This window comes from Protopterus annectens, chromosome 3.part0 (genome assembly GCF_019279795.1).
Source record: "Protopterus annectens isolate FY-2018-M chromosome 3.part0, PAN1.0, whole genome shotgun sequence".
Classification (NCBI taxonomy): domain Eukaryota; kingdom Metazoa; phylum Chordata; order Ceratodontiformes; family Protopteridae; genus Protopterus; species Protopterus annectens.
The window spans coordinates 279,481,491-279,625,669 of record NC_056731.1 but is presented as its reverse complement, the minus strand read 5'-3'; positions in this window follow the sequence as shown (position 1 = coordinate 279,625,669).

The window sequence follows — 144,179 nt, the reverse complement described above, 5'->3', positions numbered from 1 at the left end:
CATTAGAAAAAGCAGCTTTCTAGATGCAGCTTGCTTTGTTAGGCAAAGACACGGTACTCTGCTCAAGCTTCTAGTGTAAAAGACCATGCAGCACCCTGTGGCTTTATGCTCACCATCTTCTACCTGGATGCAGATTACATTAAATAAGGTTGGGGAAAAAAGAAAACAGCTAACATACAGACAATAGATTCTTCTTCTGACTGCTTCTCTCCATGGCTGATGTGTAAAACGGGATAGAGTGTCCTTTCCCAAAGCACAGCACTGCAGTTTGTCTTCAAAAGAAGCTAACAACACAGCATGCACGGTGTTGCTGAATAACAAAAACACTATTTTCATCAGATGTACTCCAGTAACCTGCTCTCAACCCAGCAGCCAATCACAATTCAGGATGAATATTTAATCTTCCAACCCAGTAACTGTCATATACAGGATCAACAGAAGAAGGGATTTCAGGACCAAATGCATGTTTTCAATTCCAACAGACAGTACTAACAAAAAAGGAACTAAAGTATGTCCATTTTAGACAGGAGCTTTGAATTTTAGTATAAATTAATAAAAGCAAATCTGTGCTGCCTAAATGGATATATTTTACTGTATGTACAGCTGATGAAGTGAATATGCTGCTTCAGAAAATCCCCAAATCATCATTTAACACTACGGAAAATAATGGCAAGCAGCCCAGTCCTCCCTTATGCTAATCTACTCACCCTATATGCATTCTTGGGTAACAAGAGTCTTAATTCCCAGCGATGTACATCTGAACAGCAGCCTGCTAAAAAGCAGATTTTACAAGATCAGCCACATACACACTCATTGCCATTTACTTGCTGTGCAACTCCAAAAGGACAAAAAGTGTATTATTTAAAATGAAATATTTAAAATAATAATTTACTCTTACTCTGCTTTTGGTGAAACATGCTTTACCACTTGTTAGCAGATATGAGTTGTGGAATAGGGCATTGACAGCCGAGAAGCATAGCATTATTCTGTTACTGCAAAGATTTCAATAATCAAACTTTGATGAGTCAACACTAGCTATGTAAAGCACAAGTTAATGCTTTTCTACATTAGACTGCACCCACTCTCTCCCTCCCCCTAAACAATGTCCTCCACTGTAATCTCATGACATCAGAAACCCTCCCTCCCTTTCCTCTAGGCAGCATGTCTTCTAGCTTAACCACTACATAAACATACCTTTCCTGAAGGCTCACAGCAAAGAACAAGTGATGATCAGAAATACTAGTTCAGCATTCCCTAGGGGAATTTATAGTCAAAAACCAGCAGTTCATGGCGGAGACCAGGGATGGTTGTCAAGAAACAAGTGTATATGTAATGCACACTGATAACTGTGTAGGACAATGGGGTAGTGTATACCAAAAAAAGCTATCTACAGCTATCAAGATGGTGCTGTACTGGGGTGTCCTTCTCTCTCTGTACACTTCCTGGGTTGCACACATAGATTAAGGTTTTCCTGCTTGTAGGACCCAGGTCCAAGGTGGCAAGTGAAACAGATGCTGGGGAAGGGTTACAGTAAAAGATCAAGGAGGAGTTCGGGGACATGGCTGACGTCAGAAAATTGTGCTAGGAACTAAATAAATAAATAAATAATTCAGTAAGTGAACCAGAACTTGTTCTGTAGCTGAAACACTATGTATGTGTTTATGAGCTTCCATGTGCAACTACCTTTCACCCAGGATGCCAAGCTAACAGACATTGTAGGTGAAACACCATGCTTTGGCTACAAAAATAAGAAAAAATTTAAAGAGGTTACTTTGCACAAAGGATGGGTTCATTAAACATAAAATCGTTCGACATAAAGGCACGTTCAAGTGTGGCCACTGCACAGCATGCCCACTGATTGACTGCAATAACGAATTTGAACATCCAAGAACAAAGAAGAAATACACCTTTAATGTTAAAGCCACTTGTATAACCCCTGTGGTGTACATGGCTACCGGTACATTATGCCCTGCATTCTATGTAGGAAAAACTAATCACATGTTTAAAAATCGCATTTTGAGACATCAAAGAGACATTACCAATAAAGATGGTACAGTTTTGTACCTACCATAAATGTAGATGTTCGAGTGCTCATACAGCTGCAGTCATTACAGATGGGTTATCCTGCCGTCAGGCGGGTCCTCGGTCGGCTGAATTCCAAAGTCTAGGTCCGGCGTCGGTTGTCGTCACTTCTTCCCTGACGTCAGTGCGGAAGGGGTATAAAAGAGGCAGCAGACGCCATTTTCTTCAGTTTTTCTTGCCCCAGATGTCAGGTGCCCCCAGAAGGAAGGCAAAACATAATGTTATGCAAATATGCAATATAGATAAATCAAAAAACAGTAGTTGCAAGCAAATACACCATAAAAGAATACCCCAAATAGGTTGTATGATAAAGGTGTTTGTCATAAGGCCTGTCCTAAGAGGGGACGGAGGGGGGGGGTAACCTGAACTGCAGCTGTATGAGCACTTGAACATCTACATTTATGGTAGGTACAAAACTGTACTATGTTCATCGTGCATACAGCTGCAGTCATAACAGATGGGTAGAATCCCAAAGCTAAGTAAGGGTGGTAGGCACTAAGTGGAACTAGGAGGAGCGAGGATGCCCTGCAGGACTGCTGTGGCAAAGCCCGCTCTAGATTTTGAGTATAGTGGAAGGTGGTAGTGCTTGGAGAAAGTGTGCACTGAACTCCAAGTATCTGCTTCCAAAATGTCCTTGTTAGGGACCCCCCTGAGGAAAGCTGCAGAGGTAGCCGTGGCCCTGGTGGAGTGGGATCTGATGTATGCAGGCACAGATTTTCCATGAAATGAATAACAAAAGCGTATGCAGTGGGCTATCCATTTTGAAATTTGTTTGGAAATGGCCTTTCCTTGAGCACCTGTAGCATAGGATACAAAGAGTTGCTCAGATTTCTTGAATGGCTTTGTTCTGTCCAAGTAATAACGAAGTTGTCTGTGAATGTCCAAGAAGTGTAGTAGTCTCTCCCCTTTGTTCTGTGGATTTGGATAAAAGGTAGGTAAGTGGATAGTCTGATTCAAAGCTACACTGGATACTACCTTTGGCATGAAGGTAGGGTTGGTTCGTAAGGAAACTCTGTCCTGATGGAAAATGATGAATGGTTGCACAGCCATGAGGGCCTGCAGTTCCAAAACCTTGCATGCTGAGGTGATAGCCAGAAGGAAGGCTGTTTTCCATGACAAGTATTGTAGCTCTGCTGAAGAAGCCGGCTCAAAGGGAGGCAGGGTCAGCTTTTCCAATACAAAGTTGAGGTCCCAAGCTGGAACTGGTGGTTTCCTTGGGGGTTTTATATTTTTTGCCCCTCTGAGGAACTGCCTTAATAGATGATGTGAGAATAGAGGAGGGTCTGTGTTGTATTGTGCAGAAATGGCTGAAGCGTGGATCTTGATGGAGGAGAAGGAAAGGCCACTGTTTAACATCTCAGCTAGGTACTGTAAAATCTGAGGCATATTACCCAAGGATTCTGGCCCTTTTCTTGATTCCAGGAACAAAATCGTTTCCATTTGGCGGAGTAGGCTTTTCTAGTAGAAGGTCTTCTGGCCTCCAAGATGACATCCTGCACCTCCTTGGAGAGGAGAGTCTGTTGGGAAATTAAGGTATTCTCCATGCAGCTAGATTTAGGGTTTTGAGCTGGCTGTGAAGGGTTTTGTAGTTGTGCTGGGACAACAGAAGAGGGACTAGAGGTAGGATCCATGGTGGGGAGTGTGTCAGGCTCTTTAGGAGCGGATACCAGTGTTGTCGTGGCCAGTCTGGAGCAATGAGAATCATTTGTGGCCTCTCTGCTCTGGCTTTTAATAGAACTTTGGTCAGTAGAGGAAGAGGCGGGAAGGCATAGACTGTCAATGTTGTCCAATTGAAAGAGAGTGCAGGCCTGTGGATGATAGGTCCTTGAACAAATTTTTTTCAACTGGTAATTTCTGTGGGTAGCAAATAGATCTAGGGCTGGCTGTCCCCATGCCTGAGTTATCTTTGAGAAAACTTGAGGATGCAACTTCCATTCGTGTGGATCTGTCATATTTCTGCTTAGGTCGTCTGCCAGTGTGTTTTCCTTCCCTGGCAGGAATTGTGCCTGTAGTTGAATTTGCAATTCCAGTGCTGTGTTCCATAGGGTCATGGCTTGCCTGCACAGGGGGTATGAATGAGTTCCCCCTTGTTTGTTTATGTACCACATGACTGTGGTGTTGTCTGTCCTTATCAATAGCTGGCCTGGATGCAGTAGGTCTTTGAAGGTCATAAGAGCATTTTGCACGGCTAACATCTCCTTTTGGTTAATGTGTAGGTGCTTCTCTTTTTGGGACCATTTTCCTTGAATGCACTGATCTGCCATGTGTGCTCTCCAGGCGTAGTCTGTGGTGTCCGTTGTGATGATTTGAGTTGCTTGAGGTACACAGAAAGGGAGACCTGTGTTTCTTTGGCATGCATGGAATGAGTGGTATAATTGTTTCCAAGCTGTGGCTGTGTTGAGACCATAAGTTCTTTTTAAGTACCATTGTAGTTTCCTCATATGCAGCTTTGCAGATGGGATTAGTAGGATGCAAGATGCCATGAATCCCAGAGCCTGCAGGACTTTTCTTGCAGTTAGTCTGGTGAAAGTTGCCATTTCGCTGAAGTATTGAGACAGTTGCCCTTGTTTGTCTGGCGTGAGGTAGGCCATCTGGGTGGTTGTATTTAAGCTGGCACCCAGGGAAATTATCTGTTGAGATGGTATTAGTTTTGATTTCTTTTTGTTCACTGTGTATCCCAGGAAGTTTAACAGTTTTATTACAAACGCCAGATGCTGCAATAGAATGTCCTTGCTGTCCGCTTGGATCAGGCAGTCGTCCAGATATGTGTAGATTTGTATTCCTTGTAGTCTGCAGAAGGCAATTACTGATGCCAGGCATTTCGTAAACACTCTGGGCGCAGTAGATAAGCCAAAGGGCAATGCAGAGAATTGGTAATGGGTTGAACCTGCAAGAAATCTGAGGTATCTTCTGCATCTTGTCTGATAGGGACATGCAGGTAATGCCTCCTTGAGGTCCAATGTTACCAGCCAAGACTCCTTGCCCAGCATGGGAAGAAGCTGCTGTAATGTGAGCATCTTGAATTTTGGCACCTGTAGATATGTGCTTAGGATGGATAGGTCTAAGATAGGTCTCCAATCTTTGTCTTTCCTTGGTACCAGGAATAGTCTGGAATAAAAACCTTGACCTTGTTCTTTTGCAGGTACCTCTTGAATCGCTTTCATATCCATGAGAGCGGAAATTTGTCTTTGTGCCTCTGCCCTTTGATTTTGTGGCAGGTTTGGCATGCCTCTCATTTTTGTAAGGGTGTGAAAGTGGAACCTGTAGCCTCTGTCTATAATGTCCAGAATCCATTTGTCTTTTGTAACAGTATGCCAGTTTTTTGAAAATAATGCCAGTTTTCCACCCAAAGGTGCTGCCATTAGAGCTTTGCTTGGCAGGCATAGGGAGAAGTCATTGTGTCTGTTTTCTAAATGACTGTGATCCATCTTCTCCACCTCTTAGGGTTGGTGCTTGCCACTGTCTTGCTCTGTAAGATCCTTGAGGTTGTCCTCTACCCCTTGGGCATCTGTATCTGCCCCTTTGAGGTCTGTCCGTGGCTGGAAAGGACCAGTTTTTTGAAGGCCAGTTTCTGCTGAAGGGTGGAGGTTGTACATGCAGGAAATCTTTCACTGTTTGCATAGATTTCGCTTTTTCCTCCATTTTCTTTAGTACCTCCTCAGCTTTAACACCAAACAATACATCTTTTTGAAGTGGTGCATCTAATTTTACTTTGACATGATCTGATAAGGTTTGCTCTTTAAGCCAAGCATGTCTACGTATAACAGACCCCGTGACAGCAGCTCTACATGAGGCCTCTAAAGCATCAAAACCACACTGCAAGGTATGTTTACCCACTTGCTCTGCACCATGCAACAAATCCTGCAACTCTTTCAAATCTGGTTGTTCTGTTTGTGTCATTTTGCTTTTTAACTGGGATAACAAAAACTGTTGGTACTTTAACATATGGCATTGACAGTTTAATGCCCTCATGGTTAAAGTGGCAGATGTATACACCTTTTTCCCCCACCTTTCTAATGCTCTGGAATCTCTCTCTGAAGGTAAAGGGTTTTTAGCAGTAGAGGCCTTTATTCCCTTGGGACCATGTGAAATAGTTTCTGGGTCAGCATCAGGGACCCGGTAATACCTGTCTGGTTTAACAGGGGCTGGAGGTAAAGAATCTGGATTAAGGCTGGCTTCTGCGTACACATCCTCCAAAATATCTAAAACAGGAGGGATAGCCAGGGGCCTATGCTGGGGGAGCAGTAGAAATTCCCTGAGCCTTTTTCTTGGAATCTGAGTAATCTTGGCCTTCCCAGTGAAAGTGTTCCCTCAAAGTATGCAGGGTTTCCCCAAAAGAGTAGTCCTCAGGGGGGGGAGACTGAGAGAATAGACTCCTCAGCATCAGAGTCTTCGAAAGGGGAATAGGCATAATCCTGGTCCTCAGAAAGTTCTGAGGTAATAGAAGCCTGGTCTGAGGAAGGGGAGTGTTCCTCCAATCTGGGTCTTTTGTCAGAGGGGGGTTGGGAACCCCTGATGAGAGTTATCAAATCCTCAGCCATTTTAAGCATCTGCTTTTTAGGCATGGGGCCTTGAGAGGAGGTCTGAGGACCCTGTTTTTTAGTTTTCATGGCTGCTTTAGATTTAGTGAAGGATTTAATAGAGAAGGTGGAAGGCCTGAAGACGCCTTCAGAAATGGCAGGCCTGACTAAATTTTGAGTTTCCCTGCCAAGAGTGGCATCGGTATCTGCAGTAGGAATGGAGACAGAGGAGCCTGCGACCTCGGGTACTGAAGTCACCGGTAAAATAGTTTCATCGGTATTCAGGGGCTGCGTAGGCACCTCGCTGAGAACCGGAGAACCGGTAGTCGGCCTAAGCGTGGTCTCAGTACTCTGTGCGGACCTCGTATGTCGGTCCTTATCTTTGTGTCTTTTGCTTAAAACTGGTGTCGGTGTATCCGACGACATGATATAATTAAATTTTTTGCCAAAATAATGAAGGGTGAACTCCGCCCAGCACTTAATAGTGCGCTTGTTGAACCTAGCACAAAAACGGCAGGCCAAGACGTCATGGTCTGGGCCTAAGCAAGGTATACAGAAAGAGTGGAAATCCTTATGTGGTATTTGCTTCCCACAAGAAATGCAATTATTAACTTTGTCTGACATCGGTCTGAGGCAAGAAAAGTTTCCCCAACGGGGTACTTAGCTTTAAAGAAGACTTCGGCTGAAATACTTTCATAAATCTCAGGAGCTGGCCGACCGGCACTTGCGAACTGCTTCTGCTTCGGGCACCGCGCAGCAAGAAAGACTGAAGAAAATGGCGTCAGCTACCTCTTTTATACACCTGCCACACTGACGTCAGGGAAGAAGTGACGACAACCGACGCCGGACCTACACTTTGGAATTCGGCCGACCAAGGACCCGCATGACGGCAGGATAACCCATCTGTAATGACTGCAGCTGTATGCACGATGAACATCCACATAATGCTTTAGCAATGCATGCTGAAAAGAATGGCAGTCATTCTTTCACTTATAAGGTGATAGAGAATGTATATAGTGGAATAAGGAAAGGCGACATTGAAAATATTACTGAATGCAGGGAGAGTAAGTGGATTGTGAACCTCCGTGCTGATATTGAGTCAGGCTTGAATAACATCATTCCACTGAAACCTATACTAAAAGCTAGAAGACCAACTATCAGCTAACATGGAGGTGTGTCTGGCTTAATAATTCATGACTGGTCACACCCCTCAAAAGCAAAAGGTATAGGAAATGAAACACCCCCAGCTGAGAGGAAAGAGGATTGGTGCATTTAAAACAGCTGATTGACAGTGTGATGATTGAATGATTAATGCATTACAGGAAGCAAGCACTATAAAAAGGAACTTCCAGTCCCATTCACTACGATCTGAAGAAGATACTGAAAGCGCTTATCGTTTGTAATACAGAGGGACTGTTTTATTCTATATCAAGATTTTAACTTGACATGAAGATTTTAACTTTTTCTACAATAAAAGGATTTTAACTGCCATTAAAGCTATAAGCTTTTATTTGATCTGTTAGATTGGTTAAGCTGTTATCACAGTTCATCACAGTCACATAGCAGCTACTACATCTTCAGTGTAGATATTTTGTATATTAGACCAAAAAGATTGGATACTTTGAAGCCATCATAAGACTGGATACTTTGGAGCCATCATTTCGCTTTGGTATAACTGCATTCACAGCGTGAATATCTTGTAAGTGCATTTAATTTAAGTACTGGAAATGTATGCAAGTTTTTTTTGCTATATATACTGCACTTTTAAAGTTTTATATATCACTTAACCACACTACCTATTCTCCAAGAGAAGTTTACTTCATTGGCCATTGTTGTACAGCGTTTCATTTTGAATACTGTTTTTACTTGTTACTGATAGCTGTACTTTAGCATTAGGAGGTACGCTTTCTTTATTGTACCTTTCAGACTGCAGTGACACTTTGTAAACTACATCACTGGCTTTGACCTCCTCAACACTGACAATTACAAAATTACACAGAAAGAAAGACCTACTTAACAAAATCCAAGTCTATCATCTTCCAAGTTACTTTGGTTTGTATGTCTGGGAAAATATTATGCATGCTGGTTGGCATCGTGCCACTTCATGGCTTCAGCATACATTCAGAAGAGGAAAAAAGTAAACACTTCTTATATTAAAAGACTCACTTCTTAAAATACAGAGCATGTTCCTGTGTTGCATTTTGGTTCCAGTACCTGGGCAATGGACACATCTATTCAGACGCAGAAATGGTTTAAGTACAAACTCTTGCAGACAGGTTACGCAGGGCATGTAAACTTTATAAGCAATACATGACATTCATAAAATATACTTCATTCCACTCCATTGGCATGAAATAAAGTTGAGTTTCTTCCATCACTGTGTGTGGCATTAAAATACATTTCATACACAAACTGAACAGCCTCAGAATTAAATCACTGTAGAGGAGTGCGGTGATAAAGACAGAGGGTGGTGGAAGCTGTACTCCTGCAAAAGTCCTTGTGGTGTGTGTATGCATGCACTTGTGTTTTCAATGAGCACAAGTTCCATGTGCTGAGACTGTAAAACACCTTTAACAAAGCAGTCTAGGATAAGCCAAAATATAATGTAAAATTTTGTTAAAACGGACCAAGAAATCTGTGATACTAACAGCTAGTTGAAGATCTAGCTTTATGGTGAGTAGCCACATAATTGCTTCACCTTACTTTGATGGCACCTGTAAATGAACAGTATATAAAAGAGAAAACATGCAGACAGCAAGTAATCCTAGTCAGTGTTGATCTAGCAGAGGAGACTCTAAATGTAATCACCTGGGGAAAGTACTTAAATGATAGCTCTGAAGTACCACCTTTTAGAAATAAACTCTATAAACCACACCTAGTTTATGGTACCTGACAAAAAGTACAGTTTTGTACCTACCATAAATGTAGATGTCCGAACTGGATAGCATCTGCAGTCATAACAAGTGGGTTGTCCTGTCGTCAGGCAGCCCTGCAGTCGGCCGGATTCCAAAGTCCGGGTCCTGATGTCGCACTCCACCCGACCTCATCTCTGTTGGTCTTCGGGTATAAAAGCATCAGCCGACGCCATTTTCCTCAGTGTTTCTTGCCCCAGATGCCAGTAGCCCTCTTGCAGGCTAAAATTTGGATAGATGCCAATGTTTCCAAATAGATAGAGGTAAACACAACAATAAGCATATATGTACATATATACAAACAAATACACCATAAAGACTCCCCAACAGCTAGCTATTAGGAGGGTAAACACCCTAGGAGTACCACAGAGGGAAGGAGGGTGACTGCAGATGCTATCCAGTTCGGACATCTACATTTATGGTAGGTACAAAACTGTACTATGTCCTTCATGGATGCATCTGCAGTCATATAGAATACCATAGCCAACTAGGGAGGAGGATAAAAGTAGATTATGGTGTGTTTAGGATCCCTTGCAGTACAGCAGTGGCAAACCCTGCTCGGGATCTGGAATATAGAGGCAAATTATAATGCTTGGCAAATGTATGCACGGAGGTCCAAGTAGCCGCCTCAATAATGTCTTTGGTTGCCACTCCTCGTAAGAAGGCTGTGGTAGTGGCTGTTGCTCTTGTAGAATGAGGTCTTATGTTCTGTGGAATTGGTTTTCCATGGAAGGAGTAACAGTATCGTATGCAATTCCCTATCCATTTGGAGATTGTCTGTTTGGAAATAGCTTTTCCTTCCCTTCCTGTTGCATAGGCTACAAAAAGTTGGTCAGTCTTTCTGCTATTTTTGTTCTGTCCAAGTAGTAGCGTAGCTGTCTATGTACATCCAAGGTATGCAGTATTCTTTCCCTCTATTTTGTGGGTTGGGAAAGAAGGTAGGTAGGTGGATTGCCTGGTTCAAAGATACTCTGGATACCACCTTGGGCATAAATGTAGGATTAGTCCTCATGGACACTCTATCTTGGTGGAAGATTAGGAAGGGTTGCACTGCCATTAAGGCCTGTAGTTCTGAAACCCTCCTTGCTGAAGTAATTGCCAGTAGGAAAGCAGTTTTCCATGACAGGTGTTGTAGGTCTGCTGTTGCTGCTGGTTCAAAGGGTGATAGTGTCAACTTTTCTAGCACAAAGTTTAAATCCCAAGCTGGTAATGGTGGTTTCCTTGGAGGTTTTACATTCTTGATTCCTCTGAGGAACTGCCTGAGCAAAGAAAACAGGTGGATCAAAGCTGTATTCTGCTGAAATAGCTGATGCATGTATCTTGATGGAGGAGTAGGACAGGCCTGAATGAAGAAGTTCGCCAGATACTCCAGAATGTTAGGCATATCTATGTTTGACACATCTTTTCCTCTTCGGTACTCCAAATGACAAACCTCTACCATGTTCCAGCATAGTTGCTTCGTGTTGAAGGTCTGCGTGCTTCAAGAATAATGTCTTTAACTCTTTGAGAAAGTTCTGGATTAGCTGCTGCTATGAGATGTTCCATGCAGTCAGTTGTAGCATTTTAGGTTTGGATGTATGATGCTGTAGTTGTTCTGAGTTAACATCAAAGGCATCAGGGTATTGGCCACATATTGTTCGAGACATGCTCTTCAGTAGTGGGTACCAGTGTTGTCTTGGCCAGTTTGGGGCTATCAGGATTATCCTTGGGCGTTCTTCCTTGATTTTTAGTAGTACCTTGTGTATCAAAGGAAGAGGTGGGAATGCATATGCTGTTAGGCCTTTCCAGTTGAAGGAGAGTGAGTCCACTTTCCATGCTAGTGGATGGAATGTCCTTGTGCAGAATTTTTGAGCTGGTGATTGAGAGGTGATGCGAATAGGTCTATCTGTGGCATTCCCCATTTCTTTGAGATGGTCTTGAAGATGTCCGGTGCAGCTTCCATTCGTGGGCATCGAAGTGGTTCTGCTTAATATGTCTGCTAGAGTATTGTCTTTCCCGGTACAAATATTGCCTGTAACTGAATGTTGTAGCTGAGTGCCAGGGTCCACAGTTCCAAGGTCATTCTGCATAGGGGTATGAATGAGTGCCTCCCTGTTTGTTGATGTACCACATGACTGTGGTGTTGTCTGTCCTTATCATCAACTGGCCCTCTTTGAGGAATGGTTTGAACTTTTGGATTGCCAGTTTTACTGCCAGCATTTCTTTTAGATTGATGTGCAGGTGAAGTTGATCCTGTGTCCACAATCCTTGCACGCATTTGTCCAGCATGTGGGCCCCATCCTAGGTCTGAAGCGTCTGTTGTGATGGTCTGGCTTGGTTGACATCTGCGAAAGGGTAGGCCTGGGTTTGACTGGCATGCCTGAGCCCACCATAGGAACTCCTGTTTTAAGCATGGAATTAGTGGGATTTCTGTTTCTAGACTGTGTCTGTGTTGGGACCATAAATTCTTTAGGTACCACTGTAGTTTTCTCATATGTAGTCTGGCAAATGGGACCAAGATTATGCATGATGCCATGAAGCCCAAGGCCTGCAGAAATTTTCTTGCTGTTAACTTGTTCAGTTTTGTTAGTGCCAAGAAGTAAAGAGGAAGTTCTTTTTGTTTTCTGTAGTCAGGAATGCCATTTGTTGTACCGTGTCCAATTCAAGAATGTCCTTGTCTGGGATGGTATCAGCCTTGACTTTTGTAAATTGACTGTGTATCCCAGTCCTTGTAGCAAGTAAATGACCCTTTGTAAATCTGTTGTCAGCTTGCTTTTGTTGTCCCCTTGTAGCAGGCAGTCGTCCAGGTATGGGTAAATTTGAATTCCCTGCAGTCTGCAATTACTGATGCCAGGCATTTTGTGAATACTCTGGGCGCAGTAGATAAGCCAAAGGGCAATGCTGAGAATTGATAGTGCTCTGATCCTACAAGAAATCTGAGGTATCTTCTGCAGATTGGTCGAATGGGGACGTGCAGGTATGCCTCCTTGAGATCTAGAGTTACCAGCCAAGACTCCTTGCCCAGCATGGGAAGAAGTTGCTGTAGGGTCAGCATTTTGAATTTTGGGACAATGATGTATGTATTTAAGGTGGACAATTGGTCTCCAACTTTTTCCTTTCTTGGAACTAGGAATAGTCTGGAATAGAATCCCTTTCCTTGTTCTGCTGTTGGCACTCTTTCCACAGCTCTCATGTTTGCTAACTCCATTATCTGGTAGAGCCTCTGTTTTTGATTTGGAGGTAGATTTGGCATTCCTCTTTTGACTGGTAAAGTGTGGAAGTGAAACCGGTAACCTTGATCTATGGTTTGTAAAATCCACTTGTCTTTTGTTATGTAGTGCCAGTTCTTTGAAAATAAGGTTAACTTTCCGCCTAGAGGAGCTGCTATTTGTTCCCTGGTAGGCGGAGTTAGGATTAAGTCACTGTGGTTGTGCTGATGTAGTGGCAGTGGCTGTGTCTGTGCCTCTGTTGTTACCTTGCCACTGTCGTCCTCTGTAGGCACCTCCTCTGGGTTGGTTTCTGCCTCTGGAACGTCTATTACTGCCCCTTTGAAATTTTGTGGAGTCAGGAAAGGACCAATTTTTGGCAGGCCAGTTCCTGCTAAACCTTGGGTTTGAACCTGCAAGAAATCTTTAACAGTTTGAACAGATTTTGCCTTTTCTTCCATTTTCTTCATAACCTGCTGGGCAGGTGTACCAAACAAACTTGTCTTGTCCATAGGAGCATCTAGCAACTTGGCTTTAACATGATCCGGTAAAGCTTGTTCCTTTAGCCATGCATGCCTTCTTATCACTGTGCCTGTCATGGCTGATCTAAATGAAGCCTCCAGTGCATCATAGCCACATTTTAAGGAATGGTTGCTAACCTGTTGTATGTTATTTACCATCTCTAATACATATTTCTTATCAAGAGATTCATCAGTGGTTAGTTTTTAGTTAACTGATCAAGCATAAACTCTTGGTATTGTATCATGTGAAACTGACAGTTTAAAGCTCTAGCTGAGAGAGTAGCTGAAGTGTAGACCTTTTACCCCATCTGTCCAATGACCTTGCTTCCCTTTCAGAAGGAATAGGGTTTTAGCTGTGGTCGCTACTGCCTTGGGACCCTGGGATATAGTTTCTGGGTCTGCAAGTGGGGCCTTGTAAAGGTGGTGATGAGTATCTGGCACCCTGTAAAATCTGTCTGGTTTGGCAGGGGCTGGGGGTAAAGAATCTGGAGCGGAGCAAACATCATTAAAAGCATCATCCACCACAGATAGAACAGGAGGTATAGCTAAGGGCCTGTGCTGTGGGAGGTGCAGAAAGGTTCTAAGTCTTTTTCTGGAGTCTGAAAAATCCTGTTGCTGCCATTGGAACTGTTCTGCATGGCATGCAAGGTTTCCCAAAGGAGAATTCTTCTGGTGGGGAAGCAGCAGGAATGGATTCTTCAGCATCAGAATCTTCAAAATTGGAGAAGGGAGCCTCTGGCTGGTCAGTTATGTCTGATTCATCAGCAGAATCATCAGAAGACACTGGCTCAGGGGGCTCTGCCCTAGGTCTCTTCTCTGGGGCTGAGAGGCCCTGTCTGGGTGAGATTGAGATCCTCTAATTAAAGAAATTAAATCTTCTGCCAAAGAAAGCATTTGAGAACTAGAAGAGGGCCTGGATGTGGGGGGTTTAACAGGCACTGATTTAGTAGTCTTGGCTGCTTTAGCCCTGGCGAAGGCCTTAATGGACATGGCTGCTGGAGGCCTAGCAGCACCACGTGCTGGGGTAGAGACATCCAAGGGATGGTGTCTGATAAGTCAACCACCGTAGTGGGTAAAATTTCTGAGGTCGATTCAAGAGTTGTAGCAGGGCCTCAGTAGTAAGAATAGGTCCAGCTGTGCTTTGATCAGTTTTCGGTTTCAGCGAAACCGAGACACTCCATGTTTGCTTTACCGTGGTTTCGGCGAAACCGCGGACCGCCAATGTCGGTCTTTATCTTTCTTTTTGGAAGATTGGGTAGTCGGAGGATCCGGCGGCATAATGTACGCAAAATCAGTACCGAAAAACTGTTCTGCAAACTCCGACCGGCCCTAGCGTTTGGTCCGGTTGAAAGAGGCACAGGCCGAACAGGCTGCGGCTGGGCCTAAACAAGGCAGACAGTAAGAGTGGAAATCTTTATGAGGTATTTGTTTCCCACAGGTTAAACAATTGTTAACTTTTTCTCACATCGGCTGAGGCAAGAAAGAGAAGTCTTCAAGTAGTATTCGGTAGAAGTAATCTCTGGATCCGACCGACCGGCACTTGCGAACAGCTTCTGCACCACGCTGCAAGAAAGACTGGGGAAAATGGCGCCGGCTGATGCTTTTATACCGAAGACCAACAGAGATGACGTCGGGTGGAGTGCGACATCAGCGAGCGGACCCGGACTTTGGAATCCGGCCGACTGCAGGGCTGCCTGACGACAGGACAACCCACTTGTTATGACTGCAGATGCATCCATGAAGGACATCTAACAACCCTGTTGCAACTGCACAAATGCAGAATGGGGATAAAAACTGCAGATGTATTACTGCCTTACTGACTATGGCTTTCCATGTGTCCTGCAAGACTTTATGGAACTTTGCATAATGGAAAGTAATAAAAGTTTGCAAAAAATTTCAAAATAAAAATGAGAAATACAATCCTGGTATACTGACAGAAAACACGAACATAAAGGCAATGTGATACCTTTTTAAGGGCACAACATAAGTTTTATAAGGGTGCCAGGCTTAAACATGACACATTACTGATCAACAGCCTAATATGTGATCTCTGATGCAAAAGTTCACTCTTATGTTTTCAAAGATGAGGACAGCAGTAATTTGGAGATTTCTCCTTTTCCCAAGATATGGCAATACTGGAGTTAAACTAAGCAGAAAGGGTGATGGGGTAATTTTTCTTGTGGTTATTGCACTTTTGGACTGGAAATGTCACTTAAGATGGTACGTTAACATGTATCAATCATAGCACTGCTGCATTTCTGTCATGAAGCTATAAAACAGCCTACTCAAGCTTTCAATTAAGCCTTTGGTAAGGAGTGAAAACACTTCTTATGCACAAGTATTAAAGTAACTTGTACACATTAGCAACTTAACGGCACTTTAACTTCATTAAAAGCTCAAGCAGTCCAAATTCCGGAGTAGGTAAACTGTAAAATTTATGTCAGATCAATAAAAGGTTCATAAGCACAGGTTCAATTTCTAAACTTACAACCTAGTGGCCTTCAAAAAGCTTGATTGGTGAAGCCCATGCTGATATTTTCTACGTGTGTGTGATACTTGTTTTGTAGGAAGTTAAGGCCAACTACTTCTAATTGTAACTGTATGCTTATTCCATGAGCTTGGATGGCACTGTGCAATGTAACTGCATATTTTTTTTTCTACGACCGATACTTATTTCAATATTAGGTTTCCTGATCTGGTGTTGACTTCCCATGTGGTGTATTATAGGCACAAAAATTTAAACAAAACCAGAGCAATCAATGCCTTACAGACCAGGCAGTGTTATGACTGTCAATCACATACCTCCAGAAATAGCGGCAAACTCGAAAATAACCAGGGGCAAACATTCCAGTTCAGAGACACTAATGACTTAAAAATTCTCAATACACCAGTTGTCACCCCTCATTCCAGAAAAATATCTGTTATGAAGGGCCAACTGGTTAGAGCTGCTAGGATGGTATCCAGGGATGTAGATTTTGAGGAAGAATGTAGGTTACTACATACTTTCTTCGTCCAAAGAGGGTACCCTAGTTCACTCGTTCAGGAAACTATTAGAGAGGTCCAGTATAAAAGGACTACAGGTGTATACATGCCAATATTGTATAATAATCACGTTGAAAGATCAATGGAGAGGACAACAAAACAATTGTTTAGTCCTTACAGTTTCATCTGTACATTCTCGCTGGATTCCAGAGAAGTAGTGGCCATTATTACTAAGAATTGGGAAATCTTAATGAGAGATGGGCATTTTAGATCCATCTTTCCAGTTTTTCCTAAGGTAGTCTTCAGACGAGGTAACAACCTGAAGTAGATCTTAGAGGCTAAGAACATGACACCAAGCAGTAGAGACAGCATGCATAAATGTAATACATGCCGTTTTTGCAAGTATATAGATTTGGGCCTCAGTTTTGAAATTATAAATAGAAAATTTAAAACAAAAGGCAAATTTAACTGCCAAAGTAAGCAAGTTATTTATTTAGCTAAGTGCGTATTATGCCATGCTTTTTATATCGGCAAGACCGATAGAAAGGTATGTGATAGAATTTACGAACATATGTATTGTATTAATAAGAACAAACTTGAAAACGCATTACATATTAGCGAGCATCCAGGGCACCTCTTCAACTTTAGGGTCATCCAACAACTAAATAATGATGGGAGAAGAAGACCCGAGTCACTTAAGACTAGAAATATGTGAACTTATTTGGCAATTGAGACTTAATGTCCGTCAATATCCAGGCATAAACGAACTGAGCTCAATAATGTGTATACTATGCTTAAAGAATTTGATGAGATAATAACAAACATGTTTCCTGCTTGTACAGAAGAGCCGTGTACATTTATTACTAGCACTTATAACAGTTTCAGTAATTAAGAGATATAAGTATCACTTATTTTCACTTATTTTCATTATTCATTCATTTTTATTCATTCACCTGCGGTGGTGGTGCTGCGGTAGCATTGTCGCCTCACAGTTAGATGTTGCCCATTCGATTCTCAGTTTAGAGCGTCTTCTGTGTGGCGACATGCGTGAATGGGTGTTCCTTCGTTGAAGGTTGTGCATTAGGCCCGGCAAGCCAGCACGTAAAAATCTACTGCCAATCATTAGCGGACCGGAGTTCCGCTGTGGCGACCCCTAACCAGGAAAAGCCGAAAGACACAAACAAATTCATTTTTATTCATTCACTTAATACATTTTTTTGATTGGATTAATTTTGGTAAGCGACCAGTGGCATGGATTCTGGTCCAATAATTGGTACGTGTTAAACATAGGGAAGTTTTTGATACTTGGTAGCACGGTTAAGTTTCTTTTACAGATTATATACATACAGTGAAACGCATGTAGTTTTCGTTATTCATTAAAATTACAACTCGTTAAAAATAACTAAGGCATTGAAAACAAGTAGTTAAGCATAACATATTGCTTTTTAGAATTTAAGGGTGATCGAAATATGTTAACGAAATAGTACAAATAATGACATATAAAATTAAATTAAATTAATAGAGTGGTAGGCATGGCAACCTACTTCCGTATGACTTACATTACGTAAGTTTGTATAAGTTTGCACACTACTTTGTTTTTAAATTTATGTAAAATAAAACAAAACAAAATAAGATAAGTTGTAATATAATAGTGTGAACACTTTAACGTGGTGACGGTAGGGTTGAGCATGTTCAGTGACAGCCAAAGAGGTTTTGGATACAACAAAGTTTAATAATTGATGCATGTCTCTTATGTTGGAAAAAGGTTTAATATATTGTAGCGTATAGAAGGAGGTCACTTGTTAATAGACTTTTGGATACACTTTTTAACTTACATCTTAGTAAACATTTACATTATCAGTCAGTGCGCTTCCACACTGTGGTAGGAATCTGAATGTGAAAGATAACATTGTGGATATAAATACATAAACTACAATGTATCTTTAAACAACGAAGTAGTTGTACAAATATTTAACCAACAACAGGGTTGAAAGCGTTAGCACGTGACTTTGTAAGGAGTTCAAATTGAGTGCCTAGATGTAATCATGTGTATTTTGATTTTACACTTGTATCTGACGAAGTTGAGTAAGGTGTACTCAACGAAAAGTGGATTTTGAATAGAACGCTTAATAAACCAACAATTTTATATTTTTATATAGTCATTCATTGTGACTGGGAGATCGGGAGTGAGCGACTCGGCGTTCAAGTGGTTTTTTGAGCCAGTGACTTAAAAAGTTGACAGAACGGGAAAATCTGAATTAGTGTGGATTTTATGAAGTAAAAGAAGTCTGAAACTGTAGTTTATTTATTTTATTTATTTAGATTACGTTGACAGAGAAAGTCCCAATATGCTAAAGGACTCTTTCAGGGGTGACATGAAGTGGCATTCAAACTGACTTGGGGAAATACCGCCAGTGCACCAGGGTCTTCCCGTGTTTTTTTTTTGTTTTTTTTTTGGTATGAGCCATTAAGTGGCAGCAAAGGGCTGGTACTGGGCACATACTTAAAATGGGGGAGGATAGTAATCACACAGCTGAGAATGCTGCAGGGCCCCTGGAACCTGATACAGAGATAGCAGAGGCAATTGTGACAGATTTTAATGGTGAAGGGCTTAAAACATAAATTTTAATGGACTTAATCCAGGAGGAAGAGCTGAAGAATGGAGCCAAGACTGATGGGAATACAGTGCTAGAATGAATGCTACAGGAAACTTTTAAAAATGCTTATAGAAAAACAAAAGTTTTGATTGATGGTATAAATATGGGTGCATGTTTTAAAGACATACACCTGAAACAAGGTGAAGTGATCAGAACTGAAACAAAACACTGAGAGGAGAAATACAAGGACATGAGCCGAAATTGTGAGTCAGTCAGGCAGGCAGAAGCATGCAGGATGAGGGAAGCACAGGTCTGCATAAGGAACACTGAAGGACTGAATGAGCAGAGAAAACGACCAGTGGTTAAAAAAAAAAAAAAAAAAAAAAAATCAGTACAAAAACAATGAAGCCATTAACTGGATTGACATTATGGATAATATTATTCTGTCACTGGATTTAGAACTAAATTTATTTTATTTATTTACGGACATTTGACTATCAGGAAAGTCCAACTAGGTAGGAGCCCATTTGCAATGGACGCCAAAGGAGAAAAGCTCCAAAGTATAAAAAAAAAAAATTAAGAACAGTAACTTTATAGTCTATAAAATAATGCAAAAAAACAACTTCCTTTAAAATCATACCAAATTAGACACAATACAAAAACATTGGTTAAGAATATAAGAATAGATGCAAGTGATACAACAATGATTTAACAGTTAGAAATAATTTAGCCAGTTTAGAGAGAAAATAAGGGTTACATTAGTATAATACAAACAAGAACTGCAATTTAAAGTGAGAGAAAAGCAGGTTTATAGTATATTTAGAGAGACCAGGGGAAGGAAACTGATAGAAGTGAGTGAGTGAGTGAGTGAGTGAAGAATGGGGAATAAAGAAATGTTAAGGTATGAATAGGTATTTGTTCACATTTAGGGATAGAGTCTATCCTAGTGTTTAAGCAAGAACAGACCCAGCTTTTGGCTAGGAAGTCCTTCAGAATTGTTTTGAATGATGAGAAGGAGGGAATTGACCTGACAGATACAGATAAGGAGTTCCAAGCCTTAGCAACATGGTAGGAGTGCACACAATGCCCAGCATTTTTGATAGGTTTGTATACAGACAAGAGTTTTTGGTCACTGGATCATAATGACTGACTGAGAACATAGTTGTGTAGAATTTTATTTACTGCTGGACAAGCAGATGGATTCTGGATAATTTTATAAGTGGTAAGAAGCTGTGTATATGTTAGTTGATGGGGTAGTTCTAACCAATGTAGCATTTTCAGTGCTATACAGTGGTGGATTCTGAAATGGGTATATGTTCCAAATTTAGAAACTTTGCTATAGCATTGTTCAAGTTTTGATTTTTGTGATGCCTGAAGGTTAGGAAGGATGGGAGCACCATAAAGAAGAGCGGGAAGGAGATGCGCAGTGGCAAGGGTAACTTCAGTTGCATCAGTGAGAAAGTTGTTGGCTCTGTAAAGCATCCCTAGTTTTTGAGGAGTCTTTCTTATGCAACTTTGTATATGCAAGTTGAGTTTAAGATTATCAACATTAAAAAACACAACATTTATTCACTTTGGTAGTAGAACACTTGTGAAGTGACATTTGAAACTTATTTCTTGGCAGAATGTTTTATGAATAAAGCAGAGAAAAAAAAGCATGCTGTCACCAAGGAAAGACTGCAGCAGAATTTAAGCATACAAGAAAAAATAAAATTAAATGTACAGTTCAAAACATCAGCTGCAAAATAATATGAGTCATGAACTTCTTCTTTCTATCTCTTTCCAGTAAAGTACATAATGTTAAAGTGTATTTCGATGTCCCCACTCTGGGTCAATAATCAAGGTGCCTGAATCCTCACTACTGTCACTGGAGAGGGACATTCACTTGTTACAAAAATGGATACACCTACTATTTCCAGATGGAGCTCTCAGCATCAAGCACAATTTCCCTTAAAGGACAACCGTGCCCTCAGACTCAAAAAACATATTAATTTCATCATGGTTTGATGTTTCCTACATTTTAATAGCACTCAGACTATTTTGAGCTTTTTAGATATTTTTAGATGCAATTTCTGACTCTGACCACATGGGGTCTGGCATATTGAAAAAAATCAGACTGTTTACTCTGCCTCTAAGTATCCCAGAATGCATTATTTGTCTCCAAAAAATTGCATCAGATCTGCCACGTTTTGCCTTAAGCTGCTGTCACTTCATTGACTTAACAGGCATTCACTGCAGTCTTAAAATCCCCTACTTTTGGTTAAAATGTTATCCTTTTTCAATGACCACTTAAAACACAAGCAGTGCAAATGCTACAGAACAGAACTGAAAGGTGCATTTTCTAGGTCTTTCATCTTAGAAATGCTAAATTGCTTTCTTTTGTGAAGGCTGAAATCTAGCTCTTCAAGGAATCTCCCCTCCCACTTCACACCTACCTTCCCTAGCTGTCAAAGACCCAAGGGTAATTTGACCCATTATCTGCATGTGATTGACAGCTCGTCACAGCAGGTGACCAGAGTAATGCACTGTTTGCTTGTCAGCCTTTTCCTCCTTACAGTGGGAGACTTTTTTTGTTGCACTACTCCTGTCAAATTTAAAACTAAGCTACATAGCACTGGCAATAATCCCTGCTTTGCAAAGCAATCTGCCACTTATTTTCCCTTCCTGTTTAAATAGCTAACAAATGATGCACTATAAACTTGAAATATTTTAGACTTGCATGACAGCACCCACATGCTTTTTTGAGTGAATATTTTAAAAATATTATGGTAGTGCATACACACACGTAGACACACACACTGCTTTACTTCTACAATGATTTAGATTTTATATTTACATTTTATAGCAGTGTACTAACCAAGCAGAGAAATCTGGTTCAAAAGCAAGGATAAATTGATCATGAAATACCTATGAACCTCAGCGCAAGAAATTAGGACAAAGCCATACATAGAAGTGGGACAAAGGCACAAACAGAAAAGCGCAGTCCGGGTCTGAACTGTCTGCAAACAGCTACAGTTAACTTTGAGTATGTGTCTACCTGTTTGAGCCAGTATTAATTTTCCCCTGGAGAGCACTGTGCTTTGGCTTGTAAGCAGCCCCCCCCCACCACACACACACACACACACACACACACACATTCCACTTTCTCTTATTCCCTTCTGTTAGCAAATAGTATCCGCCATAACTCATCAATACTGTGTGTTTGTAAATTTAAACTATGACCACAGTAGCCTACTGATACAAGGTTATCTTGTTTTTCCACCTGAGAAATTAAGAAATGACTTAGTTTCAGAGCAGTCCTTGGTCAATTGTGATTGTTTCCAGCCCCCTCATACGAGCAACTAACAGGGTCTCTACCCGCTTTGCTCCCCACCCTATCCCCCTATTCCCTCCCACCCCAGGTGGTCCCACCTTTATTGGACTCAAAACCCCTCCCATCTTTCCAATAGTCAACCACAGCGCTAACCCAACACTACCTCCTCCATCTTCCCACTACTATCACACCTCCTCAACTAACATGTACCAGCATACCTTACCTATGCTCACTGCATGCACTCTCCTTGCATATCTTACATCCTACTAAAGCTCCATCATTCCCCCACTCAACCACTACCACTGTACTACTACTCACACCACCACTCATGTCTCACCCACACACAACTCCCCTCCCACCAGCTCAAGAACCATCCCTATGCACCCCCCCACATATTATACCAACTATAAGCACCCCCCCACATATTATACCAACTATATTACTCACACATAAAGCAGCCCTACAACTTAACATAGTAACCCTCCCACCATACCTAGTACCCACAGAGCACAATCATAAAGTTTCCCTTATAAACAAACACATTCAAAACTGAGAAAACTAATAATCTCATGCATATCAAAACTAGCCCTAAGTGGAGACATCCACCCCAACCAATTACTGCCCCGTAGCTATTCTCTCTCCACTCTCCAAAGTACTAGAGAGACGCATACACTCTCCGGTCTCAGACTACCTCCTTACTAACAACCTCCTTTCCAGTACTCGGCATGGTTTCTGACCAAACCATAGCACCACCACTGCCTTACTCTCCTTTACTAATACTATCCTTCAGCATAAAAACAATGGCTCTCTCTCCTCTGCTACTTTCCTAGACCTATCTAAAGCAATTGACATGGTCCCACACAAACAACTTATCTCTGTCCTCAATAACCTATCCTTCTCACAATCAGTCACCAACTGGTTTCAGATTTACCTGTCTGACCGCCAACAATCCGTTGTATGGCAGAATGACATCTCCCCAACTACCTGTCTCCATAGGGGTTCCCCAAGGATCTATCCTTGGACCCCTACTCTTCTCTGTTTACACCAATAATCTAGCCTCTGCCACCAAACATATCACACTCATACAATATGCAGATGACTCAACCATCATCTGCTTAGCCCAGTCCCTACCGAAACTGCAAAAAGTCACACAGGAAGCCTTTTCCTCTGTTGAAACATGGTTATCCGATGCCTAATTAATACTCAACCCAAACAAAACTCAACTACTCATCTTCCAACCCACCAAACATACTCAAAACAACTCTCACTTTTAACATCACAGCAAAAGACAACACCACTATATACCCAACTGAACACACCAAATTGCTAGGAGTGGAAACAGAAAATAAACTAATATTTGACATTCACATATCCATGACCATAAAAAAAGTCCACAAAAAACTAGGAGCATTATACAGAAAAGAGCAATTTCTCACCAAAGCAGCAAAGATTTCAATAGCAAATTCCCACCTTATCTCCACCCTACTTTATGCCTCTGCAATATATACCAACCTAAGGCAATGTGGTCTAAACAAGCTAGAGACCTGCTACAACAAAAATCGCCAAATTCGCCACAGGGGCATCCTACCGTAGTTACCACTGTCTCTCACTTGCTGAACTGGGCTGGCTTGAACTCCCTCACCTGCTTCAGTGGTATCAACTCTCACTCGCCCACAAACTAGTAAACCATCCACTAAATGTCCCATCCCTCCAGAATCTACTCCAACCCTAATCGCACCACCAGACCACTAAGATCCAGCAACAAAAATCACTTGCAGATCACTAAAGCCAATAACTCTGCTGGTGAAGCACTACTCTCTTGCGCCATAGCCAAATTATGGAACTAACTCCCACCCACAATTACCTCCGTACCATCATGCACCCACTTCAAAACTATTAAAAGTGCAACTAAAAACATGCTGGCTATGCCCTTGCAACTCCCAGTCTAATATCATTCACCCCATCCAACCACTACCTTTCTTTCCACTCCACTAACTACCTTGATTATAGCAAGCTCAGATGCTCATAAGCCTAGTACTTATTATACAGCAGGAACTTCTCATTGTAACATTTGTTAATGTCTGTTATGTACTTCACAGATAAAGATTCTATTTGTCTATTGATGTACTATGTTCTTCATCTGTAAATATGTTGTAAGTAAGTGCTATGTTAAATTGTTAATCATTATAATCCAATGTAACTACTGTCTATTTTACTGTGGAGCTTTTCTCCCCGTGCCTACGCTGAAAATAGACCTACATCCAGTCTGACACTCCCGGTCAACAAATATAAATAAATAAATAAATAAATAAAAATAAATAAATAGAAGTAGGATTATTGCTCCTATCAAATTAGGAAAGATTATGAAATAGTAGGTCTTGCATTAGTATGAATTTTCAAAAGGGTATGAAATCTGAAACTTAAATGTCTGTCATTGATTTCATTCTTCAGTCTCTAATGATTTGGCAGCAATTGTCCCAAAAAAAAAAAAAAAAAAAAAAAATTTGATTCAAAAAGATAATAGCCACACAATACAGCTGGTAACCTGTCAAAGAAGGGGCTCCTTTTAATATTAGTACTACTAACTTGAGCATCTGACAAAATAAAAAAAAATGCATTTATGAAATGAAAGTTATCCCTAACTGGATTATTACAGTTAATGGTAAACCCTCCATGTTTTCTTCCAAAATAGCAATTTCTGGGGAGGGATTATTAGGGGAAGAGCAACATTTTGAGCCAAGTTCAGGGACAGTTGAGAGGTTGGGATATGCCTAATTCTAAAAAAGCAATTTATTTGCATGTACCTAGCAACCCGTTAATGCAGGAAATCTGGACAAGGCAAAATATATGTGGGGGGACATCAAAACAGTACAAAAAATTGATCTTGTATAAACTGAGAGAGCTGATCGAATAACCGGTCTTGCTTTAGCATGCATTTTTCTGAAGGTTATGAAGGCTGAAACTCATGTGTCTCATTTAGTGACTTTATTCCGAAAGAGTTTGACTGAAAACCACAAAAATTGAGACTAACAATCCAAAAATAAGAAGCCTTGCTTGCTGTCACACACACTCTTGCCCCCTTGCTTGCATTCACACACACACACACTCTTGCCCCCTTGCTTGCAGTCACATACACGCACTCTTGCCCCCTTGCTTGTAGTCAGACACGCACTCTTGCCCCCTTGCTTGCAGTCCCCCACACACACTCTTGCCCCCTTGCTTGCAGTCCCCCACACACACTCTTGCCCCCTTGCTTGCAGTCCCCAACATACACACTTGCCCCCTTGCTTGCAGTCACACACACACACACACACACACACACACACTGTTGCCCCCTTGCTTGCAGTCACACACACATGCACACTATTGCCCCTTGCGGACACACACACACACACACACACACACACACACACCTAACTGCTAGTAGTACACTTGCGGACACACACACACACACACACACACACACACACACACACACTTCGACCTTGCTTGCAGTCAGAATCTGGACATTGCAACAGCACTGAAACAGACATTCAAAGATAACACATGTAGCCAGTGGCAGTCTAAGTTTCACTTTCAGTTACTGATATTTTAGAATTCTCAGACCCTTTGCACACGAGAAATGCACATGTTGTTGAATACACACCTTCCTGATTGTATATAATTATATTCCTTGTACAATGCAGTCCAGTTTTAGTGGGTGTTTTATATTTACTGTTTCAAACATTTTTCCTGAAAACAGTGCAACAAAATGCATGCACCAATAATGACAATACTGCCCAATTCTGAATATTTCCATCACAAGTGTAGTCAGACTTCTACAGTCCACCAGTATCAGTACATACGCACAATTTCTGAAGCAGTAAACGTCCTGTAAATAATTCCACATTAAAGCGATCTGTAACTAATGAAGCGGTTGCTGCTAGCCAAAAATTAGATGTCATGTCATCAACAAATAATGTCATAGTTGCCCTTTTTGAATAATTTACTTATCTTACACAAGAACAATAAGCTGGTAATACTGCAGTAGGGAATGGATGACAATCTTCTTCACCAGCAAGGAGTGCATCATCCACCCCATTTGCAATGCAGTACAGTTTCACATGCGTCTATGTGAGTAGAAACCACAGCCTTCTGCATCAAAAGCAAACAACCTGTTTTGATATTAGCAAAGCAAGCAGACATAAGCAGCACTAATAATTGTTGCAGCCCTGCATCTCTCAGCTCCCTGTAAAATCTACTCAATCAGTTGTATCTATGAACTTCACAGCACAAGAAATGTTGAAAGAGGCAAAATTTCCCCCTTGCTTGCAGTCTCACACACACACACACACACACACACACACACACACACACACACACACACACACACACACACACTTGGCCCTTGCTTGCAGTCCAACACACATTTGCCCCCTTGTTTGCAGTCTCACACACTTGCCCCCTTGCTTGCAGTCTCACACACACACTTGCCCCCTTGCTTGTAATCTCACACACACACTTGCCCCCTTGCTTGCAGTCTCGCACACTCACTTGCCCCCTTGCTTGCAGTCTCACACACACACAATTGCCCCCTTGCTTGCAGTCTCACACACACACAATTGCCCCCTTGCTTGCAGTCTCACACACATCCAATTGCCCCCTTGCTTGCAGTCTCACACACACACAATTGCCCCCTTGCTTGCAGTCTCACACGCACACAATTGCCCCCTTGCTTGCAGTCTCACACGCACACAATTGCCCCCTTGCTTGCAGTCTCACACACACACAATTGCCCCCTTGCTTGCAGTCTCACACACACACACAATTGCCCCCTTGCTTTCAGTCTCACACACACACACACAATTGCCCCCTTGCTTGCGGTCAAACACACACACACACACAATTGCCCCCTTGCTTGCGGTGTCACACACACACTTGCCCCCTTGCTTTTATGTCACATACACACACACACACACACACACACACACACTTGCCCCTTGCTGTATCCTATGGACATTAGAAGGCCTCTAGCTGAAGGCACTACATATGTTACCTGTATTTATTAGCAAGTTCCTCCTCCTATTTTATTTCTTCTCACTCAGAGCCCCTACCATGATAGTGCTATCCCTGGCCACAAAAAAAATGGTTGCAAGGCATGTACTTCCCTACCAGAAAACTGAGATCAGAAAAGCTTACCAGCCTTAGAGATTTTATCAGACTTTGCTTCTCAGTGGCTTGTGTGCTATACTCACTCACAAAATGTTATATTAACAGGCAGAATATCACTTTGCAGACTAAAGAAATAGTATTTTGTCTACCAAACTTTATAACAAAGTCAAAAAAATATATGCCATGCTGATTCAATTATTTCAATAGGAAATGGCAGCAACTCTCACTCAAGGCATGCTGCTTAGCAGCTTTACAATGACTAAGCTGCTGTGCTTGTACAAGCAGCAAAATTCCTCATTTCCTTTCCCATCTATCTTCTATTTCTCTCTTATTTCCCTTACATTTTTCATTAATTTAAAAACAAAACAACACGCAGGCTCAAAGAATATGATAGCAACCGTGACATTAATCTTACAAGAACCTGCGCTCTAGGTGTAACTGAGCATTGTGAAGTGTCTGAGGCTACTTCTAAACTATGGACACATACTGATGGACAAAATGTTGAACCTCTATATTGCCTACATCATTGTATATTTACCTGCTATAATAATCTTACATGGGAACCCAGAAATGCACTTAGCTTAGTTGCATGAAACAAGTATAGCTGCAGAAACCACCCCTGGACTACTACCACTCTCTTGCTGACTATTCATAAGTATGTTTACAGGCTGCAGAATTACTCAATAAATAAGTTTTATGCCTAATGGCTCCAGTGTCCACATTAAAATAATTTCATTACCCAGCTAACGGGAAAAAAAAAGGTATTATTCAGCTGTGGCAAAGTTTCAAGCAGGTAGCAGGTTTGATGGCACACACACTAAAACGGAGCAAGCACAGTAGCATAACAAATAAAACGGAGCAAGCTCAGCAGCATAACCAATAAAACGGATTACTAATATTAAAAAAAAAATAAAAAACATAACAAGACCGAAACACGAAGCTCAACAACAGAAACAAACAGCTGAAAACATTACAAAACATCTGCAGCATGCAATCACGAAGCACGAGGCATCAACAAACTAAAGAAAACCAAATACAGCTACAAATACAGCAAGGTTTTTAAAAAAAACACACCAGCAACCACAATCGTGAAGCACAAGGCATCAACTAAAGAAAACCAAATATAGCTGCAAATACAGCATAGTTTTTAAAAAACACCAGCAAGCAACTAAAAACACTAGACAGTAATACAATTACTACAAGCAGCAATACACTTACTTCAGAAGGAAACCCAAAGGCAGCAAGCACAGAAACACAGGACGACTCAAGAATACAAAAGACGCCAGCATTAAACATAACCAGGGAAATATAAACCCTGGATCAAAATGAAAATAAGTAGGCTAAGCTAAAAATGCAGCTGCGAAAGGGAAGCATGTGGCACCCTTACAAACAGAAAAAGATTAACTCCACTAATGTGCAATTAAAAACTTGGGAGGACACAATATAAAGGCTAGGGAGGCATAGAAACAGGGACAGATTACATTTAGGATACACTATTAAGAAGTAATAAGTAATAAGACTTACCTTACTTATGAAGTAGCAAAACACTGGTGAAGAAGAAGTGCTTCACATGAATAGAATCGACCAGATTTGCTAACACAGAAAAGGAGTTCCATACAGCACCTAGTCCATTTATTAGGTTAACAGTGGGCTGGGAAAGGCAGTGTTGACATCACAATGTGGGAGGATCACAGGGATTCTGTACAGCATGCAAATAAGGCAGTGTTTACATCACTTTGGGGGAGGAAACCTCCCAGGATCTTCAGCAAGAGCTATGGCAGATGTGACATCATTATTTAAGAGACGACTAGACAGTTTTCATCTTGGTTTTAAAACTGAAAGTCAAACAGTACGGAAAAGTATGAAGCCTAAGCAGTAAAAGAGAATAGTGGATTTTTTTTTAAAGCTGTGGTTATGTTTTTTTGAGGCTGTATCACATAACAGGATTTTAGAGAGACATCAGGTAGAGATATTTGATTTGATATCCCGTTGTTTTCCTTTAAGAGCACACAGGGAACACACGCAGAAGAGTCGCCAGCCCAGTGTCCAGGCCAAGTCTTCCACTACTCTTTCTGTGAAATCTGTGCTTTGTGTCCCTGCTCCAAGCAGCTGACACACACACATTCTGAACTTTGATTTTCACACACACACACACACACACACACACACACACACACACACACACACACACACACACACACACACACACACACACACCTGGGAAAGGCTGGCACATATTTACTACCTATGCCCTCTTCTGCCCAGATTATAAGGTAGTTACACTACCACCAGACACTCCAAAGGCAGTTATTCTAAGGCTCTTACAAAGGTACCCAATTATACTGAGTGAAATTAATATTAATACAAATTATAGTCTTTGGCCAATGCAGTAAGGCTTTCAGGAGGGGCCACAGTGTCACCAAATAGATGCAAGTCCGCTCAAAGTTTAAAATATTCTCTAAAGGACCAGTTACAATGAAAGGTTTTATTATTTATTATTAAATATATTTAAAGAACATGAAAATGCTAAATATCTATTTACAATAAACACCACAGTTTCAATTACAGGCAATACTAAAATAAAACAGATGAATAAATTCACACAGATACAGAAAAGCAGTACTTAACTAATCTCACTATATTTTCCTGACTGATCTAAAGAATTACTATTCCCTGGTTCACTTACTAGAGCAAGGCGAGATGAAGTAGGTGAGGGATCCTTCCTTGTCAGGTTCCAAACACAGAGTGCTCTTGGACTTCAGTCTTGACTAGTATTAAAACATCATTTTAGTGATGGATTACAAAATGACATCACATGCATCTGCTCATCTGACTTCTATGCTACCCCCTTGGCTAGATGCTGCCAGGATTTAGCACATATGTCAAGAATACACACAGAGCTTGCTAAGATCTATTGAACCTAAGTGTAATGAATGTAATGGGGGAAAAATATTTCCCCACATTGTAAAACCAATTACAATAAAAGTAGAGAAGATGAAGAGGTGTTAGCTGAAATAAAAATAAAATCATGGAAGAAATGATGGGGAGATATACAGAAAGGGTAAAAAGATAAAATAAATAGCAGAGGGATATTATTAACAAGATGACAATGTGATTATGTCAATATGAAAACTTTAATTACCATTAATGTGAAACCGAAATTGTAAATATTGTAAATATGAAAGTATAAACAATGTAAAAATGTATATAGAATTAAAATGTATAAATGAAAGCAACTCCTACTCTCTCTTCAATAAGTGCTGTGGGATCTTTAACATCCATGTTAGCTACCACCAGCTTAGGCAAATGGGACCTTGATCTAAGGTCTCACCTGAAGGATGGCACATTAAAGAGCACAGTAAACCCCTTATGCTGCACTGCAGTGTCAGTACTGCAAAACTAAATCATTCGCCTCTTCTGTGACAATCACAGAATTTAAGAGAGACAGATCAAAATTCTGAAGCAAAATCAGAAACACCCGAGATATGGACAGAGTTCACATCTAAATAACTCAAAAGAAACAAAATTATTCCTGAAGCCTCTCTGAATAGTTTTTTTCTAACAGTACAATTTTCAGTACTTGCATAATATCGCAACCACTTTTCATGGTAATACGATTTGCTTCCCGATATCTAAATGGTACCTATAATGCAGTCAAAATCACACAGACAATGTTTTCTTTTACACTGAAGTTTGTTTAGGCAGGGTTATAACTTAAAATTTTGAAACATTTATGTTTTAGTTAAGATTTGCCCGATAATTACGTATTCTCGCAAGCAGATTTTACACCGGGTCATGTTTGCAGCTTCTTGGTTGTGCACTTCACAGTAGCTGCAAAAATATATGAAGAACAGAGAACGGGGGCTACTGACAGACAGACAGACAGACATACACAAGAGAGACAAAAATAAAAGGTCGTGACACGGTGAAGGAGTTACTTTTTCCAGAGCCGGGACAGCCAGTTGGTGTCATTTGCCATTACTTCCTGAGAGCCGTTACAGACCCAGAAGGGAAACTCACACCAAGGAGAGCATTTTCAAAGGGGGATGTCATCTTTGAGGATGTAAAGCATGACATGGGGTTGAGGACAGTATTCGCCTCCCAGTCAGAATGGTCTACACTTTTCAGGACTGCTGTGCACAGTTCCAAAAAGTAAGCAGCAATCTCAACAACGGCGACTGAGCTCAGCGGGAGAATGTGGAGTATATGATGAAGCTGTACCATTGGCATTTACACAGGAAGCTTCTTCCCTCACTGTTTGAAAAGAAGACCAAACGTTATACTGAAGTCGTAACAAAATAAATTAATAAAATTACAACAGGAAATGCCCATTAATGTCAAACACCTTCCAACTTCATGCCAACTGACACAAAGGAAGCATATATAACCATGCTGCCATATACTTTCCACATTCCTGCTGTGGTCCAAAAACTCAATTGTTTCACTTTATTCACAATCATGAAACAATGACAGCCCAATGCCAGAGAGAGTTAATTCTTTAACCTTCCAAGACAGGCACAAATAGAATGAGTCCTTTCTGCATAAATGAAGAATGCTTATAGGTCTGAAATCCGGTTGCGATAATACAGAACTACCCAATTTTCTAGTAAAGAATTGTACCTTTTCAAGTAGTTTCAGGTAATATGCTACCAAAAAGTACAGTTTTGTACCTACCATAAATGTAGATGTTCGAGTGTTCACACTGCTGAAGTCATCACACTTGGGTTATCCTGCCATCAGGCGGTCCCGCAGTCGGCCTGAGTTCCAAAGTCTTGGTCCGGCGTCGGTTGCTGTCGCTTCTTCCCGGACATCAGTGCGCCAGAGGTATACAAGATGCATCCAACGCCATTTTCTTCAGTTTTTCTTGCCCCAGATGTCAGGTGCCTCTAATAGGTAGGCAATACATATCACTATATAAAAATATACATTTAAAAATAAAACAATACCTTCAGTCACAAGCAAATACACCACAGAGGTTGTATAGGACAGAAAGGTATAGATAAGTCCAGCTAGTTCAGAGGGGATGGCGGGAGGGTAACCTGGACTGCAGCAGTGTGAACACTCGAACATCTACATTTATGGCTGGAGGAGTAAGGAATCCCTGGCCAAGATCAAGGATGTCTTTATGGGGGCAGTAAGGAGCTTATCATCCAGGTATGGGAAGACCTAAAATCCCTGCAGCCAAAGTCAGGCTGCAACCACTGCCGTGCACTTGGTGAACACCAGGTGGGCTGTGGTGGGACCAAACGGTAGGGCCCTGAACTGACAGTGATTGACTTCCAGCTGGAAGTGAAGAAAACTCTGAGAATGCAGTTCTATCCTGATGTGATAGTTAGCATCCTTGAAGTCTACTGGGCACATTCAAATCAGTCTTTTGCAGAAGAGGTAATATGGGCTGCACAATGACCATCTGGAACTTGGTCTTTTTGACAAACTGGTTTAGTTTGCTAAGATCCAAAATTGGTCGGAGGTCCTTTGTTTTCTTTGGTACTAAACAGAATGTGAAATAGACCCCGGATCCTATCTGGTCTGGTGGGACCTACTGAATCACTATTTGTGAGCAGCTTTTGGATCTCTGCCATTGTGTAAAGTCTCTAATGGGGTGGACCTGAGAGACATTTTGGAACTTCTGTAAAAGAAATGACAACCTCTGGCTATGACTCTCAGCAGGTCTACTTACGAATGTTCCCCTACCCAACTTTCATACTGCCGAGATGAAAAGACAGACAACCCCATAATACAGACATCCTGGAACACTGACTTTCCATCTAGGTAAGTAACTGCCTGGCCAGCATGTTGAACTTTGCCCCCCTAGCCCTACAGTAGTGCGATCTCAGAGTTTGCATATTTAGTTAGGGGTTTGTGGGTGGTGAAGCCCCCAAATGGGTGGGTTTAGTTTGCTTTGGCTTTACTGTTTTTATCTGGTTGGCCAAGTGGTTACTTACCTGGAGTGGAAAGTCGGTGTTCCGAAATGTCAGTGTTATGGGGTTGTTGGCCTTTTCATCTCAGCAATATGAAAGTCGGGTAAGTAAATGTTCAGTCTATTGAAGTAGACCCCTCTCAGTACCGAGGCATCAGAGGTGATGGCAAACTTTGGGGTGGAGAGCCAGATGACCCCCAACTGCCTCCAGAGAGAGTAGTAGCCCCCATGCTAGTGAACCAGCTCCAACAAATCACCAAAAGAAGCATCATCATGCAGGGACTTTTGGGAACCCTCTCCTTCCTTAAGGTCAGTATCCTCAGTAAAGGACTCTATTTCTTTGAGGTCAGTATCCTCAGTAAGGGATTCCTCTGGGGAATCCAAGTGCTTCCTCTTGTACATTATCTTCCCAGAAAATCTCCCACTCTGATGAAGCTGAGAGAAGAGGGGAAGTGTCAGTTAGCCCAGCCAAGGGGGGGGGGGCCTGAAGGCTGGTTGATGCAGGCTGTCCCACAGCAAACTGAAGACTGGCATGAGGAAGAGATTAAAACTGGGAGGGGGGTGCTAGTTGGAGACATCTAACCCTTCTCTACAGAAGAAAACATACTTTCAACATCAAAGGCCAAAGCAGAGGCAGGCTCCTTGGGTCCGACTATCCCAGAACCTGAAGCTACCAAAGACAACCCCAAACCAGAGAAAGCAGAACCTAGGCCCGACACTGAGACTGGAGCCAAGCTGTCTAAAACTAAAGCTTTAAGAGGGAGTGACAATCCCCAAGCAAGAACTGTCTAACCAAACCCAAACACTCCACCTTTGATGCCACTGCTCCGAGGTGCAAATGCCCTGAACAAGCCAGAGTTGAGGCTACCAAGGAACAGAATGAAGCTGAAGGCTTCTGATCCAGATGGTGGAAACTCAGATGACCCCAAAGACTTTGGATCCGAAGTGGCCAAGGGAGGAGGAAATCTGAAGAATGAAGCAGAGGATCATGGTGTCTGAACAAGATCAGTGGGATAAGCTCTAACTGCATTTGTACCTTCAAAAACAGACCTCATCAGCTGCTGCAGATCAGAATGCTTAATGCTGCTCGATGACCAGACATAGGAGGCCACCAAGAATGGTTTTGAGAGTCTATGGGAAGATGACACCGCATGTTGGATCTGACCCGGTGAGGCTCTGAACTGGGTTGGGGACTGAGAAAACTCCATCGACTAAAGGGGAGGATTACAAGGGAAAATGGGATGCTACCCTACACAAAGGTGCCCCTTTTACCAGGAAGGGGCTCAGAAGGCTCAGTGCCACAGAAGTAATTTTTGTAGTTTTCTGCTCCAAAGGTGATCTGCTCTGAGATCTGTGATCTGCGTCGATGCCATCGAGGGAGCAGAGAGTCAAGGGACCTTTAGATCCGGAGAACCTAAGGGAGCAGTCCCATAGGTGGAAGCCAAGATAGACTTCTTGCTCTCCCTCACAGAATGTCTAGAGTCCCACAAATGAGGCTTCTTGGACCTAGTCTTGAGATCAGGGACAGAAGCCCTTAAAGCAGAAACAGAGGTGGAAGAACTAGAGGGCAAAAGCCCCTTTAACAAGAGCTTGGCCTTGCACTCCTTGATGGCATGAGAGCCAAAGATCTCACAGATGGAATAACCGAAGTCTAAGCACTCCAGACTCAGGCAGTAAAAGTGTGCATACCAGAAGGGCAATTTGTGCCTTCAGGAGATGCACTTTTTAAAACCCTTATCCACTCTATCTCACACACATGAAAGACAACAGGGAAAAGGAGTGAGAAGGGTAAAGGGACAGAAAAATTGGAAGATAACTACGCAAACTACTACAAAGCTACTTACAACTAACAGAAAAAGTTGAAACACTAATCTAAGGGGTAAGGAATAGGAAAAATCTCACCAATCTTCAATAAATTGGAATAGCAAAGTGGAACCAAAGGACTGAGCTGCAAACCAAATGGCAGCAAACTAGATCTAGGGAGTTGCTGGAGGAGTGTGAGTTGTGTGTAAAGAAGGTGAAGCCAAGATGTGCTAAAGACTTTTGAAAATTGGTCTGTGTAGGATCTGAAGTCCCACAGGGTGAATCCATAAGAAGACAACATCGGATCAAACCATACTGACACATTTTCAGTTGAAAACATTATACCACATAAAATCTATACAATCATTGTCAACTGAACATTACATAGCTCATTAAATTCCTACCTTCACTTAAATCCCATTCCTCCTCAAAAACATTATTTTGCAAGTATTGTTCCCACAGTTCACATTTTTTCTATGTAATTTGCTCTTAATCTTTTCCAAAGACACCACAGAGGCACAGCAAAATAATGGGTATAGTTCATATACTAAAAGGCGCCCCCATACTAAACAGATAGCCTAGTATGAACCTATGAACCTATGAACTTCCAGTTCTTTCATCTCTGTCACTATATTCACTACTTCTAATACTGTTGGTTTAGACTTCGATTTCCATGCTTTTTTGGCAGCCACCAGAATTAAACTCAGCAAGGCCTTACTATGTCTAGGCAATTCAGATCCTGTATCACAGCTCAAAAAAGTTGTTTTTCAGTTGCACCAAATTTACTTACCCAGTATTTCTGAAAAAGAGTAGTCTGCAGGGAATTTTTTAAAGTTTGCCAACTCCTTACACTCCAAAATATGTTCCCAATTTCCTCTTTCTTCCCCATCACATCTCCAACATTTGCAATCTACCACAGGATAAATTCTTTCGAGTCTGCCTGGGGTATAAAATTAGAAGTTATGTACCTACCATAACGTTCCATGTTAGTTGTCTTCTCTCGCCTTCTTTCTTGCTGGATGGGTTCGGAGCCGATCCTTGGCTCCGACTCGGCACTTGCTTTAGCTAGAGAACTCCTTTTACCAGCTCGAGGCAACCCTATATCCCATGATGCAAGGCGGAACTACCTCAGATCTCGTTTGGTAGCTAACCTACCCTGCTAAGGACTAACCTAACATAATTAGGAAAACAAGTTCATAAAAAGAGTCCTCATATGAAGGCTCAGGAGGAAAACAACCTGATAGGAACTCTTCAAGATCTGTCCAGGCCAGGGGGAAGGAGGGAGGCCTTAAGAAAGAAGCAGAGAAGACAACTAACATGGAACGTTATGGTAGGTACATAACTTCTAAATGTTAAGTTGTCAATCTCGCCTTCATTCTTGCTGGATGGGACCGCATCCCTAGCACCTGTATCCCGGGTGGCTCAATGGAACAGACTCTTGAGAACTGTGGAACCAAAACTGGCCCTATCTCTGGAGGCCAAGTCCAACTTGTAATGAGAGACAAAGGTATGAGGCGTGGCCCAAGTAGCTGCTGCACAAATGGTATCAATGGGTAGTCTATCCTGAAAGGCTGCAGAAGTGGATATACTCCTGGTTGAGTGTGCTTTTGGTTTAGAAGATAGCTGCTTGCCTCTGAGAGAGTACACATAGGAAATGGTGGAAGTCAACCATCTGGATAAGGTCACTTTAGAAACTGGAAGACCTATCCTGTTTTCTGCATAGGAGACAAATAATTGGTCCGATTTCCTGAATTGTTTAGTTCTATGCAAATAGTACCTGAGCTGACGATGGACATCCAAAAAATGAAGCTTCTGTTCAGCTCTGTCGGAATAGTTTGGGAAAAAGACTGGTAGATCTACAGATTGGTTAATATTGGTTTGAGACACAACTTTGGGGAGAAAGTTCTTAATGATACCCTGTCCTTATGAAAAACCAAGTAAGGGGAACGAATGCAGAGAGCTTTTATCTCGGAAACCCTTCTTGCTGAAGTGACAGCCAGTAAGAATATAGTTTTCCAGGTCAATAACTTCAAAGAACATGAAGCAGATGGTTCGAAGGGAGGTAGCATCAAGGATGCCAACATTAAGTTTAGATCCCATTGCGGAGGAGGATGCTTTATAGGCGGCTTTAGGAGAAAAACTCCTCTCAGAAAGGCCTTGCATAATCTATGAGACATAATGTTATTGTCATGCAAGCCAACATGATACTTGGAAATAGCAGCCAGTTGTACTTTAACTGTAGATGACGAGGATCCTGAATGAAAAACCTCCGCCAGAAAATCTAAAACAGAATGTACAGGAGCAGTAAAGGGATCAATATTCTTGGAATTTGCCCAAATAGAAAAACGCCGCCACTTGCTAGCATAAACAGTCCTAGTGGACGATTTTAAAGAAGACACTAAGATGTCTCTGACTGAGTCAGAGATCATCGGTAGCCTGGCTAGAGAAGGAAGTGGAGCAACCAAGCAGTGAGGTTGAGAGAATGAATGGCCCGGTGCTGCTGACCCCACTGGTGGATCAAGAGATCCGGAACTGGGTCCAGATGCCAGGGCTGCACCAGAAGGTGATGATGCAGAGACGGAAACCAAATTTGTCGAGGCCAATAAGGAGCAATGAGAATCAACTTGGCCCTCAAAACGGTGGCTTTCTGAATGACTTGTGGAATCAAGGGAAAAGGAGGAAAAGCATACATAAGTCCCCGGGGCCAATCCTGGGTTAGAGAGTCTCTCAGGGGTTGGCCTGGAAGGGGAAAGAGGGTGAAAAAATCGGGGCACTTGTTGTTTTGAGGAGTAGCAAAAAGATTGCAACAAGGAGTGCCCCACTTCAGAAAAATCTGATCCACTACAGATTGATTGAGAGACCACTCGTGAGGCATCAGAATGGATCTGCTCAGCCTGTCCGCCAAGAGGTTGGACCTGCCGGGGATGTGCGTTGCTATTAGAAACCGATGAGAGGAGATTGCCCATTGCCAAAGTCTGAGAGCTTCTCGACACAACGGATAGGATCTGGTCCCGCCCTGCTTGTTGATGTACCAGACCACGGACATGTTGTCCGTTTGTACTGCAATAGTCCCCGTGGGAAGAAAGTCGTTGAGGGCCTGCAACGTTAAAAGCACCGCTCTCATCTCCAGGACATTTATGTGCAGATGGTATTCTATGGGTTGCCACGTCCCGTGGACCATCCTGCCCTGATAATGCCCCCCCCCACCCGATCAGAGAGGCATCCGTAGTGACTGTGGCAACTGGAGGAGGGGGAACAAAGGGTCGGCCCTGACGAAGAAGAGAGGAAGATATCCACCAATTCAGATGAGTTCTGCACGACTGTGTGACTAAGATTTCGTGCCTCATCGGGAGACTGTGGTACGACCACTGCGTGAATAACATCCACTGCAGAAGACGCATGTGAAAGCGAGCCAGTGGTAGAAGAACAATGGCCGCAGCCATAAGACCTAGAACCTTCAGTATAAATCTGGCTTTGACCTTGTTGCTCTGCAATAGAATCGAGCAATTTTTGGATGTCCAGAATTCTTTGATCTGTTAGTCTGGCTAACATTTTGACAGTGTTTAATTCTGCGCCTATAAAGGTGATAGATTGGCAAGGCAGCAGAGAAGATTTTTCAAAATTTACTGAAATTCCCAAACTCCTGCAAAGCTGCAGAGTGTAGTCTCTGGTCTGAAGAAGCTGACACCTGGTGGTGGCGGAGAGGAGCCAGTCGTCCAAATAAGGAAACACCTGGAATCCTTGACGTCTCAGATGAGCTGTGACCACTGCCATGCATTTGGTAAACACTCTGGGGGCTGAAGTGAGGCCAAAGGGCAGGGCTCTGAATTGGTAATGACTGGTCCCTAGCCGAAAGTGGAGAAACCTTCTGGAGCGCCTGTGAATCTTTATGTGATAGTACGCGTCCTGAAGGTCTATAGAGCACATCCAGTTGTCCTTGCCCAGAAAGGGCAGAATGGACTGAAGCGTGACCATCCGGAATCTTGCCTTCTTGACAAATCTGTTTAGACTGCTCAGGTCTAATATTGGTCTCCAATCTCCCGTCCTTTTGGGGACCAAAAAGAATCTCGAGTAGACGCCGGATCCTACCTGGTCTGCCGGCACAGTCTGGACGGCTCTTTTTCCTAGGAGCTTTGAAACCTCCTGTTCTGCCAAATCCCTTTGACCGGGTGAGATGTCTGGAAGGGATTGATGAGGCACGGGATACCTTTCGAAGGGGATTTTGTAACCCTCGGATATGATAGACTGTACCCACATATCTTGTGAGAGGGAATGCCAGGCTACTGGGTACAGCAAAATCCTTCCCCTGACTGCCTCCAAGGGTGGACAGTCAGGCAACACCTCAGGGATGCTGAAAGGGCTTCTCAGGAAGAGACTCCCTGTTGCCCTGGTTATGAGGACCCCCCCCTGCCTCTAGGGCGGTGTCTATTATTGTTACCCCCTCTGCCTCTGGGGGTAAACTGACCACGTGTGTCCGGTGTAGCTCCTTGGGCTTTGCTGAACCACATCTTCCCTCCCTTCTGACCCTTGGGATATGGTCTAGAAGGGGTGGAAAAATGGACTCCAACGGCAGAAAGAGTTTTACCGTCCTGCTCACACCTGGTCAAGGTATCCTTCACCTGAGGTCCGAACAAAGCCGAACCATCAAAGGGGGTATTAGTGAAGGACGCCTTAAAGGGGTCCGCAAAATTACAAAGCTGCATCCAGGCTTGGCGTCTGAGAGCAACTCCTGTGCCTGCGGCCCTGCTCGCTCCATCGGCTGCATAGGATATGAGCCGCATGGAGGAGTTGGATAGGGAATTCAGGATTGCTAGCTGTGAGGCAATCTTTTCTTGAGCCCCAGCAGCAGAAGGATCCTGGACCACTTCACCCAGTTCTTTGAGAATATCTCTTTGAAACCTGGTGAAGTGACAAAGGTAGTTCAGCGAACGCATAGCAAAGGTCGCTGAAGAAAACATCCGCTTTCCATACCTGTCCATGGTCCTAGAATCCTTGTTAGGAGGATGGACAGGTACTGAAGGATCCGCCAGTTCCTTCTTAGTGGCCGCCACCACCATAGCATCCACAGAGACGCCCTTGGAAAGAAACTGTTTGTCCGTAGGGGCCGTGATAAACTTGGATGGTCTCCTGGGGACAGGTTCCACAGAATCTGGAGCCGCCACGCCTTCGAGCCACTACCTGCATAAGTGGGTCGAAGGCGGAGACACCCAGGAGGTGGAGGGTCGGGATCCAAAAGCCTCCAGGTATACCGACTCATCCTCGGAGGGATCAATGGATGGCCAATTCCCCCTCTGTTTGAGGAGCTCAAGGATGTCTGAAAAGGAGACATCCTCAGAGAGGGATCGTGGGGAACCCTCCAACTCATCTAAGTCGGTATCAGATGTAGTAGACTCGGGAGTCTGTGTGTTTCCTCTTACACGTCCTCTTCTGAGGGGTTCACCTGCTGGATCAGGAGAAACTTCGGAAGAGGAGGAAATTCCCAATGGGGAAACCTGGGGCGATGGATCCCTGGGCCTGAGAGCAAGAGGCTGGCAAGAGGTGTCTACAGGCACCGAAGAGGGAGGAGCTAGAGGGATGGACCGTTGACCTGGCTCAGTAGCCAGGACACTCCTCATCACCTCAAAGGCTCCCCTCCCCAGGAGGCCGGAATATCCCCGATCCGAGGATACAGGAATTCCCAGCTCCACTGAGAGGGAAGGCTCCGAGGCCGATGTCGGTGCCGAGCTTACCAAAGCCGAAGCCCCGAGAGGGAGAGTGGGGTCGGACAAGGGTCCGATGCCACTAGCCCCCTCGGAGCCGACAAGGGAAACCCGACGACCGGATCCCTCCAAGGAAGGCCTCAAGGAGGAGATCGGAGCCGAGGATGACGGAGCCGAAGGATGTATCGGCTCCCGAGAAGCTCCGGCTCCGAACTCTGGTGTGGAGTCGGAGGAGGAAGTTCAAGGGGTGAAACAATAGCCGAAGTCTGCGGAGATGGGCTATGGAGCATTTGGGCCAGTGCCTGCGACTTCAACAGTCTGCTTACCACCCTCTCTAAGTCGTGGTCAGACAGCCTGGAAGATCGAAGATCGGCTCCGATGGCTCCGCTCCGACAAAAGAGGAGACCCCGGAGCCGAGTGGATACTCTGCAACGAAGGGGACCGAGATCTCTTTCGGAACGAAGTCATCGGAGCCGAAGTCCCCTGAATTCCAGATGGAGCCGAAGGTTTCTCGGCTCCGATGCTGGATACAGTGTCGGCTCCAGCCGGAGCCGACAAGGCCACAGTAGACCGGGTGTCGGAACCAATTGGTGCCGAACCCACTACTTTGGAAGCAGATAGATCGGTTCCAGCCGGAGCCGATCTCGGCTCCGACGGAGCCGGAGCCACCGGAGGAGGCTTGGATACTGTAGCCTGAACCTTCGGTGGCTTAGAAGGTTTACCAGACCCTGTTTTAGAGGGAGAACCTTCTGGCTTAAGTAAGCCACGGAGGATTAACTTATTCCTCCGTTCCTGCAGGACTCTCTGGCTAAAAGAGTGACACAAAGCACAGGAGTCCTACAGGTGCAAAGGCCCCAGGCAGTAAACACAAGAAGTGTGACCGTCTGTCAGAGACATTTTCTGACAGCACGAGTCACACTTCTTGAAGCCTGAGACCTTGCCTTCCTTTGACATATTTGTAAGGAATAAGTCACACACAAACCCCCACAAACACACACAATTAATCCCCTAACACACAGACACACAGGTAGGGATTAACCAATGGGGTCTAGGCCTAACTAAACTTTTATACAATTACCAAAAGAATTTAAAAGTTTTGAATTATAAGGGAATAGGGTGGGCTGTAAACGCACTACAGACTATGAAAGTGGAAAACAAGGGGGAAATAAATCCCTAACTAAGCTTTTTTCTCTTTTGACAGAAAATTACTTACCTCAGCTGGCAAAGGAGACCTCTTTCGCTAAGGGGCAAACGAGATCTGAGGTAGTTCCGCCTTGCATCATGAGATATAGGGTTGCCTCGAGCTGGTAAAAGGAGTTCTCAAGCTAAAGCAAGTGCCGACTCGGAGCCGAGGATCGGCTCCGAACCCATCCAGCAAGAATGAAGGTGAGATCGACAACTTAACATCTACCCATGCAAACAGTTCCAAGCAAAAATTTTAAATCTTCTAGACTTTATTGCATATTTGGGAGCTACAAATATATCCTCCCATTGTTTCTTTGTGAATTGCTTATCCATTCGGTCTTCCCAATCCTAACATCCCCCGATTAATTCCTACAGTTATGTAATATTTTTAAGTCCTATTAAATTATCTGTTTTTAATAGCAGCTTCTGACCTACATTAAACTAAAAACTCTACCAGTGCTGGTCTTTCAGTTAGGATCCCCCTAATTCCCTTCTCTTTGCCTATACTCTGATACCAGTCATTGATATGAAAGGCTGATTCTATCCTGCAATCCAAATGTATTCTTGGTTTATTACCTTTCGCTATTTGCTTCCAATACCTTGGTTCCTTTGCCAGTTTACTCCAGTAAATTCCAGCCTCCCCTCTTGCCTATTCTATGTACCCCTAACTGCAGTCATCCCTATAAGCAGAATCTCCATTCTCCATTCCCATGCTGGCTTAGTTCTTAAAATATTTTGTGCTACTTTATGAATATAATATTCTATATTGTTATTCTTTGGGATCTGCATCCAAAATCCAAAGTCTCTCCTTATTTCTTGAGGGTCCCCCCTGTTTCATCATCACCTCTTTCCACTCTGAATTATAGTTTTCTGCTTGTGCTATGCATGGGAGCCTTAACTGTGTAGCTCTGAAATATCCCTTCAGATCAGGTAATCCCAAACCACCTTGTTCCATTGGAAGGATTCAACTTATCCCACTTGACTCTTGCACTCTTCCCTTCCCAGATAAAATCCTTTAACTCTAAATGATGTCTACAACTTCTCTGGTTGATAAAATGTTTGACCTGTCTGCAAAACTAAAAGGAATAAAAAAGTGTTCACTGCTTCTATCGTGTTATCCATATCCATAAAGCAGAGCTTCCAGTTTCTCAGTTTTTATATTATCTTTTGTCAAGTCTCTTCCCACAGATCCTTCAGTGCCATAACAGAATTATTTTTAACCCGTATTCCTAAGTACTTCATTTTATCATGCCCCCCCCCCCCCCATAAATATGGGTATTGCTGAACCAATGTGTGTTTTGTACATCGTTTATGACTATTGCCTTTGTTTTATCTTCATTAAATGTTGTATCCTAAAAAGACTTGAAACTGTCTCAGAATGTTCCACAACACTGAAATGTCATTTTCTGTTTTTATCAGATATAAAATATCATCTACAAATAAGTTTTTACTGACTACCATACCACTTATATCCTTGAATTTGAGTCCCTTATTTTTTCCAATGGTTCTAAACATACTGCAAACAAAGGGAAAAGAAGACACCCCTGCCTGGTTCCTTTGGTCAAACAGCACTTATCAGAGAGGAACACCCCATTTAAATTTTTTGTCTTCAATCCCTCATATATCCTCCTAATTAACCTTAACACTGTGTCAGGGAATGCAAATGCTTCCATTGCCCAAATCATAAAATCCCAGCTTACTCTGTTGAATACTTTCTTTGTCAATTGATTGCTTCCCCTCTAGAAAGCCACACTGATGCATATCGATCAATTTTGACAACACATTTGCCATTTATTTAGCTATTATAGACAGACACTCTATAATCTAGTTGAGAATCTAAATTACCCTATATGAAGCTGGATCTGATAGGTCTTTACTATCTTTACGTACTGCAGCAGTGTTTTTCCAGGATGTTGGTGATTCTCCTCCTTTTAAAAATACTGGTAAACAAAACATTCTAGATCTTTATCACTTTCTTCCCTCCCAGCTTCCAAACTTCCACAGGAATAGCATGCATTCCTGGAGACTTTCCTGTAGATTGGTTATACATTGCCATTTTTATCTCATCTCCTCCTATTCTAATTGTTAATAAACGAGCCTAATCTACCTCCAACCTTGCCATACTTAATTCTTTCATAAATATTTCCATTTGTACTTTTTCTTGATTTGCCCATTTCTCTGCTTTATACAGATTTTCATAAAACATCCAAAATATTTCAAATACCCCTACAGGATCTCTGGTTATTTTCCTTGTTATAGGCTTCCTAAGCTTTACAACAACCCTTTCTACTTTGTCACCTTAGCCATTACGCTAAAAGCTTTTGTGCTATGGAGTTATTAAAAACAAACAATCAACAGCAATCTTTCTAAACCCATGCATATTATTCAGGTAGTCCCTTACTTTCTCTTTAGCATTCTGCAGTTGCGCCTCTTCATACTGCGTGAGATTCCCCTTATATTGCAACACTTTAGCCTTTGTAAGTCCCTCTACATAATTCTTGTCACTTCTTAACGATATATCTTTTTCTTTTATTTCTACCCTATTTTAAACTTCACTTTTATTTTATTCCACTCCCTAGCTATATTTTCTGTAGAAATTCCTGTCACTAATAACTCCCAAATAATTTTCATTACCCACTCCTTAAATTCCTCTCTAACAGGTAGGTGGTGGCAGTGTCTCATTTTTATTTTATTACTGGTGCGTGATCTGAAATAGTTATCAGATGTATATCAAAATGTTCTATTACATACACATGTTCCTGTGAAATACATCAGATCTAAAATACATCAGATCATGGTTGCTTCAGCTACAAGCTTCTTTTTTCTCAAAATCTGTTATTTTTCAAATACATTTGACTGAATTCCATAGTATTTATACATAACATCTTAAATAACTATGTACACTCTTTACATTAGCCGGAAACTATAACCGATCTTAATGTATACAGTTACTTTATAAGTATGTCCAATCCATTATCAGAGTGTATGATCAATTATTGTATAGTATCAATCAACAATAAGACTTTTTCCCAAGGGTTGTTGATAAATGGCTTTGGATAGATTCTTAGTTCTTTAATTATACTTTCCAGTAATGCTGTGGTCTTCAGTAGGCTGTAGAAGTCTTCTAAAGTTGGTATTAGGTTTGTATTCCATCTTCTTGTTACACATTTCCTTGAAATTGCAAGTATTGTCCATATTAGATACATGTTTGACCTATTCAAATGAGGACCTTCGTTCACATTTAATAATACAAGTGCTTTAGTTAAATAAAATGATTCATTAAATGAAGCATGTAGGAAGTTATGAATACCATTCCAAAATGGCGTAATTTTAACACAATCAAAGAAAATTTGGTTCCAGTCTGCATTGTGTACTTACTCACATCTCCAACATATTCCTTTTATGGAAGAACTAATTTTACTGATTCTGTCTGTGGTTAAGAATGCTCTGTGCAAGCATTTCCAATTAAAAACTTTCCAGTATTGTGTAAAGGATGTATATTTTACTGATGAGATATATTTGTTTTAATATCTTCAGTTAACTGTACTGAGTGTCCTTTTGTTATATATTTCCAATGTGAGGTTTTGGGTGTTGTTTTATAGATCATCAATATTTTGTACAATTTTTGAAATACAGTTTCCCATGTCAAAGTGATTATATGTGATTTCATATATGTATTTTGTAAATTTAGGTATTTCTTTAAATGAAGAATCATTCGTTATTCTAATTAAATCTTGTGAATATGACAGAATACTCTGTAAAGTTTGCCAGTCCTGTTGTGGAACTGTGTATATTGTTTTTATTACTTGCAGACTTAAAACTTTTAGTTCTTTCATACACTGGAGCCAACAAACAAATCCTTTCTGTTCCCAGGAATTAATAATTTCTCTATATATTTTATGTGGAAAGTTCTTTGTGACTATAAATGGTGTTAAAAGATCAAATCAGATTTTCAAATCTATATTTGCATTAATAAATTTTCCTAAATGAGTCAATTAATCATTGAATTGATTGAATTGATAATCATGAATTAATCATACGAGTTTTAGTGGGTTTAGTTACGTTATATTGCATACTAATGCATAATATGTGCCATGGCAAATTTTTATCTATTTGAATTTTTTTGTAAATCAAATTCATTTATTGATATTACAGTTAGAAATTCTTTCCAATTTGCAGAGTAATTTGGACTTATCCAGTCTGAGATTGTTTTAGATATTGATGCTTTTATATATGTTTTTATATCAGGAAAGTTTAATCCTCCCTGTTTCTGTGGTCTGATAGGATGTATTAAAGCTATTCTGTTTCTTTTGGGAAACCATAAAAATTTTATTAGGCATGAACTTGTTTTTTTTAAGTATATTCCTTTCTGGTAACAGTTGTATTGCCAAGGTCATATATAGAATCTTGGGCAGTAAAACCATTTTTATTAACTGTAGTCTATCTTCAAATGTTACTATTTTGTTGCATTTTTCCACAGAGATTTTAACTGTATTGATGAAATTGTTGTAGTTTTTTTAGACTAATTCATTATTATCCTTGCATAACTCAATTCCTAGATATTTTAAGAAGGTAGATTCTTGTTTCCCTATAATGTGAACCCCTAAATCTGCAGTTCTTTTTTTTTATTTAAAAATAGAAAATTTGATTTTGATTTATTGATATGGAGTCCTGCAGTCATGTGAAATTTGTCAATTAATACATCTAATTCTTCTAATGTCTTTTTTTTTGTATTAGATAATGTTAACATGTTATCAGCAAATTGCATTACTTTAGAATTGTATTGTTCATAAACATCTATTCCTTTGATTTTTATATTGTTACAAACTGAATCTGTCAATAGTTCAATAGCCAGAGCAAATAGAATCGGTGACATGGGACATCCTTGTTTAGTGCCTTTTGTTATATGTATAGATTCAGAGGTAATAGGACCTAACTTGACATATGCTAAATTATTTCTATATATATTCTATAGGAGATGAAAAAAGGATGCAGGAAATTCAAATAGCATTAGGATTTTTAATAAATAATCCCAATTTAGGGACTCAAAGACTTTCTCTAAGCCAATTTATGAGTGTTTATTTTTTTTATTAACAATCTATAAGAGAAATTATCCTTTTAATATTGTTGTGTGTGTCTATGATATACAATCCAATTTGATCATTATTTATTGTTTTGGATAGTGGTATTCTGTTCGTTAATATTGTCATAAATATATTATAGTCCTTATTTAATAATCATACAAGCCTATATGAGGTACAGAGGTTTGGGGATTTGTTTTCCTTTAGGATTGGTATGATTAAGGAATATCTATAAGAGGGTGGTATTAAAGCTTGTAACTGAATTTCTAATAGAGTTTTATGGAAGACAGATGTTTATACAGTTCCATAATTATGCCATCTATACCCAGAGCTTTATTTTTACCCTCTTTTATTGTATCTGTAATTTTTTTGTAGGATATGGGTGCTTGCAGATCATTTTAATTTTTCCTGGTATTTTTTTTATATTAGACCATTTCATCTAGATTTAATTGACTGATGTGTAGAATTTCTTTTTGGAAATGTTCCATATAGTGATTTCTATAGGCATCAAAAATGCCACCTATATCAGATACATTTTTCCCTTTCTTTTCATGGAAGATACTTTTAATGTTATTAGCTTTTGATTATATTTTGATTCTTGTGGATAAATTATGTAGATATTTGGGAGAAGTGGCCAATGTACTAATTTTTAGTTTTTCTAAAACTAGACTAGTTTTATGTGTTAGAATTTTGTTGTATTCACTGTTTAATACTTCTACTTTCATTTTAATCTCCAAATGATTTAGATTTTTTTCAGCTTTTACTCACAAAAGTTTGGATTGTAGATCTAATAATTCAGAATCCCATTCTCTAATTTTTTTATACCAAGTTGGAATTTTACCATATGTGTAAGCTTTTAGCGAGTCCCATATCATTATTTTATTTATCTCTGTGGTGTAATTAATATCTAAGAACTGTAATTCATATAGTAACCAGTATTTGAATTCTTTAATTTTATAGTTATATATGCTGGAATTCTGGAGTTAAAGATTAATGGTTTGTACCCATTTTGAAGTCTGAGTATCAATGAATTGTTGTCTGAAAAGGGGCAGGGAGTGATTGAGAAATTAAATGCCATGGGCAGCAAATATTTTATCTATTCTAGTTTGGGTACCAAATCTGTGATCTTGATGTGAAAACAACAAAAAAAAATTTCTTTAAATTTGAAAGTATCTAAAGATTAAATAATTCTACCTACTTATTTAAAGCTTTTGATACAGATAATATACACAGTGGTCTTTTCATGTGTAGTTATACAGTTAAAATCTCCTCCTAGTATTAAGTTGCCTTTATAATTATTGGAAATTAAATCCAAGTGTTTTTTTAACAGTTCCTGTTCCAATGCCTGGGAACCAGTATAGATTGGCTAGGGTCCATATTCTGCTATTATATTTAACTATTACTAATGCCATAAGGCCTTCTTTATCTTCATACTTAATAAATGATTTCTGGGTTAATCACATTTGTTTTCCATAAAATTGTTACCCCTTTTGTCTTATAAGTGGATTGTGCCAATATCATATACTCCTTACGATTCCATTTGTAATTGTCATTTGTTTTGAAATGAGTTTCTTGAAGGAAGACAATTTGTGCTTGGTTCAGTTTTAAGCATTTCAATAGATTTGATCTCTTGCTAGGATTGTTTAAGCCATTAGTATTTAAAGATAATTAAGTTAAATCCATCTTAGGTTATTTAGATTATGTATTTTTTGTTTTATTATGACTATACTATAAATTATATTATTGAGCTTTTAAAGGAAATTATCAGTTTTATACTTTGTGTTAACCAATAAAGTACTGTTTTAGTCAGGCATACTAAAAATGTTTTTGTGAAATAACAAATTTAAATTAATAAATGTTAACAAAACTAAGATCCACACTAGCCATGGAATGAAAACCATTCCAAATCTAATGGATAAACCTAAATCCATCAGATTATCACTCATACCTTGACAATCCAGAATATTTGAGCTCCATAAACTGAATCATATGGAGAATATTTGTAATAGGAATAAGCAATATTTATATTATTTTGAACAGATACAGTACTATTGTAGATTAGACAGAATTCTAATACGAAATAAATGCCTACTTATTGTATAAGCAATTAATATTTACATGAAAGATAGATGACAAGCAATTCAATCATAGTAAAGTAGGATGTATCATATACAAAACCTCACTAAAAGATTATAGCACACAGTTATTTAACATATTCACCCCTTATTGATAAAGTCTTTCAAAACTTATTACTTAATATAAATAGATGGTAATAGGGCGGCCATGGTGGTGCAGCAGTTAGCCTTGTCGCCTCACAGCAAGAGGTTCTCCGGTTCGATTCTTGGCTGGGGTGCCTTCTGTGCGGATGCTGCATGTCCTCCTTGTGGTCACGTGGGTTTCCTCCAGGTGCTCCGGTTTCCTCCCACATCCCAAAGACATGCTGTAGGTGGATTGGACACACTAAAATTGGCCCTAGGTGTGAGTGCGTGCATGTGCCTTCTGTGGAAGGTTGGGCGCCGGGCTGGCAACTTGACACTGTAAAACTTCACTGCCAATCATGAGCGGACAGCTGATCCGCAGTGGCGACCCCTAACCGGGAAAAGCCAAAAGAAGAAGAAATAGATGGTAATAATATTTATACCCAATGTTTATAATACAATGTATTTTACTGGATATATCAGAAGTTATATTTCATTGGTTGCCAGCATTTAAGTAATCATTTATTTTTTGCTAACTTAAAGCATCAAGTTTGCTTTATGTGAACACTGATGAAAGTTAGTGCATTTTATCAGTGCATCCCTCTTCCCCCATATAAGGATTTTCATATCTGTCTGTTCTTATTATAAAATGAGTGAAATTACAGGTTAAAAAAAACAAATTCACTTATTGTGATTAATGATTACAAGTTCCCTTTCCATATTCATAAATTGCCATTTTATGGCATATACTGAAAGGTTTTAGATTTAAATGGCAACATTCTATTTTGCATAATCAGCAAAGGTTAAACGGAGTGATTATTGTCAATTTAATACTATTTGTTCAGAATGTGATTGTTACATTCTGTGACATTCCTAATTCAGGCTTCTATTGTTTCCCTTTAACAACTTTGTCAGTTTGATGTCATGTATAAAACATTAGTTACCCTGTTAACAGCTTAAGTATTATGTATGGTCAAGATGGGTTACAAAACCACAATTCAAGTTAAAGCAATTATATGACTTGTTATGCACATTTACTTGTATGAGAAAATCATCATGCTTCCCCTTGATGTTCAATATAGTGTATGTCATTTATGACAAGTTAAAACAGCAGTGTTATTATACACAAGCCCATGTTATTAAACTGAGTGTCTATTGTCAATTTAATACTATTTGTTCAAAATATAATTGTTACATTCTGTGACATTTCAAGATCAGGCATCTATTGTTTCTCTTGAACAACTGTCAGTTTGATGCCATGTATAAAACATTAGTTACCTTGGTAACTGCTTAAGTATTATATATGGTCAAGATGGGTTACAAACACTACAATTCAAGTTAAAGCAATTACATGACTTGTTATGCATATTTACTTACATGAGAAAATCATCATGATGTTCAATGTAGTGCATGTCATTTATGACAAGTTAAGACAGTAGTGTTACTATACACAACCCCATGTTATTAAATCCTGTCTTTATCTAAATTCAGCAGACTGCTTCATCTTATATGATGATTATATATTTTATGTCTAGATTTACTAAAATCATACATTACATAACTATTGTGTTTTTTTTTTTTTGGCTGCTGCTTAGTTATTTCAGAGACCACAAGCTGTAATGCTTATTCTTATTATTAGCTCCTTCCAAGCACGTTTATATAGTCCATAGACTTTAAATTATGAGACTCTTCTAGTTTCTTATTTGTTTTAAGTATATTTCCATCCTTGCATACACACATCAGTACGTCCAAGCACGGGCAACAATGCCTACCCAGTTTTGCCAGAATACCATTCAATAGTTCATGTGGTATGTTTCCAGGCTGTTCTTAAAATATCCAAACCAATATCTGTCCTGTTCCATTTTACCAGCCTGTTCCATGCAGTGGTCACTCTGCCAGTGAACCACTCAACACACCTTCCATTCCCACAGATATTTCCACAAAGGAAATCTGCTGACTCTCTAGCACTTCCTGGCAACCCCATATGCCCAACAAGTCTGAGCAAGCTCACCTCCCAGACCACTGCAAGGGGTACTGCACAAGACCAAGTGCTCTTAGTATTTCACAATAACTCAGACTTCCACTCTTATGCAAGTCCTTAATGTGTTTGGACCAAAATACATTTTAAATATAAAAGTGCACTTATTATTATTGTTAATTTTTTTTTTTTTATCAAGAATCAACTTAATGAGCTAAACGAAGTGTTGAGAGACCATCAATATATGTACATGTGGTTTAAAACCACCCTCTTATGATATATATATATATATATATATATATATACATATATAAATAATATATATATATATATATATATATATATATAATATATATATATATATATATATATATATATATATATATATATATAAATAATATATATTTTTTTTTAAACAAAAACTTAATTGCCAAGAATTATCTTGGAGGCTCCTCAGAGCCGTTAAGCATTATCGTCACTCTGTCTCTGTTACCATAGCAACCAAGGAGCATCTGTTTCTGTTAGTGTGTCTGTGTACCAGAGGCTTGCGATGCACCTGAAGCAAAGCTTTACTTTACTGCAACTTCAAGCCTAAATTCCCTCCCTTTCAGTGTGGCAGCAGCCAGGAAAAGAATGAGAGCAAACAGATTATATATATATATATAAAAACCCCTCTCAACAAGCCGCCACAACACATTCTTCCAGCTTTCCCACCTCTCAGTCAGCAGATGTATAAACAAACTATTCTCTGCCAAAATATCCCAAATCACAGTTTTATCTACCCCCTTCCCCTGGATCCAGGCTAAAACACCAAATGTCTCTTCCTAATAGATAAGCATTAGTAAACCTCGATCACAAGCCTCAACCCACAGCTTCCCGGAGACGAAAATGGCAACATACAACAGCTGCCAGAGACAGCTGCATCCACACACACTATGTCTGGCTTAATCAAACAGCACTCAATGCTATGATACCTGCCATAATTGATATTAACTATGTTTAGACAGAATAATAATGACATTTGTACTAGCTGCCAGACACAGCTGCATCCACGCACACTATATCAGGATTGATCAAACAGCACTCGTAGCTGTGATACCTGCCATAATTGATATTAACTATATTTAGACAAAATAATGACATTTGTACTAAGAGCTTGCTACTATTATTTAACCAGAATATACATGACATTTCTAAATCATACTTTAACTGAAGAAGACATTAGTCTCCATGACAGCATTTTTTTTCAAAACACTCTACTGTTACTGGTATTATATATGATGTTAATTTGTGACATTTGAGTCTGAACTCCGATGAATGGTACCTTGTTGAATTAGTTAATTACTTAAATTATTATAAGTAAAATCAATGAAAAATGAACAAGATAAGTATTCATCGAGTTCAAGTAGGGGAATAGAAACTTCTATGTTTGTATTATATGTTGCTTTGTTTGGCTTATACATAATGTAAATAGTAACCCATCTTGACCTACCTTTGTTTGTGAAGAATTATTGGACTCTTTGAACATTCTGAATAAATCATTACTGTTTTTCAATTGTTTAAGAAACCCTCCTTTTTTTTTTTTTTAAATAAAAACAGATGACAAGTGATGTACCATATCAGTTGATACTTTGAGAGATGTAGTTATAAGAGTTATTTTTTGGGACAGCTATCTTGTAATCAGTTTTTTTGTTTCTTCTTTCTAGCATCAGTCCAAGGATTTGTTTCTTTTATTCTTTTAAGAGTAGGGGCCATCCGTTCCACTTCTTCTGGGATAGACACTGTGTTGTTTTTGATGAATATAGTAGCTTCTTCTAAGTCATTAAAGGTTCTCACCTCATTGGCAAAAAGTATTTTTATCTTTACTGGAAACGCCAGCTGTGCTTTACTGTTTTGTTTCAACAGTTTTATTACTGACCAGACTTTTTCCTTTGTTCTAGCATTCTGGAAGAATAATCATCGTCAAACATCATCAGGCTTTGATTGTATTGTAAGGGTGATTTTCTCCAAGCAGATTTTCTTAGTTCATTGTCCAGAAATGAAAGAAACTTTAGAACCAAAGATCTAGGTGGAGTATTTGTTGAGTTAGAAGTAGGTTTCCTCAGTGCTCTATGCGCCCTTTCAATTACAAATGAAAGTCCCTCTTTCAAGTCTAAAAATTCAGGAATCCAGGTTAAGAATGAAATAATGTCTTCTCCCCTTCAGTGTTTTCAGGCAGACCAAAGATCCTTGTGTTGTTTCTCCTTTCCCTGTTTTCTAAGTCATCTGTTTTGTTAAACAGCCATGTATTCTGTTTAAGCAGAAATTATTTTTGGAATTCTTCCTTTGAGTCTCCTTTCAATGTTATTTACAGAAGTCTCTATATTTGTTATTTGGGTCTACTTCAGTTTAGTGAACGATCAGGTGATCGAACACTGTTAGTTCAAACACTAAATGTCAAACTGGCAAAATAGCGAACGGTCGGAACAGCGGATTTTTTTTTCCCAGGGAAAGAAATCGCAAGTAGGAGGGGTGTGGGGCACAGCTCCTACATTGGAGGGTGTGGTGGGTGAAGCCCCCCCACTTCATTTAGTGGTGTTTTTTTTTTTTTTTTTGGAGAACAGCAATTTTGTTCCCCAGGGGGAAAAAAAACCCCGCTGTTCTGGTTGTTCGCTGTTTTGAGTTTTCGTGCTTTAGGGGTCGATAAAACAACGTTAGATCATCTGATCTTTCGCTGTTATAATAGACCCTGTTATTTTTGTATGGTGTTGCTGTAATGGTTCATTAAGAGTATCAGTCTGTTTTTGAGAATTTAATTTGAGGTTTTCTAAGTTATTTTGAAAGCCATCCATCTTCAAAGATAGTTCCTGTAAGGTAGATGTCATCAATTGCAGTTCTTTTTTCAAAGCAGTATCTGGATGCAAATTCCTTGAGTTGTTCAAATTCAGTGACTCAATATAACTCCAAGTTACTTGACAGGAACCTTTTTGTACATCTCCACCAAAATTGATATTTATGTAGTTATCTATAGATGTCTGACATTTTAAACTTGAAAATAATAAAATTTTCCTATATTATACTAGTTTATGGAGCTTTCAAAATTCACTGCTCTCAGTTGGCCATCTAGGCTCTGCCCCAGCTACAAGCTTCTCATGTTGCACCATGAATATTTATTTGCTAAAGGAAAACTTTTCATTACATTCAGTATTCTCTTATTTACTTGATTCCACTTAAAACTTCTTGTTAAAACAAGTCAATGACATTAATTCAGTCAGTCCTCTATACAAAAGTAAGAAAAAGCACATCAATTTTCCTTATAATATGATCTGTATACTTTGACAGCCTGTCCCTTAACTCAACAGCCCATGGATTACAGCCCCTTATCTGAAGCATGCTTTTTGTCCAGGCGTTTTCCTCTTTTTACAATGCACTGTCTACATTTCTTAAAACTAAAAAAGGAAGAAAAAAAAGAACTTAAGGGGCACCTGTTTACTTTACTGCCACTATGACACAAAAATAGCTGAAAATGCTTTACTATATAACATGCAGTGCATGCCATTTTTATGAAAGAAAATACTGTCAAGAGCAAAAATAGTTTTACTTACACAGTTGTATCTTTCCGTCCTCTTTCCCTCTCCTTAATGTTCTTCCAAATATCAATGGCGTGAAGTAAAGCATATGCTTTGGAGTCCCCTACACGTTTAACAAAATTAAAAAAAAGTCCCATATTTTCAGGTTTTCTTCTTCAGCCATATTTTACAACTGTGACTGATGCTTGGTAATTCTACATTTATTCATTAATTTCAGAGGTGCTGGTCTTCCTGTTGATCTCTATCTCCCAACTGCATGTTTCATTTCCAATGCACTCCTAGTTCTTCTAGTCTCCTCTTGTACTTTTCTCTGTCTCTCAAACATTTTCTTTACGAATACTGAAAAAGCTTTCACTGGCAAAGTCTCTCTATGAGCTTTATTATCAGAAGAACAAGAAGCAGAGTCCCCTTTTGTTTTACAGCTCACTTTTTTGTTTGGCAAACTTCTGTATTTCCTCCTTGGCATATTCTGCATCAAAAATTACTTTGATCCTCCAGAAAAAATACATATATATTCTTCAGATAGCTGGATACAGTAGCTTGAATCTCACATCTGTCTCATGACATTCCCTGACTGCTGGAATGCATTTACTCCTCTTCTGCCTGGTGTACACTGAGTAATTTTTCACAAATATTCTAATCTCCAACTTTTAGTACCTTGTCCTAACACAGTTTCATCAGAATCAACTCTTTCTGTTGGTAGGACTCCATCTTTACTATTAGAGATCTTGTCTGCTTTCTCATGGCCAGGTTTGGAGCATACACACAATATACCCTTTCAATTAACAACAACTGCTGTGAAATACCAGTTCACTTACTTATTTGTGCTTTCAGAAAATCAATACAGTCTGTTCCTTCCAGTTTCTCTGTTGCAAGAGAAAATCTCAGGTTTTCCCTATGTGTTCTATCCTTTAATTCTACCATTTTAGAAACATTTCTTCTTGAGCAGTCTCAGCCAGCCAGCTCTTCATTTCAACGTCTGATTTTTGCAGTTTTATCAGGTCACAATAATCTGTTTAAAGCTTTTTCCACTTTTTCCAGCCTTTTATTTCAGTTCATATACACATTCAGTGTTCCTTTTATTTTAATCAGTTCAGAGCAGATTTGACTTATTTTCCTTTAGATTATTGCAGCAAAGCTAGAGCCTGAACCATTTTATTGCTGAACAGATGCAGGATTCTTCCCAGCCATTGTTTTCACCTCACCTTTTGTGGTAGACTTTCTTTCAGGTTCTCTAAGTTTCTTCTTTGCTGGCTTCCAGGCAGTGCACTTACTAGCCAGTCACTGAAATTTACTCAAAAAGACAAATTCACTGGCTCGCTTTTCTGAGTTTGCTTTCGCACTGGAAGAGCTGAAATTAAGCGGTTATTCAGTGTCCAGCCATCTTGTAAGTCTTTACATTCGGATTTCTGACATCCAAATGGAAAAATAGGTCTATTTATTATCTTAGCAAGTTTTTTAGGTAGAGGGTCATTGAGAAGAAGGCACAATGGAAACTCCGTTTTTAATGGAGCTAGCGAAGCCTGGCAGCCATTTTAATGGGCAAGGCTCTACATTAGATTTACCCAAAGAATGAATGAAGGTGCTTCCGCAGAAAAGTGGTTCAGGTTCAGCAAAGGAAATCAGTTGTCTAGGCCAAAAGGGAGCTATCTCAAAGTCCAAGGAAACAGGTGAAAGGAATAAAGGAGTCCTGTTGACCAACTTAAGCTACAACATCCTTGGCCTGAACCTCCGGAGGGGGAATCAGAAACAGAATAAAAGCTGGCATATCTGAGACACAAGTGCACCAGAGTAAAAAAAAAAAAAATTTTAAATATCTTGGCTCCATGACAAAAGACAACAGTTGTAACTGATCACCTGAGAATTACCATCTCCTTGAACATGGATTTCCTAAAGTGATGTAAGTTCATAGCCCACTGATACACTCTACATCCTGACAGAGGATATAGCTGCATTCCTTCTTGCTTGCTGATATACCAGACAACTGTCACCAGTCGGAATGACTGGAGACCACTCCTTGGGTAAAGAGTCCTGACAAACAAGAGTAAGAGAACTGCTCTCATTTCCAGAACACTGATTAGACTCCTAATGCGAACACCATGAGCGTTCTGCCAGTTGAAGTGTGTCCTTTGGCAAATGCATCCATGGGAATGGATGATCTGGTAAGGTTTTCTCTTTGAGCCAAGCATGTCTACATATGACGGACCCTGTAACAGCAGCTCTACATGAGGCCTCTAAAGCATCAAAACCACATTGCAAGGTATGTTTACCCACTTGCTCTGCACTATGCAACAAATCCTGCAACTCCTTCATGGGAATGGGGCTGACGGGACCTACACACCAGTGTACATTAACTCAAGAGGCTCCGCAGATTCAAACTGGAAAGGAAAGAAGTTTGAGATGTTGGGGCTATTGGACATTAACAATGTACTAACTCCAATGTGAAATCTGGCATGATGTTGTACAAAAACTGAACATGCTATAAGGTTTAAGACTCAGAGAAGTCTTTGCTGGAACTCACTGTTATAAGAGAAAAACAAAAGCTTGTTGAAATGACAGCATCCTGTCCTTGCAGCACAGATGTCTAATACTAAATAGTGCCTAATATGCATCTTATAAACTTGTAACACCAAGCTGGAAAAGTACAGTTTTGTACCTACCATAAATGTAGATGTTCGAGTGCTAATACAGCTGCAGTCATAACAGATGGGTTATCCTCCCGTCAGGCGAGTCCTCGGTCGACCGAATTCCAAAGTCTAGGTCCGGCGTCAGATGTCGCCGCTTCTTCCCTGACGTCAGTGCGGCAGGGGTATAAAAATACCAGCTGACGCCATTTTCTTCAGTTTTTCTTGCCCCAGATGTCAGGTGCCCCCAGAAGGAAGGCAAAACATAAATTTATGTAATAATGCAATGTAATATAATCAAAAAACAGTAGTTGCAAGCAAATACACCATAAAAGAATACCCCAATCAGGTTGCATGAGGAGGTGTTTGTCATTAGGCCTGTCCCAAGAGGGGAAGGAGGGAGGGAAACCTGGACTGCAGCTATATTAGCACTCAAACATCTACATTTATGGTAGGTACAAAACTGTACTATGTTCATCGTGCATACAGCTGCAGTCATAACAGATGGGTAGAATCCCAAAGCTAAAAAGGGGTGGCAGGCACTAAGTGGAACTAGGAGGAGCAAGGATGCCCTGCAAGACTGCTGTGGCAAAGCCCGCTCTAGATTTAGAGTATAGTGGTAGGTGATAGTGCTTGGAGAAAGTATGCACAGAACTCCAAGTGGCTGCTTCCAAGATATCCTTGGTAGGAACCCCCCGGAGGAAAGCTGCAGAGGTAGCCATGGCCCTTGTGGAGTGAGATCTGATGCTTGTAGGAACAGTTTTACCATGAAATGAATAACAAAAGCGTATGCAGTGGGCTATCCATTTTGAGATTGTCTGTTTGGAAATAGCCTTTCCTTGAGCACCTGTAGCATAAGACACAAAGAGTTGCTCTTATTTTCTGAATGGCTTTGTCCTGTCCAAATAATAACAAAGCTGTCTGTGAATGTCCAAGGAATGTAGTAGTCTCTCCACTTTTGTTTTGTGGATTAGGATAAAAAGTAGGTAAGTGGATAGCCTGATTCAAGGCTACACTGGATACTACCTTTGGCATAAAGGAAGGGTTGGTTCGTAAGGAAACTCTGTCCTGATGGAAAATGATGAAAGGTTGCACAGCCATGAGGGCTTGTAGTTCCGAAACCCTGCGTGCTGAGGTGATAGCCAGAAGGAAGGCCGTTTTCCATGACAAATATTGCAGCTCTGTTGAAGCAGCTGACTCAAATGGAGGCAGGGTCAGTTTTTCTAAAATGAAATTGAGATCCCAAGCAGGTACTGGTTGCTTCCTTGGGGGTTTTATATTCTTAGCCCCTCTGAGGAACTGTCTTAAGAGAGGATGAGAGAATAAGGGAGGATCAGTGTTGTATTGTGCAGAAATGGCTGAAGCATGGATTTTGATGGAGGAGAATGAAAGTCCACTGTTTAGCATCTCAGCTAGGTACTGTAATATTCGAGGTAAATTTAGTATCCCAGTATTGTCCCTTTTTCTGATTCCAGGCACAAAACAGTTTCCATTTGGCGGAGTAGGCTTTTCTAGTAGAAGGCCTTCAGGCCTCCAAAATGACATCCTGCACCTCCTTGGAGAGGAGGGTCTGTTGGGAAATCAAGGAATCCTCCATGCGGCTAGATTGAGTGTTTTCAGCTGACTGTGAAGAGTTTTGAAGTTGTGCTGGGTCAACAGAAGAGGCACTAGAGGCAGGATCCATGGTGGGGAATGCGTCAGGCTCCTCAGGAGTGGATACCAGTGTTGTCTTGGCCAGTCTGGAGCAATGAGTATCATCTTTGGCCTGTCTGCTCTGGCTTTTAATAGAACTTTGGGCAGCAGAGGAAGAGGTGGAAAGGCATAAACTGACAATGTTGTCCAACTGAAGGAAAGTGCATCCACTTTCCAGGCCTGTGGATGATAGGTCCTTGAGCAGAATTTTTTCAATTGGTAATTTCTGTGGGTAGCAAAGAGATCTATGTCTGGCCTTCCCCATGCTTGAATAATCTTTGCAAAAACTTGAGGATGCAACTTCCATTCGTGTGGATCTGTCATATTTCTGTTTAGGTTGTCTGCCAGCGTGTTTTCCTTGCCTGGGAGGAATTGTGCTTGAAGTTGGATTTGTAATTCCAGAGCAGTGTTCCAAAGAGACATGGCTAGTCTGCACAGGGGATATGAATGAGTTCCTCCCTGTTTGTTTATGTACCACATCACTGTGGTGTTGCCTGTCCTTATCAATAGTTGGCCTGGATGCAGTAGGTCTTTGAAGGCCATAATAGCATTTTTCACTGCTAGCATTTCCTTTTGATTGATGTGTAGGTGCTTTTCTTTTTGGGACCATTTGCCCTGAATGCACTGATCTGTCATGTGCGCCCCCCAGGCGTAGTCCGAGGCGTCTGTTGTGATGATTTGATTTGCTTGAGGCATGCAGAATGGGAGACCTATGTTTCTTTGGCATGCTTGAGCCCACCACAGAAATTCCTTTTGGAGACATGGAATGAGTGGTATAATTGTTTCCAAACTGTGGCTGTGTTGAGACCATAAGTTTTTTAGGTACCATTGAAGTTTCCTCATATGCAGCTTTGCACATGGGATTAGCAGGATGCAAGATGCCATGAATCCCAGAGCCTGCAGGATTTTCCTTGCAGTCAGCCTGGTGAAGGTTGCCATTTTTCTGAAGTATTGAAATAGTTGCCCTTGTTTTACTGGCGTGAGGTAGGCCATCTGGGTGTTTGTATTCAAGCTGGCACCCAGGAAAATTATTGCTTGAGAGGGTATTAGTTTTGATTTCTTTTTGTTGACTGTGTATCCCAGAAAGTTCAACAACTTTATTACAAACGCCAGGTGTTTCAGAAGTATGTGCTTGCTGTCCGCTTGGATCAGGCAGTCGTCCAAATATGGGTATATTTGTATCCCTTGAAGTCTGCAGTAGGCAATTACTGATGCCAGGCATTTCATGAACACTCTGGGTGCAGTAGATAAGCCAAAGGGCAATGCAGAGTATTGATAATGGGTTGAACCTGCAAGAAATCTGAGGTATCTTCTGCAATCTTGTCTGATAGGGACATGCAGGTATGCCTCCTTGAGGTCCAATGTTACCAGCCAAGACTCCTTGCCCAGCATGGGAAGAAGCTGCTGTAATGTGAACATCTTGAATTTTGGTACGAGTAAATATGTGTTTAGGATGGATAGGTCCAAAATAGGTCTCCAATCTTTGTCCTTCCTTGGTACCAGGAATAGTCTGGAATAAAAACCTTGACCCTGTTCTCGTGCAGGTACCTCTTGAATAGCTTTCATGTCCATGAGAGCTGAAATTTGTTTTTGTGCCTCTGCCCTTTGATTCTGTGGCAGGTTTGGCATGCCTCTCATTTTTGGAAGGGTGTGAAAGTGGAATCTGTAGCCTCTGTCTATAATGTCCAGGGATCCATTTGTCTTTTGTGACAATATGCCAATTTTTCGAAAATAATGCCAGTTTTCCGCCTAAAGGTGCTGCCATTAAAGCTTTGCTTGGCATGCAAAGGGGAAAGTCATTGTGTCTGCTTTCTGAATGGCTGTGATCTATCCTCTCCACCTCTTGGTGTAGGTGCTTGCCATTGACTGGCTCTAAATGATCCTTGAGATTGCCCTCTGCCCCTCGGGCGCCTGTATCTACCTCTTTGAGGTCTGTCTGTGGCTGGAAAGGACCAATTTTTTGAAGGCCAGTTTCTGCTGAAACATGGAGGTTGTACCTGTAGGAAATCTTTCACTGTTTGCATTGATCTTGCCTTTTCCTCCATTTTCTTTAATACCTCCTCAGCTTTAACACCAAACAATACATCTTTTTGAAGAGGTGCATCTAGTAATTTAGCTTTGACATGATCTGGTAAGGTTTGCTCTTTGAGCCAAGCATGTCTACGTATGACAGACCCTGTAACAGCAGCTCTACATGAGGCCTCTAAAGCATCAAAACCACATTGCAAGGTATGTTTACCCACTTGCTCTGCACTATGCAACAAATCCTGCAACTCCTTCAAGTCTGGTTGTTCAGGTTGTGACATTTTGCTTTTCAACTGAGATAACAAAAACTGGTGATACTTTAACATATGGAACTGACAGTTTAATGCCCTCATGGTTAAAGTGGCCGAGGTGTATACCTTTTCCCCCACCTTTCTAAAGCTCTGGAATCTCTCTCTGAAGGTAATGGGTTTTTGGCAGTAGAGGCCTTAATTCCCTTGGGACCCTGTGAAATAGTTTCTGGGTCAGCAGCATGGCTTTTGTACAGGAATTGGTGTGAATCAGGAACCCGGTAATACCTGTCAGGCTTAACAGGAGCTGGTGGTAAAGAATCTGGGTTAAGGCTGGCCTCTGAATACACATCATCTAGTATGTCTAAGACAGGAGGGATAGCCAGAGGCCTGTGCTGAGGAAGCAAGAGAAAATCCCTGAGCCTTTTCTTGGAATCTGAGTAATCTTGGCCTTCCCAGTGGAAGTGTTCCCTCAAGGTATGCAAGGTTTCCCCAAAAGAATAGTCCTCTGGGGGGGGGGGGGACAGAGGGAATGGACTCCTCCGCATCAGAATCTTCAACAGGGGAGTATGAATATTCCTGGTCTTCAGAATGTTCTGAGGTAATGCAGGCCTGGTCCGAGGAAGGGTAGTCTTCCTCCAATCTGGGCCTTTTGTCCGAGGGGGGTTGAGAACCCCTGATAAGAGTAATCAAATCCTCAGCCATTTTGAGCATCTGTTTTTAAGGCATGGGGCCTTGAGAGGGGCTCTGTGGAGCTTGTCTTTTAGTTTTCATGGCTGCTTTAGATTTTGTGAAAGCCTTAATGGAAAAAGAAGAAGGCCTGAAGACACCTTAAGAGGTGGCAGGCCTGTCTAAACTCTGAGTTTCCCCGCCAAGAGTGGTGTCGCTACCTGTAGTCGGGGTGGTGGCCGAGGAGCCTGCGACCTTGGGCACAGAAGACACCGCTAAAGAATTGTCATCGGTACTCAGGGGCTGTGTAGGTGCCTCGCTGAGAACCGGAGAACCTGTAGCCGGCTTTAGCGTGGTGTCAGTAGAAGTTGCGGACCTCGTATGTCGGTCCTTATCTTTGCGTCTTTTACTCAAAACTGGAGTCTGAGTATCGGACGACATAATGTAATTAAATTTTTTACCAATAGTGTTGGGCGAACTCCGCCCAATGCTTAATAGTGCATTTGTTGAATCTAGCACAGAAACGACAGGCCGAGACGTCGTGGTCTGGGCCTAAGCAAGGAATGCAGAAGGAATGGAAATCCTTATGCGGTATTTGCTTCCCACATGAAATGCAATTATTAACTTTGTCTGACATCGGTCTGAGGCAAGAAAAGTTTCCCCAACGGGGTACTTAGCTTTCAAGAAGACTTCGGCTGAAAAATATTCGTAATCTCAGGAGCTGGCCGACCGGCACTTGCGAACTGCTTCTGCTTTGGGCACCGCGCGGCAAGAAAGATTGAAGAAAATGGCGTCGGCTGGTTCTTTTATACCCCTGCCGCACTGACGTCAGGGAAGAAGCGATGACATCCAATGCCGGACCTAGACTTTGGAATTCGGCCGACCGAGGACCCGCCTGACGGGAGGATAACCCATCTGTTATGACTGCAGCTGCATGCACGATGAACATCTAGTGGGATTTTTTAGGTTCAACGTTACTCCAAGAAAACTAAACAGCTTGTGTAGACTCCCTTTTGTTCTCCAGATCCTTTAGAGATGGTGCAAGCAACAAGGATCCATTTGTCCAGACACAAGAATATCTCAATTTTGTGCACTTTTAAAGTAAGGCGCTGCCACTGATGTGCACTTTGTGAGTACCTCAGGGACACAGAAGAGTCATAAGGAAAGAGACCCGTTATAAGGAGAGATATCTGAAATGGCAACAGCTGACTGAATCAAAAAGCAGAAGCATCCTTGGCTACTTGATGACCTTGATGTGGAAGCAGGCATAATGAAAGTCCAAAGAACACATCCATTCTCCTGACACACAAGGAAGGAATAGACTACACCCTAGCAATCTGAAAGGCTTCTATTAGAATAAAGATGTTTAGGATACTGAGATCTAAAATGAGACCCTTTGTTTGTTTTGGCATAATAACAAAAACAAATAAAATAAAATAAAAAATAAATATTTAAAACCTTTCTGGTCTGGTCCAGGTCCAAGTGCAGACGTCGGGTCAAATACTGAGTATTCAAGAATATTAATGACACTATTCAGAAGGAAAATACTGTTTCAGCTGATATTCAGGAGAATCAGAATATACTCACAGAACCTTTGGATATATTTATCAGCACTGTTACTGTTAAACAGCATTCCAGAATATTATGTTATTCAGATATTGTTGACATCTACCTTCACTGTATATTATAAAGTATTCTTAACTGAACTACAGTTTGCTGACTTTATTGTAAAATGTACAAGACGACTTGGCCCAGACTGGCATCTGTTCAGCAGAATTTTAGGTAATTAACAGATAAAGACATTCATTCCGTCTCATTCTAGTTACTTCCAGTATCATCCAGTATATCAATTATTTCATATTTTACAATGGAAATAGCCTGCTTTATCATATCATTTTAATAGCTGCAAGTGATTTCCCCGCAATAAAATGCAATAAACTGAAGAAAAAAACTAAGCTAAATAGTTTTCAAGTGTTTTTATAGGAGTCTGTCATAAGGAAAGAGTGCTCAACAGAACAAGGCACACAAGAGTGACATGGAGAGCAATAACGACCAAAACTTATCATACAAGTGATACAACAAATATCTGTAGTGGCCTCAAACCTGACAACCTTTTACTGGCAGTAGCGCACTGACAAGAGAAGAAGATAATGTAGCATAATTCTGATACTAGATATTAGCATGATTCAGAAATTATGCAACTGTATAAAATATTTTCATAAGTGACAGACCATAGGCTTCACTTTTACACATAGCAATAAAATTTATGATACGGCACCAGATATCAAGTTTCAAGATGTGTCAGACAACTACTGTGAGCCCAACAGTGCAGAATATGTAACTGACACTATGATATAAAAGAAAAGACAAGTCCACAGGAATGTATTTAGAAATAAACTGAATTTACAAATAATGACAAAAGAAATGGAAACAGGTAACAAAATTCAACAGCAGTTGAAGGCAAAGATGACAGCCTTAGCTGAACAAGATGGAACTGTAGATAACTTGCTTTACCCTGTCTGTTCCCTAGGCATACAAGGAATACAAGAAAAGGAAATATGAACAAAAAAATCAGTAAATTAAACAAACCAGGAGAGAATTAACTGATCAGGCAGAAAGAGATAAAACAAAAAACAAACAAACAAAGAAAAATGTTACAAATCACAATGAAAGTAATATGTTGTTCAATATCTATTTAAGTGACAGTACCAGCTATAGGTAAAATGTGTAACATGCAGTAAGCATAACCATTTTGAAAAAACAAACAGAAAGGGCAAGCCACTTTACAAAGATTGCAGGCCAAAGAAAAAAATAAAAAGAGCAAATGCAAAAAAAAAAAAAAAACAAGACTCATAGTAATGATGATCTAGAAAGCTGAGGAGAGTGAGAAGGTAATAATACAGAATTCTGCACTTTAGTAAGGCAGTATATTACCTCTCTATACTCCTCCCTCATTAAACCAATAATAGAGTACAATGCCTTGTTTGGTATGTACCTCTCTAAACATCTGCACCAACTGGAAAGGCCACTGAAATATCTCACAAAAAGAGACTCCATGGCCTGCAACACCTGTCCTAAGCGGACTGGCTCAAATCACTGTTCGGCATCGTACAGATTACTCAGGGGTGATCTGTCTCTCACCTAAAAGGCAATTTCAGACCCTGCCCTACTAGAGATGCTCCATATCCATAAGTCTAACTCCTCATGCATTACACACTCAAAAGGCCTGAATCTAATATGAGATATCAACAAAACCTGCTAGAGGGACAGGTTTGTCTCTCAGAGGCTGCCCCGTCTCTGGAACAGACTTCCCATACATGTCAAACAGAGCACCTCACTGACACTTTTCAAGCTCAACCTTGATAAGTGGATTGGAAAAGTACAGATTTATACCTACCATAAATGTAGATGTCCGATAGGCATGCATCTGCAGTCCTTACAAATGGGTTGTCCTGTCGTCAGGCAGCCCTTCGGTCGGCCGGATTCCAAAGTCTGGGTCTGGCCTCGGCTGATGTCGCACTTCACCCGACGTCATAGCTGCAGTTATTCGGGTATAAAGGCATCAGCCAACGCCATCTTCCTCAGTGTTTCTTGCCCCAGATGCCAGGTGCCCTCTAGGAAGGCCAATTTGGATAATTGCAAAAGATTCCAAATAAGAGAGCAAAATAAAAATAAACATGTATATACATATATACAAACAAATACACCATAATAGATTCCCCCAGCTAGCTAAAAGAGGGGTAAATACCCTAGGAGTACCTCAGAGGGGAAGGAGGGAGGGTAATCCTGACTGCAGATGCATGCCTATCGGACATCTACATTTATGGTAGGTACAAAACTGTACTATGTCCTTCAAGGATGCATCTGCAGTCCTTGCAAATGGGTAGAATACCATAGTCAAACTGGGGGAGGAGGAGTAATAAGATTATGGTGTAGTTAAGATCCCTTGCAAAACAGCAGTGGCAAAACCTGCTCTGGATCTGGAGTATAAGGGTAAATTATAATGCTTGGCAAATGTATGCACGGAGCTCCAAGTAGCAGCCTCTAAAATGTCTTTGGTAGCCACTCCTCGTAAAAAGGCTGTGGTAGTGGCTGTAGCCCTTGTAGAGTGAGGTCTGATGTCTTCTGGAGTTTTCTTTCCATGGTAAGAGTAACAAAATCTAATGCAATTCCCTATCCACTTAGAGATTGTCTGTTTCAAAATTGCTTTTCCTTCCATTCCTGTTGCATATGCTACCAGTAGCTGGTCAGTTTTTCTATTATTCTTGGTCCTGTCCAGGTAGTAGCGTAATTGTCTATGTACATCCAAGGTATGCAACAGTCTTTCTCCCCTGTTCTGTGGGTTGGGGAAGAATGTAGGCAGGTGGATAGCTTGGTTCAAAGATACCCTGGAGACCACCTTTGGCATAAAAGTAGGATTAGTTCTCATGGACACTCTATCTTGATGGAAAATCAGGAAGGGCTGTACTGCCATTAATGCCTGTAGTTCAGAAACCCTTCGTGCTGAAGTGATTGCAAGCAGGAAAGCAGTTTTCCATGATAAGTACTGCAATTCTGCTGTTGCTGCTGGCTCGAAAGGAGGTAGTGTCAACTTTTCTAGCACAAAGTTCAAGTCCCATGCTGGCAATGGTGGCTTTCTTGGTGGTTTTACATTTTTAATTCCTCTTAGAAACTGCCTGAGCAGAGGATGTGAGAAGACTGGAGGATCCAAGTTGTATTCTGCTGAAATAGCTGATGCATGAATCTTAATGGAAGAATAGGACAGGCCATTATGGAAGAGCTCTGCCAAGTATTCCAGGATGTTAGCTATGTTTACCAGTGACACATTCTCTCCTTTTGCAGTACACCAAGTAAGATATCTTTTCCATTTTGCTGAATAATTTTTTCTTGTTGAGGGTCTGCGAGCCTCCAAGATTATGTCTTTAACTCTTTGAGATAATTCTGGATTATTTGTTCTTAAGCAATGTTCCAGGCAGCCAGCTGCAGTGTTTTCAGGTTTGGATGCAGGGTTTTGAAGTTGTTCTGTGTCAGCAGCAAGGGAACTAGGGGCAGAGGTCATATTTGTTCCCGAGACATACTCCTCAGCAATGGGTACCAATGTTGCCTTGGCCAGTCTGGAGCTATCAGGATGATCCTTGGACGGTCTTCTTTGATCTTCAGTAGCACCTTGTGCATCAAAGGAAGAGGTGGGAATGCATATGCTGTCAGGTTTTTCCAACTGAAAGATAGGGAGTCCACTTTCCAAGCAAGGGGGTGGTACATCCTCGTGCAGAATTTCTTCAGCTGGTGATTGTGTGGGGATGCAAATAAGTCTATTTCTGGTAGTCCCCATTTTCCTGTAATGGTTTTGAAGATGTCCGGATGCAGCCTCCATTTGTGGGCATCCGTGGTAGTTCTGCTTAGGATGTCTGCTAGAATATTTTCTTTTCCTGGCACAAAAATTGCTTGTAACTGAATGTTGAAGCTCAGGGCCACGTTCCATAAGTCCATTGCCATCCGGCATAGAGGGTATGAATGTGTGCCTCCCTGCTTGTTGATGTACCACATAACTGTGGTGTTGTCCGTTCTTATCAACAGTTGACCCTGTTGAAGGAATGGTCTGAATGCCTGGATTGCCAGTTTTACTGCCAGCATTTCCTTTTGATTTATGTGTAGGTGCAGCTGGTCTTGAGTCCATAAGCCTTGTATGCACTTGTCCAGCATGTGCGCCCCCCAACTGAGGTCTGAGGCGTCCGTTGTTATGGTCTGGCTTGGTTGAGTGCTGTGGAAGGGCAGCCCTTTGTTTGATTGACAGGCCTGAGCCCACCATTGGAATTCTTGCTTCAGGCATGGAATTATTGGAATTTGGGTTTCTAGGCTGTGCTTGTGCTGAGACCATAAATTCCTCAGGTACCACTGTAGTTTTCTCATGTGTAGTCTGGCATGTGGAATCAATATTATGCAGGATGCCATGTAACCCAGGGCTTGCAGGACTTTTCTTGCTGTTAGCTGGTTCTGCTTTGTTAATGCCATGAAGTAGAGAGGGAGTTGCTCCTGTTTTTCTACTGTTAGGAATGCCATCTGCTTTGATGTGTCCAGCTCTGCACCCAAAAAGGTTATCCTTTGGGATGGTATCAGCCTTGACTTTTTATATTGACTGTGTATCCCAGGGCTTGCAGTAGATGAATGACCTTTGCAAATCTTTTGTTAATTTGTTTTTGTTGTCCGCTTGTAACAAGCAGTCGTCCAGGTAAGGGTAAATTTGAATTCCCTGAAGCCTGCAATGAGCAATTACTGAAGCCAGGCATTTCGTGAATACTCTGGGCGCAGTAGATAAGCCAAAGGGCAATGCTGAGAATTGATAATGCTCTGATCCTGCAAGAAATCTGAGGTATCTTCTGCAATTTGGTCGTATGGGGACGTGCAGGTATGCCTCCATGAGATCTAGAGTTACCAGCCAAGACTCCTTGCCCAGCATGGGAAGAAGTTGCTGTAAGGTCAGCATTTTGAATTTTGGTACAATGAGGTATGCGTTTAAAGCGGACAGGTCGAGAATAGGTCTCCATTGGTTTTCTTTTCTTGGTACCAGGAAGAGTCTGGAGTAAAATCCTTGTCCTTGTTCCATAGATGGTACCCTTTCTACAGCTCTCATCCTTAGTAAGTGAGTTATTTGTTGTAGAGCATCTGTCTTCTGATTTGGAGGTAGGTTTGGCATTCCTCTCTTCCTTGGTAGAGTATGGAAGTGAAACCTGTAACCTTGGTCTATTGTTTGTAAAATCCATTTGTCTCCTGTGATGTAATGCCAGTTTACTGAAAATAAGGCTAGCTTCCCGCCTAAGGGTGCATCTAGTTGTTCCCTGGTAGGCGGTGCCAGAGCCAAGTCACTGTGATTGTCCTGTGGTGGTGGCAGGATCTGTGGCTGTACCTCGCTGGTTGTTAGCCTGCCACTGACGTCCCCTGTAGGCACCTCTGGATTGACCCCTGCCTCTTGAGCACCTATTCCTGCCTCTCTGAGCTCTGTGGGTGTCTGGAAAGGACCAATTCTTGGAAGGCCAGTTCCTGCTAAACCTTGGAGGCTGGACCTGCAAGAAATCTTTGACTGTCTGGACAGATTTCGCTTTCTCTTCCACCTTCTTGAGCACCTGTTGTGCAGGGGAGCCAAACAAATTGAGCTTATCCATGGGAGCATCTAGGAGCTTTGATTTGACATGGTCTGGTAAGGACTGCTCTTTTAACCATGCATGTCTTCTGATCACTGTACCAGTCATGGCTGATCTAAAGGAAGCCTCCAGTGCATCATAACCGCATTTTAAAGAATGATTACTGACCTGCTGAATGTTATGTACCATTTCCTGAACAGATTTTTTGTCTAATGGTTCATCAGAGGACAGATTTTAGTTAACTGATCTAACATAAATTCCTGATACCGAATCATGTGGAATTGACAGTTCAAGGCTCTAGCTGAAAGAGTAGCAGAAGTGTAAACTTTTTTACCCCATCTCTCTAAGGCCCTAGATTCCCTTTCAGAGGGGAGGGGATTTTTGGCAGAGGTAGCTGCTGCAGCCTTGGGTCCCTGGGAGATAGTTTCGGGATCTGCAAGAGGAGCCTTATACAAATGATAATGTGTGTCCGGAACCCTGTAGTATATATCGGGCTTAGCAGGGGCTGGAGGAAGAGAATCAGGAGCAGTGCAAGCATCATTAAATGCATCATCCACAACAGTAAGTACTGGAGGAATGGCTAAAGGCCTATGCTGTGGCAAATGCAGAAAGGTTCTAAGCCTTTTCCTAGAGTCTGTAAAATCCTGGCCCTGCCATTGAAATTGTTCCCTCATAGCATGCAAGGTTTCCCCAAAGGAAAATTCCTCAGGCGGAGAGGCAGAAGGAATGGACTCTTCTGCATCAGAGTCCTCATAAGGAGAAAAAGGGCCCTCTGGAGGGTTAGAATTATCTGATTCATCAGAGGAGTCATCTGTAGAAACTGGCTCAGGGGGCTCTGCTCTAGGCCTCTTCTCTGGAGATGGGTGAGAGGCCCTGTCTGGGTGAGGTTGGGATCCCCGGATCAAAGAAATGAGATCCTCTGCAAGACTAAGCATTTGTGAACTAGAGCTAGGCCTGTGAGAGGGGGTCTTAGCAGGCACAGTTTTGGTAGATTTTGCTGCTTTAGCCCTGGCAAAGGCCTTAATCGACATGGATGCAGGTGGCCTAGCAGCTCCACGTGCAGGGGTAGTAATATCCAAGGGGATAGTATCAGATAAATCCTGTGAACCTGCAAGAGCGGGTGGTATTTCAGAAGCAGATTCCACCATGCTGGATGAGGCCTTGGTAGGAGGAACACTTTCAGCCGAAGGAAGAACCGTGGACTCGGTTTCAGCCGAAACCGAGACCGCGAGTGTCGGTCCTTTTCCTTGCGCTTTTTAGAAATTTGCGTAGTCGGAGGATCCGACGGCATAATGTAAGCAAAATCGGAGCCGAAAAACTCCTCAGCAAATTCCAACCGGCGTCTAAGCGTCCGCCGGTTAAAAGAAGCACAGGCTAGACAAGCTGCTACGTCGTGGTCTGGGCCTAGACAAGGGTAAGCAGTAAGAGTGGAAATCTTTATGAGGTATTTGTTTCCCACAAGTTAAACAGTTATTCACTTTTTCTGACATCGGCTGAGGCAAGAAAGAGTCCCCAACGGGGTACTTAGCTTTTTTGAAGTCTTCGGTAGCTTTTTTGAAGTCTTCGGAAGTAGTAATCTCTGGTTCTGACCGACCGGCACTTGCGAACAGCTTCTGCTTCGGGCGCCACGCGGCAAGAAAGACCGAGGAAGATGGCGTCGGCTGATGCCTTTATACCCGAATAACTGCAGCTATGACGTCGGGTGAAGTGCGACATCAGCCGAGGCCAGACCCAGACTTTGGAATCCGGCCGACCGAAGGGCTGCCTGACGACAGGACAACCCATTTGTAAGGACTGCAGATGCATCCTTGAAGGACATCCACAAATATGTCCCAGGGGTACCACCTGTTTCCCTCACTGACAGAGATGACAGGTGCTGACTGAGGTTTCTTTCTGGGGATAAACTCTAGGCTAGTGCCCCAGGGCCATCAGCCTAGTAACCTCCTATGTGCAAGACTAAGCTAGAAGTTAACTAGAGAAATCAAGAAGTACAAATACTGAGAGATACAGTGGCCTGTGTAAATGTAACACTAAAGATGTATGCAATTTGACATTACAGCCAGGAATGAAGTCAAGAAATACAAAAATCTAACAAAACCTATTGAGGTTGGTTGCTAAAATATGAAAATGTCTCCTGTATTTCACACTTTCTTTCTTTACAAACACATTCACTCATTTTCAGATGCCCACTTTATTCATTTCAGGGTCATGGAGAAGTAATCTATCACAGCAATGATTAGGACTAAGGCAGACAACTAGTCCCAAATCAAGACAGACAGACACACACAGACACTCTCCCATGGAGAATTTGAAGGACTGCCAATTAACATGCCTACCTGACTTTCTAATACTGAAGGAAAATAGCACATCTTAGGGAAACAGAACTATAAGCAGAAGCCACTGCAGCCAAGAAACAAGAGTTTTGAGGTAGCAACTAACAATGGCATCACCATACACTCCATAATGCTCTTGCAAAAATTAAAAAGGATAATAATAAAATTCCACCCAAAAAAGAAATTAAGTTACAAAAATACATGTAAGGCGGGTACAAGGGTTGGACAACACTTATTGGGGGATGCAGTCATATATTTCACTTGTGACTTCACTACTAACGAGTACAACTCTCTTGTAATACAAATGATATCAGGAGTACACATATTGCACATTTACATTTAGAGAAATATAACTAAATACATGTATATGCATGCATATGTGTGATACAGAGACCTGTACCAGAGTGTGAATGTGCTTATTTACACACATTCACTGATCGCCTACTGGACTTTGTCACCTTTTCAGAACCATAACTGCCCAAGTTCATCGGGATCCCCAAACCTCATAAATGCATCAATGACCCACCACACACACCTGTGACTGCCAGCAAAGGAAGTATTACTGAACCACTTTCCATCTACTTAGAAGTGCAGACACAATCATTAGGCAAAAGAAACCTGTCCTTTATCCTCGACACTGGGGACTTTCTCAAGACAATCCGTAACATACAAGTCAACGAGCATTCCTATCCTGTCACTACTGATGTGGAAACCCTATACACACTGCTTCCACACTTTTACTACATCAAGACCATAGTAGAATCCTTCACTGAACAAGAGAATAGCAGTGCCCAGGGAATCAAGACCATCACTACGTTCCTAAGAATACTCAGAGAACAACTACTTCTGCTTCAACAAGGATTATCATAGGCAAAAATGGGATATTGTAATGGGGGCTGCCATGGTACCCAGTCTAGAAAACACAGCCCTTGGCATGTGGGAAAAGGCACACGTCTACGACTCCCCATTTTTTCAGCACATGGGCTGCTACTACAGCTACACAGAAGAATCTTCATCATGTGGAAAGACATCGAACAGCAACTACTTGACCTCTTCGAGCACATAGATAAATCAACAGATTTCCTGAAGTTTACCCACACTTACCACAAGAACAAAGCAATCTTCCTTAACGTACAAGTCACTAAAACCAAGGACTCCTCATCACTGTCCAAAAATCTGTTTCAAAAGCCAACAAGTGTAAACCTATTGCTGCACAGGGACAGCATGCATTCTTTCAAAACAAAGAAGAACATTATCAAATCACAGGGCTTAAGGATGATGTGCGTTTCCATGGAACTGAAAAATTTTACAACAAACATAATTAACCTGGAAAAAGATTTTCTAGCACGTGGATACAGTAAAAGATCCATTCACGGTATACTAAAACCCATCACCACCTAAAAACTTCTAGGAAAACGCAAAGGAAAGCAACCGCAGTGAAACTTAAGAACCCAGACTTCACTGATAAAGAAAGCAAGAGAAAGAGGAACCCTGCAAGAGGACTTAGAAATGTTTCCATTACTTTCACCTACTCAACAGATTACAGAAGCCTAGTGGACATTTTAAAAGACAACTGGATTATTATCAGCAAAAATCCAGCGCTGAAGGATATCTTACATGATATACCCAGGTTCAACATTTGTAGGAATAAGAATAGCTGACATTTCTTAGAAAAGGACTATTCGTTACAGAGATCCCCACTGACCTTCCCCAAGGGACCTACCCATGCGAACCCCCAAATGCAGATACTGCTGTTGCTGTATGAGCAACAGCCCTGAATTCACCTGACCTAATGTCAACTGTTACTTCCATAGTCTGGAAAACAGAAAATGCAGCACTGAAAACGTGGACTACAGAACCTAATGTTCTAATGTCCAGCCTTCTATGTAGGCAAGACCACAAACAAACTCAAAACCTGAATCGCTCACCACCTGACGCACATTAAAATACAACCACCCCTACAATGTGCTAGCTAAGCATAACCTCGAGAAACCTGGTCACAACATATTTTCTTTCCACATTCTGGACCGTATACCCAAACTGGACTTCCAAGGCCCACAAAATGACCTCCTCAAAAGAAAGAAACTCCAGTGGCAAATCTGACTAGATTCTTGTAGAATGCCAGGACTGAACACACAGATGTCCATCAGCATATTGAAACTTGGGAAGCTACACCACTATGCTTACTACTAACAAACTACTGGATCCATGGCACTGCAATGTTGCGCTCCGACTGATGGACACTCTGACCAGCTCAACTGGCCTTCTCAAAAAAATGTTTACACTTTACCACAATGTGGTTTTTAAGTTTTCTTTTTATCATTGCTTAACTGTCACAGGATTCTATCTGGACCATGACTTTCCAAACAGGATACAGACTTAACCCGTAAGAGACAATAAGGTGGATCACTATACTATGTTTATTGCTAATGTTACGTTGCGTCATTGTTTAGTTTGCTTTTTTGGTTGTGATACTGATTTTGGGCTCAAACGTCATGGTTTACTTTATTTTCCATTCCAAAGCAATTATTAGATTCGACCCCCATTCCCACCACACACACACATTGCTTGCTGGCCCCATCACCACCCTGACATCCCTCCTTCTAGCTCTTTGTCCTGCTAAATTATAGTGGTTCTATAGCCTCCTCATTTACATTAGCAACATCTCACCACCTGGACATTCTGCAAGTTTTTTGAGGGGTTTATATGCTGTTTAGTCAAGGCTTTTTGTTTGGGGGGAACCATGTCTGATCACATAATCTTCTGAGAAGTCCATTCACATCTCTTATCAGAACCGGGATAAGGTGTTTACTGCATATGATCCCTGAATGAGGTATGTGGTAATGAAGGTGGAAGATTATGTTCTTATATAAGCTAGCCCTCACACTCTGTTTACAGACTGCTTGCATTTAGCACTTTGCACTCAGTTACTTTGATTTCATTTCTGTCCCTCCAATAAGTGTCACAGCAACTTCCTCCCTTCTATTTTCAGGTTATATTTTCTTATCCATCTCTCACCCTCACTCATTCTTCTACAGCCCTATTGCCTAAAGTAACTTAGGTGATCGGCCTCCTGTTTTTAGTAAGTAATGGGAAGATTATTTTCTGGTAAGCCTCTGCCTCAGCCCACAAAGGATCCTTCCATACTAATGCAACCCTAAGAGGGTTGGTACTGGCCCCACACAATCCACTGGTGGTAGCTTCAGGCTTCTTCCCCCTCATATGCTGACACCCTTAGGCATTGCAAGACTGTCTAACTATACGTTGTTGTTTTTTCAAATAAATTTATAGACTCCTCAGGTTCCAACACACACACAGTGGATAAGGAATGCTCCTTAATCTCTAAGGTTCTTTAGGTTTTACCCAGAGATTAAAATTATGTTGGCAAATCTGATGAATAGATGGCAAAAGCGCTTTACATGCCTCCACCCATCACATAACTGTTAGACTTATCTTCATCCTTTGCTATTCAATTTTTATTTTAGTTTGGAACTTTATTTTTAATTGCGTTGCATTTTTCTTTATTAGCTGGTCGGTGTGATTGCACAGCACATTACAGCTCGACTTCCCTGATCATTTTTTCCGCTCAGTTTGGGGCTCGTGCTAAGCGGGTTGTTGATGGCATAGTTCACGCTCAGGCAGAGTTCCTATCTTCTTACAGCCCTTTTTTCTTTGAGAAGTATCATTAAGCACATAGTTAAACTCGACTCTCACTTCATGGAGGTTTTTTTCCCCATACAGCACAGAATTTGCCTTGCCCAATGATTTTTACAACCAATAAAAGGCACCAGCTGCATGGAATTAGCCAATCTTCACTCGCCCCCTTCCTGCTCCCTTATTGGTCCTTTCCATCCTACCCCCTCCTGTCATCACTCACCAGTATCATAACTCACGACCGCCGTTCTATTGGCCAATCCTTCAATACCTCTACCAATGAAGGTCGCCTACTAACACCCATCCCATCAATCCAAATAACTTATTGTATACGACATCCTTATCAATCACACAAACACCACAATATTTTGCAAATCTAGGCTGGAATTTTAACCTATAAGAACAAGTGGTTTCAAAAGAATGGAATTTTAATATTTATGAAGTATTATTATACAGCTGTGACGATTATTTTATTATTGTATTAAAAGGTTAAATTCATTAGTATCAGTGTTTAAATAACCAAGGCTTAACAGCAGTTATCTGCCAAAATGACTTTAATAAAGAATTCTTCAGAAAAGATCCATGGCTTTTATTTTTATTTCTCTACATGATCACCACTTGTTTACAATCTTTAGTTCTTTCTTTCTGCTCTTGAAGTAGAGACCTAGCTTGGCTTGGGGTTCAGCTTTGTTTTCCTAATTTTTTTTTTTTTTTTTTTTTTTTTTTTCCACACAATATATGTTATACACACACACACACACACACACACACACACACACACACACACGTACACTCTGCATAATACCCTAGAATATACACACATGTACAAGTTCATGTCCTTCTTAAATCTTTCTAAAGTATTTTTCCAATATCTCTTCTGCAGTGGCATACTATGCTCCATCTAGACATGTGTAACAATTTAGAAATGTGTATCTGTAACCCCAAAAGTGATAACTTGACCAACAAAGAATCTTCGAGTGTAAACTTGTATTTCTTAAAGTAGGTAAGGCAGGATGAGCCAAAGCATATTTATGCTTTCCTTAATTTCTGCAGTGCTGACATATTTGACCTTATCTTGTTAAACACGTAGGAAAGAATGTTTGTGATAATCTAGAGGACAGTTTGCACTGCATCACTCAGTTCACAGTGAACAGAGCTTAAGAGTTAGGAGTATGATGACTTAGCAATGCATTTTACAAGCATTTGCCCACCCACACTTTTAAGAACTTGATGCCCTAAAACAAAGCAACAATGTTTAGTAAAATCTCTAGGGCTGTACAACATAATTAAAAAAAAAAGGAGATATATACTGCACTACATTTAAATCAATTCTAGAAGGTCAAAAAGTTGCTAATGAAGAAATTGAAAGGTTTCTCCCTCAACCTCTCCTTTGCGAATGTAGCATTTTTATAAGCAAATTTCACTTTCAGTATCTGAAAGTATTTATGTAGCAGTGTGTGTGTGTGTGTGTGTGTGTGTGTGTGTGTGTGTGTGTGTGTGTGTGTGTGTGTGTGTGTGTGTGTGTGTGTGTGTATATGACACACCTGTAAGAATGATCAAGCTGCGGTTCATTACAGCTCAGCTGGTGTAAATCACTTTTTCACAAAACATTTTACCAGTTCAATATGACAAAGGAAAGCAGTAGGCTACCTTCTATACAAACCATTAAGCTGCAGACCGTTTAAATACAGACAGGAATATGCATTATAATTGGGCTGAATTTTGCTAGATTGTTTTTCTTTTTTTCCTCAGTCATAAAACACCTGATGTGATGCTTACTCACACTACCAGATATGCAGTCAAATGTACATGTCTGGTCTGTCAGCGTCTGGAAAACCTACACTCAGAATATGACCTCTGTATCAGCTTCTGACGCACAGCCAGGCATACATTATTCTATGATTATGAAGCATCACTCTGAACAATGGGAGCCCTCTTAATAAAGGATGCTGTGAACTGAAACTAAGTAGTGCCCCTAAAGTGATCCTCAACTTCCCTTGCTGAATCAACTCTTTGTTAAAAGTCACCAAGTTTAAGCATATTATATTACATTGCAAATGCAAACCAAAACTGAACATACTTTAAAGAATTTTAAACAACAAATGGTCTTTATTACCCAACAGGAAGCTTAAAATGCTTTGGAAAGAAAACAGGTCTGACCAAGACTGTAGATGCAAATACATTTAGTCTCCAGAGCAGCTCATTTTGCAAAGTAAAAGGCATACATCATTTTTAAGCAAAGAAATATTTTAAATGGAAACCAGCTTCTTTACACTTTCCATATTATGGCACATTAATGTACAGAATTATAAAAACAGATCACAGTCAGAGTTAATTCTAACAGGATTTTTACTTAACTGCAAAAATATTATAGCAATAACAGACTATGTGGGTGTGGTATAGCGAAGATTTACCTATGGTTGTTGTGGCTTAATCATGAAAGCGAAGGCTGAGTGATTAAACAAAGCCAACTGTGGGTAAATCTTCAGTATACCACACCACGGTGTTGGTTACTGCTATTGTACAATGACATTATTTAAGAAAAAAAGTATATCTTTGTATGACGGCTCCATGGTGTTCTTCCACTTTCGTTGGATATCCTGCTGCCTTTCTTTTTTTTTTTTTTTTTGATGTACTGCACATGCGTATGGGACTTGCGCTCCCATACTTACGCAATACATCAGTGTTTTGGAAAGGAAGCATCGGAGAAAGAACATCTCTGTTGCTCTTTTTCTTTTTTTTTTTTTTTTTTTTTTTTAAATAATATTGAAATTCAGACACTTTAGAGGTACGAGAGACAGGATGGAGAAAATACAAGGAAAATCGGGTACATTTCTTTAGTTTTGAATAACATACCTGATTTTCCTAATATTTCCTCCACTTTGTCTCTCTCGAACTTCCGGACTGTCTGATTTCTAATTTTTATGGTGAAGAAAACTTAAGTTACAGCATATGGTAATAGAAAAAAGTCCGGGCGCCCAGACTTCTTTCCATTGGTATATGCCTGATTTACAATAGGCACGCTGGCTGGGCTGACAAATCAGGAGTACTCGTTTTTGAATGTTAATGGCCAGTCATTGTATAATACTGCATAATTCATACAATGCAGGTTAGAGTTAAGCAAGATGCAATAATAGGACTAAATTGGAGGAGCGTTGTATGTTAAGTCCTTAGTGTTAGAGAGAGATACAAAAAATAAATTAAGTTATAAATGAAAGAGAGAGGAAATAATACAGGCACCACTTTTTTCCTATTTCTATCACATAATTTACCAAGAGACTTCAACATTCCGACATATGATGAAGACAAAATAACTAGCATCTCCAAGTACTGCCTTAACTGAGAAACATGTAGCACCAGGGGATCTGGCCTTTTAAATTTAGGACAGCACTAGATAGGATCCCCAGGGTGTCTCACAGTGCACTACGTTGTTCATGGAAACCATTCAGCAACCATCCATGGTGTCGGTGACTACTGAAGAAACAATTCCTCAATTTCTGGAGCGTTTCTCCCCGGGCCTCCGCTGAAAACAGGATCTGTGGAACCTAGTCAGACTTTCCCGGTCAACAAATGTTAAATAAAAAATAAATAAATAAAATTCAGTAGACTTACTCTTCACACAAGACTTTTATTAAAGGGATAAGACAGGAGTCAATAGTATCCTCCTCATGAGAAATAAAAATACTCAAACAATATACTAAACAGTTCACAGGTTCAAAACTGCAAGTAACAATGTAATCAGGCCATGCAATACTGAACTTTGTAAGTAGTCAGCAACATAGCATGCTCATATGAAGTAAAACAAAGCTTACAAACAACATACCAAAAAGGTCACAAATGCTAGACCATAAGAAAAAATATAGCTGGAAACTTCAGTACTGTAATCTGTAACTACTTTATCCGACACCTTAATAATCTGCTATCCTACCATACTCTTTCAGAAGCAGAACCTCCTCCCAGTTGAGATTCTACAGAACAACTGAGGGGGTGAATTATCTGCATTTACTCTAAGTGGTTTTAACACACACACACACACACACACACACACACACACACACACACACACACACACACACACACACACACAGAAAAAAAAGTTAAAATACTTGTTATAAAAGTTTCTTATGCTATCTATAACATAAGCCAATTACAAGGTCATAGTCCAGTCTCTACATCAAGGTGTGGACAGAAAAAATACATCATGCAATTTGTCTCCCCTACAGATTACTTGACAACCCACATACTACTAGCCCGTTAACTAAAACCTTCTGGCATATTCCCTTGAGTGAAACTCTGGAAACTTGTATTCTAGTAACTTCCAAGGGTTGCATTCTGAAACTTTTTTACAAATTCAAGTCATCATCTTCACAGTTCAAACAACAAATATCTCCACAACCATAAGTGCTACTAAAGTGTAAACAGCAAACAATTTAGAGCAAATTAATCTTTACAGTGGCAGCCTTCACTACATTCTGCGTTTCAAACAGGATTTTAAAAGTCAAAATAGACACTGTAAATATTAATTTTATAATAATGAAAATTATGGCTAAATACACAGTATTGTGCATACTGATGGATTTGCTGCACATCAACAAGACAAATGGTATCAGAATATTTGTTCTAAGGATTTAAACCTCTTCTGCAACATCAAAAGAATGGTTTAGGGCAGGTATATCTCACAGAGGATGCCACTGCTCTGGAACAGACTCTCCATCAATAAAGTTCATCTCTGCCCATATTCAAGGGCATCTTGGACCTATGGATTGGAAACCAAAAAATGTATCCCAGGACTGCCCTCTGTACTACTAATGCACAAAGGCAACTCCTAAATACTTTATCCCATGCATGGCTCCCTTCAAATAATCTCTGGTATGATCCCAGTTATACTCATTGGGGGGTAATATACAATTATCGACCACAGGATGGGTTAGACCAATCTCTAACCAAATGGGATAAGTTAATTTGAGCATGATAAAGGAAACTGGCTAGGCTTAAAATGGCCCATAAGGGCAGCTAGCCTAGTGTTTACTTATGAATTTATTTAATATCACTTTAGCTGCACAACATAAAGGTCAAATATGATTGCAGCTGCTGTTTCCTACCATGTAAGCTTTAAGAAGAAACCTTTGTGTGTATGTAGCATGGTTTTGTTATTATTAATATGAACCTGAACAGGAAATGTTAAGACACCTACAGGAATCACTAGGATGATCCTAGTGAAAAGCCTGGAGGCATCACTAGGGTTTAATGTGTAAAGCAGCCTTTTCAACATCGGTAATCTTTCTGTGTTCTCAGTACTTCACAACTACCCAGAGAGAGTTACCACGATGTATTGCAAAATGTTAACTGTGTGTCTACAAACTAGCATTACAATGAAATGCATTACTGGATTTCAGCAAACATGCTACTTTTTGAGCAAAAGCGGTCTACATTTTAATTCCAGTGTGAAAAACTAATCTGGTTCTTTTATTACAGTATACTTCTTAAAACCTATATACCTAAATAATAAAATGAAACAAACCCCACTGAATGCTGCCTTGAGATAATGTCCTTATTTTATGATTAGCAACTTAGTTCTTAACTTGAGCAGGAGTTCCTGCAGCAATGTGTTTACCGTTGTATGCAAAAAGTACAGTTGTGTACACTTACCATAAATGTAGATGTTGAAGTGTATTCACTGTTGCAGTCATCACACTTGGGTTATCTGCCTGCAGGTAGCCCTCAGTTGGCCCGAATACCAGAGTCTTGGGATTTCTGCCTCGGATGCCTTTGCCTCTTCATGAAGTCAGCCCATCATGGGTAAAAAACTTGCAGCCGACGCCATTACATCAATTTTTCTTGCCCCAGATGTCAGGAGCCCCCAAAATAGGAAGCAATCACATGGTGTGGAGCACCTCCAGTAGAAAGTAAATACCATTGCCATAAGATATGGCCAAAAAAGAGGATAGGTAGAAAGTATAGAAAAGACAGGGGGGCTGGAGGGAGGGTAACCAGGACTGCAACAGTGAATACACTCGAACATCTACATTTATGGTAAGCGTACACAACTGTACTATGTTCTTCGTGTTTCACTGTAGCAGTCATCACACTTGGGTTGATTCCCAAAGCTGAGGAAGGGTGGAGGCAGTCATGAAGTATTAGGGCTGGCTAGCAAGCTTTATAAGACTGCTGTGGCAAATCCAGCTCTGGATTTGGAAAAGACAGGTAAGTGGTAATGCTTGGTAAAGGTGTGTAGAGGACTCCAGGTTGCAGCTTCCAGGATGTCCCTGGTAGGGACTCCCCTGAGAAATAGTGTAGAGGTTGAGGTAGCCCTAGTGGCATGAGGTCTGATCCCCTGTGGGGTAGGTTTTCCATGTTGTTTGTAGCAGAAATGGATGCAGTGTGCTATCCATTTAGAAGTAGTTTGCTCTGAAATGGCCTTGCCCTCTGCCCCTGTAGCAAAGCTGGCTAGCAGCTGGTCAGATTTTCTGAAAGGTTTAGTCCTGTCAAGATAGACCCTGAGCTGTCTGTGCACGTCCAAGGAGTGCAGGATCCTTTCCCCTTTATTCTGAGGATTAGGAAAAAAGGTTGGTAAATGGATGGATTGGTTTAAAGTCACACTGGATACATCTTGGGCATAAATTATGGGTTAGTCCTGAAAGAAACCCTGTCTGCATGGAAGATAATGAAGGGTTCCTCAGCCATAAGGGCCTGTAACTCAGACACTCTTCTTGCTGAAGTGATAGCTAGAAGTAAGGCTGTTTTCCAAGAGAGGAATTTTGACTCTGCTGTAGCAGCAGGCTCAAAAGGGGGGAGCATGAGCTTCTCTAGTACAAAGTCAAGGTCCCAGGCAGGAGTGGGAGCCCTCCTTGGGGGTCTTAAATTGTTAGCTCCTCTCAGGAACTGTTTGATCAGAGGGAGAGAGAAGAGGGGTGTCTCAGTATTGTAATGAGCTGAGATGGCAGAGGCACGAATCTTAAATGATGAGAAGGATAGGACTTTGTGGAGCAGGTCTGCTAGATAATCTGGGATTTGAGGTAAGGTGGGCACGACTGTGTCCTTTCCTTCTGACTGGCTCCAAGAACAGTATCTTTAACACTCTTCTGAATAGGATTTCCTAGTACTAGGCCTCCTGGCCTTAAGGATAACATCCAGCACCTGTTTGCTGAGGGTTGCTGGTGATGTATTCAGGGAATAAGCCAGGCTGCCAGGTTCAGTGTTTGCAGCTGAGGATGCAAAATCTGTCCCTCCTGCTGGGACAGCAGAGAGGGGGTCTGATGTAGGTGCCAGGGTGGCCCTGCTGTCAGACTGCGTAGGAGTGGGTACCAGTGCTGGCGTGGCCAGTCTTGGTGCAATAAGGATTGTCCTTGGCCTGTCCTGTTTGATCTTGAGTAGTACTTTTGAAAGGAGGGGCAGAGGGGGAAAGGCATAGACTGAGAGGTTTTCCCATGTAAAGGATAGGGCATCCACTTTCCACGCTTGGCTGTTGGGAATTCTGGTGCAAAATTTACTCAGTTGATGGTTTTGGGGGGGAAGCAAAGAGGTCCACTTCTGGTGTCCCCCCACCTGTGTATTAGAAGTTTGAATGAGTTGGGTTCCAGTTTCCACTCATGTGGGTCCATTAGATTTATGCTTAAGTATTCTGCCAGTGAATTTTGTTTGCTTGGCAGGAACTGAGTTTGCAGGTGCACTTGATAGCTCAAGGTGGTGTTCCAAAGAGCCATGGCTAACCTGCAGAGTGGGTAGGAATGAGTCCCCCCCTGCTTGTTTATGTAACACATAACTGTGGTGTTGTCTGTCTTTATCAAGAGTTGTCCTGGCAGGATAAGGTATTAGAAGGCTGTCAGTGCATTCTGTACAGCTAACATTTCTTTTTGATTGATATGCAGGGGAATTTGTCCTGGGCTCCATTTGCCTTGAGTGCATTTGTCTGCCATGTGAGCCCCCCATGCATAGTCGGATGAGTCTGTTGTCAGGGTTGGACGGTGGTGGTGGGGGGTTGAGTGAAAGGGAGTCCCTTGTTGTGGTTGCAAGCCTCTGCCCACCAAAGCAACTTTGCCCTTAGGCAAGGAATGATAGGAATCACTGTTTCCAGCTCCTGAGAATGTTGACACCAGAGACTTTTTAAGTACCATTGAAGTTTCCTCATATGCAGTCTTGCATATGGAATTAGTAGAATGCATGAGGTCATGAGCCCTAGAGCTTGCAGTTAGCTGGGTTTGGGTGCCCAGTAGCTTGAAGTAATTTGTCAAATAAACCTGCTTTTCTGGAGAGAGGAATGCCATCTGGGAAGTTGTGTTCAAGCTTGCTCTCAGAAATACAATCTTTTGGCTGGGTACCAGATGTGATTTATTTCTGTTGATGGTATACCCCAGAGAAGTTAGGAGCCCCTTTAAAAACGTCAGGTGGTGAAGAAGCAATTCCTGACTGTTCGCCTCAATCAGGCAATTGTCCAAGTATGGGTAAATTGAATATTTCTCTGCCTGCAGTATGCAATGGCTGGAGCCAGGCACTTTGTGAAAACCCTGGGTGCAGTAGAGAAGCCAAAGGAAAGTGCAGAGAACTGATAGTGCATAGAGCCTGCCTTGAAACGTAGACATTTCCTGCAAGATTCCCTTATGGGGATGTGCAGATAAGCTTCTTTTAAGTCTAGGGTGACTAGCCAGGAGTCTTTGGCTAGCATAGGAAGCAGCTGCTGGAGTGTAAGCATTTTGAATTTTGGTACCACCAGGAAAGAGTCGAGAGTTGACAGATCCAGAATAGGGTGCCAAGAGTTCTCTTTTCTGGGCACCAGGAACAGTCTGGAGTAGAAACCCTGTCCCCTTTGCTCTGTTAGAACAGGTTGAATAGCCCTGATACTGAGAAGAGAAAGTACTTATTTATGGGCCTCTGCCCACTGGTTTGGAGGAAGGTCTGGCAATCAGCTTGGGGTTGGCAGTGAGTGGAAGTAGAATCTGTATCCCTGGGATACAATGTTTAAGACCCATCGGTCCTGGGTAATATATTCCCAGTTTTTTGCATGCAGGGAGAGTTTTCCTCCTAGGGCTGCAAGTACTTGGGCATGGCTGGGCAAGATGAAGGACAAGTCACTGTGAACTTTTCCCATAAGGGGTGGCTTACCAATCCCAGCTTTTGAGGAGGGAGCACTCCAGTGTTTAGATTTGTGCATACCCAGAGACTGTAGTCTTTGTAGTCTGTTGCCCCTGGGTTTGGACTGAGAAGGTCTGGGAGGGACTGGAAAGGACCAGTTTTTTGAAGGCCAATGCCTACTGAATCTAGGTGGCTGTACCTGTAAGAAATCTTTAACAGTTTGCATAGATTTAGCTTTTTCCTTCATCTTTTAAGAACAACTTCTGCTTTTGAGCCAAACAAACATTCTTGGTTTAATGGAGCATCTAGTAATTTTGCTTTGACATGGTCTGGCAAGATTTGTTCCTTCAGCCAAGCATGCCTTCTCAGAACAGACCCAGTGACAGCAGCCCTGCAAGATGCTTCTAAGGCATCAAAACCACACTGCAAAGTATATTTACCAACTTGGTTTGCCGAATGCATTAACTCTTGTAAGTTTCTGCACAATCAGGAATCAACAACATTTTTTGTTTAATTAGTTCCATAATATGCTGCTGGTACTTCAATATGTGAAGCTGGCAATTTAAAGCCCTGATGGCAAGAGTTGCAGAGGTATATAACTTCTTACCCCATCTGACTAAAGCCGTAGAATCCCTGTCCAAAGGGGTAAGATTTTTGGCTGTAGTAGCCTTAATACCTTTAGGTCCCTGGGAAATGGCTTCTGGAAATGCAGTGGGATTTTTAAAGAGAAAGTTGTGAGAGTCGGGTACTCTGTAGTACCTGTCAGGCTTTCTATGAGCTGGTGGTAAAATATCAGGGGTAAGACTGGATTCCATGAAGACATCATCTATAACATCCAGGACAAGGGGTATAGCTAGAGGCCTATGCTGAGGCAAGTCTAAAAATTCCCTGAGTCTCTTTTTGGACTGAGGGTAGTCCTGGCATTCCCAGGAGAAATGCTCTCTTAGGGTATGCAAGGTTTCACCAAAAGAAAAGTCCTCGGGGGGGGGGGGTGCAGAGGGGATGGAATTCTCTGCATCAGAGTCCTCATAGGTAGATAAGGGTATGTCCTGGTAATCACAAGGGTCAGAGTCATCGGACTCATGGTCTGTAGAATCAGAAGGAAAATCAATTCTTTGTCTTTTAGCGGGGGAAGGCTGGCTTCCCCTAATTAAAGTAATAAGGTCTTCAGCCCTTCTAAGCATTTGTTTCTGTGGCATGGGAGCTTGAGAATGTGCTTTGGTTGTCTGTTTTCTAGGAGTAGTGCAAACTCTGGGCCTGAGAAATTCAGTAGTTTTAGTCATTAGTCATTAATGAAGTAGTCGGTGTAATACGAACATCGGAAGATCTGAATACACCCTCAGAAGCCAGTGCCTGCACAGCAGCTCCGGACCCATCCAAGGTAGAGACATCCGCAGGTTCCATAGTCGAAGAAGCATCTCGCGGCATACCGGACTCCAAATGGGTCTCAGTACAGGCCTATAGAAGTGGGTAACAGGAGCTGCAAAAGCACCTCACTGAGTACCAGCAGACTGGCGACTAGCTTAACGGAAGCATCGTTGGCAGTTTTGGACCTATGAGGTCTGTCTCGTCTTTATCCTTGTGTTTTTTCAGAAGATCGGTAGTCGGATGGCTTATCAAAGCCATTTCAAAATACAGTGAACAAGAGCGAAAGAATTTAGTGACAATAATAGCTAGACGATGAATAGTTCGGGCATTGAACAAGGCACAAAACCGACAGCGAAGGATGTCGTGGTCTGGACCTAAACAGGTGATGCAGTAAGAATGAAAATCTCTGAGGTATTTGCTTTCCACAGGCAACTTTTTCTGACATCTGTTAGAGCAATAAAACAGGATCCCCAACGGGGTACATAGCTTTAGAAGACTTCAGGTTTGAAGCTCGAAAAACAAAAATTTCAGGAAGCGGCCAACTGGCACTTGCAAACTGCTTCTGCTTCGGGCTCCCACGCGGCAAGAAAAGCTGATGTAATGGCGTCCGCTTCATGTTTTATACCCATGACAGCCTGACATCATGGAAGAGGCGACAGCATCCGAAGCAGAAATCCCAAGACTCTGGTATTCGGGCCGACTGAGGACTACCTGCAGGCAGATAATCAAAGTGTGATGACTGCAACAGTGAAACACGAAGAACATCTACATTCAAAGTGTTCCGTTAGTGAAAAGCAGCACTGAACAAGTGGCAAAGTGTACTCTGGCCCATTTTATTCCATTCTGGTACCACCTTTCCATCTATCTGGTGTACTAATTTTACATTAATTTGCGTCATGTATATTTTGCAAGCATTTGTTGACCAAGTAAACACACTATTCACAGGCTGCTCTTCAAGGCTGATCCAGGAGCATTGTCTGGTTGATGGACTTGCTCAGAGTTAAACAGCAGGCAAATGGAAATGGAGTAAATCAAACTCTAGATTAGAAGATGAAGCCTGTTAGCAGTAAATGGACTTATTCCTTTGCATCAAATGCTAGTCTAATGTTCTAGTATGCTCTTTTGAAATAGTTCTTTTGCATTAATTCCTTATCTCCCTTCTTTTGACTTATCCCCTCATACAGGCCCTGTAACCTCATCTATTTGATCCTTATATTTGAGCAATATCTCATATTAGGGTGTGGGCAATGCAGAATTTACCAATGCCTAGTGTGATTTGATTGCAAGGGCTACAAGTGGGTATTGCACTAGGAATCTGCGTGATGCACGTACGGCAGCTGCACGGCTCGTGAGTCAGCACATCCAAAATAAAGAAAAGCCAACAGTAAAGGTGGAAACCCACAATTTAATACATAAAATGAAAATAAAAAAATCACATAACACGGTAGAGGGTAGTAAGCCCAACTACCTGCCCCAAACCGGTTTCGGCTGTAATAGCCTTCTTCAGTGAGTAAACATGAGCCAACAAAAAAAAAAACAAACACTCATGTATATATAGTGCTACATACAACAATTCATTGGTGCATTCATAATTGGTCATTAAGCCCAGGTGGGAACAAAGCCCCTAACTTAATAATCCATTTGCGTTCCTTGAAATTAAGTATATCGTGCCATCCTGATTTGTCCCTACATTTACCTACAATACAATCTATAACAGTGAAATAAAAAGATGCAGTATTGCGTTTGCACACGTTTGTACAAAGCATTAGTAGGACGTTTATTCCTGATATCACTAAGGTGCTCCCCAATCCCGAGACGAAAAGGTCTAGAAGTTTGTCCCAAATAGAATGAGGAGCATGAACAGGTGACTAAATAGACAACCCATTCTGTGCTGCAGTTAGCCCAAAAATTAATGTTGAAGACTACTGATGTGGTGCAACTACTAAATTCCCTCGTTTTCTGAACCCTATTGCAAGGAGTACAATGACCACAGGGCATGCAGTCCAACAATGGGCCACCTATGAGTGTGTGTTGAGTGGGAACAATAGAACTAGGTCCCACCCTCTTATACTGGCTAAAGAGGGAACCCAATGTCCATCCTCTCCTAAATGAAAAAGAGCATCTATCACCCAAAAAAGGGTGTAATCTCTCCTCAGCCATAAGAATGTTCCAATGTCTGTTAATTATATTCGTAAACCCCAGTGTGTTACGTCTATATGTGGTCACCATACGAACCAAAGGATTGGAAAAATCTGTCCTTGTATTGTAACAATTTGGTTCTGTCCTGAGTGGAAGCCCAGTGACAAGCAGTGCTGATTGTACCAGAAGCGTAACCTCTCTCATGAAAACGATGCATCAAATCATCCCTAGTGTCTTCAAATGTTTGCTGGCTTGAACAAATCCTTAATTCTGAGGAATTGTGATTTGGGGATATTCCGGATGATATGTAGGGGGTGGAAGCTAGTGGCATGCAAAAGTGAGTTATACTCAGGGAATTTCCTGAAAACCCGTGTGGCTAAGGTATCATCAGGATTCCTGCTAACCTCAACGTCAAGGAAAACAATTTTTGATTTATGAAAATTCAGTTTAAACTCAATTCCCCATATGTTATCATTGAGATAGCCAATAAACTCATGTAAGTATGTTTCATCCAACCTCCACACCACCAAACAATCATCCAGATATCGCCTCCAAAAATCTAATTCATCAATATATAAATTATGACTAGAGTCATAAAAGATAACCTCCTCAATGTAGGCCATGAATAGGTCACCATAAATGGATGGAAAAGAGGCACCCATTGCTGTACCTTTGACCTGCCAAAAACATTGGTCCTGGAATTAGAATAAATTACTTGTAAGAACATATTCAGCCAGGCAAACTAAAAAAGTATTAAAGCTTGGTTGGTATAAATCCGATCTTCCCAACCAAAAATCCAAAGCCTGCAAACCTGCCCAGTGGGGAATGTTTGTATAGAGAGAGGTTACATCCAAGGTACACATCAGCCAATGAGGCTCCAATTGCATGTCAGATATAATATCCAAAAACTGAGTTGTATCCTGAATTCTGGCCCGTACCATAGATAGTAGTGGTTTAAGATAATGTGTTAAATATTCAGAAAGTGGTTCAGTGATGGATCCCCACCCTGATACTATTGGTCTTCCAGGGGGACATCTAGCGTTCTTATGTATTTTAGGTAGTAAGTAAAAATACTGTTTACACGGGGATGAAACCAGCAACTGGTGTCTAACAGACTCAGTAATGATGCCCTCTTCCTTGGCGTGTGTCAAAAAATAATCAGTTTTGGTCTTAAAATGATTGGTTGGATCCAATGGCATAGCCATATAATACCAGTTGTCTTAATGCTTCTTCATTGTAATTGACCCAATCTTGAATCACTATCGCACCACCCTTGTCTGCTCGTACAATGACAATTTCCTTGTTATTCTTAAGATCCTCTATGCATTGTGCCTCCTCCTTGGAAAGATTGTTATAGGATTCCTGAAAATCCCTGAGGTTACAATGTAAATCCTTTAGGACATTGGCCTGAAAAATGGCTACTATATGTGACATATGTGGAGTAAAAGTAGATCTTTTAAATCTGAACTCTGGAACTCCCTGAGTGGTATCATTTTCAAAAAAACAATTTGAGATTAAGTAAATGACAGAAATTGACCACATCCTGTGCTAGAGTATATTCTGGAACACAAAAGCCAGGGACAAAATTAAGGCCTTTGTTTAAAACTTTAATTTGTAAATCGGAGAGGTGTACAGAGGAAATGTTGTGTACATTCACAAAGTCAGCTAATGTTCTATCATCAGTTGTAACAGACCCACCAAACACTCCACCGGTTTGGCGTTTCTTGTGCTTCCTCCCCCCTCGTCTGTACCTGAACCCAAAGGGTGTGACAAACTCCTTCTTTTGGGATCAGGTGAGGCATCTGTGTGGTTACCCTCCCCCTTCAGTATTAGAGGAAGTCTCATCCCCCGATGTGTAACTCAATGACTCAGAGCTTCGCTTCAAAATAGATTTGGGTCTTTTTCATTTCACAATTCAGCTACTACATGTGTTGAAATAATATGCTATTCATGTTTTGGGTCGGCCTTGTTGCATCATATATATGTATTATATTTTTCTGTTTTGTTGAATATTTATAGGGACTGTCATTTTGCCTACAAGAGTTTATATAGACAATACAACTGGGGCAATACATACCATTTATTGGTTGATTAAGCATTGACACTATTTTTGGGTCCATCATATGAATATGGTCATTGTATCGGAGTGTGGTTGTTTCATTTAGTGGACATTTTGGACTGCTCTTATTGGATCAATTTGGCGTTCACCTATTTTTGATTATGGTGATACGCAGTACTGTGGTTTTTCTAGGGAAATTTCATAATTCCCACATTACCGCAGGGGGTAGCTATTGTATCACTGCTATTTATGGGGAGGTACCCCCTATTTTTTGGTCTTTAGGACATTACATGTGTTGGGGTTGATAATTTACATCACTCAACATTCCACCTATATGGTGGTTTTGGTCTGTGCTGCAATTTCTACCCATTGTGATATGCAGCATTGGGATTTCTAGGTTTTATTCATGTTACATCACAAGGGCTAGTTATTGTATTATTGGGGCTTATAGAGATCAGGCTCAGCTTTGGGGTCTATTTATGCCTCAAGAAAAAATATATATACTAATGAAAACAATTTGCACACTTTTATATTCTGTGGAACTGACAGAATACAAATACTATGTTATCTATTTTGGACCTATTTTTGTGTCTAAGCTATATATACTTATTTCTCTAAACGGTTGGTCTTTGATTGGGGATTTTTGTCTCATTACTGGTGTGGGCACAGTTGACTAGTCCGTTAGTATTGTTCATTATTATTATTTTTTATATATTTTTGCAACATGGCTTTGACTCCACTTATGAAAGGCTTGGCCTCGGACATGAATGATTTGGCCATTTTTGGTTTAGGTTTATCTGATATGGATAAATCAATCTACGGGGGGTGATTCAGGACCCAGACAAACAATGTGAAACTATGTTCTTTAAGCTGGGTAAAAGCATGAAGGGTCTTCAGACCAATGTTTGGCATTTACACCTGTTCAAGGCTTATCAACTCAAAAAGATCACACCACGAGGTTTGAGGGTAAAGGTACAGCCCTTGGTACATAATATTGATGAACAGTTAACTGATGAGTGGACGCAGATTCAACAATCTGCATCCTTGGGATTTGTGGATGCTTTAGCTGGCTTTTATGAAAGGGCTGTCAAACAGGGGATTCAGGAGGTGGAAACACTTTGCAAGGAGGTTAACAAATTTGAGTCAAGTGGGTCTTTTGCCTCTCGGGTTAATCAGTTAACCACAGAGTTACTCGAGCTTCAACAAGTATTAAAGGATAAAAAATTGAAAAAGTTTCAAAGGGACGTAGGGGATTATGAAAGAGGCAAACCATTTGATATGCCTAGGAATGTCACTTTTAGGCTTCCGAGTAATAAACCTTTAGCCCCCAAGAGAAAAAGACCCAAATCTATTTTGAAGTGAAGCTCTGAGTCATTGAGTTACACATCAGGGGATGAGACTTCCTCTAATACTGAAGGGGAGGATAACCACACAGATGCCACACCTGATCTGAAATGCGCTTGACTGAATTGCATTTTGGGCACAGGAGAATATGCTGATGAATACACAAAAAAACTAAGCATATGAGATTTTGGAGACTTGGATTGAAGGACATATATTTAATACAGCACACAGTGACTGAAACTAAAGACTCATTTAAGGACTTTGTTATATGGGTAGATCCAGCTTTTTGTTTTTCTAATCACAACAACCAATTGGTTAACGATAACAATAGAACTACAGGCTGTGTGACAAAGGGAGATACTGCCAGCACAGCTATCTAGAATTTTGTAAATAATTATATGTTGTTTGTGAATATCAACATAATGTATACAAGATGTTTGTGTTCTAAATGTATTAGAACTGTATGTCATGTGTACATCAAACTGCTTGAAGGTATTTGCAAAATGCTGTTTGAAACGTAACCACTGTGTATCCTACTGGGAAAGAACAGAAATTACATGCACTATTATAACTGTTTAAATGTAAGCATTGTAACAGTGTAAACTGGAACACAGGAGGTTAACTTCAGTCCAGCAAAACTTCAGAAAAATAACTGAAATTAAATTACTTTATGGCTAGGCCAAAAAAAGATGTTATCTTTCAGTGCAGCAAAGAGACACTATGTTTAAAACTATGAAACCTTCTGTATTTTCTTTAGTGTGAAGTAATTACTAGTTTTGAAATGTGAAGAAATGCAATTGTTTTATGACTTCTAGCATCTGCCAAAGTGCTGAGGTGTATGTATTTTCACAGGTAGATGTTAAATACTGCCAGATTCCAGCAGTCAGGATTTCACCTGGGATACAGTCAGATGATGAGAAGTGATGTCATTCTGCAAGCTATCCCAGTAGTAGTATTTGATATATTAATTTGAGAACTCTCTTAGAGAAAGAGTACATTATTCTGTCTTGGACCTGGCAACAACAAGATCCATTCACCACATCTGCTTGCTCTGATGAAGTATGTTACTAGGGAACAGTTTAATTCTCTTAGATATAGTCAGGAATATAGTAAAGCTTAGTGTAGATATTTTTCTTTATTTATATGAGACTGTCCTGCAATGTTGTTTTTAAGTATTTCCTGTGATTCTGAACTGTGCTATCACTGTGAAGATACATTTAGTATGGTCTTGCACCTTTCATTGTGGCTAATATGTGTAGAGATATTTAAGTTCTGAGAATACATGAATATTTACTTGATGATACTGTGTAGGCCAATCCTAACTACCATTTGTATTGATAGTAACATTATATAGTAAGATTGGACACCCTTTGCTAAGGGCCTTAAAGTAGCCAATAAGGAGTGAGCTGGTGGCAGTGATAACTACCTTATAGTCTGGGCAAAAGGGGGCATAGCTAGTCAACCTGTGCTAGCCTTTCCCAGGTGTGTGTATATGTGTGTGTGTGTGTGTGTGTGTGTGTGTGTGTGTGTGTGTGTGTGTGTGTGTGTGTGTGTGTGTGTAAATCAACCCTCAAAAGAATGTGTGTCAGCTACTTGGGCTGAGACACGAAGCACTGGTTGGACAGAGAGAGTGCTGGAGGTCTTGGCTTGGTCACTCAGATGAGATCTCAACTCTATAGCTGTGCCAACGGGGAGATTTATTGGGGATCTCAAGAAAGAGGGAGAAACCAGCCCCAGAATGACTGTGGTCTCTGTGTGCTTCTTAAGAGAAATTGCACTTGATGCAGACAGCTGCATCTGGAAATACTGTGTGTGTGCTTTGTCATCCTCCCAATGTACGTTCCCCACTGGTGCCAGTGGTGAGTATTGAGGTTTCTTGACTAAGGGTCCAGTGGTGGGACATCACAGGCTGTATAAAAAGATTTAAAAAGTCTAGGAAATCACAAATAATGAAATCATGTTTTTTGTTACATTAGACCCAAACTTGTGAATGGAATAACAATATGGAAACCTTCTAGAAAAACAAGCATGAGTAAACTGGAAAAAGACTATTGCAGAAATGTGCCAAGGGCATCCATGGATGTAAAGATTTAAGTTAGTCTGACAGATTAAAATATCTGAACTTCTACAGTGTCTCACATAGGTATTTAAAAGGAGACCTTATTCGGGGAGGGGCGGTATTTAAAAGGCGACCTTATTCGGGGGGAGGTATTTAAAAGGAGACCTTATTCGGGGGGAGGTATTTAAAAGGAGACCTTATTCGGGGGGAGGTATTTAGAGACAACTGCCTCTGGGAACGTTTGAATTATTAGATAACCTATACAGAAGATTATATAGAAATGAGAGGTGTACTAATCAATTCTCTGCGACAGTAGCTGATGCATGGACTGGACTACCAAATTATAAGAACATGGTCATTTACTATGGAAATAACTTGCTATACTGGTAGGATACACAGGCATTACTGCCCATGCCTGAAATATTTGTACTCCAGTTTAATTCCAAATAAAATATACTCAGTATAAAAATGTGCGTCTCCCTTATACTATATACTGACTTTGCTATATCCCACTACTTTTTTACTATATCCCACTACTTTTGTACTTCTCTTTAATGGTTTATCTTCGGACATATTTCCCAACAAGTCTATGTCATGTTGTGTTTCACTTGCATGTTATTTCTAGCTCTGCTGCAATAGTTCCATTTTACAGACTACCCACAACTAGTATCTAACCTGATCTCTCACTCTCCTCATCCATCTATTACAAATGCAATTTCTTCCTGTATTAAGCATTACACAGAATTATGCCCCTACATAAATGTGTTTTCATGTAGATAATGCAGCTATAAAGTTTCAGCTTAATCTAATTAGACAACACATCATAGTGCCTTCTTGCCCCTGTACACTCTATATCTAAATTCCACCCCTTTCTTTCATCTAAAGTGCTAACCCTACTAACTTTTACATAGTTACATACATGAAAATCATTTACTTAACATAATAATACATCTGGAACAAGCATGTCTATCCTTGGTCATAGGAGAATGAAGCCAGAATTTGGACAGCTTAAAAGATGAAAATTACCCATGCTGCCAATAACCCTCATCATGCACCACTGTGCTTAACCTCTACAGATATGAGGTAAGCTGCAGGAAGTGCAACAGAAAAAAGACATGAAGCCTTCTCTACCAAGGAGGAGGGAGGTGGGCAGGAATGATCTGCTAAGAGGAGATTCAACATTATGTTAACAAAAGGACAGAGTCCCAAGCTACTCCTCTTAGTAGTCTCCCTTACAATAACAAGCTCCTTTTAAGCAAAGTTGCATTAGAAACTTAGCATAATTGTAGATGCTCAAGTAGCAGTACTGGTAACACTTATGACTTCTACCATAGAAGAACAGACACAGAGCCTGACTTCCAAAGCTTTCCACCCTTACCTCTTCTGGCTGGATGAATGCCCACTCACCAAGACATCAGCACATCTGTGGTATAAGACTTGACATCCATCTATGCCATCTTTACTGCTTTCTTGTTCCCTGTAAACCCCAGGGGTCTGGCCTAAAACCAAAGCACAAGATGTCCAAGCAAATATGTCCCTAGAATGTCAGCCCAGCTAGCAAGGCCCCCTCCAGCCCAAAGCTCCCTCTCCAGATACCAGGATTAGCCTGAGGAGGGATTACCATGCAGGGATACAAAGAGGAAAAGAAGGGAGAAAGGTGAGTGGGTACCAACCCCAACATGGCTAGAGGAAAGGAAACAGAGGTGGAGGGAGGGAGATATTACTGCAACAGTGTACATACTCAAACATCTACAATTATGGTAAGTTTCCAACACAACTCTGCTATATTCATTGTAGCTAATTCACTACTGAAATACTAATGATACTAAGGATGTCTCCCATTTATGGTCCAGTAGGTAGCTGGCCCCAAGAAGGTGAAGTTTGTAAAGAGCCTTAAAGTATGGCCATGGCAAATCCTACCCTGGTTCTAGGTTATAACGCTTGGAAAAGGTGTGGACAGATGACCAGATATCTACTTCAAAGATTGACTGTGTGCCAACCTCATTATGGAAAGCAGCAGTAGCAGTTGTTGCTCTTGTGAAGAGAGCATCTCATGTGCCCCAGATTAGTCTTGACAAGTAACAGGAGTTGCAGTCAGCCAACCTTGTAAATATGGTCTGTTTAGAGAGATCTCTCCTCTATACTCTTTACAAAGGTTGTGAATAACTTGTACAATTTCCTTTCGGCTTAGTCCTTTCGAGTTAAAATCTCATTTGCTTATGAACATTCAGGGTACACAGCATCACTTCTTCCTTGATCTGCAGGGTAGGATAGAAAAGGAAGAGGTTAATGACCATTTGGAAATGTCTCCCAGCACTTTGCGTAAGGGTCATTTGCATTCAAGTGCCTGCTGTTCTGATATCATTCTAGCAGATGTAATGGCCACTAAAAAGGTAGATTGCCAAAGCATTTCAGAAATGCAGCAGAAGCTGGTTTAAAAGTGGTAAATGTAATTTCCCTTAACAAAAACTTGAAGTACAATTGTGGAGAGATTATACACCTTGAGGACTCCCAAGAAGATAATCACATTTTTATTATCTTTTTACCATGGTGTGTAGTATCTTAAGTGCTGGGAAATATTTTCACTTAGTCTAAACATAAATGACCTACTTTAAAATTGACTCCTCTGTAAGATTCCATTTTCCCCATACTGACAACAGTGTGGACTCGCAGTGAATTTTGCTCTCTCTGATGTCATCTAAGGGATACCATGGCAATGCATCCATAGACTAACAGACGGACCACTGTACATGTGCAGTGTTAAGTCTATTACAGTGCATGGATGTAATCCCACGATCCATGATATCAGAGAGATAAAGAATAAAATATGTACCTCTTAATAAAAAGTCTACAAAGCTTTTATTAGAAAATGCTCCACATCAAATAGGTCAGCTAGTGGGAAATATGCACTGCAACACTTGAGCTACCAAGGCCCACAATGCACATATTAAACATGTCTGTACACTTTAACAAATTGCTTTTTAATAGTAACAGAGAATAAAGGGGTACTCAAGGTGAGACTGCAGGCATACCTACCTTCAGTGAGGTATAACTCTATCCTGATTTGTCAAGGTCTGACAGTTACTTGAGGACCAATGATACTGAAGTCTGATTAGAGTAAATGCTTTCTCTCTCTGTCTGGCACCAAAAGGAGAATCATTTCCACCTTGGTATGTATAATTTCCTTGTATTCGGTTTCCTAGCCTCCCTTAAGACAGAAAGCGCATCATTGCAAAATATGTGCCTAAAGGGGATAACAGCTCAATCATCCAATCAGCTTCAAGGTCTTCAGTTTGAGGCTCATCAGTGATCCCTTGCTTGGAGTCAAGAGGTCCACATGCAGAGGAAGTGCAGGCTCTGTCCTTATCATATTAGTAGGAGGGAGAACCAGTGCTGTCTCAGCCAAAAGAGCTAGGAGAAGTATTTCTGACCCGTCCTAAACTACCTTCTATGTTACCCTGTGAAGAGAAGGGATTAGATGAAAGATGTACAGAAACAGACTGCCCAAGCCAGTGTGGTTGGGGTTTTCGTGCAACATTTTTTGAGCAGCTTGTTTTCTGGAGATGCAAAACAAGTCTACATCTGGCACACCCTCCCTTTTTAACCAAATCTAGAAATACATAGCCTGCCTCTGATCTGCTTGATTATTCTCCTCTGGGGTCATGCCCGTCTCCTGGGCTAAGCACTATATCACAAAAGATAAGAGTGATCCCTCCACTCCCACTCGGTGATGCACTACATCACTGCTGTGTTGTCTGTGACGATAAGAAAGATCCCAGGTTACAAAGTCTGTTTGAAGGCTTTTATGGTCAAAATTACTGCCATCATCTATTTGATACTGATGTGCATTTTTTTCTGAGTTTTGTCCCAGATCCCTTGGCTCCTCAGTTTCCCTGAGTGGGCCCCCTGCAATACATGCAATGCTGCCAAGGGCCACAGCAGTGCAGAGAATGGGCGTGCTGCCACTGCCCGTTTCTTAGGTAGCACTGCAGTTTCCTCGTGTGGAGTCGGGGGGGGGGGTGGCATCAGGAGTGAGGATACCATGTACTCCAGTGTTCTGAGGAACCCCTGGGCAATAATCTGACTTTGTTGTGCTATGGTGGTGAAGTATGATGTTAGGAGTAGCACCTTCTCCTCTTGTATTAAAGGCAGATGTTACAACACATTAGGAAGGAGCGTGAAGCTGTGTGTACAGGACAGATGCACAGTATCCTTGGAAGTATGTGTCCCATATATAAAGGTTAGGGTACTGCAACAGAGAGGTAATGAACATCATCACTATTTGTTTAATTTTCTTGTAAAAATTATCTGAAATGGATAGTGATACAGGAGCAGCAGTTACTGATTATATTCTGATGGAAAAAATGTTATTGGTCATTACTTCCAAAAATTAACATTGCTTATTGCAAGCTACAACAGTTATAAACTTAGAATGTATACTAGACACAGTAAGTCAGTGCTGGAATAATTTACGGCTACAGTGTGCTAGTGGAGATGGAAATGGTTACTGGAGCTGGTGAGTGACGCCTCTAGGTGCATCTGCAGTTGACTCCTACTGAGGTGCCAGATCTTTTTTTGTTCATATTTGCATCAGTAATTCCAAAACTATGCTACGCACAGAGTTTTAAAATATATATATATATATATATATATATATATATATATATATATATATATATATATATATTAAAGCTTACACAATAGCAAACTCGACTGCATTAATATTTGACCTCTGTCTAGTGCAGGCAAATAGATACTGTTCTATGATATTAATTTATATAGATATAATTTTCACATTTTTTCTAAATACCTCAACCAAGTAACACAGACAGTACTCCTTAGCCTCATATGAAAGCTCAGCTAGATGAATAAAATGCTGCTGAGAGTATGTGTGTAACTTGACTGGTTGCTGAGATATTGTAAGTTGTTTACAAAATATTACAAATGTAATAGTTACTGTGTTTGCTGTGACTTATAAAATTCATTTTAAGACCTAGAGCCTAAAGAGTACTACCAGTATAAAAATATACTACCACTATAAAATAGTTTGTACTGAAGAGGTTGCCATTTATACTTTAATCCTTATAGTTCAGAGATATAAACATTTGTTTGAAATACGAGGGCATAATCTGATTCTGTGAAAAGGCTTAGGCTCCACCCATTGGACGCAGCAGCAGTACAAACTTCCTGAGGTCCACTGGAGGGAATAAGTTAACCGAAAAACAAAATCTGTCTCTCAAATAAAGTAAAGTGTACTAAAGAAGCAATGGAAGTGTATGCTGAAGTGTTTCAAAAGAAACTAGGCATACTGTGTTGTATGAAAGCTGCCATTCTGGTAAAGGTGAGTGCTCTCCAAACTTCAGCCACTGCTGTTTGCAAAGAAAATGACAGCTGATTTAGCGTTACAAAAGAGAAGAAAAAGACAGTCAGTTCCTTGCAACATAATGGATGTGACGCATCCACTGATTCAGCGATGGACATGGATAAATTCACCTTCTGTATATAGTGAAAATAAGCTAAGAGTAAATCAAGGTGGTATTACAGAAATATATCCACAACTTATACACAAAGAGCTCAAGGCCACACTGAGTGGTGTAACTGTTCTCAAAAAGTTATTCAGAGTCTGCTTATCAACAAGTATTATCTGATGACATTTCAAAGAAATGTACACATTAACAATGGGGCTTGTTTGGGTACAACTGACACCATCTGGTGTTAGTTCTACGCTCTCCACTGGAAAATATGCTAAATGATTTGAATGTACGGTTACATTTACATGATTTATTAGGCAGTGGAAAGTCACAGGAAGTACCTCACTAAAACTGTTTACAAAGATTGCAACAGTCTTGTCTGATAGTAAATAAATTAAAAGGCAAGTCTAGCAAGTGGTAGACTGAAAAGGCATTTCCCCTTCAGATGAAAATGCAAAAAAAACGATTCTTGCTGCAACTCCCTCATCTGCCCTGCCTCCACATGCATGAACACCCCCCACACACACACACCAAGCTGCAAGCATCTCATGAAGTCTCTTATAACAAGAGTAAAAGTACAGTTGTATAAGACCCTATTATAACAGTAGTTGTCCTTTTCATTGTTCCAGTGTTCTTTACATCAGAGATATTCTGCTGGGGAAAGCTGAATGTCTGGCCAACATATCAAAGCTTTTATACCTTCCAGGTGCCATAACTCAGATGCATGTCCTCTGTCCATTTCTTAAGGTACATATGTGACGTACAAGCAAATAATCCTCAAAACTGAGTTGTCCAAGAAGAACCAGAGCAACCCAAGAGGAGAAAAATACAGCTGTGTACACTTACCATAAATGTAGATGTTCGAGTGTATTCGCTGTTGCAGTCATTACAATTGGGTTATCCTGCTGTTAACCAATTGTAATGACTGCAACAGTGAAACACGAAGAACATCAAAAGTATGTACACCCAGGAAGGGAAGAGGAGGAAGAAAGGAACTAAGGAGAATAAGAAGGGAAGGGAAGAAGAGGAAGAAAGGAACTAAGGAGAATAAGAAGGGAAGGGAAGAAGAGGAAGAAAGGAACTAAGGAGAATAAGAAGAACCCCCCTGGCCAAAAGTAGGCAACAGAGAAGAACATGGGGAAGGAGGGTCCCAAGAGGGAGGAATAGCTTTCTTTGGGGCCCAATACGAAGGATGCCTTTCAAACATGGTTTTACTTCAAGAAGTAAAATCTGGACTCAAAGGTAGACAAGCGGATATGTCTGACAAATTAACTTTAACAGAAGAATATGCCAGACCATAAGTGAGCAACTCACACAAATAGGAAAGAACCATAAGAATAACCACAGAAAAAAAATGTCCAGGTCCCACTTGAGACACCAAATAGGATTTTCTAGCAATGGGTTTTCTGGCCTCCTGCAAAACCTGAAGCACGTCCTCAGAAAATTGGTGTCAAAAAAGGAATCAAAGCCCCATCACCCAAGGAGTCAACTGAAGTGTGGTTAAGTGAGGGTGACTGAGAGATCCCGTGTCCTGTGTGAGTAGATCCATTCTGTAAGGCAACCTGTAATGATTGCCCCTAGCCAGATAAAATAGAAGGGGGAACCAATGTTGTCTGGACCAAAAGGGAGTCACCAGCAAGATTTTGGGCGTACCCCACATGATAACCAAAAGTAACGCACTGGAAGGTTCACCAGAATAAAATCCACTATTTTATTGATCGCACACAATAATAGAAAAGCGTAAAGCACATCCAAAATGCATTAACTGTATCACCGTGTTTTCATCATAAAACCTTCTTCAGATGAGCATACAAACTTCTGAAACCCCTTTATATACAGAAATATCCCCAATTAATCAATTAGCAAACTGTTATACTTTTAAAAACAAACAGTGCAAAAATACTACATACACAAACAATGAAACACAATAAGTAAAGAAGTGCATAGAAAATCATTTGTTGGTCAAGCTGAAATCTTGTAAAACACATACATTATTTACAATTACCCCACATGGTTTTGTGCAGAACTTTCGGTAGTAGAGGAAGAAGGGTAAATAGACATACAGAAATATCTCCTTCCAGGAAAAAGAGATTTCATCCACCTTCCAAGCCAGAGGAGTTAGCGTTCTGGAAAATGAAATCGGGAAGTTGTCTGTTCAAAGGGGAGGCAAGAAGATCTACTTGAGTAGGGTTGCCACCTTTTCAAATGCCCAAAGTGGGACATTTTTGGTACAAACATCAAATTTTGTAGGTCGAAACATACCCACGGCCAGTACAAAGGACAGAACTTCACTTTTTTGCCTAAATAAAAGCTTATTCTTGTAACATTGTAGTTGCTTATTCCGTTTCTTATAACATTTAGGTGTTTTGGATACAGAATAACTGTTTTATACAACTATTACATAAAATATAGGAAATAATTTTGTCCTAAAATCTCAGGACATTTGCCATTTTGCAGGACACGACTGCCCAAAGAGGGACTGTCCCTCGCAAAGTGGGACAGATGATAACCCTATACTTGAGGAATACCCCATTGATGTACAATATCCAACATCTCACTGTGTAGCAGCTATTCATGAGGATCTGTCCTTGGCCTGTTCAAAGTTTCTGCCACAAGACTGTGCTCTGAGGGGAAGTAAACCACCTAAAGAAACAAGTGATGCCAAACTACAAAATCTCAAGCCCGACGAGCCAGCTTGTAAAGGAGGAAAGACTTTATGCCTCCCGTACTTGTTAATATACACAAAACTGTGGTATTCTCCATGAAGATGTGGACAGGACCCGAAATTGAAAGGAAGTGAAAGGTATGATGAGCTAGAATCGGGGCTCTCATCTCCTTGATGTTGATATGGTCTGCTAGTTGAGGGGAACCAGACACTCTGGACCTTAGAACTTTTGGAAGAAGCTCCCCAACCTTGGTCGGAAGCATCCATGTACGGATTCTGAGTGGGAAGAGGAACCTAAAAAGACAGGTCTGGATTCAGGGAGATCTGACAAATCCACCAGTGGATCTTTAACTTGAGAGAGATGAAGTCAACCTTGAGGTATCACTGAAACTTTCTCATATGCAGCTTGGCTGAGGGAACCATGGGAATAGTGGATGCCACGTACCCCAGAGCTCTTAGAAATTCTCTGGCAGGAAGGACTGCAAGAAGGAGAAGAGACTGAAAATAAACTGTCAAACTGTTAACTGCCTGTTAACCTGTGTACTGAGGTCACACAGCTCAAGCATCTCCCCTTTCGGGTCATTGTCCCTGATTTCCTGTGCCTTAGGCTTCCCTGAGTTAGAAAGCATGCATTAAACTTCAGCATGTGATAGCAGAGGGGCCCGAGGGCTACGATAACAGAGATATGTTCATAAGTAGTTACTAAGCTTACAGTCCAGAGGAGGACTGAGGAGCCTAGCCCAAATTCCCAGTTTCTCCCAAGCAATAACTGGTTTACGGACTTGCTTAAGGTCACACAATATGCAAACATGGGCTGACAGAATCAAACCATGAACCACAGAACTACAGTTCACAGCCTAACCCTCTATGCTACCTGCCAAAAAAAGAGATTTTAACCATGCACCCTTGACACTAGAAACAACTGCAGTAGCCCATTGCACAACCTGAAATTTATACCATCTCTTATGTGGATTCAAACCCTGTACCTAATGTTCTGTCATTCATTCTTCATTAACAAGTGGAGCCAGTCTAAATGGCCCCTAAATGGAACCACAGAGGTTCCACTGCAGGAATCTAGGGACACCTCAGAAATATCAGCTAAAGGGTTTTTGCACAGTAACTTATGGAAATTTTGGACCTTGATAGAAAAAGTCAGGTTTTCTAGAATCAAGAGAAATGGAATCTGGCTCTATAAATGTGTTAATGAACACATCCTTCATTACTCCAAGACTGAGAGTATGGCAACTGCTTTTGGCAAACTCAGGCCTGTGAAGTTTATGTATCTTACGTTGGCCTGTAAAAACTCTGTCGCTTCAAATTTGAAGGTTTCCTTCAACTTGCAAAGAGTGATTTTAAGAGACTTCCTCTGGTGGAAAAAAAAGAAGTTAAGTCTTACCATAATGTTCCATCTGTGTTGTTACTCTTCATTCATTCATTACTGATGGGTGTCAGTTTCATCCTCGGAACAGAGTCTGTCTTATTCCAAGCCCATGCCAGCCAAAAACTCGAGCTAAGCTTTACCCATAATTCCCTTCTCCCAGTTACCTCAGATCAATTTTGACTGTGACAAGAAAAGCAGATGCTATATCTGAGCAAGTTCCCTAGATGACATTTGGACCCAGACAATCCTCCACGAGCCTCTAGGAGGGGAAAGAAGGGTGGGACGTAATGAATCAGTGAAGATGAAATGTTATGGTAAGACATAACTTCTTTATCTGATATTATTAATCTTCATTCCTTACTGATGGAACAGAGTCCCTAACTACCTTATACGTCTTGGGTGGCCCTTATGGAACAATATTCCTAAGCACCATCAAACCAAAGGAAGCTGCTCCCCTGGAAACCAGATCCAATTTGTAATGAGAAATAAAGGTATGGGGAGTAGCCCATGTTGCAGCTGCACAGATATTTTCCATGGATGCCCTTGAATGAAAAGCTACCAACGATGCCACAGATGTGGTGGAATGTGCTTTGATTCTGCCTGTTATAGGGGTTTTTGAACATTGATACACCAGGAGTATACAGTCTTTTAACCATCTGGAGTACAGTTACTTTAGAAATAGCTTTCCCCAATTTTGGGCCTGAAAAGGATAAAAACAATTGGTTTGATTTGCAAATTTCATTTGTTCTGTCAAGACAGAATCTCAACTGCCTATGTACATCTAACAGGTGAAGGCAATATTCTTCTTTGAGAAATTAGGGAAGAAAACTGGTAGATCAATAGACTGGTTTACTGTGAAATCTGAAACAACTTTGGGTAGAAAGGAGGAATTTGTCTGAAGTGATACTCTGTCCTTATTAAAAATTATACAAGGGCATTTAATACATAGGGCACAAAACTTGGAAATACGTCTAGCTGAGGTAATGGCCACTAGGAATAAGGACTTCCAGGATAAGAAATTGATATCGCAGGTAGCAGTATGTTCGAAAGGGGGTTGCGTTAAAGCTTGAAAAACTAATGCGAGACTCCATGGCTCAGTGGGTTCCTTAATTGGAGGTTTAATATGAGATATCCCTTTTAGGAAAGTCTTGCAGAGATGATGGGAAATTAAAGAGGAGTCCTTGAAGCCATTATGAAAATTGGAGATGGCAGCTAAATGAACACGGATGGTTGATGCTGCAGCTCCCACTTTGAAAAAATTTGACAAATAATCCAAAACTGTATTAATTGGAGCTGAATAAGGATCAAGTTTTCTATGTTCAGACCATATTAAGAATCTTTTCCATTTACTACGGTAAAATTTCCTGGTGGATTGGTTATGGGAAGCCAGAATAAATGTCACGGGCTGGGGAAGAAAGATTGTTCTGCTTGGCAATTACTGGAACTGAAGAAACAAAGCCATCAGTTTGAGACTGGTTATGTTCACGTGAATCAACCCTTGGGGGGGGGTGAGAGATCAGATCTGGAGTTGGATCCATGACTTGTCTAGATGAGGCCAAAGAAAGGAGAACCATACTTGACGAGGGCAATAGGGTGCAACGAGGATCAATTGGAGGGCTTTCTTTAGAAATTTTGGGATTAGGGGAACAGGGGGGATCAGGGTGAAACAGTTGCTGCACTTGTGGTTTGTTGGGGAGGCAAAAAGAGCTCAGCAAGGCTGGCCCCAGTGGCTGAAGATCTTCGCCGTTATGGTTTGGTTAAGGGACCACTTGTGAGGCTGAAGGATACATCTACTCAGTTTGTCTGCAATCACATTGGAATTCCCGGGAATGTGCGTTGCTATCAAAAAGCGGTTGGAAGCTATTGCCCATTGCCTTAGTCTCATGGCCTCTCGGCAAAATGGGTAGGACTTAGTTCCCCCTTGTTTGTTGATACACCAGACAACTGCCATGTTGTCTGATTGAACAGTAATTGTTCCAGAAGGAAGGACAGAGTGAAACGCCTGCAATGTTAGAAGCACTGCCCTCAGTTCTAGTACACCGATATGCAGATTGGCCTCTATGGGTGACCAAGTTCCTTGGACAGTCATTCCCTGAAAATGCCCCCCCACCCTATCAAGAAAGCATCCGTGGTCAGTGGCCTTGGGCTGAGGAGGGGAAAAATTTGACTCCAAAGATTTTCATCTGGCTTCATCCACAACAAAAAGTCTTTTTTGCACCGTTCTGTTATCCATATTTGATAAGGTAATGGATGATGATTCGGGTAATACTGAGACAAAAGAAGCCACTGAAGGAGTCTCATGTGTAATCTTGCAAGTAGGACAATGGTGATTGCCGCAGCCATTGAACCTAGAAAAATTTAAGGACTTCTCGAGCTGAGGCCATGTCCTTATTTAGTATCACTCAGAATTGAGCCCCTTAGTCTTTGCAATGTTATCTGGAAGACACACTTGGCAAGACTGGGTATTGAAAACCGCTACTATGAAATCTAAGCTCTGAGTAGGGGTCATGTTGCTTTTCCTCCTAATTTAGAAAGATTCCCCAAGATTTTTGTCAGTGTCAGGGTGTAGCTCACTCCAGGAGACACTTGGTGGGGGCAGTGAGGAGCCAATCGTCTAAGTATGGAAGTACTCAGAATCCTGGTCTCAAGTGAGCTTGTAACCACTGCCATACATTTTGTGAACACTCTGGGGGGCTGTAGAGAGTCCGAAGGGCAGAACCTGGAATTGGTAATGACTGGCTCCCTTGCCAGAAGCAAAGGAACTTTCTGGAGCACTTGTCCATTTTATTTGGTAATATGCATCCTGAAGGTCCAGAGAGTACATCCAATTGACCTTTTCCAAGAATGGAAGAATGGACTGAACTGTGACCATCCAGAATTTTGTTTGGGTGATAAACTTGTTCAGAACACTAGTCCCCTGTCTTTTTTGGCACTAAAAAGAATCTGGAGTAGAATCCAGCTCCTATTTGGTCTGATGGGGCTGTTTGGATGACTTTTTTTGACACAGCTTTTTTATCTCTATGGCTGCCAATTCCCTTTGACTCGGGAATATGTTTTTGTGGATTTGGAAAGGAGTTCCGTTGGATTTTGTACCCTCCGATGATTATCCTCTGCACTCAAGAATATGTGGTTATGCAATGCCAGGCTGTTCGGTGCAGGGAAAAACATTTCCCAACTGCTGCTTCCAGAGGAAAGCAACCGGGCCGCTCTGCAGGATGGCTGATAGAGCTGCCCAAAGAAAAAATCTCTGGACCCCTGATTATGCGGGCCCTCTCTGCCTCTGTAGGGGCATCTTCCACTAGAGTTATCACCTCTGCCTCTGGGGGAGAACTCACCACGTGTGTCACGAAAAAGACCCCGAGACTTTTGTGCCACATTTTCCGCTCTGCTGGTTCCTTGAATAAGGATGCTGTGGGTGGAGAAATGTACACCTACAGCAGACAGGGTTTTTCCATCTTTCTCACACCTGGCTAACATGTCCTTCACTTTAGTGTCAAATAGGGAAGACGCATCCACAGCAGCATTAAGGAAGGAAGACTTTAAGAGATCCGCAAAATCACACATGCCTACGCCTGAATTTGCAGTTTTACCCACCCCTTCGGTTGCATGGGATATTACCTGCATAGACAAATTAGATACAGACTCCAGGGTTGCTAGCTGCGAGGCAACTTTGTTGCATACTTTGTCAGACACTTGTCCTATTAAGGTTCCAGTCTCCAGACAGTTCAGAAACTAGATCTCTTTGGAGCCTAGTAAAATGTGCCAGATAGTTGAAGGACCCAATAGCAAAGGCCGATGATGCAAACACTCAATTCCCTAGTCAATCCACCACCATGGACTCCCTTTTAGGTCAGTCTTGGCTCTCCTCTACAAGTTCCTTTCTCGTGGCAGCCGCCACCACCATAGCATCCACTGGAAGGCCCTTAGACCAGTGTGGATTCTCTTCCTGGGGTGATATAATTTTATCTGGTCTCTTCGGGATAGGTTCAACAGTGTCAGGATTCTTCCAAGACCTCTGTACCACGAGTTGTTTCAGCTCGTCTGCAGGTGGGGGGGGGTCATCCAAGAGGTAGAGGGTCGAGCACAAAAAGCCTGCAGAAAGACGGATTCCTTGGAGGAAGGGTTGGAGGCCTTCCAATCATCATTTGTTTTAAAATTTCAAGGATGTCTCCAAAGGAGACATCTTCAGGGGGTGACTGTGGGGACCCTTCCCCTTAATCATAGTCAGTATCCTCAGTGAGAGACTCCTCGGGGGAGTCAACATGCTTCCTCTTGCACAATTTCTTCCTAGGTCCTTCTTCGGGGGGGGTTCTGTAGAAGACTCCGGAGAAGGGGCACCCTGTGATAGGGTCTCCTGAGGCTCTTGTGCTTGATGTCCCATAATGGTGGCTTGTGTCAGTTGCAGCTGACAGGGAAGTCAATGGGTAGTCCAATGTCGATGGTTTGACAGCAGAGGAACCGGGATCCCACCCCACTCCATCTAACCAGTCCCCAGGGATGGACCCAAGAGTAGTTGGTACCATGAGAGCCCCTGGAACAGAGGACAGCGCCATAGAAAAAATTGGAGCTGCTCCCAGAACCAGAGAAGTGGCAGTCCAACCGCGAGCTTGAGAAAGCCTCGGTTCCAAATGAACTGAAGGCCAAAGGGATGACTCCAAAACCACAGTGAGGTCCATCAGAGGAACCGCAGTCATGGGTGTCAAGATAGACGTCTGTCCAAGGGTCTTTGATGCCTGCTCTGAGGTCGGAGGAGAGTAAGCTGGAGTCCTTGGAGAAGTACCCACAACTCCTAATGGGAGGGGGATTTTGGATGGTGCAGTAATCCTTCTAGCCAAAAGTAGCTGATCAACAAGATGCACCACATCAAGAAAGGCTCCTGGTTGATCTAGTGGATATTTCATTAGGGGAAGTCGGGCCGCTCTAGGAAGGGGCTGAACTGCTGCCCCAGAAAAGGATCCACCTTTGGAAAATATCAGGTCCGAGGCTCTAGCGGCACCGAAGTCTCGTTGGAGACTTGAGTACGAGGAGTCAGTTTTTCTGAGCTAGAAAAGGTTGTAGATGGTGCCGTGGTTGGTGCCGAAGTTAAATCACTGGATGGCACCAATGAAGACAAAATTTGGAGTTGCACTGTTGGTGCCGTAGTACTCTGTGAGAAATGATAAATCGGTGCCAATGGCATAACTTTAGTAGGCGGCACCGTAGAAGGTGTTGTAGTGGTCATTTTCAGTGCAGTAGTCACTTAAGTGTTTAGACTTAGGTTCTTCTGATTTTTCACTAAGTGAAGATGTGAAGATGGAACCCAGTGCAATCTCTTTTTATGGGATTTGTTTGGAGGAGGAGGGTGAACCCTCCAGTGCAGTGATAGCCTCTGAAAAGGAAGTTTTAAGAAGGCCTTTCAAAATAAGTTTGTTACATCTCTCATTAAGGGTTTTAGAACTGAACCCTCAACAAATATCACAGGGAGGCTGAACATTTAAATGAGGTACTTTCAGACAATACACACAAGATGTGTGAGAATCAGAATTCGGCATCTTACGGCCACACTGGTTGCACTGTTTGAAACCAGACACTCCCTTTTTTTCTGACATGACTCCAGAGATGTATGATTAAAAAAAAAAAAAACTTTCTCTAGGGACATAGAAAGGAAGGAGAGGGAATACCAACAATGGCATATGAGAAATTTACCATACGGGTAAGAGTGAGAGGATACCAACAATGGTATATGAAGAAATACCTCAAAAGGATAACAAAAGTAAAAAAAAAAGGTTTGCAAGAAAAAGGGTAAATTAGTGACTAAACAGAAAGGTGGAAAAGATTCTCAGAAATTCTTAGAATTTTTTTTTACCTAGGCTTAGTCGAGAGCTGGCTTGACACAGCTTTTTGGCAATGCAGCAAATGAGGTAAGTGGGAGAAGGGCACTATGGGTAAAGCTTAGCTCGAGAGTTTTTGGCTGGCACGAGCTTGGTATAAGGCCAACTTAGTTCCTAGGACAGAACCGAAACCCATCAGTAAGGAATGAAGATTAACAACATCAGATGAAAAGATAAGGTGTCCTTTGTGTCAGATTCAAATGGAGATATGGTTCAAACATTCCATCCATCTGCCTGTAAATCAGGTGGGTCAGAATCTTTTCTGGGATGTTTTCCCATTTTTTCCCTCTTAGCAGGAGTCCCTAACACCTCAGGCATCTTGATGGTTGGCAGCTTAGATTTCAAAAAGCTCAAAATCCCGGGCCAGCTAGAACAAGCCCAAAGATGTATCCAGGATAGTAATGTAAGACAAAGCACCACTCAGCCCCTGCTGTGGCAAGCTTACGGTCATCTATTTGGGCTTGCACATCATGCCTTAGGAGGCCTCAGGTTGCAGACGGATGCAACCTTCATCAACCTCTTCACAAATAAGCATCATCACAATACTGCCTTTCATTTCACTGACCATGATCTGGGTATTGATACCCAAGGACTTGAGAGAGGTCTCTGACGGAAAGCACCAAGGATTTGGCCTAAGAGGATGCATAAGTAGCCAACAGCATGACAGCCTCCAATGAGCTCTGACCACAGGCTTTAGCTGTAAGTGACTCAAAGTATGTGGGACTGCGATCAGACCTCTTCAGTCTCAAGGTCATCAGGCCTAGGAAAACCCTCAGGCTATGAAAGGCTGCCATGTGTCCTTTCATTTTTCTCTTGGGGAGTCTCCAAAAGTTTCATTTTTAATGAATGGCAAGCAAAAGACTAAAGGCCTTAGCCAGTGCCACAGTGGAATGGAACCAAGTGTGGCTTCCCTGTACTAGACAGTCTAGGAGGAGATCTTCCACTCGATGTCAGCTTCTTTGGGGTTGAAGTGGGCACAGTGCAGACAAATGTCACTGTAGCGCTCCGAGTACTGATGACAGGAATCCTTCAGTGGGATCTACTTTCCAAACTCAAGGCAGCTACTGACCTTTTCAATTTCACTACTAAAAGCAGAGACAGAAAGACTTCTCCAATTTCACTACTAAAGCAGAGACAGAAATATTTCTCCAGTGGAATACTTACCTGGACCCCTGGAACAGGCTAGTACAAGTGTATAACTCAGAACTTTGGCAAATTGGTTGGATTAATTATATTGCAAGCCTGGAGCAACCAGGCAAAGGGAATTCTGAATATTAAAAAGACTTCCTATCCAAGGGAAGGCACCTTGTGATATGGTATTTCAGCCTTTTTGGGGACCAAGCCTGATGAAGGGATGGGCTGACAATTTCAAAACATCCCAATATTTCATATATGTGCCTTTTCTCCCAGGGTTCTTTCTCTTTGTGGCATTCTTTATTCCTCTCTCTCTCTCTCTTCTCTCAGGCAGAGGTGGATGGAGAAAGGCAGAGGTGGATGGAGAAATGCAACAAAGTACAAAGGTTGTCTTGTCAAAGGTGTGTGTGTGTGTGTATATATCACACACACACACATATATATAGATGTGTGTGTTTGTGTGTATATGTGTGTAGAAAGCACAGAAGTACTGCTCTTAGTGATGGTGGGTAACTTTGTTAAACCCTGCACAAAGAAAGAGAACTTTAATTTTATTTAAAAAAAATAAATCAGTGAATGGAGATGCTGGAATTTTCAGGAGGTGAAAGACCTGCAGGAAAGATGCTTAGTCTCTCCAGGTCTACAAGCTGGGGACATTTTGTGGGCAGGGCCTAGAAGTAAGACTGTAAAAAAAGTTAACAAGCTGTCCTACTGCCAGGGGTACAGTGCCAGAGTAGCTCAAAGTAAGATTCAGTTGTTCAGTTCCTAAAGTTCCTTACTTATTTCCCTTTGAATAAATGCAGCTATGAACGTTTAAAACCTCTAGCTGCTTATATACATTCCGAAATTCCACAGCCTTTTCTCAGCATTTATGCAAAAAAAAAAAAAAACCTCTTAAAACAGAAAGTGCTTCTAAAAAGTACAAACAAATACAGTTCAGCAGAAAATTACATTTACGATTCAAGGTCTTTCCATCAGTTTGCTGTAAACATTCAAACTTTATTCCCTTTCCATTTTCGCAGGCAACTTCACATAACTTGGTAACACTGCAAACTAGATAAAATCACAGTTCCAAAAAATACTTCTACTCACAAAGCATGAAATGTTTCTAAAGACTACAGCTAATTACTTTCTGGATGCAAGCTTGCTTTTGGGATGCTTCCAGAAATACGAAAATTATGCTCAACTGCCAAACTAATGAAATACAGAATCCTCATTGTTTCTCTAGATGTACAATTCACTACGCAAGTATAAAAAGCGTCAATTCCTCTCCAGCATTACAGCTGATACCACACAATATTTTATAAGTGGGGAAATACTGCATAGCTTTATAATGACTGACAAGTATAGTGTATTCTACTCGAATGATGACAACATATTTTCTATGGTAACATTTTTCTGCCTCTCAACGTGATGCTTCACATAATGCTCCTAAAGTTTTAACCCAGTCAGTTACAAAATAGGAAAATACTTGTAGTAAGCGACAATGAATAACAGAGGATTATAAGAGTCGCCAATCATAAAATTCTTATTTGTTCAAGACATGGATGCCAAGAAATTCACCTTGAAAGCGAAGCGCAAAAAAAAAAAAAAAGGTGTCAAGTGCTAAGCCAGCTTTCAAAGACATAACACACTTCGCAAATACGGTCAGAAAGGCAGTGTGAAAATGTCTCATGTTTAGACTCACCTTGCTATGCCTTTCAACTGTCCAGATTTTCTCAGAATGTCCATTTTTTGCCTCGTATATTTGATCTGTTCCTTATAAATTCTGTCAAAAGAAACACTAAAACCAAACCAAAAGATAAATATGTGAAAGGTCCAGTCTTCCATGGTGTAGTAAAAATATTTAATCCACAAACAGGCAAAAATTAGCGCTTTTGTCTTGAGCACAAGACTTCATCAGATGCCATCTTTAAAAACATCAACTCCTTTATATATCACAAACAATTAATTAACAAATTAAAACCACTTAGACAATTAAAATTAAATTAATTAATTATCAATCAATAGAACAAATACACTGCTGAAAACCAGCATTTAGGTTAACCCTTTTCTGAAACCGTCCCTAGGTTAAATGTATACATGCTGATAATTTTGCAATTAATTTTGTTAGATTTGTTAAATTTGTGAGGCTTTCAACGATAAATACAGGTTTAATCAAAATGTATTAATTTAATCCTGGATGTGTACTAAATTTTAACCTGAGCTGCCATCTAAGCTCTCTGTTCAATAAAATATTCCTTATGTCTCCTCCCCTGAAATTTGTTTTTACAATATCTATAATCCCAAATTTAAAACCGCTAGAGCTGCGGTAGCATTGTCGCCTCACAGTAAGACATTGTCCTGTTCGATTCTCAGCTGGAGCGTCTTCTGTATGGAGACATGCGTGAATGGGCATACCTTCATTGAAGGCTGGCGCGGCACATAAAAAAAATCTACAATCAATCATTAGCTGACTGAGTTTCCTGTGGGCCCTAACCGGGAAAAGCCGAAAGACACAACAACAACAACAACAACAAAGTGCTTTCGCCTCTCTTTTAGACTTAATGTCATGTAGGTGCTCATATATCCTAACTTTCAGGGCCCTTTCCGTTTTCCCTATATAAAATGCTGTGCATCCCCCACACACAGCCAAATACACTAACATGCTTGTGTTACAGTTACCTTTACAAAAAACTACAGTGCTGTTTAACCCATTTTGTAAACGCAGAATACCTTCCTTTATTATATATATGGACAATATCTACATCTTCCACAGGAGGTGGTGCCTTGTTCATTCTTAATATTTCTACCTGTTCAAATTCACTTTTCAAGTTTTTACCAGTCCTAAATGAAAATATGGGCTCATCTCCTACTACTTCATGTAATTCCCTATTAACTTTAAACATACTCCAATTTGCCCTAATAATGTTAGTAAAAGGCCCTGTAAAACCACTAAACTCCACTACACATGCTTTTTGGTATTTCCTTGTATCCCTTGAGTTGTTGGAAACCTGTAAAGGTCTACCTAAAAGTGCCGTATACTTAGTACCCCACCCTCTATACACTTTGTTCAAAATATTCTGAACAAAATCCGTAGGGTATCCCCTATCCATAATCATTTCTTTCAAATTATCAAACTCTCTTATAAGTTCCTTCAGAAGTCATCCTTGCTATTCTGTGTGTCCCTTAACCAAACTTTTTTTCTGGAATATAGGGTGGTTACTAGTAAAATGCAAGTAACTATTACACCAGGCACCTACATGACAAGTCTATAAAAGAGAAAAGGCCTTATATAAACACACTTTGAATTGTATCTCCCCCTAGCAGTTTTAAATTTGGGATTATAGATATTGTAAAAACAAATTTCAGGGGAGGAAACATAAGGAATATTTTATTGAATAGAGAGCTTAGATGGCAGCTCAGGTTAAAATTTAGTACACATCCAGGATTAAATGAATACATTTCGATTAAACCTGTATTATCATTGAAAGCCTCACAAAACAAATCTAACAAAATTAATTGCAAAATTATCAGCATGTATACATTTAACCTAGGGAAGGTTTCAGGAAAGGGTTAGCCTAAATGCTGGTTTTCAGCAGTGAATTTGTTCTATTGATTGTTAATTAATTAATTTAATTTTAATTGTCTAAGCGATTTTAATGTTAATTAATTTTGTGATATACAAAGGAGTTGATTTTTAAAGATGGCATCTGATGAAGTCTTGTGCTCAAGACGAAAGCACTAATTTTTGCCTGTTTGTGGATTAAATATTTTTACTACACCACGGAAGACTAGACCTTATAAATTCTGTGTTTTTCTGACAAATTACTGAGGACTGAAGTCACTAAATAGCATACATTTGAGTTCGACATTGTATCCTTCAGAAAATGCAGTCTAGCCAGGGACACATTATCTGCACTGATAACAGGCAGGCACAAATCTTTTTTTCTGCTGCTCTCATTTGCTGTCAGTGCTGGCAGATTTGAATGCCTAGAGTGACACTCTCTACCTTAACAAGTTAAACAGGATGTGCTTAACATTTGTTCAAATTGGGCCCCGGGTTACAGTAACAGTTAACTAATTTGTCTTTTTCCGGACATCAGAGTGTAGTAACTGCACTTAATGCACTACAATATATTTACTGAGAATACAAGGCAAAATATATTAACACAATTTTCTCACTTTATATTTTCTCTGCTCACATCTTTAGCTTGCAAGTCAGTCAGTTCCAAGCAATGTAATGATGGTATAAAGAAATACTGGCAGCAAATGGAAATGTACAAACAGTACTAATGATTGGTTCTGTTGTTACTAGTGTTACCCCATACCCTCAGGCTACCCTGTGATGTTAAACACATAATCTGATCAAAACTAAGAAAAGATAAACAGCATTTTTTGGCATGGAGCAGGTGTGATTAGGAATTTAACCTTAACATCAAACTAGAAGATGTAGCACCTTTGGTTAAAACGCAAAAAATCCAAAAACAAAAACAAACCAAGCCAAAAAAACATTCACCTTATTTGCTTTTGGTCTAAGTGACTGGGATAGTTTCAAAATAAGCATTTATGCAGGTCCTGTTTACCCTGCATGAATTTTAGAAAAGTGCAAAGCAACTGTTGGTAAACTGCAGGTCTAACAAATCTGTATACAGGATGCAGAAGGCATGGTTGTATGTGACTATATTAAGTTCCCTGCTTAAAGATGAATACTCCCTATGCTAACTGTTCTACCTGGATTATTTTTGCGAAGTCAAATTAATCATGCACACTCTCCAGGTAATAGTTTCAAACTTGTCAAGGCTTATTGTTAAAAGTGAAAACAACTGACAAAACACAACCAAAAAACATAATATTGTACACCCAACTGAATCTCTTTACCAAAGAGAATATTAAGACCCCAGTGACTGCCTTCAGAGTTTTTTTTTTTCACAAAAAGTCATCACTGCAAAATATGCACACACACACACACACCACATACCAGAAAGGCTCATCCAGACTCTGCTACACTTTGCTGTGAAGGAAAGGTTAGTTTGCTGTTATTTTTTGTATTTCTGTATTGCCTTTCTATATTTTGAATACTGTAGTTTGTTTTCTTTACCTTGTGTTTTGCTTGCATTCTGTTTTAACAGCATATTAAAACTTCAAAAGAGACCACAGCTCTCTCCGTTCTGAGTCAGGCAGAATTTTTTCCCTCCCTTCCACCCATTTAAGTTGTCTTGTTAAATACCACTGTCTTTCTAGTTGCCCGCCTCTTATGTTAATCTGACCATATATCTCATTTCTCTCTACTTTCACTGGCTTATGTGAGTAATCACAAAACCATCACTTTTGAAATCCCACCCCTTCAATTATTTAAATTTATTGGCCATCCTACAGTATTTCATAGTACCAAAATACAAAAGTAACCAGCCCTTTCAGTCCATCTTGCTGTTTTAAAAATAGTAACTCTCCACTAAACCTTAACTTTTAAACAGGTAAAACTCAAGTTACCTACTTTCATATCTAACTTCTCTAGTGCACACTGCAGAGTGCATTCTTTTCAATCTTACCTTTAAGCATCCCTGTTACTAGCACTTTCTCTAATACCTAAAAGATCATCTCTACTTGACTCCAAGTAGACTTTTCTCTATCTGTTAAACCTAGCACTTGCTCCTACAGTACTTATTACCTTGATACGGCACTCTTATAGATAGCACCCCAAAAAGGCAAACCCCATTTCTCGGTCACCCACATCCCCGGAATCTCTTTTAAAGTTTTTGTCTAGTCCTTCTAGCATGTCGAGGGATCAGTTGCTAGTGTCCTCTCCTGCTCAGCTGGTGAACCTGGGAATATTGAGGCAATGTTACAATTGCCTCATGTACACTGACAACCCTCTCCTCCTCCCACAAAACACAAATACATGCGAGAGATGCAACTATACGGCCAAACTGGAGGCTGAGCTCTCTCAACATAGGACTGGCAAGACCAGTCAGGAGGAGAAGGTTACCACACACACTATAGACCCAGTCTCACATAGTACCATCACAACCTCAAATCATACACATAAACACACAAAGACATACTCGGCTCTGATCAAAAATCTACCAAAACAGCAGAGGCCACCAAAGCAGACACCCAAACAACCACCACCTCAGAACACAACACCTGCAACACATAGACCTCACAGTCAGAGTGTCAAACAGTCACAGCCCTTAAGGCCAAACACAATGCCAGACACACTAGTCATTGGTGACTCCATAGTCAGACACACTGGCGTCCCGCTCACCAGACTGAGTAAGGAGAAGGTCACAGTAAGCTGCCTGTCGGGCGCTAGAATCCGCCACATAACGCAAGCACTCAGGTCTCTCAACAGCAGGTACAAATATGACTCAGTCATTGGCCACGCTGGTGTAAGCGACCTGAGGCGTACCTCCTTGGACTACATGAAAAGAGACATTGAGGAGCTCTCTGATTATGTAGCCCAGGCAGGTATGACCCTGACCTTGAGCAGTATCCTACCTTCACCAAGAATGATGCCACAATACAGAGATAAGATGATCAGCTTTAACAATTGGCTTAAACTCTGGTGTCATTCAAAGGGGATCAATGTCTGTCTGCCTGGGATGACATGCTGGACAAGCCACGCTGCTTCGCAGGGACGGCTTGCACCTGTCACCCTGGGATTCGGATATTGGCAAAGGCTCTTGCCACCCCCATAGTGCCTTTTTTAGGCAAGGCTCAAATTCTAAACCTACCACCCTAGAACACAAAAAAGGAAAAAAACTAAGGGTAATGCTGCTCAATGCCAGAAGTCTAAATCTCAAAATGCACGCATTCGAGGCCCTTCTCAGTATGGAGAACATCGATGTCTGTGCAGTGACAGAAACCTGGTTCAAGGCTCCTGAGAACACCCCAGCACTATCAGGTTTTACCTCTTATCATGCGTTCCGGCCCCAAAATCCAGACAATACCAAGAAAGGAGGGGGGGGGTATCCATATTCATCAAAGACACCCACACCTCAAGACTGGTGGCAACGCACGATGCATCGGAGACCATCCAGGTGCAATTAACCATAGGCAAGACTGCTCTGCAAATTGTAGCATGTTACAGGCCACCCTCACAAACTCAGGAACCTCACATGGCCTTCCTGAAAACACTAGAGGGGATAAATGTATCACCAAACACCATCATACTAGGTGACTTCAATTACCCTAATATAGACTGGGAACACTACTCAAGCCCAAACACCCTAGCCCAAAAGTTCCTGGAATTCATAAACTCAAATGCCATGGAACAACTAGTCACCATCCCCACAAGAGGAGAAAACATACTTGATCTCATCATCACGAACATGGGAGCACAATGTTCAACACCGGAAGTATACCCCTCACTGGTGAGATCAGATCACAAACTAATCTCGCTGGAGGTCCTCATCCCACCCCACCTGAAATAAAAAGACCACAGTAAAGAACTTCTAAAGCCGACTTCACACTTCTAAAGACTAGTGTGGTCTCCTTTAAGGCCCCGAGCGCGGAAAACAGTACTCAAGCCGCTGAATCACTTACAAATGCCTTCTACCAGCACCTGCAGGACTGCATGGATAAGGCAATCCCAAGCAAAACAAAGACTCTTTGTACCAAAGGCAAGCGTCCAGTCTGGTGGACCCCAGCCATAAACAAACTCTACAACAAAAGGAGGAAGCTACTACAAGATAGAGCAAAATCCTTAAAAGGTAAGACACCCTTGATCACTACAAGTAAGAAACTAAGAGCTCTCATAAAATCATCCAAAGCAAATTTTGAGAGAAAAATAGCTAAAGACTCAAAAGACAATCATAAGGCCTTCTTTAGCTATGTTAGAAATCTGGGAGGAAACTCCCAGATATGCTCAGAACTAGTTCAAAATGATGTGAAGATTACTGATCCTACAGACATTGCCAACATACTGGCTGACAGGTTCAGTGCAAACGTCTCCCCTCCCCAAAAGGAGAGATATCTATACCAAGCGATTGCAGCCCCCAAACATCTCCAACGCCCAAGTGAGAACTGCTCTCTCCAAAGCAAAAACACAGCATCCATGGGACCTGATGGTGTCCCCGGCTGTGTGCTCCACGAACTCAACGAGGAATTAAACCCACAGCTAGGACAGCTGTTTAATCATAGTCTTACCTCTGGATACGTGCCCAGGGGGGGCGCACTGCAACTGTGGTCCCACTTCACAAAGGCGGTGCCTCCACCGACCCTGGAAATTACCGGCCCATTAGCTTGACAAGCCTTATCTGCAAAGCCATGGAGAGGATCATAATGGACCTCATAAATAAAGACATAGGGAATTTGCAGACTTTGGATCCATCCCAGTTTGGCTTTGTCAAAGGCAGATCATGCCTTCTAAACTTGGTTGACTTTTGAAACAGTCACCAAAGCCATTGATGAGGAAAGGCAGTCCATACAGCCTACCTCGATCTGGCGAAGGCCTTCGATACAATACCCCACTCGGGTATCATTGAAAAACTCATCAGCTTAAATGTTAACCCATACATCACAAGATGGGTTGCAAACTGGCTGAGTGACAGAACCCACAGGGTCAGAGTTGCTGGCGCCATGTCAGACTCAAAGCCTGTCACAAGTGGTGTACCACAGGGCTCAGTTCTGGGCCCACTCTTGTTTGGCATCTACTTTTCCAGTACAAGCAAACACAGGAGGGTTATGGCTGACAAAGTTTGCAGATGACTGCAAACTGGGCCATAGTAGAAAACACATCTGACACAGATATCCTTCAGAAGGGTCTCACAGAAGCGGATAACTGGTGCCAGAGCCATGGCCTAAAGTTAAATGCCAAAAATGCATAGTCATACCCTTCGGGAAAAACAAGGTTACCCTAGCTACCAAATAGGTGGCAATCCACTGAGCACAGAAGAAGTTATCAGGGACCTGGGGACCCAGGTTGATAGTAGTCTGTCATTCGACACCCATGTAGCTAAAGTAGTTAGGAAGACCTTCTACATTGCCCACCTTATCATGAAGGGATTCTCATCTAGATCGAGGGAGGTCATAGTCTCCCTATACTCATCACTCATCAGACCAATGATTGAGTACAATGCCCCATTCGGAATGTATCTGACCCGACACTTGCAGCAGCTGGAGAGGCCACAAAGTTCCTCACCAAAAGGATAAAGGGTCTCAAACATCTGTCCTATGCTGCCCGACTGAAAGAACTCCAGCTCTATTCAGTCGCACCGCTTGCTCAGAGGTGACCTTTGCCTAACATACAAGGCCATGTCAAACCCAGATTTGATGAATATGCTTCACCTCAAAAATCTAGATCCGTCAGAGCCACAAGGCGGAGACTTAAACCTCGACACGGCTATTAATAGGACGTGCTGGAGGGATAGATTCATCACCCAAAGACTCCCTATGCTGTGGAATAAAATCCCGGTATATGTGAGGCAGAGCACCTCGCTGGCCTTGTTCAAGAGAAATCTTGACCAATGGATGGGAGATCGCAGATATACCCCAGGGATTACCTCAGTGTCACTGCTCGACAGAGGCACAGCAAAATAATGGGTATAGTTCCCCATACTAAAGGGGTGGCGTAAGCCACAAAACTATGGGCTAGGCTTGTAAATGCCCTCGGGCAGATAGCCTACTATGAACCTATGAACCTATACAATTTTAAAGTTACACACTACTACTACTATCACAAATCTGCATCTGATTATGTAACCAATAACACTGTTTTATTACAGTTTCCTGTGTACAGTAAATGAAACAATGTACAAAAAAGCAATATTCAAATTGATTTTGAACTTTATTAGCAGCTGTGAACACTGGCACTTAAGGATTATAAACCCTCACTGATTAATATTCTCAGATTCATTACGTCCCTAGGTAAATACTAGGCTTTCAGTCTACAGACTATTAAAAGCCTATTTAATAACCGGAGGTAAAAAATCAAACTTTGCACTTTGCATTTGAAGGGTAAATTTGCGGGCGGCACAGTGGTGCATCGGTTAACGCTGTCACCTCACAGCAAGAGGTTCTCCGGTTTGATTCTTGGCTGGGGTGCCTTCTATGCGGAGTTTGCGCGTTCACCCTACATTCGCGTGGGTTTCCTCCCACATTCTAAAGACATGCTTCTGGAGCATTTCTCCCCAGGCCTTTGCTGAAAACAGGATCTGTGGAACCTAGTCGGACTTTCCCGGTCAACAAATGATAAATAAATAAATAAATAAATAAATAAATAAATAAATAAAGACCTTGATCATTATGCCAGTCCCAGTTCTGGAAATAATTTCACACACTGGAAATACTTAAAATCTATGGATGTGAGCCAAAGATATAAATACACTTGGAAACGGCTACCCTAATGTAATTACTGTACTGTCGAGAAAATCATGTGCAGGCACTGGTTTCTTACTTGTGCTTTATAAGGCTCCCATCACTGCACAAAAGCCGGAATGAAGTCCTACACTCACTCCATGAAAGGCCATCCAAGGACTTGGTTAAAAAAGGACCCCACACCCTCATTCAAATATTTTAGTATCTGATCTCTCTACCCATGCAGCAGCAGTGCACTGCAATTCACTGCAAGAGTGCACTCAGTTGTACTTATTGGAAAGATGCACGTTAATCAGCCAGACTCTGTGTAAGAGTATTCCCACTGAGACAATACAGCACACTTCAAATAAATTCAACATACCATGCAGTTAATCCCTAGACCATGTCAGAAAAATAATACTGGTCTCCTATGTAACTACTAACAACATGTAATCAAATACACAGTAATTAGAAACTCAACATACACAGCTTTGTACAAGCAGCAACCACCACCCATCAGCTAACAAACTTTCAGTGTGTGTATCACTGCACTGTAAAGCTAAATACAGCATTGTTTTATACATGCAAATACCTATATCAGCATTTGAAATATGAAGACACTACTCCATCTAGAGGTTTTATTCAAAATAGATTTCCTCTCCAAGCTTGCTGGCTAGCATACAAGTTTATTCATACCAACACCGAACAATGCTGGAACAGCAGACTCCTTTCAGACATTTTCTTGGCATAAATCCAAACAATTGCTACATTAACTGTTAAGTACCCTACAACAAAGTCCTGGTTAAATATTAATTTACCTATCCAGCAATTACTGAGGACTACAATACTCTACCATGTACTACCACTCTAGCTCACCACTGTGACTAAAGTGCAAGTGTGACTGCATCCCTGTAGTGCAGGAGCGGCCTTAGGTCAACTGGTGCCCTAAGCAAAAGGGCTTCACGGCACCCCCCACCACACCACCCGGTGCCGCTATCCCGGTCTACCTACACCAACTAAATACTGGAAAGGTGCCCCTGATAGAGCGGCGCCCTAGGGGGCTGCCTAGTTGGCCTATGCCTAAGGCCGGCTATGAGTAAACAGCACTAAAGGAATGTTGTCTGTAATCCAGATTAGCACCCCATACTTATAATTACATGGAGAAGCAGAATGACAGGAGGGGTTCAAAGCATGTTTTCACATAGTGGGTACTACAGGCTTTCCTACCGCTTCATTTTATCACCTATAAAAAAATGAATGCAAAGCAGACAGGACAGCAGTGCTCCAGTACAGGGATACCTTATAATATGCTAATCATAATGATGGGTAACAACTTTGTCACTGAAAAACTGTCTGCAGTAAATATGTGTTAAGAACTAATAGTAGAAGTTCACAGGTGTGTTACTGCTGCAGTCTTTCTTACACAAGACCCAATGCCCAGGCTTACTAAGAGCTATGCAAACATCTCCTGAATGAATATCAGTATCCTTGGGACATCAGACCATTCCCCGTATAAAACAAACTTCCATCTACACCATCTTTGGTTCTTATTGGTCTGCAATGTAATTGGCAGGCACTGAAACTTGACCCTGGACCTAATATATTAGGCCATTAGTAATGAATGTCTTCAACAAAAATTGCTGGGTCTGAACTACAAGAACAATGAAGTCCTTATAAAAAAATCTAGTGATACTAGCAGACACATGCAATACCTTCAAGACTTCATCTAGGCTTTAGTATCTGAGCAAAATTAACCATATCCTAAATCCCTAGAAAACACAATTGATGCTCTTGTACAGACCAAAAATATCTGTTATAAGGACCTAAACCTCGTCTGCGACAAACACGACATGTTGGAGGAATAGGTATGCGTCTCCAAGATTAACCCTACTCTGGAATAGGTTTCCCATCCATGTGAAGCAAAGCTCATCCTGAACTCTATTCAAATGAAACTTGAACCAATGAACGGGAAATCACATATCCACCCCTTGTTTCCCCCCATGTCTCTAATGGACAGGGGCAGCCTGTGAACACTTGGCGTATACAAGACTATATTACAACTGTAAAATTCAGAGGGGTACTGACATATGTCAGCAATATTTTGTTAAATTTGGGTTGTTTGCCTAGGCTTAAAATGTCTGTGGCCCAATAGCCTAGTAACCACTTATGAACCATGCCAGGAAGAAGGCATCCTTGCAATCCACCCGTCCTCTGTAGATATTTTCCCAGGTTAAGCAGTACAATTTGAATAAAGGCTATACGAGAATTATAGATTATCATCTAACTGTTGATACCCACATGCCTAGAATGATCCAGACCATGCACTATGGGACTGGGGCTTTCCTACACAGCACTGTAAAAGATTAGACCTACACATGTAGTAGCATCTGCAAAAGAGATGCTTCTTTCAGGTCCTGTTCACAATTTCTCAACTTTTGGGACTGTAACTGGATTGCACAACAACTTGGAAAGTGGACATATAATAAAAATGTGTTCATGTACCAGGATTCACTCACAGCTGTCAACATTTAAATGTCTCCCTGGCTGCATGATGGTAAATACTACACTCATATACAACATTTACTTGTGAGCAGCATTACTGCCTTGGACAACCCACTTGAGCTGTCAAATTTGATATATTAGCAACAATTTAATTCCTCAAAGAAATAAGGAGATATCAGTGTTCACTACCTCCACATTCAGCTGCTGTCCGATAGGTCTCAAACAGCAAAGGTCCTAACCCACGAAACCAACATCTATCAAGTCCACAGTTCACCTGCCCTAGAGACCACGTAAAGTCTCAAACTGGTACTGTCAGTCATGCAATTACTGCACATCAAGCTGTCCACGAATCAAGCAGTCTGCTTTTTAGTTGCATAGTCAACTCACATGCATACATTTACTTACCATGCCTTCTCCTTTATTAGAACTTTCATCACAAGACAAATACCTGGCTTTAAGTCTATGTATGGCAGACCCGATTCCTAATGTGCACTAATTTGCTTTTGTGTTGCTTCTGATTTATTATTGCTGTTTGCTAGTTTAAATTTATGATTGAATGCTTTACATCTCCCACCATCAAACACACATGCACTGCTGTTCTCCTGTTTTCAGTTGTTTGACATTATAAGCCAGGTCACACAGGAAACAGGCTGCTACAGCCTAGTGTGCTTACATGCCAACGGAAAGCTAAAGGATTAAACAAAAGTGATACAAGCTCTACATATTCTATACGCCAAGAAGAGAAAGGTCACATGGTGAAACATAGGAAGGCTTTAGATGTTTAAATAAATTATAAAGAGGACAGTGAGAAGACTTCAGATGACTTGACAGGTACAGTGTTAGCTTGTTTGTGTATCTGCAGGGTTTTTGCCACAATACACCTCCCTTTCCTGTGGTGCTAAAATAATTTTCTGTGTCAATGCACCAGCACTATATTTATCCTCACAGCCAAACACTCAATCATAAATACAGGACACACACACACACCACCTCTGGGTTCCCACTGTAATCAGAGAACTGTAACCGAGACTCAGAACTGTGAGACTGGGAAAGGGACAACTCCCTAACAAGAATTAGCATGACGGCCAATCCTACAAAACTGTCATGATAAACACTTTCAATGAAAAATGAACTTGACCTTTCCCCACTGCTGCACAACTGTAGACATATTAATATAACAGTTGGTGTGTGTGTGTGTGTGTGGGGGGGTGTTACCCCACATGGTGGTGCAAAGGGGCTTGACCCCTTTTAAAAAACAACACTTAAGCACATTATTTTCAACATAACCATTCTGTGGTATTCTCACAGGAATCGAGTTTTTACACTCCTCATGAATCTGGGCTATTGCAACAGTCAATGTGGGAAGAAATTAAAAAATCTAAAGTTGCAGTTATTCCCTCATTCTAAAGTATAAGTGATCTCAGAGTCAGCATATATAGTTAACAGCAGTACGGGGATCAACATTCTTCCCAAGTATGAGTGGTTTACAGGTGTATGGCTTAAAAATACTTTAATAGCATTGCAATTTGCCATTTTGATGCTGGAATCATACATTTTAGCACTTGCAGGATTCACAATATTACTTCTTTAACTATTAAGTCAAACGTCTCTGATGCACTTCACCATAAACTGCAGGTAAGCAATGAGACAAAGTGGGAAAATCAAACCGTTTCACAAAGCACACCACAACATGGATCTTACAGAAACTGTCTGTGGAAGGCCCCACTGCTCTTCATTCATCCTCACTATTTTCTGTAGCAGTGAAAGCGGTTATGATCCTAACAGTGCTAAGCAGATTCTTCCAGTGGCTGACATTTGTGCAGAAACTAATGAAACACAGAGCTAAAGGACTTTGCACAATCTCTCACAGACGTGTGACAATGGAATTCATGGAGTTTGGTATATACATGTTGGGGGGGTGAAGGTCATCCCTACACACAGGGAACAAACCCTTTGCACCCCCAAACAAAATTAAAATAAATAAAACTTTCCTGTGGATTCAATAAAAATGATTTTCAATTACTTTTCTTTGCACACAAGATGCTCATTGAAATTACCTTTTTGAGACATGAATCCAGAGTGTTAAAATGGAAATCAGTATGTTCCTTTATATTGCTGTTTTAGAATACTTATTAATTTTCCTTCAATGTTTTTAATTGCAGCTAGAATTCTAGACCATCTTAACATCCATAAATAAAACCAGAAGCATTCAAATTCTGCCCTTCCTTTTACAGATACCGTAGCACACAATAGTTCAACTCTGTCTCTAGGCACATAGTTAGAAGGTTCAAGAAAGAAGGGCAACTTCCAGAGTTATTTTTCTGTTACCAGTAGCTAATAAATGCAGACAGTACATCAAGTTCCTCCTCAAAAATTAGAATGCACGTGATTTACCAGCTTCTAGTAAGACAAACACATACACGGAAGCACAGCAACCACAAAATCCATGGTAAAGAACAACTTCTAGACTACAGTTAGATTACTTTCCTTTCAAAACCTGACTGAAATGTTAATCTGTCAATTACCATTTGATATTTTTAAAAGCAAGAGGAAGTCGTTCTAATCATTCAGCTACCGAGGATATTAAAAGCATTGCTCCCTACACACACACACACACACACACACACACACACACACACACACACACACACACACACACACACTTGCCATGTCTGGGATTAGAATTCCTACCCAACTAGTTTATCACACTACAGCACTACTCAGTTATAGGAAGTGCCATGGGGATTGTCTTTTTAATCATACACGGTTTAACCAAAAGTTTTCCACAAAAGCATTTAATGCACACAAAGGGGCTTTTTCATCTGTCAGTTTGCACTGCCACCGCTTACTCCTTTATTTTTAAGTTACAGCGGAGTCTCAATTTTGTTTGCTTACCAAGATGAAATTTTGTGAATGTAATCAATGAAGGGAGACTATACAAAAGCAAATAGAAAAGTAGAAAGTCAAAGAAATGTAGTGACATTTCAAAAATCAGAGCTAATGAATAGAATGTACTATTGCAGTGTACGGTGGAAATGATTCAGCACTTTGCATGCTAAGAACGGCCACATAAATAAGGATAATACAAACACTTTTAGCAGTGTCTCTAAGGACGTGCAATGACACCACCCTACATTTAAAGCTGCACGAAGACTAGTGCCATCAGAGAACACCCAAGAAGAACATGCTTTTAGGGATCCAAGATACTTGTAAGGAAAGTTGAGGGCGCTTGGTGGCCAAGTACTATGCAGGAATTAAACCAGCAAGAAACAATTCAAAAGTAAGAGGGAAAATTAAATGAATGAAATGAAATGAAAATGAACCAGTGCATAGTACTTGAATGAGTGTTTGTATTATGCACTTGCATGGCTGTGTCCTCTTTTTCCATGAACTCCTCTGCCAAAGTTATTCCTAAGCAGTATAATATCAATGAATAGACCGAACAGATTTAAGTTACTGAGGTTTGGACACACAACTAATTAAAACCGGCAGGTCAGGAAATGGAGGTAGTGCCATGCAGACAGTAACCAAGCTGACCAAGTGCAGTTAAAGGAGCCTTTAGGTGAGGTCCTACTGGGAGTAAAAATAAAAAAAATAATAAACGTGGTGATGACAAAGGTTGGTTTGCACTACAGACAGACTGCAGCAATAATGGCTAAAGGTATGCAGTCAAACAAACTTAAAAGTATGAGTTAGTTAACGAGCAGAAATGAAGCCAGTCTTTGAATGCATTCAAAATATTGTATTATTACACAAATTATGTGGATGGGGGTGCAATTCAGGTTTTACAGAGTGACACAACCCTGCCCATGTGATGCATCAAATGGTGTTACTTAGTAAATCGGAGTGCAATTCATTATCTAAACAGCCACTTTATCCAATTCATGGTGAGGGGAAGACACAGTCAGTCCATCCTTGCATTCAGTGGACAGGCAAAGAAAACTAGACAACGTTGTTGTTGGGTCTTTTGGCTTTTCCCGGTTAGGGGTCGCCACAGCAGAACTCCAGTCCGCTAATGATTGGCAGTTGATTTTTACATGCTGAGTTGCCAGTGCTAACACACAAACTTCAACAAAGGTACGCCCATTCACGCATGTCTCCACGCAGAAGACGCTCTAGCTGACAGTCGAACCGGTCAGCATTTTACTGTGAGGCGGCAACGCTACAGCAGCACCACCACCGCAGATCAAAGAAATATGCCAGTTTATTTCAGTGCAAACATTCGTACATACATGCACATATAGACACACAGACGCACATCTAAAGCCAGTGGCTTCCTGAGTGACTATCTTCTCAGTCAACTGTCAGCCTGGTTTATGGAGAAAAATTAGGGTGGCTGTCAAGAGAGGGTCTGAAGGCTGGCAGGGAGTGGGGCAAAACTTTTTGGTTTACAGGAGGAAACAAGAGCACTTTACAAACCCGCACATTGAACGTACAATCTTCACACAGATTATGCACCATATTCCACATAATGCCTTGTTACTAGAGTAACAGTACAGGTTCTAGCAGACATTGTTTTATTCTGGATAAGCAACATTAAGTGTTTCTAAACACACGATGATGGAAACTCTGTTGGGCATTGCTTCACAGCTTACAAATTAAAAACTGTCCAGTGGATGGAGGTGTTACCTCATCTGTGAAACAATATATTCATCTGCATAATAAACTCTATCTGATAACTAAGAGCAAGATGACTTTAAAGTGAACAAGCTAATTGCATAATGCACATCGAACTGCAACAGTTAACAGTAATTGTCAAATAATGGCACAAACAGTTTTTAGTTGACTACATGTATCATCTGGAGGAGTGTTTTCAACTGACTGTATGGGCAGGACAGCAAAACAGTGGAGGGAATGTCATTTCACTTTTACATGCATGACAAGTTGATGCATCTATCTAAAAGATAACTTTAAAAGGCCAGTATAAACAACTTTGCTACTATTACTTCATGAAAAATGGTTAGAGTTAAAATGCAGATTATATAAACATAACCAATGAAATGTCAACAATGTACATTTGCATTCTACAATAAAAACTCAAAATTTGAGTTATGTCCATAATAAAACCAATCAATGCATACAACTATTCCATCACAACAACTTGTGTATAGAAGATAAGATTTGCTTTAAAATACTGACAAACTTTGCTGACTGTCACACATCTTCTCTCCGTTTCATGTTCACAGACAGTTACTAGACATGTGGGCATTGATAAGCCTAGCCCAAATTGCCAACTGCCAAAAAGCAGTGTCAGGTTAAGTGACTTGCTCAAGGTCATGTTGTTGTGTCTTTCGGCTTTTCCCGGTTAGGGGTCGCCACAGTGGAACTCCGGTCCGCTAATGATTGGCCGTTGATTTTACGTGCCGAGTTGCCAGCCCTGACACAACCTTCAATGAAGGTATGCCCATTCACGCATGCCTCCACGCAGAAGACGCTCTAGCTGAGAATTGAACCGGACAGCGTCTTACTGTGAGGCGACAACACTACCATACAGTAGGGAAATGAAGGCTGAGGGACTCTCATCCTGTACCATAGGTAACAGCTTGATAATAGCTCAGGCTTAATCACTGCCAAATAACTGTGCAATACATTGTGAGAATGAGTAAAGCACTGCTGCTTTTTGTCTCGTTTCTTCACTGTGACACAGTTCCTTATTTTGCTGGTCACATATCTCTAACCACTATTTCTTTAAATCAGTTGGCACTGACAGATGCTTGTTTAGTAGCAGTATACCAAATAAGTTAGCAGTATAATGTTCTCTGTACGTTTCCTTTATTGGGCCCATCTGCTAAAAACTTAATGTATAGTACAATTCTAGGACAAGTTTTTTTTTTGCTGGTTTTTGAACCTTCCGTGTAAATGAAGTGGCACAACCCAGTTATCAAACAAGTAAAAGAGAGCCCATGTCCTCCACCCCCAAAGTTACATGGGTCAGTTAATGCTATGCAATGCTGTCACCAGAACTGAAAAATAAACATCACTGGGAAACTGTAATTACATATGGAGAAAGGCAACGGAAACATGATGGGATCAAACTTCAAACAGCAGCTCACATAAAAACCCCAAGCATATACACGAGTAGACTGCCACTGATTCAGCCACAGTCAGTTAGGAATGGACATCCCTGTAGCTCATACTCCAAGTTCATTCTGTGGATCTTTACATGAAGTTTCCTAAGTAAATCAACATGCACGTCTCCCATTAAATATTTTGAAAGGGGCTAGCATTCACCAAACAAAGCTGTACAATTTATTTTTTGCATAAAGGAGCTGGGTAACCTATTCTCATTCTCATTGCTTTCCTTTCGGGGCATGATTGGCAAAGAAAACAAGTCTAAATACTGGGCTTTCCTGATAGCAAACATTAAAGCACTACTTAAAATAAATTCCCAATTGTCTTCAGTCTAATTAGTCCTGTGATAATGGATTCCAATGTATACTACTGCCAACAAAATGCATTTGGTTTGTAAAATAATGGAAGTCTTATTGTTTTCTCTCATAGCCATCTACTGAAATAGTATATAAACATCAAGGAAACATTGGCATAAGTCAGCCCTAAGCAGTCAAACGTGCGAACACTTCATTAGGGATCACTACCTGAGTAAAAATTGGTCTGCTACCAAGGCTACAAATCAAAGTGGACTGTCTGCATTATTTGCTGCTTGAAGGTCCACTTTGAGCATGTCATGGCAGCAACTGCTTTCCAAATTCATGTTCTTAAGTTACAAAGCTCCTCAAAATATTTTTCGCCCACAAAGGTAGCATGACACCTCCAGTAACCGTACACTTCCTATACTTTTTCTTTTTACTGCATTTTTATTACTCTCTGTATAAAACACAGCTTCCTCAAATCCATGCTAATACAGCTTTCTAAATGGCTTTATTTTCCAGATGGTCCTACAGTTCATTTTACACTACTGTCACCACTTCCTGGTATGTAATGGCACACAGCAGCAGACTAGTGTATGCTGTTCATTGCACACATTTACCTGCTCTCCTCTCATCATGAACAATTTCACAAGAACGGCTAACTTATTACCAAGAAACAAGCCTTATCAGATTCACTTGCTTTTGGATACTGTAGGTCTTCTTCATCGTGAGTTGTCTGAACTAGGAATCGTACCTCTTAACGTCTTAGCATAAGAAATCTAGAGATCGCAAAAATGGTCAGCTTGGGGGGGGGGGGGGGGCAATGGCCCAAAATTAGGAGCACATTTTAAATACTGTTCTTATAAACTTTGAAAGTTGTCTAGTAATTGTTGAAAATAGTCAAGGCTGTAAGCTGTAGTTCCTGTGGTACATCCCTCAGCCTCATTTGCCTATTGTGTGACACTAAGTCACCTAATCAGATATTGCTCCTGGGTCATCCATGAAAAGAGACTGTGTGCCTAGTAGGACTACCTAGTAACCAAATGGGTAGTATTAGTACTGACATAACAGATTTTGCTTTAGCATATATTTTCTGAAGTAAATATCTATTATTTATTGACTTCAATCCTCACTGAATTTACCAAAGCAAACTTTTTCAAGGAACAAGCCAAAAAAATATGAGATTAAAATCTGGACAGTCTTTAAAAATCTTAACAGCTGAGAGTTATGTTGGGAATACATTTCAAAGTCATTTTCGTTTTACACACAAACATAATCCACTAAAGAAGTCTGACAGCACACATCCCATGATGCATTTTCTGAGAGAGACTATTAAAGTTGATATACAGTGTTAGTGTGATTTGAAGAGTAACTATTTACAAAATTAACATTAATATCTTATGATCAGGGCAAATGGTTTATGATATACTCAAAATTATTTCCAGATTTAAAATGAATTTCCTGACTGACATACTGTAAAGCTCGACATGGTCACTGGAGTAGTTACTGCCAGAATAATAGCAACTTTTAAATGGACACTTGTTTAATGATGACGTTTAAGCCGTGACTATGCTGCTGGTTACTATTAGTGCATCTTTTTCTAGAACTTCAGTGTGATATTTGTTGGAAATGTTCATCCAAATGTTTTGTGGAAACTGCCCTTTCTAAATTAACATCACTGACTTCTAGCCAAGTGCTGAGAAATGAAAATTCTGGAAATAAATGAACACAAAAAACATCACTTTACACAGTGGGCAAAAAACATCACTTTACACAGTGGAGAGCAAGAAAACATAAAATATGACAACACGGGCAAATGTAATCAATCAAGTGACTGCAAGCCCCAACACAAGTACTAAGACAGTAGAGACCAGGCATCCAAATACCTAGAAAGCAGCTGATGGGAGTAAAAAGGAGGAAATATGGATGGCTAATGTTTTACTTGCACTTTGTTAGTCCCACTAGGCCAGCAGCCTCTTTTCAGTGAGGAATGAGGGGGTATATCATACGGATTAGGGAAAATATAGCCATGGAACTTGAGAACTTCCCCTATTCTTTTGTTTTGCTGTTTTGCATCAGAACCACTAGGTGGTGTCAGTGGGTTACTGCTGACTTAGCTGTTGAGAAATCCAAGATGGTGGATGCCATGAGAGATGGAGCAGTGTATGTTTCGGTAGAAATTAGATCCACAGGTGAAATGACTGAAACTATTGCAACAAGAAATGAAGTAGTTGAGAGAGAGTTCTTACAAGCAAAAGAAATGTTCAACAGGAAAAAATAGTGGATTTTGGTGGATAGTGGTTAAGGGAAATATAGAATATAAAATATAAACCAATAGAAGAAAGAATGTGTTTTGATAGCAATGTAGATGAAAGTGCAAAAAATTGTTTTTTTAGAATGTAAAACAAATAATTTTTGGGATATGGCTGGGAAAGTTTCAGGCAAACTATATAGTATGATTAAAATGAAAAAGGAAGGAAATTGATAAACGGGATAAAATATTTTTACAACCTGGGTTATGTGGCAAGTGTGTGAATGACTACTGTAATACAAAAATAGAAGAGACGAAGATATACTTGCAGAAATAAAAAAAAACTTGTGAAAAAAGCACTGGGGTAGATAGATGAAAATTAAGGAAATGGGTAAGGAAGTAGTATGTACAAAAACTGTGTTGTATTATTGATGAAGAAATTGTAAAATGATATAAATAGAATGGATATGGGGTTGCAAAAATATGCAAGTCCAGAATAACATATAAATAAGCAACCCTACTCTTTTTCAATATGTGCCATGGAATCTTTTATATAAACTTGAGCTACTACCAACTCAGGCAGAAAGGACTTCAGTTTAACATCTCATCCAAAGGTCGTCACACTCACAAGTGCAGCGTCTTCTTTATGATGCACTTCTGTAGAGGTTTTGGGAAATTAATCCAAGTAACTGGTGAATGAAAACAAAAAAAAGTCTTCTGATCATCCAGCAAATGCAAATTGTGCTACCTTTTCAAACACTGTTTGTGATGTTCCTCCCTACCTGAAATATGAGAAACCCCCTGAAAGGCCAGACTACAAGGATGTGCCAAGTACACAACCCTGAGGTGTACTGGGGCATTCACACTTTCTACAATAACAACAACAGCAGAAACATGGTCCACAGTGTCATAGCCTTGACATTTTGTGACCCTATGGTGCCTTGGTGACATCAGACTAATCCAGAAACAGTCCCTGGAGATCCACTGTCTTTGTAAACTTTAAAAGTTGGAATACAATTCTAAGACTTTGTAAAAATACAGCACCATTTCCAGGATTCCCTTCTTTCATATACTGCAAAAGAATATGGGTCACATTAATCAACATATTTTGAGACCTTTAGAAATGGAATTTGTTGTTATACCTAGTCAAAATTATCTAGTAATCCGATTAAACAACTTTTACCCAGAACTATTTTGAAATGCTTTCCAGTTCTGTGAACAAGTAGAGATTCTACATCTCCAGATAAAATAAATTTTGTTACAGGGGCCAGGGACAGGACATGCTGATGAAAAGTACAGTTGTGTACACTTACCATAAATGTAGAGGTTCGAGTGTATTCACTATTGCAGTCATCACATTTGGGTTATCTGCCTGCAGGTAGCCCTCAGCCGGCCTGAATACCAGAGTCTTCAGATTTCTGCGTCAGATGTGGTCTCTTCTTCCACGACGTCAGGTCGTCAGGGGTATAAAACATGCAGCCGACGCAATTACATCAGTTTTTCTTGCCTCAGATGTCAAGTGCCCCACAATAGGAAGCAATTATATGGTATGGTACACCCCCATCAAAATGCAAATACACCAGAAAAAATAAATATACCAAACAAGAAGGAAGGTAGAGGCAAGGGAAGTCAGGGGCTGGAGGGTGGGTAACCTGGACTACAACAGTGAATACACTCGAACATCTACATTTATGGTAAGTGTACACAACTGTACTATGTTCTTCGTGTTTCACTTTTGCAGTCATCACATTTTGGTTGATTCCCAAAGCTAAGGAAGGGAGGAGGAAGTTAAAGAGCGTTAGGGCCAGCTATTAAGTCCTGCAAGACTGCAGTGGCAAATCCAGCTCTGGACTTAGAAAAGATAGGCATGTGGTAATGCTTGGTGAAGCTAAGTACAGAGCTCCAGGTAGCAGCTTCTAGGATGTCCCTGTTAGGGACTCCTCTGAGAAAAGCCGCAGAAGTAGATGCAGCCCTGGTGGAATGTGATCTTATCCCCTGTGGGGTAGGTTTTCCATGGTGCTTGTGGCAGAAATGAATGCAATGGGCTATCCATTTGGAGATGGTTTGCTTTGAAATGGCCTTCCCCTCTGCCCCTGCAGCAAAGCCAACTAGCAGCTGTTCAGATTTTCTGAGAAGCTTAGTCCTGTCCAAGTAAAATCTAAGTTGTCTGTGCACATCCAGAGAGTGCCGTATTCGTTCACCTTTGTTTTGTGGATTATGGAAAAAAGTATGCAAATGAATGTACTGACTTAGGGCCACACTAGACACCACCTTGGGCATAAAGGAAGGATTAGTCTTGAGGGAAACTCTGTTCGCATGGAAGATAATGAAGGGTTCCACTGGCATGACGGCCTGTAATTCAGACACTCTTCTTGCTGAAGTGATGGCTAGAAGGAAGGCTGTTTTCCAAGAAAGGAATTTCAACTCTGCTATTGCAGCTGCCTCAAAGGGGGGAAGAGTGAGCTTTTCCAATACAAAGTTAAGGTCTCAGGCTGGAGTGGGAGCTCTCCTGGGGGGGGGGTCTTAAACGTTTGGCCCCTCTAAGGAATTGCTTTAGCAAGGGGCGAGAGAAAAGGGGTGGCTCTGTATTATAATGTGCTGAAATGGCAGAGGCATGAATTTTAATTGACGAGAAGGAAAGGCCCCTGTGGAGCATTTAAGTACTGTAGAATCTGAGGTAAGCTGGGCACCGTTGTGCCCATCCCCTGAGCCAGGCTCCAGGAACAGTATCTTCCACTTTTCAGCATAGGATTTTCTAGTACTGGGCCTCCATGCCTCCAGAATGACATCCAGTACCTGCTTACTGAGGGATGCTAAGGGAGATCTCAAGAAATTAGCCAGGCTGCAAGGTTCAGGGTTAGAAGCTGAGAGTGCAGAATCTGGCCCGCCTGCTGGGACAGCAGGGAAGGGTTCTGAGGCAGGTGCCATAGTTGTAGCACTGCCATACTGCACAAGAGGGCGTAACAATGCTGGCATGGCCAGTCTGGTGCAATCAGTACTGTCCTTGGCTTGTCCTGTTTGATCTTTAGTAGAACCTTCGAGAGGGGAGGCAGAAGGGGAAAGGCATTAACTGAGAGTCTTTCCCAGGTAAAGGACAGGGCATCCACTTTCCAAGCTTGGCTGTGCTGTGGGGAGTTCTTGTGCAGAATTTGTTCAACTGGTAGTTCTGAGAGGAGGCAAACAGATTTATCTCTGGAGTCCCCCATTTGTTCAAGAGGTTGAATGTTTTGGCATCTAGTTTCCATTCATGTGGGTCTATACGATTTCTGCTTAAGTTGTCTGCCAGTGAATTTAGTATGCCTGGCAGGAATTGAGCTTGCAGGGCTACTTGGTAGCTCAAGGCTGTGTTCCACAGAGTCATGGCTAGTCTGCAGACGGGGTATGGGTGGGTTCCTCCCCCCCTGCTTGTTTATAAGACATGACTCTGGTGTTGTCTTTACCAATAGTTGTCTTGGAAGAATACGGTCTTTGAAGGCTGTCAGAGCATTCTGTACAGCTAACATTTCTTTTTGATTGATTGCCTGAATCAGACAATTGTCCAAATATGGGTAAATTTGAATATTTCTCTGCCTGCAAAATGCAATAGCTGGAGCTAGGCACTTGTGAATACCCTGGGCGAAGTAGATTAGCCAAAGAAAAGTGCAGAGAACTGATAGTGCATGGAGCATGCCCTGAAGCGTAGGTATTTCCTGCAGGATTCCTTTATTGGGATGTGCAGGTAAGCTTCCTTTAAGTCTAGGTTTGCCAGCCAGGCATCCTTGGCTAGCATGGGAAGAAGCTGTTGCAAAGTTAGCATTTTGAATTTTGGGACCACCAGGAAGGTGTTGAGAATAGAGAGGTCCAGGATAGGATGCCAGGAGTGGTCTTTTCTGGGTACCAGAAAAAGTCCTGAATAAAAGACTTGTTCCTTTGTTCTGCTGGGACAGGCTGGATAGGCCTGATACTGAGGAGACACAGAGAACCTGCTGTTGGGCCTCCGCCCATTGATTTGGGGGTAGGTCTGGCCAACCATTTGGTGTTGGTAGGGTGTGGAAGTGGAATCCGTATCCTTGAGGAAACTATTTTCAAAACCCAACTGTCCTGGGTAATGAGTTCCCAGTTTTTTTGCATGGAGGGCAAGCTTTCCTCCTAAAGGAGCAGGTAGTAGAGCAGAGCTTGGAAGGGTTAAGGTTAAATCATTGTGCCATATTTCCGTAGGGGGGTAGCTTACTACTTCCTGCTTTGGAGGTGGGAGCCCCCCACTGCTTAGGTTTGTGCGAAGCCTGACACTGTAGCCTAGGTGGTCTGCTGTTCCTGGATTTGAACTGAAAAGGCTTAGAAGAGACTGGAAAGGACCAGTTCTTAGAAGGCCAATGCCTACTGAATCGGGGAGGCTGTACCTGTAGGAAATCTAACAGTTTGCATAGATTTAGCTTTTTCTTCCATCCTTTTGAGAACTTCTGCTTTGTTGCCAAAAAGGCAGTCTTGGTTTAAGGGAGCATCCAGTAATTTAGCTTTTACATGATTTGGCAAGTTTTGTTCCTTACGCCAAGCATGCCTTCTAAGTATAGACCCAGTGACAGCAGCCCTGCAAGATGCTTCTAAAGTGTCAAAACCACATTGCAAAGTATGTTTACCAACTTGTTCTGCAGAATGCATTAAATCCTATAATTCTTTTTGTTCAGTACAGTCTGGAATCAACATCATTTTCTGTTTAGGTAGCCCAGTAACATGCTGCTGATACTTTAACATACGAAACTGGCAATTTAAAGCCCTGATAGCCAAAGTAGCAGAAGTGTATACCTTCTTAACCAATCTGTCTAAAGCTCTAGAATCTCTATCAGAAGGGGTAGGATTTTTGACAGCAGTAGCCCTAATGCCTTTTGGTCCTTGGGAAATGGTCTTTGGATCCGGAGAAGCATTCTTGAAGAGGAACTTGAGAGTCAGGTACTCTGTAATACCGGTCAGGTTTTCTGGGAGCTGGAGGTAAAGTGTCTCGGGAAAGGCTAGATTCCAAGAAAGCATCATCTACAATGTCTAGAACAGGAGGGATAGCTAAAGGCCTGTGTTGAGGTAGGAATAAGAATTCCCTAAGCCTCTTTTTGGAGTCAGAGTAATCCTGACTTTCCCAGCGGAAATGCCCCCTAAGAGAGTGTGTGCAAGGTTTCACCAAAAGAAAAATCTTATGGAGGGGAAGCAGAGGGAATGGAATCCTCTGCATCAGAATCCTCATACGTAGATTAGGGAAAATCCTGGTAATCAGAAGGAGCAGAAAAATCAAGATTCCTGATCAGAAGAATCATAAACAACTTCGGTCCTAGGTCTCTTAGAAGGGGGAGGTTGGATTCCCCTGATTAGTTATATAAGATCTTCAGCAATTCTTATCATTTGTTTTTTTAGGCATAGAGGCCTACGCATGTGGCCTGGGCGTGGGTTTTTTAGGCATGGTTTGAGATTTAGGTCTAAATGAAGAAGGAGGCGTCTGTTTAATATGCAAGTCCATAGGCCTAAACACACACTCAGAATCCGGTGCCTGCACAGCGGCTCCGGACCTATCCAAGGTACAGACATCCGTGGGTTCCATAGCTGAAGCATCTCGCAGTATACTGGACTCCGAATGGGTCTCAGTAGAGGCCTGTGAATCAGAAGTAGTGGGTATCAGAGGCTGTGAAAGTGCCTACCGGCGAACTGACGACTGGCTTAGGAGAAGCATCGTCGGCAGTTTTGGACCTCGCCGGCCTGTCTCTGTCTTTATCTTTGAGTTTTTTCGAAATCCCGGTAGTCAGATGGCTAACAGATAACGTTTCTGGATAATTAAACAGAGAACCGAAATATTTAGAGGAGAAAATATACCGATGACGTATAGTGCGCTGATTAAAGCACAAAAGCAACAGCAAGGTATGTCGTGGTCAGGGCCTAGGCAAGGAATACAGTACAAATGAAAATCTTTATGAGGTATTTGCTTTCCACATGTAATGCAATTATTAACTTTTACTGACATTGGTAAGGAGCAAGAAAAAGTTTCCCCAATAGGGTGGGTACTTAGCTTTAGTTGAAGACGTCGGTTCTGAAACTCGACAATGAAAATTTCAGGAGTCAGCCGATCGGCACTTGCGAACTGCTTCTGCTTTGGGCACCGCATGGCAAGAAAGACTGGGGTAATGGCGTCGGCTGCATGTTTTATACCCCTGATGACCTGACATCATGGAAGAAGGGACAGAACTGATGCAGGACCCAAGACTTTTGTTAATCAGACTGACTGAGGGCTACTGCAAGCATATAACCCAAATGTAATGACTGCAACAGTGAAACACGAAGAACATCAATTAATCCACTGAAGCCAAACTACTTTCAGTCGGTCAAGTGCTATGCTGTCCTCTACTCGTGGATTTATTTACTGTTTGAGAGTGGGTAGGCTGATGTGTGATCCTATTCAGTCACTACCACGATCACTAGGGTATACACAGCTCCGCTGCATTCATGCACAAGAATTTCCTAGATATTCCATCAACTGTAATGTAATATAAAGTGGAGTGATGTAAAGAATGTGCTTGTACAGAATGTAGCAAAGAGTTAGCAGCATCCCTAAAACAATTGCATTTATATTCAGTGGACAAATGTTCCTTCCCTTTGCTTTTAAATTTCATGAGATTGTCCAAAGTCTTAATTTCACCAAGCAGCTTCTTCCAAGATGCTGGGACTAGTTTGTAAAAGGGCTTTTCTCAACTGACTAAAGAGAACTGGAGTCTGGTTAGCTTCACTAAGACACTGACTCATGAAGAGTTGGAGTACTCATGCGTGGAAAGCTTGCCTGTAGTGAAAGGGAGTATATATACATCACGGAGAAATTTAAACATTATGATGCTAGTAAGGAAATACATAGCACTAGCAAAGACAAGAAGCCATTTAGCCTTTTGTATGATGGTGCAATGATGTTGGTTAACATTGGTTAAGTGAATGAATAAATCTAAAAATGTTTTCAGTAGTCTGAAGTAATGTGTTATGGACAGACAGAAGTGCAATAACTGGTAGAAAGTATTCTTATCTGGGGTTAACAACACTGTACAAATATACGTCAAAACACGTAGAGCAATTTTCTTCAAACAGGTTGGAAATAGGCCACTTCAAACTGTTGCAGAACATATGAAAAAAACGTTCTGTTGCTGTCAAAAAAAATTCCACAAGGGGCGTGGCCAAGGATGAACACAGGATAGCAGATTTCTTCAGCTCCACCAATTTCATTACATTGACAGGAATTAATTACTTAAAAAATTAATTCTTGAAGTAATTTTCTTTCTAAATATGTTTGTTTTATATAGTTCTTGAACTATATCTAAAAAAGAAAGGAAATCTTAATAATATTCCTGTCAGAAATTACTTTGGAAATTTTCCTGTCAGTTTATCAGTCTGAAATGAGTTCCAGTAAGACAAATTCTCAAGACTCCAGCATCAAGAAAGAACTTCAGTCTCTGATAATTATAGTCCAGCAACTTACTGCTAAGATGGATACTAAAATAGACACTTTCATAGAAAAAACTACAAAACAAATAGACTTGTTACATATGGACCTGCAACAACAGAAGATCCAGATGACAGGCATAGAAGAAGCTGTGAATGACATGGAAAATAGAATACAAGAAGAGGAAATCAACATTGAGTTTCTGCTGAAACAAAATACACATTTACAAACAAAGCTGGATGACCTGGAAAATAGATCTAGGCGCAATAACATTAGGATTTTTGGACTGCCAGAAAATATTGAAGGTAACAATATTACTTCTCTTTTAACAACATGGCTCCCTAAATCTTTAGATTTACCAGAAGCATTCTCTTTTGGTATCGAAAGAGCACATAGATCTATAGCTAATACTAACTCTAACAAAAACTATCCTAGATCAGTTATAGTTAGATTTCTATCATCTTTTGATAAAGAGATGGTTCTTAAATCTGCTTGGGCTAAAGCTCCTGTTAAGATTAATGAAACAACTGTGCATTTTGACAATGACTATTCTTCCATGGTATTAGCTAAAAGAAAAGTTTTTCTGCCACTAATAAGGGAGCTTAAAAAAGCACAGTTTAAAACATACCTTCTGTTTCCTGCCAAGCTTAAAATCTTCCTTCCTGATGGTCCTAAAATTTTCGATGACAGACTCTGCTTTACTGTTTATCAAAAAAAATAAGATTTTGGAAAAAATAGAAGAAATGGAATGGGCTAGTCCTTCGTTAAAGAGACTGGCAACTGAAACTTCGTGGAAGACTTCAGAGAAGAAGAAGAGACTAAAAACAAATGATTTGTACTATGTTTTTTTTCTCTCTCATCATTTTATTTTATTATTAATCTTTTAAATATAGTTCCTGCATTTCCAAGAAGCAACAAATATTTTGAAAAGATTTAATAAAAGTTATTCTCTGTGTGCAAAGAAATGTTTTGTTTCATAACTAGTCAAAATATCTGGAGATTTAATGGCAAGCTGTGATTTAACTTGTTTCTCTTTCTGAAGAGGAAAAATAAGGTCAGTAATTTGATACATTTTTTTTTCCTTTAAAAGTTTATATGTTCTTCAAATGCTATTCCTAATTATACTTTCTTGATTACACTGCTTATGCTTGTTTGTAAATAATCTGTCATGCTTTAACCAATAATAATTAGAACTAAATAATAGTAAATAATATGTTTTATTTTTAACTCTATTAATATAAACAGTAAGTAACATTCTATTGTATATACTTCTTATAGCTTTCTCTTACATTTTTTTTTTATTTCTGCCTTACACCCTTTTACTTTCTACTCTCTTTTCTTTTCTTTATTAATATATAGAAATGCTTTTGATCATATAGACACAGTAAATAATAAGATTTGCATAGGAGTTGAGTTGGGACAAAATGTTGAGTTTTGTTACTTATTAATAATTTTGGGCTTGATTTCACTTACATAGAGTCTGTAATAACCTGTAGAATGCATTGTGAAGGTTTTGTCATGTTTAGATGCATTTACACTGCTAAATGAATGTTTGTCACTAGTTTTAATAAGTTTCCGCCAAAATGTTAAGAGAGACAATCTGGGATGTGGGCTGTCTCATGCACAGTGTCCATGAGCTACTTCAAAAGCTTCAACTCTCAGAATTCTCACAGAGAAGCTGAAAGCAGCTAGTCTCACCTTTGACCTAGATATCACACTGACACATCACAGATACAGGAATGACACTACCTAATTATACTTTCTTGATTACACTGCTTATGCTTGTTTGTAAATAATCTGTCATGCTTTAACTAATAATAATTAGAACTAAATAATAGTAAATAATATGTTTTATTTTTAACTATTAATATAAACAGTAAGTAATATTCTATTGTATATACTTCTTATAGCTTTCTCTTACATTTTTTTTATTTCTGCCTTACACCGTTTTACTTTCTACTCTCTTTTCTTTTCTTTATTAATATATAGAAATACTTTTGATCATATAGACACAGTAAATAATAAGATTCGCATAGGAGTTGAGTTGGGACAAAAATGTTGAGTTTTGTTAATTAATAATTTTGGGCTTGATTTCACTTACATAAGAGTCTGTAATAACCTGTAGAATGCATTGTGAAGGTCTTGTCATGTTTAGATGCATTTACACTGCTAAATGAATGTTTGTCACTAGTTTTTAATAAGTTTCCCGCCAAAATGTTAAGAGAGACAATCTGGGATGTGGGCTGTCTCATGCACAGTGTCCATGAGCTACTTCAAAAGCTTCAACTCTCAGAATTCTCACAGAGAAGCTGAAAGCAGCTGGTCTCACCTTTGACCTAGATATCACACTGACATCACAGATACAGGAATAGCAGATTAATAATATGTGTTAAAAACCTATGTCCCAAACATATACATTACTATAACTCATTTAATTCATCTGATTGACAAGCATAAATAATTTTATAACTCTATACTGGAAGAAATTGTCATGTGATGTATTTTAAAGCAGTAGTATAGCATGTTTGTAAAATCTGGTTACTAAAATGTGTTTGCTGTGCATTATTTTGTATAAAGCAGACAGATTTATTGAAGGGACAGCAATGTAAGATGGTGCTCAGTAAAGATACAACTCAGTGAGATCAGATATATATATATATATATATATATATATATATATATATGTGTGTGTGTGTGTGTGTGTATGTGTGTGTGTGTGTGTGTGTGTGTGTGTGTATATATATATATATATATATATATATATATATATATATATATATATATATATATATATATATGTGTGTGTGTATGTATATATATATATATATATATATATATATATATATATATGTGTGTGTGTATATGTAGATATGTATATAAATGTTTCTGAGAATCTGCTTAACTATGAAGTATGATTTATAACAATTTCTATGAATACAATATTTTATTCTATTGGCAATAATGAGTTTGAGTAAATGCTCATATACAAGCAATTCAAGGTTTTTTTTGGAAGCTGTTAACTGTATTTACATGACAGAAAATAGATGCATCCTAATATATGTAATGTCTGAATCATATTAGCCAAAGTTTTTGATTTAAATGAATGTTAGAACTTATTTTTCTTTCCTCTTGATTTCTAACATCAAGATTATTTGAATGCTATTTGCATACAAGTGTTTTATATTACATGGATGTATATAGTAGTATGAACAGTTTTTTAAAAAAAAAGGTTTATTTTAGTTTATATGATGCTGTTTTACCAAATGTGTAGTCTTGTCTTGCTAGATAATTGAATTGAAAACTGTTAACTTCAGTTAAATATAACTAGTATTAAATTGATAAGGTGGTAGCTGACGTACTGCTGCTTAGGGTAGGGGGTTAACTTGAGTGGTAAATACTACTCTAAGTTGGAGTTTACAACTCCAGGCTGGATGCAAGGTTTAATCCTTACATTATTTTCACTTGTTCATTGTTATTTGTATATAGTTTTGACATCCACAATATATTTTGTACATTCATTGTCACTACAAACAAAATTGAATCCTATACAAATCCCATAAGAGATTCAATAAATACAGCTATATTTAAAGGTACACCTAAAGGAGGAGATGTAACATTACTTATCTTGTTATTTGTTATTTTGATCATAAGATTCTTAAGTTTTAAAAATGCCAAATGACATCTTTAAAAGGAATTTCTTTAAACATTAATGGATTGAATAATCCATGTAAAAGGGCAAGCCTAATAAGATACATTAATTTACATAAGGCCAACTTAGTCTTCCTACAAGAAACCCATCTCTTGAAAAAAGATATTGATAAACTAGCCACAAACAAATATACAGTATTGGTTAGTTCAGAGCACACTCAGAAAAAAAGAGGAGTGGCTATTTTATGGAATAAAAGTATGCCCATTCCTAAAACCATTAAGTCTTATCAGGATGACAAAGGAATGTTTTGTATGGTTACAATACAAATGAATGGGAAGACTTACACTTTAATTAATGTATATTGGATACCTGGAATTTGTATTAATACAGTGAAACATCATCTTGATAAGATCATATCATTCTCTATAGGAGATATTATTTTAGCTGGTGACTTTAATTGTATACTACATGAAAGTGATGAAAGTGATACTACCACTATAGGAAAGAGAAGAATTACATCTAATGCAAAACATTTTAAAGGATTTTGCTAATTCTTATCATTTGAATGATATTAATAATCAACAGATTCAAAATCATTACCATACACCTTTTTTTCTAACAGATACAAAACTTATTCAAAAATAGATAAGGTCTTTATTTCTAACCAGATGGTAACAGATTTAATTAATTCCAAAATCATTTCATGTCCTATATCTGATCATAATTCAATTGTTTTTGAATTCATGATAAAAATACTCATAATGTTCAGATCAAAAGGATACCAGCATACTTAACTCAACTAAAAGACTATAAAGAATATATACTTTCAGAAGTAAAACATTTTTTAGACATAAATAACACTCCTGAAGTCTCCATTGTTTATGTTTGGGATGCCTTAAAATCATATCTATATGGACAAAGTATCAGATGGTATAATAATAAAAGGAAATCTTGGGATAAGGAATTGTTAGATATTCAAAGTAAATTAGACTCTTATAAACATAATAATAAAGAAAATATTATGGACAAGAAAGTTATTGAAGAAATAAACAAACTAAATGAGAAATACAAAGAAATTTTAACTCATAAAATTAAAATAACTTTAGAGAAATACAAGTTTTTGTCTTATTCAATAAGCCCCAAATACTTACATAGACTTAAAAATAAAACAAAAAGGTTGAATAAACAAAACCATATCAAAGAAATCTTTTCTCTAAGGAAAAAGAAGAATGTTTCTAGTATACCAGAAATACTAGATGAATTTAGAAATCACTTTCACAAAATTAACCATAATAATATTAACATGGAACCTAAAGATAAAATAAAGGAGTTTATAACCACAAATATGAATAAAAAGCTTAATAAACAACAGATTAAACTATTGGACAAGAGTATTTCATATACAGAAGTTATTACACAAATAAATAAGCTTAAATCAAACAAAGCACCGGGTAATGATGGTATTATACCAGAGATATATAAAATCCTTTCTAAAAATACATATTCATTAATACATAAGGTTTTTATTTTGGCCCAAACTGAGTTAATAACCCCCATCTTGGCAATATACATTTATTTCATCAATTTTAAAACCTAATAAAGATCCAACTAGATGTTCTTCATATCGGCCCATCTCATTACTTAATGTTGATTATAAAATGTTTATGAATATCTTTGCTGATAGATTGAAGACAATCATTCCGGCATTATAGATATAGATCAGACAGGCTTCATTGTAAATAGAAATACTTTTGATAATATAAGAAGAACTTTAACATTAATAGATTTTGCAAATAGGAAAAAGAAAGATTTAACACTTATTAATCTTGATATAAGTTCAGCATTTGATTCAGTAAGTTGGGACTATCTGTTTACCTTAATGAAGTGCACAAACTTCTCGGATGCATTTGTAAATCTAATTGAACATTTATACAAAGGAACGTTGGCTTATATTAAGGTAGGAACATATGTTTCACAAAAATACCCATTCTTAAAGGTACAAAACAAGGATGTCCACTTTCTCCACTATTATTCACTTTAGTAATGGAGCCTTG